Source organism: Brachionichthys hirsutus, chromosome 10 (assembly GCF_040956055.1).
Source record: "Brachionichthys hirsutus isolate HB-005 chromosome 10, CSIRO-AGI_Bhir_v1, whole genome shotgun sequence".
Classification (NCBI taxonomy): Eukaryota; Metazoa; Chordata; class Actinopteri; order Lophiiformes; family Brachionichthyidae; genus Brachionichthys; species Brachionichthys hirsutus.
Genome location: NC_090906.1, coordinates 8,875,034 through 9,015,897, shown reverse-complemented (window position 1 = coordinate 9,015,897; position 140,864 = coordinate 8,875,034). Strand labels below are relative to the sequence as shown.

Sequence of the window (140,864 nt, the reverse complement as noted above, 5' to 3'; positions counted from 1 at the left end):
TACCAAGACAAAATGACCTGAAGTGCATTTTTGACTTCATTGTAAACAAAAGACAGAATCGTCCAATAATGCATTTTCCTATTTAACTGGAGGAGCAGTGGCTCTCGGGGGGGGGGGGGGGGTTCAAAGGCTTTAGGTAAAAGGTGAAATGTGTGTTTTTATTCAAGCAGCTGACGATCTACCTGTAGTTGGTCATATTTGTACACTTTACTGGTCACACTGTAGTCTTGCTGCTGTGCACTGATTAGCTGTTGGTGGAGGGGACGTGTGTTCCGGTGTTTCCTGGTCCTGCAGTGTGTGTGCGTGTGTGTGTGTGCGTGTGTGTGCGCGTGTGTAAACTCATACCTAAGTCATAAATATTATGTACAGTACAATGTCTGTCGAATCTTACATACAGTGAATACAGAGGGTTCAAATGGTGGCCCAGGATGGGAGGGGTGTCTGTCCGCTGGACGTGTGTGTGTGTGTGTGTGTGTGCGTGTGCGTGTGCGTGTGCGTGTGGGTGGGGGGGGGGGGGGGGGGGGGTGCACACGGATCAGTTCCAGATCTTAAGGAAGCTATCCCAGGACCCGGTGGACACCGCCATGCCGTCATCCGTCACGCCCAGACAGCTCACACGATTGTCATGACCGGCCAAGACCCCTGCAGGACAGAGGGACAGAAGGAGACCTGTTGAACTGATTCAACAACACACGGGGGTGCCCTTTGACCCCCCCCCCCCCCTCCCCCTCCCATTTCACCCACCTGCTCTATCGCCCTTCATGGCATCCCAGATGTTGCAGTTAAAGTCGTCGTAGCCGGCCAGCAGCAAACGGCCGGAGCGCGAGAAAGCCACGGAGGTGATGCCGCAGATGATGTTGTCATGGCAATAGAGGCTGAGCTCCTGGTCCGCACGGAGGTCAAACAGCCTGCAGGTGGCGTCGTCCGAGCCTGTAGCGAAGGCGCTGCCGTTGGGAAAGAACTGAGGAGGAGCACAGGGAGTGCGGATGAAAAGCAGGAAGTGCGTGGATGACTGTGAACAATGCGGCTTCATCGGGGGGGGGGGGGGGGGGGCTGTTCCGCCCATCACACCCGTCAGATATATTCTGTGTGGTGCATTTAATCCAGACTCCAACTGGACCCTGAGTCTGGATAGCCGTGCAGGATGTTCACATAGTGGTGCTAATTCCTAATCTTGTTAATCCTCGTGTGTTGCTAAATCTCTCCCGAAGCCGGAGACCAGACAGTGAGTGTGTGTGTGTGTGAGTGTGTGTGAGTGTGACAGAAGAATTGGTGCTATTTCCAGTGCAAAAACCACTAAATTCTAGACTAAATAGCATCTAACCCCCCCCAATGTTTGACACCTGTAGAAGTAACCAGAGATAACCCGTTTAAACGTTTTACAGGCCGAGTCGTTCCTACCAGGATGAGGGTAAAAGTTCCTGGAGCTCCCCTCTGCACCGTCAGCGACCCCCCCCCCCCCCCCAGGTCAGAAAATACTGTGACTAAATAGCACACAACTGCCACTCACACAGATGGCGTTGATGTCCGACTCGTGGCCCGTGAAGGTCTGCCTGCACATGCTGTCCCTGATGTCCCACAGCTTGACCGAGGCGTCGCAGGCTCCCGACACGAAGGTGCGGAGGTCAGGCGACAGGGACAGGCTCATGACGTCGCCGCTGTGGCCCGAGAACACCGTGGTCTGCTGGCTCGTCTCGATGTCCCACAGTGCACTGGGGGGGGCAGAGGAGGCAGAGCTAAGACACGGGTCGGCTCAGGAAGACGTGCGCCGGCGGTTCCGAGTCGGCCGCTCACCACGTGGTGTCTCCTGAACTCGTGATGATTTGATTGTCGTCGATGAATCGGCAACACGACAGGTAACCTGAGAGGAAAGAGGAAGCAGAGAGAGGAGGTGACATCGTCTACTGCTCTTCATTCGGCTTGTCCCCTCGTCTCCACTTCACCCTGCCCTTTGCATCGTCCTCCCCAACACCAGCCTGTCTCATGTCCTCCCTCACTACTTCCATGTATCTTCTCCTGGGTTGTCCTCTAGCCCTGTTCCCTGGCAGTTCCATCCTCAGCATCCTTCTACCGATACAGTCCCCGTCTCTCCTCTGGACATGTCCAACCCATCAAAGGTCTGTCCTCTCCGACCTTAACGACTTGAGCATGAAGATCAAATTGTGCCTTTAAACGTTACAGCGACGTGCCCTCTCCTTAATTTTAAAATGTCTAGGAAATCGTCCTTGTTTGGTGGTTTTTCGCAGATTTCCCATGATTCCAGGGGCCGGCGTCCGTCCGTCTGAAAACAGACGTCCTCTCACCCGTATGTCCAGGTAGTTCCCTGCTGACCCTGACGTTGCCCTCGCGAGTCTTCAAGCAGTAGATGGAGCAGATGTTGTCAAGGCCTCCGCAGGCGACGTAGTTGCCGGAGGGGGCGTATGCGCAGGTCATCACCCAGGAAGACCGCAAGGGGATGGCGTGTATCTGGGGGGGGAGGGAGGGAGGGAGGGAGGATGGGTCACGTTACAATAAGTCCGCCGCGAGTTCACCTGAGATGCAGACGCTCTCCTCCGACTGACCCACGCGTGAATATTTAGCTCACGTTACCTTGTTTGTGGTGTAGCTGTCCCACACGATCAGTTTTCCGTCCTGAGAGGCGCTAACCAGAAGCCTGCAGAGACAAACGCGAAGCTCTGTGGCAGCTCATCTGACAAAAAAGCATTTAGGATCTTCTGATGGTGTCAAAATGATCTGGATTAGTCCAGAGGGGGGGGAGGGGGGGGGGGGGCCTGAATGTTTGAGCCGTCCAATAGCTGCACAGACATGTAGACTCACCTGGAGTCCGAGCCCCAGTGCATGGCGTAGATTTTAGCGAGGTGGCCCCGGAGGGTGCGTCTCGTCCTCATCTGGATCCGCCCCACGGGATCCAGACCAGCGGTGATCTTTGTTAGCGGGGAGGATCAATCAAAGATCAATTAGCTTTGCTGAAATTGGATGGAAGGTAAACACAACGGCAGCCAAGAAAGAAAATGCATGTTCAGTGTACAACCAGCAGGGGGCTGCGCTGGCCATTTTGGTGTGAATGGGGTAGATAAAATGAATAATTCTGGAGGTATTCTCTAGATTTTGTATTGCAAAGTAAGATTAAATGTAAATAAAAAAAGAATTTCTCTATCAATCAAAAGTAAACCCCCTTTTTTTCTTTAAACTCATTTTATTGTAATTACCACACCAAGAGTAATCCTTAGAATGAAGGCTTAAATACTGTGGGATTACAGTAACTGTGTGTGTGTGTGTGTGTGTCCCCCCAGGATCTTTTCCATTGTACCTGTGTCAGGGTTGAATCCCCACATGCTTTCCTGGCATCCTGATGGACAAAAGAAAAAGTACACAACAGCTAAATATCAGAGTATTATAATCCTTAAACCAAAAGCAGAACTACAGAAATGTCCGACTCACTCTAATCTGGTTCCGAAGCTGCTCTGCCTCCTGACGAAGCTGCTCCAGCTCGCTCATGTTGGATGGATCCGACTCACCTGTTCAGATTATCGGGGTCTGCTTTACATCAAGTATGGCCGTCCCGTCCCCCCCCCAGAAGCCTGCTGGGATTAGCACAGTTTCATACCTGCTGCTAATCCTCTAATCCAGGAATCTACTTTCATTAAAAAACAAAAAGGGACTAAATTAAGGAAAATAATTTGCCTAAAACGCCGTTCATCCTGCATTTGAGAATGAAAACGATAAAACAGAAACATTTTTAATCTTCCGGGTTTATCACAGTGAGGAAAGAACTCGTAATCTGTTAGTCTGCGTTCAATAGAGGAGATTAATCTCAGTGTGGAAGCGTCCACCGAGGTCACGCTTTAACCTCACGCCACGCTCCATCCACGGTGAAGCTGCAGCAGCAAACATCCACGCAGAGGAACAGCCATTTATCGATCAGTTCCCAGAAGGGCAGCGGCCCAAAACGAGGCGCGTCACGTGACGTCACGGGTCCGGCTCCTGACACAGCTGCCCCCCCCCCCCCCCACCCCCACGCGGCGTGGCTCCATCTGCAGCTGGAGGATGGAGTGGAGCCCCCCCGGCGCCCCCCCCCCCCGAACACATGCACGGACATCTAGAGACGTCACGTCTGCGTGATTCACGGGCCCGATCCACGCAGGCTGCAGCGCATACCGATCAGCAGCCCACATATCGATTAGCTGCTGGAGGCCTCCGACCATTCCGAGATCTCTCACGGTGCGGATGCAGCGATTTTACATTTTGGTCGAAAATAAATGCTACGAAGGGGCGCATCCGTCTCCCGGGCCGTTCCACGCTGCGTGGTGCCGGGGCCGGGGCCGGGGCCTTGCAGCGGCCGTCGCCGCGTCCGATAAATGGGCGGCTACCTGTTAGTTCTCCCGGTGATCGATGATCGGTGATCGGTCGCCCCCTTTTTCTTTTTTCTTTCTTTCCTCCTCCTCGCCGTTGCAAAATGCAAATAGTGGATCGCAACTCCAGAGTCTTCTTCACGCCGTGGAGATCAAGTTAAAGCACCGCGCGTGCGTGCGTGCGTGCGTGACGCGTCACGATCACGATGTCTCCAGATCCGTTTCCATTTCTCTCTCTCTCTCTCTGCCTCGGCGGAGCTCCGGGAGGGATGGAATCCGGTAAACAACCGACGCGCCGCAGCACCGACTCAGTCCGTTTTACTCCGGTTTGCTTCTCGTGACGTGACGCTCGTTTCCTTCCTCTCCGGTTTCCTCCTCTTCCTCCTCCTCCTCCCTCCGCCGACGCTTCCACGGAGAGTCGACGACGGGTTAGGGAGGAAAAATAGGTCTCATTGACTGCGGGGGGGGGGAATAATCGGATTTTTTAAGATCAATAAACACGGACAGCGGATGTCTTCTCCCACGACGCGCGTCCTAGCGCGGTCATTCCACGCGGCTCCTCTTCGTCTGATCCGAATATCATCACTCAGAAACAGAAGCGCTCCTCGCAGGAAGATCCTCAAAGATCTGTGAGCGATGGAAGCGCGTTTCTACCGTGACGCGCCGTGACCCCCCCCCCCCCACGGGAGCCTCTCATCTGTTTCCGTTTCTTCTATCCTCGGTTTTTATTTTATTCAACATCATTGTCCCATCGTTCTGTGTTTATTTTAATGAGAAATATTCAGGTGAAAACGTGAATGACACTCACAGCGCAAAACACAATTTGCCCACTGTGTGGCGCTAGAGGGACGCCCTTTAAATATACGGTACGTTCTTCTGCGGTCAACGTAAATGACTCTTATGGACATCTGGGTTTTGTTTATATCACTTCCTGTATTATCTGTTCCTTTTTTTGGCGCTTTTATTTTGAAGTACTTCCGGCTCGGCGCTTCAGCGCGTACCTTCTTGACGGCAGCTTAACGGAGGCAGTTCACCGAAAAGTGAAGTTTTTTTCCTTTCTCGCTGTATTTAAGCGCCTGGATGGAGGTGAGAACGAAGTATTTGTCTTATAACGTGTTTACATGAATGTGTTTTCTTACGTTTCGCTCAGGATGAGCGCTTTTACAGTGAACTGTTGACTGCGTTGGTGTTTTCTGTCCATTATTTAGAGAGCTGTGTTTGAATTGTTTCTCAGCTCTTACTGCAGTCCTTGATTATCACATCAATTTCTATTTCAGTTTCTCTGTGCTCGTCAAATTTGTGATATTTAGCACTTGTGACATCATCAATAATTTAGCCAATCGCAACCCCATTTTACACCATTTAGACTATAGCCTAATAAAGAAACGTGAAATATTAAACACTTTCATGACAAATATTTGGAAAGCTTTTGAGCCATTCGAGAAGGGCGATTAGTTCTTGATTACTCCGTATAATATGTGCTAAAATATAACACCTGTCATAGTTTTTATTACCTCCGTCGAGGCGGCGGCTGCGTCATTCCTGGCGATTGGTGACTTTTCAGTGTGGAAATAAATAATGATTCTTTTGTGTTTTTAACATTGTATCAGTTAAATGACATATTGAACCTTCAGGTACTTGTGTTGGTAGAGCTCAAGCACTTAAATAATAATAAGTATTCAGAAATGAACTGTGAAAGTTTATAAACCTAACAGGGTGGAATTTTTTTAAATTAGCCATTTCTCTATGAAAGAGCAAACTTATCTATCTGTCTCTCCAGACTTAAACAGTACTTTAGTCTATAGATCAAACATGTTTTGGAATTTTTTCAAATGTGGTTTACTTTCTTCATAATTTAGACTAATAGGGTGGAAGTAGGACATACAGATTAACACCATAAAACTGGCACAAAAAAAAGGCAACAGATTTATGTACTATGACTTTCAATGGAAACAAGACCGCAAGGGCTTTTTTGAAATGCTCCTCTTAGACAGGATGTTTGACTTTATTATTACTGTAATACATGCTACTGTGTGACTGTACTTGTACTCTAACATTCTATCTAATAAATATATTCATCTTCATATTCATCATTGATGCTCACCTTACTTTTCTCCTTGAATTTCCCTCCTAAAGAGAGATTACACTTCCTGAATGTTAGTTCATGGGAATTGTCGTTTTCTTTCGTTCAGAAGGCTAAAAACCACAAACTAACAGGGTGGAACCCAATTTCTGGGCACACTCAATAAATTCAATAAAAATAATAAATAACATTAATATATCCATTTATATATATTTATAATTAAAGAGCTTTTAACTTGAACTACACAATAATAAAGACATATTTGTACTTATTTATAATTATATTGCAAAAACAACCTACTTGGCAGAGGTAAAAAAAAAAATCATCTTCTCAGTTCAACCCAGGATGGATTGTCCTCTTTGAGGAAACAGTGACCCCTAGAGTCGGGAGAAACAACTACAGCCCTGAACAAGTCTACATCAGACACTAACATCCATAATTCAACTCCTTACTACACCGTCAGTGTCTGTTTGTGGTTTCCTCTAAGTACACACCTCTGATAAAGAACCGAAACGACTTTCTTCCCCAGGCAGCTGACTGGGGCGCGGTTCGTTCTTTTTTAATAAGCACTACCCCAGCGGTCCTGCCCTTCAGACAGTCACATGGGCAGGTGGATGGTGTAATTAGTTTGTTTTTGTTTTAATGATGATGGCGCCATGTTTTAATAACACCATCCACCACCTCAGGAGCTCAGTCTTGTGCACGCCGGCTTCCACGCCTGACACCGGGAGAAAGAGACTCTGGAAGAAAAGGACGACGTGTTTGTGACTGTCCCGGCCGGTTCAGAGGGGTAACAACATGGAGTTTTGAATTATTTGACTGATTTGTAAATAACTGCACCACCATCGGGGGGGGGGACAGGAGACGCGAGTCTAGCATACGTTTTTTATTCCATTTCGTGCATCTGTTATAGCTTAACGCGTTTTGATGAGATCATCCGGTGTTAATTCCACAGCAGGATTATGACGCGTTAAAGAGTTTGGGTCTCGTTCTTTCAGTTACCACCCACATTTATGTCAAACGGACTTGGGAGTATAATACGAATGTATAATGGTAATTCAAGGTGGTACTTTCATGTCTATTGACAGTATTGACGTACTAATTTGTGGTATCGTGCATGAAAAAAAAACAACAACCTAAAATCCCGTCAGGCATTTTGAGTATCATACCATGAGGGATTATGTTTAAATATCCTTGCTCCCGGGCGTATGAACGTTACTCCCGAGAACGTTTGTTGTCTCTTGACTCTTCATCCAAATTATACGACATAGATCGAGAGGAACAGGTTATTGTAATTAAGCGACAAGGAGTACACGCACACGTTTCAGCAACACAACACAGCTGGTTCTTCAGATAAGGCAACAGAAATCTTGACATTTAAAGACTGATTTTGTGTGTGTGTATATTTATATATATATATATATATATATATGTTTTCAATGTAGAGAGTAGAGACAACACTGGCATTAGTTGGCATGAAATTTCTTTCTGAAAGTAGTTGTGCGCTTTCCCTTTACAGTGCTAATAGATGCTGGATTATCTCTGCGGTTACATTAGCCAGATCTTCGTCCTTCTATCTAAACGGAGGTTCCTCTGACCTTCCTTTAGATTTTCATTTGATTCCATTTCAGAACTTCCCGAGAACTCTGAGTGACTTTGAGGAAGAAAGTCAGGTTGTAATCGGTGGTAAATCTTTAAACTGACCATCCATCCATTGTATTCTGCTTTGCGGGTCGGCGGGGCACATCCCGAATACGTTTTTGGAGCTATATAATTGAATAATCGTTCTCATATCTCCACTGCTAACTTACTGATTTTTTGTGTGTGAACCTTGCCATGGGGCTTTTCTCCTTGGGAACATCCCCAGAACAAATAAAACATACATTTCAAATCACGCGACATCTGCTAACGTTTCACGAGTTTAGGCCCTGAAAATAATCAGTTCATGTTAGACACTAATAATTTCGTGCATTCTAGTATGGCCTTTAAATCAGTCAATCAGTCAACTTCACCTGCGATGTTAAACATAACATTGCTACTGATCAAATATAAGGCCTAATGGATAAATCACCGTGACAGTCAAGTGTTTCTTAATAGAGGCCTCTGGATTTAATCCTCTAACTTCTCTGATTAATCTTTTGTCGCAAATAATATTTGACAAATACAATTTATTTCACTTTGATTTGACCCTAAAACGGAAGTGGTTCACATCCTGAATGACGGGGCGGGGCAAATACATGCGATTGTTACCCAATCTGTTACCTGAATCGAGGTTAAGAGCAACCTGCAAACGTTACAGTAGAAAACAGAATGTCACTCAGACAAGCTCTACGGCAGAGCATGTCACTTTAGCTTGTCTAGCCTGTACCCCACAACTCCACAAAGTTTTGTGGGAATTGTATTAGTATTAAAAAATATATATATACAGTATATATATATACATAAAACAACTCTATTGGTGCATTTACTTTCAGTGACAGTTTGTTTTTTGTCATAAGAACTGGAAGACATTTTTAATTCCCCTCAATTATAACAAACCTGCTCGACTGACTGACAGAACGCCAGAGATCCATTACATGCGGAAGCAAAGTCAAATGACGAATGTTTAATGAGCACATGCAAACAAAGCAAGAAAGCATCGACGCAGCGTTATAATATTGATGAGCTCTGTCTGTGGTTTGATTACTTTATGACGACAAGTCGGTGAAGGAAATGACTCAGTCACATTTTCTTTGTATGATAACCCAGAGACATGTAAATGCAACACTGAATTGTTTTTCCTGACTAGGTTTCGGCTTAACAAAAACAAATGTCCTCTAACACTTTTGAGATTAAGTGGATCAATGAATTGACTGAGCAGTAAAATATGGCTTGTGGTGCATCCCCGTGTGTTTGATGGATCTAGTAATATTTTCAGATTGCCATCCACAGATCAGATCTTCTTAAAATGAATCTTTCCTTGCAGTGAAGTTGTTTGTGATCCAGTATTATTTCCTGAGGTGGCAGAGTGTGTGGTTTCTACTTCCATGTTCATGGATTTGGTAATAGCAACTTTCAAAAAAGGGAAAATTCCTATTATAACCATTCGGCTTGCACACTTTTGTGTTATCTTTGGGATGCAACTGTTATCTGTCGCCAAAAGAAACCCTAGCCGTAAAACTTCACAATCGAACAAATCAACAATTTATAAACAGAAGAATGGGAATATTGTGGCTAAAAATGGTCCCAAATGTTTTTGTTTTGTTTTGCAGGACAAGAAACTCACGGTGGTTTAAAACGTTAAAAGGTGTTTACTTATTCAAGAGATATGGTGCTTCGTGCCATACCTGAAACGATTGCAGCTATTAGTGCGCTTTGTTTTTCTTGAAGCGCTGAAGGTGGAACACATGTCTTTGTTTTTAATGACGCTAAATCACTGAGCTAAAGGCCTTTGTGTTCAAAACCAGTTCAACCACTATCCCACTGACAGCACTCAAAATGTGACTGACTGATCCTCCGTTCCTCCATATATTGTTTTGGATATATGCTATGGAGCAGATGAGCGACCTTTAGAGTCATCTGAGAATCATCTTTTCACTGCAAACTAAAAAGAAGGAAAAAAGAAACAATAATCTTGCAAAAAAAATCTAAGTTGCAACTTCTGCCTGGTTTCAGGTTTCATTACCAGAGGACATTACTTCTTCAAGGAAAACAGCCAAGCGGTGATTTTCTTTTCATGGTTACAAGTTAAAATTTGATTCATGCTAAGATTTGATTTTTCTCAGATGAATAGAAAATGTGGCACTGCTAAAATAAATGTTGTGGAGGCGCCTCTTTTGATATTTTGGTCATTTTGTTTAACTTTGAAAATCACATTTTTCCCCAGACATGAAAAAGATTTGAAATAAATAAGGACAACTCTAACACCTTCTTTCTGTCTTTCTACGATGAAATGCTCCTGCGGAGATCCTGCGTAGTTCATGTTATCACAATGGCAGAAGACTTGGTGCTGTAATCTGAAGTGTAAGCAGCTGCAACAATGCTGGATGTGTGTTTTCCAGAGGCCAACAAAAGGCTCTTCTCACCAAACATGTCAAAAGAACACTCCCCTGGGCCTGGGGTGACGGCGGAGGTATACAGTCTGTCTGCGACCACGGCAGCACACGGCTCAAAGTCAAACGATGGCCCTGATTCCAGCTATAGCGCTCCAATGAAGGAGCCTCGGAAACTGAACACCTTCTTTGGGGTCATGGTGCCGACCATCCTCTCCATGTTCAGCATCGTGCTGTTCCTCAGAACAGGTGAGGACAGAGATTTTGGGCTGTAAGCAGAGGGTGTTTGTTTAAAGCTCTCATATTGTGAGTCATTGCATGGTGCACTTCTGACGAACAGTAACGTGATCTCTCTTGCAGGGTTTGTAGTCGGTCAGGCAGGACTGTTGGAGGGTCTGGCAATGCTGATTGTAGCCTACATCATTATAGCTCTGACGATACTGTCCATCTGTGCCATTTCCACCAATGGTGCTATACAAGGGGGTGGAGCTTATTGTATCCTTGGAGACCCAAAATATTTTCTTTAGTTTTCTGTAGTCCCCTCAATCAAAACATCAAACTTAACAAAATGCAACCAGACATGATCAGCCGGTCCCTCGGCCCAGAGTTTGGTGGAAGCATTGGTTTGATGTTCTTCCTGGCCAAAGTGTGTGCGTGTGGAGAGTATGTTCTTGGTCTAGTGGAGGCAATACTCGATGCGATTGGTGTGGACCCTGGTAAGTTTTTACAAGTTTCCCTTGTATTCTCATTCATTCTCCAGATTCTCAGACTGGGTTTCTCTTTCATAGAGTCACCTGAGGGGGTGCAGGTGCTTCCTCAGGGTTACTGGTACACACTGCTGTACTCCTCAGTCATCCTTCTGCTGTGCCTGGTTGTGTGTCTGGTTGGAGCTCACATCTACTCTCGCACTGCCCTCGTCATCCTGGTGATGATCACCATATCCATGCTGTCCATTTTCATCAGTTCAATTGTAGTCAAACCTCATGAGTTTTCCATCACCCACCATGGATCTGGCAACCAGACCGTCCAGTTCAATGCCAGCTACACGGGCTTCAATGCCGGCACCCTGAGGAACAACCTGGGCCGTGAGTGTCGGGGGCATGAGGCTGATAGTAGTGTTGTTAATGCAGATCACGATTAAAGCGTTTCATAGTTTTGCTGTTCCTGTTTTCTGTCATTGCAGCTGGATACACTTTGGATTACAGCACCAACACTGTCATGTCTTTTGCCAGCGTGTTTGCTGTTTTCTTCACCAGCTGCACAGGGATCATGGCTGGAGCCAACATGTCAGGTGAAAGCTTGTTGCCTTACGTATCGCTTAGCAGTAAAGGCCATCATTGATTAAGAGCACTGTCGATATAATGCATTTTGTAGTTTCAGGTATTTGAGCCTAGAAAAAGTTCTAAAAGTTCTATTTATGCTTTGCACTAAATACTCAGGAAAGGATCTCCACAGACCCATTTCATTGATCGTAAACAGAAAAACGAATCTCATGTCTGAGAAAAAGTTGCTTTTGGCACCAGAGTGCATACTCACGCTTATATTTGTATGAACTCCACACGTCCTTGAAGGGGATCTGAAGACTCCGAGTGTTTCCATCCCAAAAGGCACCATCACAGCTGTCCTCTACACGTTCATAATCTATGCCCTCTTCTTCATCTTGGTCAGCGCCACCTGCGACAGGTCTGATATGTTTCTTAAATGTTTGATATTCATTCTGAAAAATAATACGGGGTTGAATTCATGACACAAATTACTATAAATCTTTGTATTTATTTTTACTCCAGGACTCTGTTGACCAAGGATTATGGATTTCTCCAAAAAATAAACATCTGGTCTCCGTTTGTCACCGTTGGTATTTGCTGCGCGGCGCTGTCAGCTGCTATGTGTACTATGATCGGGGCATCCCGGATCCTCCATGCTCTCGCTCTGGATGACCTTTTTGGTGAGGACTGAATGTTTTGCTCATATCATTGCCTCAGAATTATTTATAATGTGCAGTTTTTTTCTCCCTTCAAGGTTTGCCTTTAGCCCCAGCCGCCATCACATCAAAATCTGGGAATCCATGGGTGGCGGTGCTGTACACCTGGGGTCTGGCACAGGTGAGGGGAGTTAATAATCATAATACATTTTATTTAAAGGCGCCTTTGTCGGCACTCAAGGACACCGTACAAATATGTATATACAGTAGTCCCTCATTTTCGGCGGGGGTTACGTTCTAAAAATAACCCGCAATAAGTGAAATCTTGCGATCTGTTTGTATTTCAGTGTGTAGTGTTTGCAGGCCAGCTCAATGCTATAGCAAGTTTGGTGACTGTTTTCTACCTGCTTACCTACGCTGCGGTCGACCTCGCTTGTTTTGCTCTTGAGTTGGCGTCGGCTCCAAATTTCAGGTAATGAAATATCAATCAATCCCCAGAAAAATGAGAATTTAATCATGTCTACTCACTTCTGCCAACAAGATCTTAGCATGACATCAAAATTGATCAACAGCCTTTGAGTCATTTTTCTGGAATAAATTGGTGTAAAAACAAAAAAACATTCCCTGTCTAGGTAAAATATAACAAATGAAATTATTTTAGACTTTTAGTGGTATTGATTGGTGTCCAAGACTGGTAAAAAAAAGAAAAAAAAGAAAGAACATTTCCCATATTAGAATGCTTGAACTGTTTTCTTTTCCTCATTAGAGAAGTAAAACATGAGATTGGGAAGTCCATTTCTTTCCACATATTTTACATTTGTCTCTGCTTTACAGGCCGACCTTCCAGCTCTTCTCCTGGCACAGCTGCCTGCTGGGGATTGTGAGCTGTTTAGTGATGATGTTCATCATCAACCCCATGTACTCCTCAGGCAGCATTGTAATCCTGCTACTGCTGCTGCTGTTCCTCTACTACAGATCGCCCACCAGCAGCTGGGGCTATATCAGCCAGGCTCTCATTTTCCATCAGGTATCTGGACTCCTGCAGAGATGGATACAAAATCAGACATGGACTTTACAGATCTGTCTTCCTTTTGGTTTAGGTACGTAAATATCTGCTGATGCTGGACGTGAGGAAAGACCACGTGAAGTTCTGGAGGCCACAAGTGTTGCTAATGGTGGCCAACCCTCGCTCTTCCTGTCAGCTTATCCAGTTTGTCAACCAGTTGAAGAAGGGGGGGCTGTTTGTGTTGGGCCATGTGCAGCTGGGAGATCTGGGTAATTATCTGTGGATGTCCTGTGACGGCCACCTGCTGCTAATAGCATTCAATTATTCTTATCTCTGAATCATTTTCCTCTGTGGTTTCACTCCCCCCACAGTGAAGCTAAAGTTACCTTGAGTCCTGAGGCGACCTCTTCTGAGGCAACCTGTTGGGCTTTCACTTTCCATCTGCTGCTTCTCTTGCATTATTATATATGTATATGTGATCTTTGTGTGTGTCTGTGTGTGTGTGTCTGTGTGTGGGGGGGGGGGGGGGGGGGGGGGGCAGAGTTTAAAACTCATCAATCTTCATCAAGCTATCACTCAGTGGCAATGATGTTCTTGGTGGTTCAATTTTTTACCTAGTTTACATTTACCTGAGAAGAACCTCAGCATGACATCTACCGCAGTTTAATCGCCAAGGTGATGCTTCTACGAAATGAAGCCCCTTATTGTTTCAAATCCAAACAGTGAATTTCATTCTGCCTTTCCTGTCCTGCAGACGCCCACCCATCGGACCCGGTGCAGCAGCAGTACAACTTTTGGTGGAGTCTAGTTGATAAACTCGGGGTGAAGGCCTTTGTGGACCTGACGCTGTCTCCCTCTGTCAGGCAGGGAACTCAGCATCTTCTGCGCATCACGGGTTTAGGTAATCTCTAATTTCTTGCACGTATCTAGTATAAATGTTCATGTTTTATCTGCACTGGATGACCCTCGCATGCTCTGCTTTGCTGCTTTTCTGCTTCTCTCTACAAGGCGGCATGAAGCCCAAAACCCTGGTCTTGGGTTTTTATGACAGCTGCACTCCTGATGACTTCTTCCTTCAAGATACTGCATTCTGTGACTGTTCAATGGGACGAGCGGCAGAGGACAAGTTACATTTTGGGGTTGACTTGCCTTCATTACAGGCTCATTTCCCTCCAGTTCGGCACGTTGAGAGCCCACGGTGGCTGTCACCAGAGGAGTACGTGGGGATCATTTCCGATGCCATTAAAATGAGCAAGAATGTGTGCCTTGCTCGCCATTTCTGCCAGTTAGAGGGGGAGGGTAAAGACAGCAAGGTGGATGGCTCGGAGCGCACTATAGATGTGTGGCCGCTCAACCTGCTCCAACCATGCAGTCGTGAGTATCAGGACGTGTGCAGCCTCTTTTTGCTGCAGATGGCCTGTGTGCTCAACATGTCCAGTAAATGGCGGCGTGCGAAAATGAGAATCTTCCTGAATGTGGAGACTGAGTCCAGTGACCGGGGCTGGGTGGTGAACGAAGAGACTTTCCAAGAGTTGCTGAAGAAGCTGAGGATCCGTGCGTCAATAAAGATCGTGCCCTGGGACTCTGTGGCGAAACACCATATCGCTCTGGATAAGGAGCCCCCAGGAGCCCTGTCCGAGGACTTCCTGTCTGCAGTGAACTGTATGCTGATGGAGCACAGCTCCCAAGCTGCTGTTTGCTTCCTGTATTTGCCTCGACCTCCTGTTCAGCACAGCCAGTCGCAACAGTACTTGTCTCACGTGGAAGCAGTGACCAAAAGTTTGGGACCAACGCTCCTCATTCATGGAGTCACGCCTGTCACATCCACTGACCTGTGAGCATGTTTCTGTTCTTTGATCGTGTTCATGCTTAAGTGTAAGGATGGAATCTGGTTCCAAAATAATTTAAGAACTAATGCAATGAAGAGTAAATTCTGAGGTGAAGTATGTGTAGCACCAGTTCTTTGGCTTTTGTTGATTTGCCACTTGTGGGTTTTGTAGTCAAATAGAATATCCTCCTGTCTTGGTATGCTCGATCAACACATGAAATAGGTAGCGAGCCGGTGTTATTTATAGACATACAAGCTCCTCTTTGCATTAATATAAGACTGACAGGGCCTTTATTCATGGCCAGGCTCAGAATGAAGAACTCCATGATGCTGCCACCCTTCAGGTCCACCACTTGCAGGGACAGGCTCTTCAGAATAAACACATAGATGATGTAAAATATCCATCTGAGTTCCAATGCAGACTCAGTTGGGACCAGTCAAGGAAGATTTAAACAAGATTGAAAGCAAGAGCAGGTTGTCACATTTTTAAAACAATGAATTTACCATGGGCAGCATGGTGGTGCAGTGGGAAGTGCTGTTGCATCACAAGAAGGTCGTGGATTCGATTCCGCCTCTGGCCTTTCTGTGTGGAGTTGGCTTGCTCTCCCTGTGTCTGTGTGGGTGGATCTCTCCGGGTTCTCCTGCTCATCCCACCTGCAAAGACGTACAACATGGTGAATCGGACACGCTAAACTGCCTGTAGATGTGATTGTGAGCATTAGAGTTACAAGTTAGGGTTAGTGTTGTTTGTCTATGCATGGCCTTGCGATGAACTGCCGACTCATCCAGGGTGCACTCAGCCTCTTGTCCGTAGTCAGCTGGGATAGCTGTGACCTGCATTTCGGAAAAATCCCCGAAGACGAGATGATTACAGTCCTCTAGTCTTTAAGAAGAATAAATGAATGAATTTACCATTGTTACCATTGTTACAATAATTTTTATTTTTTTGCTGCAGTTCAGCCACATTTATTCTTCAGACAATACGTTTTTTCTTTGATCGCAACAGTACTTATGGAATGGAATGATCAGTGATGTCAAATCAAGTAAAAGATGTTCCCTATTGTCAGCCTGCAGAATGATGTAATCTGTGGCTCTCTACAAGATCTATTGCAAATATTGTTCCTCTCAACAACCTGAATGATTTGCTTGGTGATACTTTTTTTTTTTTACAGCGCTTTGGAGATTAATAATGGTGGAGTAGTAGTTTACAAAATGGGTCAGACATTGTTCATAACGGATTGGTCCAGCGTAGGTATTTTTGTGCACAGGCAGTTTTGAGATTGTAAATGGAAAGAGCTGGATGTGAGTGACATGTTTATAATAGTTCATAATGGAAGGGCAGCAGAAGGTAGGCGTTTAAGAGGCTCCTGAATTTAGTGGATAGAAGGTCTGTGGCTACAGTAGGACATGAACAAATGCGAAATTCTTTGAGAGGTATCTCAAGCTAAGAGCAACAAAATGAGTTCATAAAGTTAGGACAGTAATTGAAGGATGAGAGGAGTCGACTGGAGTCATGATGTTGGATTTGGTATTGTTGACTTTTGTTAGCAAAGATAATAATGACTGCTCATAGTCTTCAGTAGGGACAACATGTAGAGTCATAGCTTTTGATTTTACAAGCTGTTAATTGAAATATACAGAGCTCTAGGGTTCTGTAAAATAAGCTGTTGATGCATCTTTGATTTTCTGATTCAACAGACTCAAGAGTTCTTTCATGCACATTAAAATGTATCCTCTTCCATGTGTCCTCATCCCTTCGGCATAATGGATCCATGGCTAATGTTTGCTGGCCAGTACTGTCCTGGTGGTAATGGGTCACATCTACTGCCAGAGAACATACATGTGTTCGTGGTGAGACGTTGTGCCTTTGAATATCTTTTTGTTTTCCACTGTTGTGGCAGAAATGGTTTAAATAAAGATCAGAGTCAAGCAGATTTGTCTTTGTCTATTTTCATTTAATTATCAAAGTTAATCAAAGAGACAGGTCATGACAAGCAGCGGGCTGGTTGCAGGGCTGTGTGATGCATACAATACAAGTGTACATACAATATTTATATCATTCTGGATGAGGTGTGGGAACATGTGTGTCTAGCATAAACTTTAAGAGGCGAGGGAGGGGTGTGAGCGATACAAGGACCAGGAGAAGGTGAAAGCGCATCTATTCATCACTGTCCACTTGAAACATGAACACTTGACAAGGCTGTCTGGAAAGTGTCCCGTTATCTATCTAGGAGCACAGAGCGCAGGGAGTATCCGGTAATCTGAGAACACTTCGTGACAGGAAGGCAGTAAATTGTTTCAGGAGGTACCAACATAATTCACACAGGTGTGGGCGTCATTCTTGTCGCAACAGTGACCTCTAGTGGGGGAGAGATGCCAGTAAATTGAACAGTGCTTACACGGGGCGTGGTTAATTATGACCCCCGTACGTAAGCAGCACATCTCTGACAGCATCCAATTGTTTGTTCGGTGTCACCTCCCACGGGACATTTAATTCCAGAAACATCTCGTTGGGACTGAGAGACTCGGCAGACCACAAAAAAAGGAAGACAATCTGAAGCCGGAAGTGGTGAAAGTGTCCCGGGAGGTTCAGCCGGGTAAGTTTGATTCTGCTACGCGGTGTTTCTGAGAGATATCGCGGGGGGGGGGGATTCGCTAAATATCCCGGATGTTTCCGTTTGAACGGCGTCTCGCCGGGTATCGATCACCGTGAGCCGTTCTCTGACAGCCGGGCGGACCACTTCCTGAACTAGAGTCCCAAAAAGGTAAACAGACAGCCTCCCAGGGTGCAGCAGAAAAAGAGGCGTATTTATTTATTTATTATTATTTATTATTATTTGCTTGTTTTGCCCCTCGAAAGACTTGATTTTTGCCCCTCGCATTTAACAGACACTGATGTATTGTAGAAAATGTTTTGTTCTGAAGTAGCGGACGCCGACACATCTGAAGGCCTTTTTTTTCGTGCTGTGACGTCAGAGATCGTGCGTCACAAACAGCATCCTGCAGAACATGACCGTGGCAAAGTGCTGAATTTATTTCAAACAATTACACATCATGTGTGTGTGTGTGTGTATATATATATAAATAAATCTGGATATTATCTGATCATTGCTCAAACTTTTCCAGAGACTTATTGGTTGCCAGATTTGAGAATGTTTTGCTTCTATTTGCTTCACGTCATATTTAACAAAGCATGACTGGAATTTAGACGGTCACATGATGAACATTTAGCATGGACATTTTACGTGGTTGAAGATTCATCTCTAAAATAATCAGCAGTTTATCTCTCTTATTGCCGTTGAAGCATGCGTCACACTCCACAGACATTTCCACCGGCTGAATATCACCCTTTTAAGAGACCAGTTTATTTATATTTTAAATAAGGGTCAACCTCCCTATCACAGCCACTAACATACCACTTCATCACGCAGTCCGAGGGGTATGTGTCACTGCTGGCGTTGTGCAACTACATTAAAATATAAATATTTTAATGTAGTTTATTTATATTTTAATGTAGTTGCACAACGCCAGCAGTGACACATACCCCTCAGACTGCGTGATGAAGTGGTATGTTAGTGGCTGTGATAGGGAGGTTGACCTCTCAAGAACAGAGTATATTTAGCGTATATATATATATACTGTATACGCAGAATATACTCTGTTCAGCATAGAGCTCTGCATCAATAATTGAGATAAACTGCTGATTATTTTAGAGACCATGTAAAATGTCCATATTAAATGTTTATCTTGTGACCGTCTAAATTCCAGTCATGCTTAGATAAATTTGACGTGAAGCAAATAAAAGCAAAACATTTTCAAATCTGACAACCAATAAGTCTCTGGAAAAGTTTGAGCAATGATCAGATAATATCCAGATTTTGTTAATGGCTAATTCTTTGTTCATTATTTCAGCTTTGCTGTCAAAACAGTGTAAAAAAAAAAAAAAAAGCATTAGTTACTAAGTGTAAGGGTGAGCTGATGGCCCTTAAATTCCTGTTATGCTTTGTTGTTAGTTAAAGTTCCCTATTAGTTGGGGTTTTCCGTCATATTTTCCTGTTGAAGATCTAATAAAAAGTACGTGTGTGTAGGTTTTCAGTCATCCAGGTTAAGTTAAATCAAGAAGAGCAAAAAACAAAGATTCTACTGGCCTCGTTTACGTTTCACCTCTCATCTGAGAGCCTTCTGAAGAAGCCTTTTGGATGAGATGAGAAATGTTTTCAACCAAACTTAAGCAAGTCCAGTCGTCTTCATTTTTGCTCTTCTTTATAATGAACATGTAGGATTGTTGAGAGAACTCTAGCTTTGGCGTCACAGATTAAAAGTGCCTCATGGAGGAAAAATATCAAAGGTGAATTTTTGGGGCAGAACCAAGGCCCACCTGTGCATAGAGAGTAACGCCCAGGCTGCTCAGGAGAGATGTCGGTTTGCTCTTTGGTGCAAAAACAGGCATGTTGCTGTGAATCAACTGACTGTAAATTCCATGCAAAGGTGTGAGCCGCAGGTTTTATGAAGGAGAATGCGTCACAACCTCACTTTGTGCTCCTTACTGAACACGTTTCAGCATCTTCACTGCTTGAGAAAACAGCAAAATAAACGATGCTTCAAGTGAACTAAAACTCTATATGTTAAATGTATAAATGTAACTCATCATATTCTCATTTTAAAAAGGGAAGACGGGGAAACAAAGATGAACTTTGTTTTGTTTGAAAAAAGGGATCTACATGAGAGACTGGGTGTTACTGCCCTTTCTCTTTTTAATCTAGCTTCCTTTGTTTCGTTTTCTCTCAGACCAAGCACACAGAGACATTTCTGACCGATCATGTCAAGCGAACGCACCCCCCTGATCACGTCAGGGGTATGCGGTCTGACTATGACGTGCGGCACGGAGTCAGATGCCGCCCCTGAATCCGGCGCTCCAATGAAGGAGCCTCGGAAACTGAACACCTTCTTTGGGGTCATGGTGCCGACCATCCTCTCCATGTTCAGCATCGTGCTGTTCCTCAGAACAGGTGAGGACAGAGATTTTGGGCTGTAAGCAGAGGGTGTTTGTTTAAAGCTCTCTCATTGTGAGTCATTGCATGGTGCACTTCTGACGAACAGTAACGTGATCTCTCTTGCAGGGTTTGTAGTCGGTCAGGCAGGACTGTTGGAGGGTCTGGCAATGCTGATTGTAGCCTACATCATTATAGCTCTGACGATACTGTCCATCTGTGCCATTTCCACCAATGGTGCGATACAAGGGGGTGGAGCTTATTGTATCCTTGATTTGATTTGATTTGAATGTTTTATTTCGAATATGCTATTAACAAAGTCAAATAGAAAAACAAGCAAACCAAAAACAATGATAATAGTCAAAATAACAATAACAAAGTCAAAACAATAATAATAATATGAACGCAGCATGTCCGAAAAGGAGTCGGATGAAGCATTTGCTTATCTACGCCTACCCCCTCTCCACTACTCAATAAACCATATCCCACATTTTCAGTTTGCCCATTTCAGTAGCGATCCTCCCCATTAATTCCTGTAAGTCCTCTCCAGAACAAAACATATTGGTGTAATCTGCAAATAATACTAATTTAAAAACTTTTGAGACTTGGCAAATATCATCTATGTACATTATAAAGAGTTGTGGACCTAACACTGACCCCTGTGGGACACCACAAGCAATGTCCAAGCATGACGATGAATACTCCCCCAACTTCACAAATTGTTTTCTACTGCTTAAATAACTTTTCACCCAGTGCAATACTACCCCCCTGATCCCATGATCTATAGCGTTTGTGATCTCCTCAATTGATTCTGTCAACGCTAGTGATGTTGAATTATTTGCTCTAAACCCGTATTGACTGTCAGGAAGTAATCTATATTTGTTTATGAACTTGTCTAATCTGAATTTTGGAGAATTGTGGAAGTAAAGAAATAGGCCTGTAATTTGTGAAGTGTCTATTTCCAGTTTTATGCAGCGACACAACTTTAGCTATTTTCATATTGTTGGGAAATGTACCGGTTTGGAATGATAAGTTACAGATGTATGTTAATGGTTCTGAAATCCCCTCAATGACCTTTTTTATGAGATTCATATCAATTTCATTTGAATCACATTTACATTTATTTACAATATCTATTATTTCATTATCTTCAACTGCTGTGAGAAACATTGAACTCAGATTTCTCGGTATAAAATTATCAATCATATCATTAGATAAAGAATCAGGAATCTTTCCTTCCAGGTTTGGCCCAACATTTACAAAAAACCTATTCAAACTATTGACCACATCATCCATATTTTCCTTTTTGATATTGTTTTCAATGAAATATTGAGGAGACCCAAAGGAATTATTTTTGCTTTCTTTAGTCCCTTCAGTCGGAACATCAAACTTAACAAAATGCAACCAGACATGATCAGCCGGTCCCTCGGCCCAGAGTTTGGTGGAAGCATTGGTTTGATGTTCTTCCTGGCCAAAGTGTGTGCGTGTGGAGAGTATGTTCTTGGTCTAGTGGAGGCAATACTCGATGTATTTGGTGTGGACCCTGGTAAGTTTTTACAAGTTTCCCTTGTATTCTCATTCATTCTCCAGATTCTCAGACTGGGTTTCTCTTTCATAGAGTCACCTGAGGGGGTGCAGGTGCTTCCTCAGGGTTACTGGTACACACTGCTGTACTCCTCAGTCATCCTTCTGCTGTGCCTGGTTGTGTGTCTGGTGGGAGCTCACATCTACTCTCGCACTGCCCTTGTCATCCTGGTGATGATCACCATATCCATGCTGTCCATTTTCATCAGTTCAGTTGTAGTCAAACCTCATGAGTTTTCCATCACCCACCATGGATCTGGCAACCAGACCGTCCAGTTCAATGCCAGCTACACGGGCTTCAATGCCAGCACCCTGAGGAACAACCTGGGCCGTGAGTGTCGGGGGCATGAGGCTGATAGTAGTGTTGTTAATGCAGATCACGATTAAAGCGTTTCACGGTTTTGCTGTTCCTGTTTTCTGTCATTGCAGCTGGATACACTTTGGATTACAGCACCAACACTGTCATGTCTTTTGCCAGCGTGTTTGCTGTTTTCTTCACCAGCTGCACAGGGATCATGGCTGGAGCCAACATGTCAGGTGAAAGCTTGTTGCCTTACGTATCGCTTAGCAGTAAAGGCCATCATTGATTAAGAGCACTGTCGATATAATGCATTTTGTAGTTTCAGGTATTTGAGCCTAGAAAAAGTTCTAAAAGTTCTATTTATGCTTTGCACTACCGTAAATAACGGGCCTGTTACAGAGCAATCGGTACCTGTTTTACCGAGGCCGTGGTTAGGGATGGGTTGCTGCCCCAAATACAGTAGTTCAAATGTCACAGGGCTGTGAGGGAAGACTGGAGTGGGAAATTGATAGACAGATCAGATTGGATCGTATATTTGCTGTTTATCTTATTTTTGACTGTTATAAAAAAGGTAAAACAAATAATATTTTATGCACACATTCAACAAATTATAGTACATGTTACGGGTCCCGGGTTGGTGGCCACAATAACAAAAAGAAAGTCTGTAAATCCAAATGCAACGTCAGAGCAAGAAACACACACACCCTTTCTCTTCTCTTCCGTTCGTAACTGAAGCATAAACCTGAAGCCGGCCGCACCCTGGGCACTCCGGGGTGACCCGACACAGTGCTAAAGGCTCTGCCCAGCTTCCACTATTTTTACAGGATAACATCTCAAAGATGTAAAATAATAATTATTACAATTACGTTAATATTCTCGTAGCTTACAGGCTACTAAATTGGCAATTTTTAATTATGTTAAATATTAATCCAAATGTGGTCGCACATACCTGGGTGCGCCACATACACACAAAAAATAATAATAATCACATGGTGCACCGTCATCATTTTGGCAATGCGTTTATACACATATTCTGCAGGCCAGAGTGCATACTCACGCTTATATTTGTATGAACTCCACACGTCCTTGAAGGGGATCTGAAGACTCCGAGTGTTTCCATCCCAAAAGGCACCATCACAGCTGTCCTCTACACGTTCATAATCTATGCCCTCTTCTTCATCTTGGTCAGCGCCACCTGCGACAGGTCTGATATGTTTCTTAAATGTTTGATATTCATTTTGAAAAATAATACTGGGTTGAATTCATGACACAAATTATTATAAATCTTTGTATTTTTATTTTTACTTCAGGACTCTGTTGACCAAGGATTATGGATTTCTCCAAAAAATAAACATCTGGTCTCCGTTTGTCACCGTTGGTATTTGCTGCGCCGCGCTGTCAGCTGCTATGTGTACTATGATCGGGGCATCCCGGATCCTCCATGCTCTCGCTCTGGATGACCTCTTTGGTGAGGACTGAATGTTTTGCTCATATCATTGCCTCAGAATTATTTTTAATTTACAGTTTTTTTCTACCTTCAAGGTTTGCCTTTAGCCCCAGCCGCCATCACATCAAAATCTGGGAATCCATGGGTGGCGGTGCTGTACACCTGGGGTCTGGCACAGGTGAGGGCAGTTTCTGTACTGGTGTGTGTTTTCAGTATTACAAGGTCCTGAACTGTGGTTTGTGATCTGTTTGTATTCCAGTGTGTAGTGTTTGCAGGCCAGCTCAATGCTATAGCAAGTTTGGTGACTGTTTTCTACCTGCTTACCTACGCTGCGGTCGACCTCGCTTGTTTTGCTCTTGAGTTGGCGTCGGCTCCAAATTTCAGGTAATGAAATATCAATCAATCCCCAGAAAAATGAGAATTTAATAATGTCTACTGACTTCTGCCAACAAGATCTTAGCATGACATCAAAATTGATCAACAGCCTTTGAGTCATTTTTCTGGAATAAATTGGTGTAAAAACAAAAAAACATTCCCTGTTTCAGTAAAATATAACAAATGAAAAAAAAGAACATTTCCCATAATATTAGAATGCTTGAACTGTTTGATTTGAGATTGGGAAGTCCATTTCCTTCCACATATTTTACATTTGTCTCTGCTTGACAGGCCGACCTTCCAGCTCTTCTCCTGGCACAGCTGCCTGCTGGGGATTGTGAGCTGTTTAGTGATGATGTTCATCATCAACCCCATGTACTCCTCAGGCAGCATTGTAATCCTGCTACTGCTGCTGCTGTTCCTCCACTACAGATCGCCCACCAGCAGCTGGGGCTATATCAGCCAGGCTCTCATTTTCCATCAGGTATCTGGACTCCTGCAGAGATGGACACAAAATCAGACATGGACTTTACAGATCTGTCTTCCTTTTGGTTTAGGTACGTAAATATCTGCTGATGCTGGACGTGAGGAAAGACCACGTGAAGTTCTGGAGGCCACAGGTGTTGCTAATGGTGGCCAACCCTCGCTCTTCCTGTCAGCTCATCCAGTTTGTCAACCAGTTGAAGAAGGGGGGGCTGTTTGTGTTGGGCCATGTGCAGCTGGGAGATCTGGGTAATTATCTGTGGATGTCCTGTGACGGCCACCTGCTGCTAACAGCATTCAATTATTCTTATCTCTGAATCATTTTCCTCTGTGGTTTCACTCCCCCCACAGTGAAGCTAAAGTTACCCTGAGTCCTGAGGCTGTCATGAAAGGCAACCTGTTGGGCTTTCACTTTCCATCTGCTGCTTCTCTTGCATTATTAATGAGTGGATATCTTTGTTCTTTGTATCATTTTAGTGTCGTCCAGATTTTAAGCATTGTTTATCAGAAACAGAATATTTTAATAATCCCATAACTCAAACTGCTAATCTGAGTGTTAGCAGTTCACAAGGCCCGAATGTTCCTGGTAGGCTTGATTTTCCTAACTTTGTAAGTACGTCTGTAATGTAGGAAAAGTGACACCAGATGGTGCAAAGCCAGCAGAACTAAAACATGCTAATTTGTGATGTTTGCAGTTAGAATGCTTTCTTTTGCACCTCCTACTTTTTTTTTTTTTTTTTTTTTTACATCGTCAGGCTCAAGAAAAGAACCTGAGCACACCTTCCACTCAATGTTAAATGATGCATGATGTTAAATTAGGAATTGCATTACTGTTTGTTGTTCAAATCCAAACAGTGAATTTCATTCTGCCTTTCCTGTCCTGCAGACGCCCACCCATCGGACCCGGTGCAGCAGCAGTACAACTTTTGGTGGAGTCTAGTTGATAAACTCGGGGTGAAGGCCTTTGTGGACCTGACGCTGTCTCCCTCTGTCAGGCAGGGAACTCAGCATCTTCTGCGCATCACAGGTTTAGGTAATCTCTAATTTCTTGCGCGTATCTAGTATAAATGTTCATGTTTTAGCTGCACTGGATGACCCTTGCATGCTCTGCTTTTCTGCGTCTCTCTGTAAGGTGGCATGAAGCCCAACACTCTGGTCTTGGGTTTTTATGACAGCTGCACTCCTGATGACTTCTTCCTTCAAGATACTGCATTCTGTGACTGTTCAATGGGACGAGCGGCAGAGGACAAGTTACATTTTGGGGTTGACTTGCCTTCATTACAGGCTCATTTCCCTCCAGTTCGGCACGTTGAGAGCCCACGATGGCTGTCACCAGAGGAGTACGTGGGGATCATTTCCGATGCCATTAAAATGAGCAAGAATGTGTGCCTTGCTCGCCATTTCTGCCAGTTAGAGGGGGAGGGTAAAAACAGCAAGGTGGATGGCTCGGAGCGAACGATAGATGTGTGGCCTCTCAACCTGCTCCAACCATGCAGTCGTGAGTATCAGGACGTGTGCAGCCTCTTTTTGCTGCAGATGGCCTGTGTGCTCAACATGTCCAGTAAATGGCGCCGTGCGAAAATGAGAATCTTCCTGAATGTGGAGACTGAGTCCAGTGACCGGGGCTGGGTGGTGAACGAAGAGACTTTCCAAGAGTTGCTGAAGAAGCTGAGGATCCGTGCGTCAATAAAGATCGTGCCCTGGGACTCTGTGGTGAAACACCATATCGCTCTGGGTAAGGAGCCCCCAGGAGCCCTGTCCGAGGACTTCCTGTCTGCAGTGAACTGTATGCTGATGGAGCACAGCTCCCAAGCTGCTGTTTGCTTCCTGTATTTGCCTCGACCTCCTGTTCAGCACAGCCAGTCACAACAGTACTTGTCTCACGTGGAAGCAGTGACCAAAAATTTGGGACCAACGCTCCTCATTCATGGAGTCACGCCTGTCACATACACGGACCTGTGAGCTTCTGCGGTCGGGATTTGCGTTCATGTTCATGCATATTAAATATTTTCCGTGCTTCAGTGCAAGTATAGACTCTGGTTACAAATAAAATTAGCATATAACTTGAAAAGTGGATGCCAAGGCAAAGTATGTGTCATCAGTTAAACTGACAGCTTTTTTCTGGGGTCATTTTACCAAAACTTGAGCTTTTTGAATTCAAGATAGATATTTTCCTGCTTGCATATCCTGAATAGACAAAGCACTTCAGAATACAGGTGTGAGCGGGATTCATATTCATACAACCTCTTTGCATTAATCTCGTGTCTTTCGAAATTTTGGCAGAAATAGGGAATATGGCAAAGTATCTTCTGAACAAAAACCTTTATATTAAGCAATGCAGGTTGTGTCATACGTTGAATGTAAAATGTTCATGTTTATTTGCAAGGTCGGGGATGAAATCATGAAATGTGTGTTTGCTGAGGAATACTGACTGCAGACTTTTTCTCGAGACTGCTGGTTGCTGGACCAAGTGACCCAAAGATTTTGTTTCTGATCTGAATTTAGGTTAGATGACTGTGTTCCCGTTACAAACCATTGCTTTTTGCAGTTAACTGTTGTTTTGTTAATGCTAAATGTGCTAACTTGAAAAGTACACTGGGCTTTTGTCCTTTGTGTTACAGTCTGTACAAATACAGCACAAAGGTTTACACTATTTGCTCTGGATTTCTTCCAGAGCCAGTCAGAGATGACTTGGCTTTGTAACTTTGTCGTTTTTACGTCTACTGCGAGGTGTCAAGTGAGGAATCACGAAGGGTCCACGCTGGTGTACTGAAGATCTGTAGATGTAAATACTAAACTGATGCTACTGGATTAAGCATATACTAAATGTGCTCTGTGTTATCTTTGTAAAGGTAATCTATTACAAAACATAAGATATGTATTTAACAGATTGCTTTGATGCACTTCCATTAGGATGTATTTGTTTGTGTCAAGTGTAATAATGCAAATATGAATAGAAACCATATATATGAGAATTCTGAATTCGTCCAGAGTCTCAATGGGTCCATTTAGCTCCATATATCCGTACAGACTTAGTGCAGTAATTCAGAATAAATACATCTACAAAACTAGTATTTACTATTTAACTGTATAGTGATAAATAAATGTTAGAGAATAGTTTTATTTCACAGAAAAAAACAATCACATTTTTATCTGTCTCCCGAATGTGCAGATCCAGGCACATGACTATTCCTCCTTTTCAGTGAACTTCTCCTTTTCGTTCCACGTTCTTCCTTCATATTTACTGACTTTTGAGCAGTTTCCTAGTTTTCTGACAACAGTGGATGACATTCGAAGCCACTCTGGGAGGAATATTGTGAAAGCCAGGTTCTGAAGGATAGTGGGGGGGTGGGGGGCAGAGGGAGATATGCTGATGAGCTGCAGCTCCAGAAAATGTGTCAGTAATAATGTAGACGTGTTTCATATCAGTGACCTGAAGGGCATGGGACAAACAGCCGCTTGTTTGGATGGAGTGACCAACAGTATTCAAGGCATCTCGAGCGAACCCTGAAGCGCTCTTTACAAAGCAATTGGCTCTTATGCTGTTTGTCATGTTGGTGGACACCAGGAAAGGGACAACACACTGAGGAAGATCGGGGTTGGACAAGTTTAGATGTCCTCACGTCATCATTATTAAGGCTAAATATGACATTTGAAGTATTTTAAACCTACCGTTGGATCACATGTGAATGAGTTTTTGGAAATTTGGGCAAGTATCAAATGCTTTACCTGGACTATAATTCCCTTTGACTTGTACTCGGCATGCAGACACCGAGAGAAATGAGTTACAAAAATCTGAAATAAAGAGCAAGATCAATGTCACCAAGGAGACAGACTCACTAGATGCTGAGAGTTGTGTGTGACTTTGAATGAAGGCAAGCATTTAAATATACACAATAGCTGCGTGAGAAAATACCTTAGTGGCAGAATACATGGTCAGCAAAGGCTGTGGATGGATACCCAGTCCAGAGGAGACATTGATAATGAGTCCTCTCCCTCTACAAGCAAATTGAAGACAAACATATATCTACAGGACACACATGAATCCATCCTAGATTATCTTTACTTCCTATCCATCTCAAACTTCTATGTTTGAGGCAATACCTTTCAACCATGCCTGGAAGAACCAGTCTGGTCATCTGAGTGAAGAAAATATCCATTAGCATCTTATGTTATACAACCATAAGATGTACGAAGGACTTTCAACGGAAACAAGCCCGCAAGGGCTTTTTTGAAATGCTCCTCTTAGACAGGATGTTTGACGTTATTTGTACTGTAATACATGCTACTGTTTGACTGTACTTGTACTGTAATACATGCTACTGTGTGACTGTACTTGTACTGTAATACATGCTACTGTGTGACTGTACTTGTACTCTAACATTCTATCTAATAAATATATTCATCATCATCATCATCACCAAAAGCCAAAATGCTGTCCAGATACTGTCCATTTTTAAAATGTGATTGCAGAGTAAAACATTTATAGCACACAAACACTCTCAGTCATGGTGTAAATAGTTCAACCGTTTCTTACCTGTGGGACAGACAACATGTTACAGTTGACAATCTGAGTGATTTTCTGGGAAGAAACAAAACAAGCAGAAACTCATTTTCAAATCAAAGACCTCTAAGAGCCTCCGACAGAAGCTGAAGTTCTGAAAACTTACCATTTCAGCATCTGGTGTTTCCAAGAAGTAGGCAAAATTATCAGAATAGGTCATCCCTACATTGTTAACTGTGTGGGTTTCAAAGACATAGAGAAAAACTCTATCAGCAAGCATATCTCCTGTGTAAACCTTTCATCCATCACTGTTAGTAGAGGGCCAATCACACACGTTGTGAGCCAAGCATTGGGCACATTTGTGTTTAATAATAATCAGAAGTTAAATCTGCAGCCAGGGAAGCCATTGCTATGTTCCCAGGGTCTATTGTTCCTCTGCTATTGGCTATAAACAAATAGAAGGATTTATGTGATTTCACGTAATTGAAGTGGGGAACAAAGGCCTGATTGTGGTACAAGAGAAAACTACTGATTATATTTAATCCATGGATGGGGTTGGAATGTTGTTGCTTGGAAACTTGAAAATTCAGCCCAGATTTTTCTGACTTGACATCATAATCGTGGCGTCCTCCGTTTTGAGGCTATTTAATTTATGTGATGCATTTCCATTCTTAATATATTAGTGGGTATTCTGTTTGCTTGCTTTCATATGCTGCTGCAACATCATCATTTCCCAGTTTGGGATAAATAAAATAATTAGGCAAAGATAACGGGAAAAAGTCTTACACTTATAAACCTTCTGAATAACTTCATGGTGTTTTTACACATTCTCAGCGCTGTAATAACTGTCCCATTACCCAGAATTCCAATCTCCAGTCCCTGCATTTGTTCGGCTATGATAGGATAAATGCTGTGGCTTTCCGTGAAGTCTACTCGGATGGTGCGAGTCTTTCTTCCGTACTGATCCTCTGGAAGAGACCCACAATATTGTGAAAGATACCTGCTCGTTGACAGACAGTTCGTTTCATTTAATTGCGGAACAGACTCTACCAACAGAGACTATATTCATTTCACTCACCGATCTCTCTGGCAACCAGTTGAAGCTTGTCATCACATCTGCTCACCAAAATAACATCCAGGCCTCTTCGTGCCAGCTGGTAAAGAAACAAGTAAGCAGACGGACGAGTTTGGTGGCTTTGCAAACCCACAAAAGACAACGAGCTGCTGACATCTCAAGCACATCAAGTACTGGAGAGAATTGTGCTGAAGGAACTTGGACGCTCACCTCTCGGGCGTAAGCTTTACCAATGCCAGATGTGGCACCGGTGACAACTGCACCAGGACAAAGCACAGGCAGAGGAAATACGTTTTTGCATTCATTCAACAGTTATTGGCAGTTAAAGTGTTTATACATTTTCATATATTTATATCGCGTAGCACGAGAAGACACAACGTGTTCCACTGTACAGCCATATCTGAAAGCTTTCGTGCTCTTATCTGAAAACAAGGTTTGAAAATCGCACATTATATCTAACGTTGCAGCGTTCGGTGTGATGCAATAAATATAGATTTTCACCAGAGGGTTATGGTGGGGGGGGGGGGGGATTCTAAATGAAAACTTAAATTAGTATCTGCAAGGTACTGAAATGTTTTCAGGCATTAAGATGGAAATGTTCCATCAAATAGGAATGTAAACAGCTTATCCAAGCTCTTTATCAAAGTGCCTTCACTGACCTGAATTCTGGTATGTGAAGTAAATGTAAGAAAATCAAACGGTTTCTGGACTTCATCTCGCTGCTCTCCTCTATCACTAAATGTTGCCTGTGGTCTTAATTCTGACTAATAATCACTAATGTTTCATTAAGAGCTCTAAAAGCAACTTGTAAAGAGAATATTAAGTACGCCGCCTTTGACATTACCTGCCCATTTTCCATATGTCTTTAAATCCACCTGCCAAAGCTCTGACAAAATGTACTCCTTGAATCCACACCCACATCTCCAGGCGAGATTCAGCATGTGGAAAACAACAGTCAGGCCCCCGATGAACACGAGCGCATCAGTGAGCATTTTGCTGCAGAGCTAAAGACTGAACATGTAGAACATTGGTCAAAGTTTTCAAATGTGGTAAAATACTTTTATGCTTTTATATGCAGGGATCCTCCCACACTGCTCCGCCCCTTATGGTGAACTGTTGTCTTGAGCAACACCTCCAGGAGCATTACAATGCGTCTGAGCCTTGCAAGCTCCCTGTAGACAAAACTGTGGGACCTGTTAGTCATGATTCAGGAACATATAATTTTCTGTCCAAAATGAATGTTCCTTGTGCTGTTTGCTTTGAATGTAGGATCAAGACTGTTGTCAGGCTCATCCGACAACTTTGTTTGATCAGTTTTTTTTATTGTATACGGTAGCTTAGGTTTAGCTTTATTGTTTGTTTCGAGCAAAATTATTATTATTTTTATGTGTACAAGGAACCATAATTTGGCAAATAAAAAAATTAAATATGTCCAAAACAAAACACCAATTGCCGTGTACCGGTACACAAGAAATAACAAATAATTAATTGTATATTGCTCGAAAAAGGAGTTGTAAGAAGATAACTTATTGTCTCCCACTCCCATTATACAACTAACATATCAAATCTATTGGACTTCTAATAATGTAACAAACAAAAACTAAACAGATTAGGAACATTCATAGAACACATAATTAACGAATTAATCATCAATGTTTTATATATGCAATATATTTCAATAATTATATAACTGGGACTTTTTTTGTGTGTAGTTTGTATGTTCTTTCCGTATCTGTGTGGGATCTCTATCTTTCTCCCACCACCAAAAACTTGCAATATAGGCCTCCATAGTCAGCTGAGATAGGCTGCAGCAGACCTGATAAGATAAGAGAATGTAGAGAGGGATGAATAAAGTTTGAGAGCATTTTCAGTTTATGTTTCAGTTTTTCTGATTCGGTTTTATCGTGTCCCATGACTCCAGTCTGTACCAGGCTTTCTATTATGAATGCAGATGGCAAACGGATACAAACGTCATGAAATTCTTACCCTCACAAGGGTTATTTTCATGGAACATTATTCCTACATCTAATCACCAATAACCAAAAACAAAACAATGTTTTCAGCACGCCACGATGGAGATTAACGGATGACACACATGAGAACACAGTTCTTCCGCTGGCTGGTAGAACTGTTCTGCAGACAATGAAGCAGAAACAGTCCTACCGTTCTGTACATTGGCAAAGTGTAATTGTTCTTGATTAAATAACAGTGATAAGAATTTTGAGCACACACACACACACAGTAGGCCGACAGTAGGTTTAGAATGCAGAGTAGTAGCATTTAGGGCCAACAACAAATTCAAAGCGTCAGCACTCTGCAGCTCGCTGGTCCCTTTGCTCTTATGACCTTGCAGTGAATGATCTCTGCCAGTCCCGTTGGCCGCGCCACTAAGAGGCTTGCATGCAGTCGATCAGTTAAGCACAGACTCACCTGTCTAATCTGGTTACCTTGACAACGGTGCCATCAATACGGAGGACAGAGCAGACACATAGATGTAGTTTCCGTCTCACTCTTGCACGAGCGGGAGACCATCTTTGTATTCATGAAACAGCAGTTTAAGATGGAAGTTTTTGTCATATTGTTTAAGAGTACCTTGTATTTTAGACATTTTGCAAAGGAGTTTCCCTTCCCTTAGCTTAAATTCCAGCTGTAGTGATGCATTGGAAATGCTGCCAGGTCAACAGCAGCAGCAGATTTTCAGTGGCTTACTACAAGATACCCCCCCCCCCCCCCCCTCTGTCTGTAAGATGCTCATGTTGACCTGTTCTGCAGTGACAAAGGACATTATTTGTATATAATCTGGATTATTGTTATCACGATATAATAAGTAAAAAGCATCAGGCCACTAAATGAAAACTACTAATGATCGAGTGTTTTATTTATTTAATTGACACAACATAACGTTTCTGCAATGACGCACGCCAACTCCAACTGCAACAATTATCTCTGTGAAAAACAAATGTATCCTGCTTTCATACCAGGTTGGCACGACAAAGAAACATTACCCCCCCCCCCCCCCCCCCCCCCCCCACACACACACACACACACACACAGACTCTCCCCACGCTAGCATGGATTAAAAGCTAAAGAGCACTGAGAAGTTAAAGCCTGCCAGTCCTCCCTTCTCTTTCCTTTCCTTCACCTCTGCCACAAAGGTTTAGTTTGCAGCCCTTCTAGCACATCATCCTGTGCTCTGTGTGGTTTGGGGTCAGTCCCAGTCCAAAACAGGGACAGCAAGAACTGAAACGAGACTAAACCACTGCAGGCTTGGAGGTTGTTTTTTTTCTTCCCCATTCATTTGTTCACTATGGTCTTTAAGAGCTTGGATGTAAGAAGAGATCCTTTGAATTTGATTGCTTTGATTTTTTTCAAGTTTTCATGCAATTTGGATTACGCATGATATATTCCCCAAGGAAAGTACAAAAACACTTTTTCTGCTCTGTAAGTCTGTATGTTTCGTTTACCTAGAGTATGGATGGTGCTAGTTGACGACAGACTGCGACAATGACATGGCTGCTCTGTAGAAAAGCTGCTCCAGGTCAGAACTTTCTCTGATTCAACGTCTTTCATTTTCCATTATTTTGGCGGTTATATCTATTGTTTTGTTAATCTGAGCTTTAAATCCAATCACATGGTGTCAAAGAAGCCTTCAAATCTCTTTGCAACAGTTCCAACAAGGATTGTCTCATAGACTTTATCGTAGTCTTTTAGAAAATAGTGCTATATTAAATGAAATTAAATGTTGTTTGAAGATAGAATTGACCTGTTTTTGTTATTGTAAGCTGCTCGAACAGCCAGAACAAGACTAGAATATCAGTCAGTGCGCCACCTGTCAGTGGCAGGTAAGCTCATGTCAGTCTTAGCCACTCTAAATGGCGTGAAGGTCATCGCTGACTTGCAACATTTCAGCTTGAAGACAGATAAAGACATCAGGCTGTGGTCAGTAACTTGGATTTGTTTTGTTTTGAACAAATAAAATTGGTTTACATGATAAGATGGAAATCTGATATAGACCTCATGCCAGGTGATTAAAAAAAAGCTAGTGTATATATATATATATATATATTGTTAATAGTGTATAAAATAACATGCTAAGGAATATATTTAGAACATATTTGTTTATGTGTTTATATTAAGAATATATGGCAATCAGATTTTGTTTTAGACAATTTATATAAAGAGCAGCACAAGTCTATTATCTTCAATTGTTTGACCAGGGGTCAGACTTATTAATACGAGTTTATAAACTAGTAGCCCATTGGTGGAACACCTTTACTTGTCCCAGTATGACATTCTATGCACTCAAGGAGCATTAGCTGCAATCTAACCTGCTCTCTCCACCAGCACGTCGCTCAGGCCTTTAGCTCAGCACTCCGCATCAGCCATTTTAAAAAGTGGGCCTCTGAAGACAGACTCAGGCCAGCTGTCTTTGTTTGACAGGATTTAAACATTTCCAATTTTAACAGAAAGAAATGGAGAAGATTTTTTTTCCTATACCAATATTTAGTAGTTTATAAAAATGTCCCGTCTTTATTCTTGTCAAGCCATAAAGTTGGTAAATGCAGTGAATTCCCATGGGGTCCCACGGTCTTTCATTTCTAATTCACTTTACAAATCCAATGTAAACTCCATTATAGCATATCTTTTGATCCTGAGATTTTTCTTTAAGTAAAACATCCTAATAAAACAAACTTTAGATGGTGATTTCATGAACCTGAAGCAGCAAGATGTGGTACTCAGGTCAGGGATCATGTCTGCACCTTGGAGACTGTCTCAGCCCTGACCTGTCTTTGCTTGTGTCACAGATCTTTGAATTCTCATACTGAATTGTCTCATACTGAATTTAGTCATTCTTTCAACTTTCTCTTCTTACTTTGTGGAGGTAGCGATGGCTCTGGGTCGTCTCATCACCAGTCCAGCTTTCAACCAGGGGTCTCCTTTGTGCTAAGGGACAAAGACACACCCGCTAACCAGCATTAACAGTGCTCCTCCTCTGTCTCAAAGGCATCAGAATAAGCAGTGTGAGGAAATGGCGAGTCACAGAGATCCTCGTTTTCGGCACAACCTCTCCCACCGCCCGCGATGGCAGCACAACTCAATAAAAGTGAAGAGGAAAAGACGAATGCAGACAAGAGCTACACGTACTAATGACAGTCCATTAGTAGCTTCATTTTCATTGTCAACGGGATCCTCATCGTCGAAGCCACAGCTGCCATCATCCCCTGTTCAACGCTCCAGGAGAAGGTGGGGGGACCGGTTCCTTCTGCGCTTACTCATAGTCTCGTTTCTGCCCTATCAAGCCTGGGCGACCACTTTCAAGGTGGCTCTGGTTGGACCCTGGACATGTGATCTCTTGTACTCAAAAGCCCTCCCAGACTTGGCGGCCGGCTTAGCTACCGCCCGCATAAATAAAGACCCCCACCTTAACAAGGGCTATTGGTATGACTACGCGCTGATCAATGAAGACTGCAAGTCCTCCCGAGCCCTTGCCCGTTTTGCCGAGTTGAATGGTTACGGCGCTGCTTTCATCGGCCCCGCAAACCCTGGCTTTTGCACCGCAGCTGCTTTGTACGCAAAAGAGTGGGATGTTGGGATTCTGTCCTGGGGCTGTCTGAAACCGAACATGAATGAAGAAGGGATGTATCCCACCTACCTGCAGCCGTTGCCACTGTCCTCTCGTGTGCTCTTTTCTGTCTTGCGATACTTTCACTGGGCCCACGTGGCCATCATCTCAGAGGACACGGATGTGTGGGAGGCCACGGGACAGGAGCTGGCCTCATCACTGAGGGCTCTTGGCCTGCCTGTCAACCCTGTAGTCACTATGGAATACAGCAAGGACGGGCCTCGCAGAGCCCTGACAAAAGTGCGGGAAACGGACAGAGTTCGAGGTAAGGTGCAAACGCAGAGACGATCAAAAAGAGTTCATTGAAATGAGCATTAAAGCGTCCTTCTCTCTCTCTCCACAGTGATCATCATGTGCATGCCTTCTGTCCTGATCGGTGGCCAGTCTCAGTACAATCTCTTGACGACCGCATTGACCATGCGTATGATTGACCGCGGCTACGTGTTCGTCCCCTACGACACCCTGCTCTACCCGCTACCCTACAAGGATGTGCACCATTACTCACTAGGCAATGACACTGAGCTGCGTAGAGCCTATGATGCCGTGCTCACCGTTACCATGGACTCTGGAGAACGCAATTTCTACGAGGCCTTCAGACATGCTCAGGATGGCTATGAAGTTCACGGCAATATCCAACCAGAGCAGGTGAGAACACCGCGAAATGATGAAGGGGATGATATAAAAAGATGGCAATTCTGATGAGAACAGGCGGGAACTCATCACCTCACCTTCTCTCTTGTCAGGTTTCTCCGTTCTTTGCCACCATCTACAACATGATTTACTTCACAGCTATGGCCGTTGAGCAGGCGCGCGCCAGCGGAGGTCGCTGGGTCACCGGTCGGATTCTGGGTGACAGCAGGGGTGGCTTTGAATTCGAAGGCTTCAATCAGCCCTTACGGGCCGGTTGGAAAGGCGAAGGCATGCAGGCGCGATACGTGGTGCTGGACTACAGTGGCATGGGCTCCTGTCTCTACTCCACTCACGTTCTGGAGGCTCCTCACACGGATGGCGTTACTGGCGGTTTGAAATATCTCGGCCGCTCGGTCCACTTCGCAGGCAGCACGCCCTACTCGGACTCAGGCTGCTGGTTTAGCCCACACTTTGCCTGCAGTGGAGGTGAGGCCAATGAAAGTGATGCAAGCTGATGTTTGCGTGTTACCAGATTCATTCTAGTCATATCAAATCTTCTTCTTCTTCTTCTTCTTCTTCTTCTTCCCAAAGGCATGGATACATTCACTTTCCTCTTTCTCTGCCTGCTGTTCATTGTGGTGGTTGGACTAGGATTTATTTTCTTTACCGGTTTCAAGTATGCAAAGATGATCATTTCAAATAGTGACCTATATTCTGGTTGGGGTTGTGTGTGATTTTCAGAATATTATTGAATTATTGATTTTTGTCTATTCAGTAAAAAAGGCCGGTTTAGTTTCAACTTTGGAGGCGGCAAGAGCGGAGCAGCAAAAACAGTCCTCACTCTGGATGACCTGATCTTCATCAACACGCAAGTCAGCAAGCGGGTTAGTTCGCGGCTGAATATCTGACATTTAGCATTGATTTGTCTCACCCTGCTGAGCAGGTGTCTGATACACAGAAGTTGTTTACCTGTAAAGATGTCCGAACTCTGTGTGTGAGCAGAAGCTTAATGACGAGAGCATCTTGAGGAGCCAGTTGGACATGAAGACGCCGCACCACTCGGTGTCCGGTCGCAGCTACCTGGCTTCGACGCCTGACAGCTCCAACATTGCTGTGTTTGAGGTGAGGCGAGTCGGTCACTAAGCTCCACTTCTAAGCTTTCTGGATGCCCTTGGGCTCATGATAACCGGGGGGGGGGGGCTTTGTTTATGTCCCAGGGTGACTGGGTTTGGTTCAAGAAATGCCCCAGTCAAGTCGTGTCAAGTGTGAACAGCAGTACCGAGTATGTCTTTGTCAAGGTAAACAAATGTCTAAGCATGTTGACAACAATCTGGACTTGATCTGTGATATTACATAATTCTAATGATTTAACGCCATCAGAATTTGAATCTGAAAAGAACATATTTAACAAAAATACAAATCAAGCTGAGAGATATTCCTCTTGCAATGTGAAGATATCAGTGACAAACAGCTGATCGTTCACATTCTTAATGTGTCCCATTGTCCTATCAGCTGAGAGACATGAGACACGAGAACATCAATCTGTTCCTGGGACTTTTCTGTGACTTTGGGATCTTTGGTATCGCGACCGAACACTGCAGCAGGGGAAGCCTGGAGGATCTGCTCAATAACGAGGAAGTGCGTCTCGACTGGATGTTCAAGTCTTCGCTGTTAATGGATCTTATTCGAGTAAGAGAGAAAGAGAGAGAGAGCCACCTACTTGAGTTTTATTTCATACCTACCTGCTATGATTAACCATTGTTGACACATTTTTCACCAACTGCTTCCAGGGAATGAAGTACCTGCACAACCGTGACATCATCCATGGGCGCCTCAAATCCCGCAACTGTGTGGTCGACGGCCGCTTTGTATTGAAGGTGACAGATTATGGGTTCAATCAAATCTTGATCTCCCAAGGCATTGAAACGGATGAGGAAAAACCAGAGAGTGAGTTCATGCAATAAAACAATTCAGAGACTTCACTCCTGCTTTAAGTGGTTCTTTCTTTATTTATTGTTTCTTCTTCTTTCGTTTTTTTTATAAAGACCTACTTTGGACGGCGCCCGAGCTGCTGCGAAGTCTCAGCGTGAGGAGGAAGGGCACTTTCTCAGGAGATGTCTACAGCTTTTCCATCATTGGTCAGGAGGTCATCTGCCGCTCTGCACCCTTTTGCATGCTGGACATGCCTCCCAAGGGTGAGTAATATGGCATGAATGACCCCCAAAGGTTGGTAACACGACACTAAACAATGAAGAAATCATTGTGCTTCACTTCTCTGCGCTTTGGCAGAAATCCTCAGCAAGCTCAAAGAGCCCCCTCCGTTGTGCAGACCCGTTGTGTCGGTAGACGAGGCGCCGCTGGAAGTCATACAGGTTATAAAACAGTCCTGGAGCGAGGAGCCAGTCAGGAGGCCGACCTTCGAGGAGATCTTCAAACAGGTGAAACCTGAAGACATTACTAGACCAGCTCTGCGTCCGCCCGCATGTTAAAACAGCAAGTTGGAGATGCTTTTGCTGTTCCTCCATTTTCATGTAACAGTTCAAAAGCATCACCAAGGGAAAGAAGACCAACATCATTGATTCGATGCTGCGCATGTTGGAGCAATACTCATCCAACTTGGAGGATCTGATTAGAGAGAGAACAGAGGAGCTGGAGGTGGAGAGGCAGAAAACCGACAAACTAGTGGCTGCGATGTTGCCCAAGTGAGTGTCCGACAACATGTCTGTTAGCACAAAGAGTTGTATTTTACTGAGTTTCTATATATTTCTGCTGGAAGTTCAGATAAAACTTGTGCCCTGATGTGTTCATCCGAATGCTTACATTTGGAAACTCAATTGATGCATGTAAATGGCAAATATTAAATAACATATTTATGTGCCCCTTTGAGTGTTTTGAATGTTGTCATCAGGGACTGTTGACCCGTGGACCCGTTCATATTATCAAATCTGGCCCTCCTTACAAAAAGGTTTTGGGCACCCCTGACCTTTCGCTCGTCATCTTCCTCCTTTCAGGTCCGTGGCGCAGGCGCTGAAGACCGGCAAACCCGTCACACCGGAGCATTTCAAGGAGGTCACGCTGTACTTCAGCGACATTGTGGGCTTCACCACCATCTCAGCTCTGAGCGACCCCATCGAGGTGGTGGACTTACTGAATGACCTCTACACACTCTTTGATGCCATTATAGGACAGCATGATGTTTACAAGGTGAGCGTTATCTTCAGTTTTAATTCTGAGTATTTTAAATGCGTCTTCTGTGGGCATGTATATCATTTTCGTTTTTGGCATTTTTTGTGTTCCCTTGTGAAGGTTAGAAGGAATCCCATGTTAAATTGTGAATTATTTCGTGTGCATCGAGACGCGTCTTCTGACTCTTCTGTCATCGTTAGGTGGAAACTATCGGAGATGCTTACATGGTATCCTCGGGCGTCCCCGTCAGGAATGGCAACCGCCATGCGGCTGAGATGGCCAACATGTCTCTTGACATCCTCCACTGCATTGGGACCTTCAAGATGAGACACTTGCCTGAACTCAAAGTCAGGATCCGCATCGGCCTGCACTCTGGTGAGAAATGCATTCAACCTGCGTGATAGATGACACGCTGCTCATGATGGAAAGTAACGATGCTGCATTTGAAAACCCGTTTGCTCTACTGGCATGAAGGAAATCCTAAAATGAATGAAACTTATCGCAGAGGGAAAAGAATATGGCGACACAAGCTGCTAAGGCAAGGAGGTATTTTTACCTCCTTTATCCTCTGCAACTTATTCCTGGAACAGTGAAACACTATCCACTTACAGTGCTGTCATCCTATTAACACACGGCAAACTTTGGAATTCTAAATCTTTTCCATGAATTTCATTCTAAAAACCCTGGTGGTATCGACAGAAGAATTGTGTACTTATATTTGACGTGCCTAAGGATGGGGAGAAAAAGTTGTAACTAAATATTTATCAGACATTTCTTTACAATGAATTTTTAAAAAAAAGGAATTTTACACAGGAAAGGATTTCTGAACGAGTATGTTGCTTTTTAAGGACAGACGTCCCATTTAAAGTCCAACCTGCCTGTGTGTTGGTTCTCTGCAGGCCCGGTGGTAGCAGGAGTGGTGGGCCTCACCATGCCTCGGTACTGTCTGTTCGGAGACACTGTCAACACAGCATCTCGAATGGAGAGCACGGGCTTGTGTAAGTCATCACTCTAGAGATCAGACAATCCTGTCTCTTTTTTCGGTGGAGCATTTCTTGACAGAGACCTACAGGTGTGATTTGGATGCAATGCGTGTCTCCTGGGGCTAAACGAGCTTTGAGTGTGCAGTCCTTACTAATCCTTTAAGACTATCAGCAGAATTAGAGGTCAAGTTGAAGTTTCAGTGTAAATGTTTGCCTCAGATGCCTTCACTTCTGTTCAAAAGTACAGCGTACTGCGTACTTTGAGAGCAAAACGCTGCACAGAGGTTCAACTAACCAGACAAAGGTACCTCAGAGCAACAATTTGTTGGTATAAAAAAAAAAATCGCAATCTGAATTTCAAAATCAGGTCCCCGTCTGGGTATCATGTTCAAAATGTTACTGGTAACAAGCTGGATTTAACAGATTTGTTTCAGCTACTCGAGCAAAACAATCAATGAACTGATTGCAGCGGTGCCAAAAGAAAACTGGGTTCCAGTCTAATGTGCTGAATTATCTAAAACAACAATTGTGCATCTATATCACTGTACTGATTGTTTTCTTTACTTTTATTTGGATATTTTGTGAGGTTTATGCTGCCATCTAGTGGCGTGAAGTCAAAACCACAGCTTGATTTGCTACCTTTCTCAGATTCAGCTTTTTTTTAAATATATATAGAGTATATATATTTAAAAAGTACCCAGATCATAACAGACTTTTAGTGTGCATTTGTTTTAATAAAGAGTGCAGAAGTCAATGATGCATCTTTTTTTTTAACAGCTTACAGAATCCATGTCAGCCAAAACACAGTTGATGTCTTGAACAGCTTGAAGCTGGGATACAGGATTCAACTCAGAGGTCTGACAGAGTTAAAGGTGAAAAGGAAAACTAATCATATTGCAGAATGAAGGACCTACTGTACTGTGTGATATTAGCTGCTGAATGCTAATGATCATTTATTCCTAGGGTAAAGGGATTGAAAACACATATTGGTTGGTAGGGAAGGAGGATTTCCACAAGCCACTGCCTATCCCTCCTGACCTTCAAGGGTAAGAAATTGCTATATATGTGCATAAATGTTTAATTTTATCTAATATCAGCCTTTAAGCTGTAAAATGTTGTGTCACTGTGTTTTGTTATTTCAGGGGAAGCAACCACGGCATTTCTTTGGAAGAGATACCGAATGACAGAAGACAAAAATTCCTGGATAGACAGAAGAAGATGGGCTAGCGTACCGTTGTTGTATTTATTTATTTTTACGGAATGAATATATATTTGTCTTCAAAATAATAATACACAGAAAAATGAATAATGACAATCTGAATATTGCAACCTCCAAACCCAATTTATTGTAGTGCTGTGATCAGAATGGAAGGCAAATCACAACTTCCTCATCTTTCACATGTTTAGCACATCAGTGCCATGAAAACTGCCAGCTCCAAGATGCATAAATACATGTGTTGGTTTTAGAAGAGTACAATCACTCGACAAGAATGGATTGTCTACAAAAATGATAAAGCAGTATGTGCTTTTCTGGTGTACTCAATGCACTGTATGTATTTTTACTGATCTTTGTGCTATCTAGAAATACTGTAGATAAAATGAGCACTTCCTCAGACTGCTCAACTCTTCATCTCAGGGTTAAGAGTCTGTGCTGCAACGCAACAACAGTAGACTTTTTACAATTAAATACGAATGCATTTAAACATTTGCACTTTGGCTGAGGAGCACCATATGTGTCTGGGTTCACACATTTGACGGCTGAAGCAATATAATTCAAATTGGTCAATATGTAAAAAAAATATCTGGCTTGGATTTTAAATAAAGAACAGCAGCATTTCTGAGTCTGTTTCGTTCTGGTGGTTCTCTTTGATTGCATGGATCCAAAGAAAATAGTGCCTTAACATTTATCTTGGATGACTTTTTTTAAGATGGAAATGTTATACAAAAGCAGACTGAAAACTAGAAAAGCACTCAGAGAGCGCAGACCTCCACCAAGCAGCTCATTCCCCTCCTAATTGGATTTACACTATAGGGATGTCCCGATCAGGGTTTTATTTTTTGGCCTCCAAGTCATTTGATTTGGAAACCAACTCACTCACAGATTTGAACTTGCAAGTCATGGACCACACACACACACCACATGTATAACCACTACCAGGGGCGTGGCTTGCGGACAGGTAAGCCAGACAGGTCGCGGCCAATAGCGAGGTAGGTCCATAGAAATATATCTACGCTGTGAAGCACTGAATTGGAATTGTAGAAAAATACACTGAATGACAAGGCTTTACAGAACAGCGTGCTAGTGTAGACTTACATGATAATAGTTACATGATTTTGATAATAATAATAATAATAATAATAGGTCGTGATCTAAAGTGGGCCGATCTGAGGCATGAAACTGAGTCCCTGGCACCAGCTAACAATCTCAGGAAAACAGAAGAAACTGATCTGAATGATTTCCGGAAGTGCTCCCTGGCGCGGCTCTTATTTTGAAACCCGCCACCGGATGTTCTTTGTGTCCGGTCTCCCCCGGCTCGAGTAACGGCAGCGTCTCATCCGACGCTTCTCCGGAGTCCAGCGGCTCGTTCGGCTTCGGAACGAGCTCTCGGCTCTGCTGGTTCGGGCCGCGCGGACGTGAACGGAGCCGGTTCTGATGGACTCTCCGGTTACAGGATGATCGCGTCACTTTCACCGGATGCGGTTCTGAATGAGGTGACTTTTACTGAGAGCTACTAATGATCATCATCTGCTAGCTAAACGGTAACATCCAGATTATTAAGGGATTAGATTTAGCCAAATTACTGTATAATAAATGATTAAGGTTCTAAAAAAAAGCGTAAATTCTAGCTAGCTGTTAAAAAAAAAAAAAAAAGAAAAGAAAAGAAAGTGCAAATGATGCCGTGAGAGAAAAACATGCATAAACCGGCTCGCCTATTTAGGCTCACGGTGATAACCGGAAAGTGAAATGTGTTGAAACCGGACGTGCGTTCTTTGTCGCGTAGCCGGGGCGACGGGCTGTCACGTGACCAAACGGGACCGGTAAAGGTGTGGCGTTAACGGAGGGGGGGGGGGGGGGGGGGGTTACTGAGGCAGCATCTGTGCACTGAAAAAGAAAGACACAATTATCACGCACGAAGAAAGAAAAGTGCAACAAGCCATGAGATAACAGACCGCCCCCCCCCCCCACACACAACAAACAAAGGAGCTTCGTTCAGCCTGTCTCCGCCTTCCTGGGCCCCCACCCAAAACGTGTGTGTGTGTGTGTGTGTGTGTGTGTGCGCGCGCGTGCGTGTGGCTTTCTGATTGATGGGTCGCAGCAGCAGTTGGCAGCTTATGTTTCCTGGGTGAACTCTCAGCTGAAGAGGAAACCGGGCCTGGAACCCATCACCGACCTCCGGCGTGACCTCCAGGACGGCGTGGTGCTCACACGACTCGTGGAGATTGTTGGTAAATGAAGCGTCCTGATCTGATCTGATTTTATTTGATATATATGTTGTGATTTCACCAGATTAACCGAATATCTCCAATTGGGAAACATGAATACATTTCTAACGAAATTGACGATTATTTGTTTTGTTTTAATGAGACTATTGTAAGCACCGGCGTGAAATACAACAACAATTGAATTTACTGTATTTTTAAGATATACTTAAGATTTTTTTTTTACCTGTAGTTACATCAGGTTGCAGAATTTCCATCAGTCAAAGATCATTTATTGATCAGAAGGAAGTTTGTCATCTTCAAGATGTGGTGCCAAGTGTAAATTGTTATGCTATTATAAATATTATTTGGAATTAACCAAGTGCTGCTTTAAAACTTTTCAAACATGGTTATATTTATATATTCAGTTAAAATGTAATATTATTTATTTAGTGCCAGATCATAACAGAAAATTATCTCAAGGCACTTTACAGGTGTAACAGGGAAAGACAGAACCCAACCCACAAGAGCAAGCAGTTTGGCAACGGAGGCAAGGAAAAACGTCCTTTTATTAGGCAGAAACCTTGGACAGAACCTAAGAGGAGAGAGAGAGAGAGAGAGAGAGAGAGAGAGAGAGAGAGAATGAGGGAGAGACAGGGACAAGGACAGGTAGGAGGATATATGAGGACGTGATAACCACTGGTGACTGTCAAAATAATGAATTTGTAATTATTGTTTTTGCTCTTCCTCCGTTTCAAATCTCATTTCAATGGACAGCTGGAGAGGCGCTGGAGGGGGTGCGCGTTGTGCCGCACAACAAAGAAGAAAGCAGGAAGAATGTTGAGCAGGTCTTGCAGTTCATTTCCTCCCGACACATACGCATGCCACACATATCCGCAAGAGGTAATCCTTAGCGTGTGCGTTTTCTTGCTGTCACTTTGAGAACGTGTGTTTTTGTTTTGTTTTTTGGGGGGTTGAATATTACGTGTATAAAATCTGCAGTCCTCAATGCCACGGTTTATTCTGTAAAGCTGCCATCTTGAATTCCTTTTTTATTACAGTGTGTTGCAAATACTCATCACTGATGAAAATATGTTCTGCAGACATTGTCGACGGGAATCTGAAGGCCGTAATGAGGACAATCCTGGCGCTGGCTGCTCATTTCAAACCCTCAGCCAATCACAGGGCTGCCTCTGGAAGTGGGCGTGGTCGGACCAGAGGCTCTGCCAGCCTCTCCACTGTTGCTCTGGCACAAGGTGCCGCTGCCACGCTGGCATCAGCACGTACACTGATCCACAGGTACACTGGCCACGACCCACGTAAAAAGTGTCTCTATGTGTGTCTTTGCTGCCCTCTGGTGGACAAACAAATGAAAGAAGGCATTAACCTCTGCTGTGTCTATCACTTTCAGTGGCCGGGGGTTGGACAGGGAAAAGCCTGTGTGTGTCCGTGCACTGGTCGATAAGTATGAAAGACAAAGTCCAGAGGAGCGGAGAAATCCTCGCTCCTGCAGGTAACCTCGATTTGCACAGGCCAAAGGTTCCCTTAGTAAAATAAAAACTCGTACAGGACTGTGAAATGTTGTAAAAACTGAAAATACGTCGACTTTGTTGGGCTAAAATTCAAAAGGAAGGTTTGTTGCTTTGCAGAGAGTTGAATTATTTTACCTTATCTCTCATGTTTAATTCCATACAATGAAAGCAAAGCACCCTATAGTTCATTTGTGTATATTTGTGTGTGTGTGTGTGTGTCGCAATGACAGAGCAGGGATTGTTTCTTATAAAACTGCACCCTGTTCTGTGTGTGCGTGTGTTTGGTATTTTACCGATATTAGGCAGAAGGAAAAGCATGAATAGCCGGTCTTTATCCCCACACATCACATGTCCACCCCGAGGTCGTGCTCTGTGGTGTTTCACCGTCGTCACTTCTGCGTTTTCATGGTCCGTATGGATTTTAAAACCAAGATATAAGGCTGTTTCTCAACCGAACCGAGCTGCTGCCATTGAATGTATAGAATGTTTCATCATGGGGTATCGTTCGGTCTGAACTAACACAGCTAAAGTGACCTGATGCTGCTTGGCTCGCCTCGGCAGCTAGCTGGAGGGCCGGGGGGGAGTGGGGGGGGGCGTGGGAGACTGAGGAGAATCACAGTCATGAGTTCACCAAGATGCTGAAGCCGCAGACACGCATGCGGTGTGTGTGACTTCTTTTTTAGCATCGCTTAAACACTGAGGGGCACTATGGGGGGGACACTGATGAAATGGTAAGACCCGATGCAGAGGCGATGCGTGCATTGATTTATAAAGGCTTGCAGGGATTCGCTGCTTCTACTCCCATGGGTTCCCGTGTTTGGGTACCTATTAACACGAACACATCCCCGCTGCTTCCCCGGAACTCAGCAATTAATTCCTGCTTTGTCCTCCTCGAGCCTCAGCTCTCTCAGTCCACCGTCACCTCCGAGGGCTCCTCCCATCCACCGCTCGGGCGTTCGGCAGGAGGACGGCCGACAGCCGGAGACCAGCGGTGGGTTCTCCACACAAGTTCTTGATTCGTAAAAAACCTCATGGGTTTAGTGTTGGGTCACCGGTAACACACTGTTGCGTGTGCACGTCTGTCAATGCAGTGGAATCGCCTCACGTCGCAGTGGAGCAGCAATTGGAGGACTCACTCGGCGAAACTTTAGAGAAGGAGGTGCAGGATGCTCGGAAAATGGTGTCGGCCTTACAGGTAGACGCACCTTCTGGTTTCGGGTTTGATCGGTCAGTCTGCCAAGCAGCTGGTAGGAAATACAAGCCGGCGTTATGTGTTGTGTCCTAAAGGCCCTGCTGCTGCACGGGTCCCTGCCCGAGGACGAGGAGGAAGCGCCTCTGAGTTTAGACCAAGGCGATTCTGAATACCAACTGGTAACAAATGTTCTCCTCTTATTTCTTAGCCTTCATTGCCTTTTTGGTTTGTCTGTCTGCCCCCTCAGACTCGTCTTTGCTCTGTTGCACCACCTCTTTGTCTTCAGTGCAGATCACATTACTTTTAGTGTGTGTGTGTGTGTGTGTGTGTTAGTACACGAGTATCTGTTTTCTGTCCCACTTGGCTCATTGTGGCTCTCTCTCTCTCTCTCTCTCTCTCTCTCTCCAGGTAGTCGTTCGGAGTCGTTTGGATCAGAGTATGGAGGAGGCTCAGGAGCTGAAGGTAAATAATGACTTTCCTTTTGAAAACTGTCATTGTGTCCTTTCATCAGGACACAAGCTATATTACAAAGGGAATAAAGATTTTGAATGCACACTGTTATCGACATCTGACCCGGAGTGTGTCGTTGGCTTTAGCGGGAGCTGTCGAGCTGTAAGCAGGAGGTGAGATACCTGCAGGCAGTCAAGGTACGACGAAAGCCAGCGCCGCCGTTACTGATCTTAGGTCTGTGTTGGATGTAATGCTAGCTGCGCTACGGAGGAGTTAACTGCCAATGACGTTTGTTTTTGTTCTTCTGTGAATGTGAAAGGACGCCCAGCAGCAGAGGCTGTGCACCCAGGATGCATCGATACTGCAGATGAAGCAAGAGCTTCTCCGAGCCAGCATGACGAAGGACGAACTCACCAACCAGAACGTACGAAATAGACTCATATATACGCATATATATATATATATATATGTATATGAAACAGTTTGGAGTGAGTACTAAATGTGTTGTAGGCAGAGCTGCAGTGGAAACTGGGGGAGCGTAACCGGCTGTGGACGGAATGCAAGGTGAGGCGCTCGGCTCGCTCGGCTCGCTCGGCTCGCTCTCCTCGGGGGGGTTTCTCTATTTTGCCATTTACCCATTTTTTTATTATTATTATTTTACGCGGCATCTGTTCATTGAGCTCGGATGCGCCAAATGTTGATGATGCCTTTCTTTTTCTGTGTTTTGGATCGTGTCCAGAGGGAGGTCGACCAGAAGGAGAGATCACTGCAGCAACTCAAACACAAGCTTGAAGAAAGCCACAGGAAGCAGGCATGTTAGCCGTTTTAGCTCAAATGATTATCTTTTAACCCTTTATTTTACGTTTCATGCCGCGACGTCAATACTTCCGTTTTTTCTGTTGCTGTGTGTCATTGTCAGACTTCCACGGGCGCAGAAAACAACGGCTACAGTCATCCTGGAGGATCAGCGCCCTACACGTCGGGCGTAAGCATTGTTTGCAGTGATGAAGCCGCTCAGTCGGTGATAAAAGAACTTTATATTTGGGTTTTGCCTCTGTGCAGCATTCTGTTTATCCATCCATTCGTCCAATCCTGTTCTGTGAACAGGATCTTTCAGGGAAGGGAATTTCTCTGTCTTTGGTGCAAACACCTGCTTAGACTCAAAGACGATTAGAATTTGGTTGCATTTAACTCCATAATCACAGCAACAGACATATTTATATAGTCTACTGGACTTTCAGTTTGTCCAGAGGGGGGTCGCCACAGCAAATCAACCTTCTCCACTTCACCCTGTCCTTTGCACCGTCCTCCCCAACACCAGCCTCTCTCATGTCCTCCCTCGCTGCGTCCATGTATCTTCTCCTGGGTCGACCTCTAGCCCTGTTCCGTCCTCGGCACCCTTCTACCGATATAGTGATTGCATTTATATCAACACAGTCATAAGCGGGTAATTCCGGTTGCATCTGTGCTCTGTCAGCAGGCGGAGGAGGTTCAGCTGCTCAGAGACGCACTCAGGAGTCTGAGGAACAACGTCAGAGAGCACGATCCACAGCAGCACACGCTGGACACCCTGGAGCAGGGCATCGTGTCTCTCATCGACAGAATGCAAGCTCTGCATGCACACAGGGTGCGTGCATCAGCCAAGGCTTGAAATCAGTCTGACAGCCGCATCATCGAAGAGTCGTCACTAATGAAAGAATATTGATTTAATGATATGATACGGCTGCTGACGATCTCTGTCCATATTCCGTTCCACTACGCAGGGAAGGGGGAAATCTCCAAAACGGAAAGATCTGCACGCAGATTCTGACATATTGCCTCACACAAGTAAGTTATTCCACCCCCCGACCCCACCCCCGCCAGTATGCGCAGAATATTTATGCTTTGCCTCTCCTCGTTATAGAGGTCTGTCAATCCCCCAGCGCTTCTTCTACCTCCACTAAAATCCTTTATTATACCGGAAAATCAGCAATGCCCTCCATGATGAGTATACCGAAGAGGTGAGTGAGTGTGTGTGTGTGTGTGTGTACGTATTGAGGTGTTTTCTTCTTCCTAGAATGTTTAGATCATTATTATTATTATTATTATTATATATATCTTTTTTTACTTCATTCTGTTTCACAGAGCTTCATGAACCTTTCCCATCTTCTGTAGATTCACATAACAATAAAGGTAGCACCCGTCTGTAGCCCTGAGGTTAAACGGAGTCTCTGTGTTAACGTTGCACAGGCTGGGCGAGGTGACGCTCAAGGACATCAAGGCGGCTGTTGACAGAGAGGGAAACTACAGATATCATTTCAAGGCCCTGGATCCGGAGTTTGGCACCGTGAAAGAGGAGGTGAGAGACGGCGGTGGGTATAAAAACAAACACAAGTGGGTAGTAGCCTTAGTGAACCTGGGACGCATGTGTGCAGGTGTTCCTGGATGGAGCAATCATTCCTGGATGGGAAGGAAAAATAGTTGCCTGGGTAGAGGAGGATCTCGGCGAGGAAAGGTAACCACACGATTCCACCTGTCGTTATAGTCGAATCTCTCTTCCCGTTCTCACAGTAACGAGAACTGCCTCACCTTCCTTCTCTCAGGCCGGCGTAGGTTAGAGCCGAAGAGCCGAGGAGCCGAGAACCTTGTTTTCTGCTGCTGCAGCCTCCGATCGCAGAGGCTGGTCGAGATGACCGTTCAGACCGAGACGCTCAAATGAGACTTTCAGAGTATTTTGGTGTAAAATTAGCCAGTGCGGATGTGGGTGGTCCTTAAACCATAGTGCCTTAAAGAGGAACGCTTTGTTATCACCGGACTACTGAATCAAAGTTGAACTCAATTTAAGATGGAAACATTTAAAAAAAATGACTATCAAGTATTATTTGTAGTCTAAAACATGAATATTACAATGTTGGGCAAAACGAGATTTGTGCTTGAATTCTTAGTACTTGAATCCTGTAACCACCTGTGGGGGCGTTGTCTTGGCCCCACAGCGATAATCCTGCAGCACCTCGCTTCACCCCGGCTGAAATGCTGTCTTGGTGACCTTGACCAACGTGCCCATTGCCTCTTGGCTCTTGATGGAGCAATCCCGCCTTATTTAATGCTGTAAATCAGCCTGTTTCTGCAAAACCAGTGAGTCACTGGAACACACAAGCAAGCTGTAAGCAGAAATATCACCTTCAAATAACTGCATCCAAAACCGCGGCAATGTTCAGCGTCATTCTTCTTTGTGCATAAATGTAGTGTTTGAAACGGTACCAGGTTACATCTTAGAGACACGAAGTGTCCTTTGTTATTTAGCCCAGATATCTTTTTTGTCTCAACTGTGAATGTGAAATAACTATACAGTGTTATATATAGGACGAAGGAGCAAAATGTCACACATCCTGATTTTATTGTGGTTATCCCTTCCTTTGTAAAAGAAGATGCCCAACCGAAAAGTCCTTTTCAAAATGAAGCATTTCAGGAATATAACTTTCACTGAATCGGACCCATATCTGGGTCTGAATGTCCGTCTGTGCGCGAACTGATCTGCTGTCAGTGAGTAGAAACGATGCTGGAACTTGAATGTAGATATGCAGTTTGATATTATGTGAAATTGTTCTGTACATCTGTGTAAGATATTTCCCCCCCCATATCTGTTAATATTCTGTTTATTTCGCTCTTACTTTTAAGAGGGACTTACTTGTGCATGTGTTACGTTTGGATGCCAGCAGAACAGCGTTTAACCCGATGCAGTTTAAACGCTGGGCTCGCCGAGATCCGTGTGGCAAACAGAGTGAACCTGATGCGTTTTGGTTCATTCTGCTTCACGCTTCTGATGTGAGATGAATTTGTTCGCCTTCAGTAATGAGCCAAAAGCAATATGCTTCAATTTACTTTGACCCATCTGAATGCCATATTTGCCTGATCTGCAATTGGCTTATGAGCTGATTATTTAGAATGTTTGTGTTTTTTCTAGTTGATATTTTACAGAATATGGAAAGTCCAGTTCAGAAAATAAAATTGTTGTTTTTGCACTGTCACTTCTACGCTTCCGTAGTTTTTTTATTCCTAGACTATATAAAAGGTTCGGTTTTATAAAAAAATAAAAATAAAAAAAAAGCGGTGATGTTTCATTCGGTTTCTCAAATTGTTTTACGGCGACTCTTTACGACACTTCTTACGCGCAGACGGCAGAGTCACTAGACAGACGTAAAGCGTTGTGTTTTTTGGGCCAGAGGAGGAGGAGGTCATTGGGAAGTGAGGGGAGAGACAGCTTCACGGCGCGCCTCCGCGTAAAGAGACGACCTTCGGCGCCGGTGCGCCCCCCGATGCCGGTGTGAGACATTGTTCCAGAGCTCTGTGTTCTATCCCACCGCTGCGAAATGCTCCGTCTGATCCTGCGGCTCAGGCCGACCGCTGCGCGTTCATGTCCCCGTGCCCTCCGGGGCAGGCCTGCTCCCCCCGTCTCCCGTTCGGCGCAAGGAGCGGCCTGTCTTCGGCGACTTCACTGCGGTTCCTGGGCCGTCTCTCTGGGCTCCGGCGGCGGCGTCAGAGGAGCTCTGCTGCGGCCTCCCCAGCCGAACGGGAGCCGGCAGAGTCCGCGTTTCTACAGCCTGCCGCCGCACCAGAAGGTAAACGTCACTCACCTCCGGAAGCCGGGCTGTGGGTTCCAAACGAGGTAGCGGGGCCGCCCTTTGGAGTTAAAAACTGTAACGTTAAACTGGGTGGGACTCACCGGACTGGACATCAAGGTGTTCCAGACATCCATCTCCCTAGCAACCATGTCCAGTCCTAGAGGGGGGGGGGATCGTCATCATTCTAGATACGATCTGTAAATCAGGGTCTCCTCTCTGGTCTCCTCCTCTTTGGGATTGATGGGAAAACCCCAAAAGGGAGGTGGACCGGGCAGGAAGCGTCCCAACCAGACGCCCAAAAGGATTCCAGGCATAGCATCACAAGCCAGCTCAAACGAGGCGCTTCATCACAACCGCTCGATCCTCGTTTTCCTGAAGTTTGTTCGCCTGTCCGTCAGGTGGAGCTTCCCGCGCTGTCGCCCACCATGCAGACGGGAACGATCGCTCGCTGGGAGAAGAAGGAGGGAGAGAAGATCAACGAGGGCGATCTAATAGCTGAGGTCGGGAGCTGCCCGCTGTCGTTGTCTTTTTAAAGTAGGACATCCTCAGCGATCCCAGTGGTTTCCCCTCTTTTGTAGGTGGAGACCGACAAAGCCACTGTGGGCTTCGAGATGTTGGAGGAGTGCTATCTGGCAAAGATCCTGATTCCCGAAGGGACCAGAGACATCAACATCGGATCGGTGATCTGCATCACGGTGGACAGGTGAGCACCAAAATGTTCATCCTGAAATCCAAGTGGTCGGATTGTGGGAGCGAATTCTATTTAGCCTGATATAATCTCCTACGTTTGAAGACGAGGCGTCTCGCCTGTCCTCTCTGCTCATGTGTTTAAAATATGCGTGCGTCATTTGTCCCGCAGCCCCGACCTCATCCCAGCCTTTAAGGATGTGACGCTGGACTCGCTTCAAGCAGCTGGTGCTGCTTCCTCACCTGTAGCCTCTCCTCCTCCTGCAGCGCCAGGCAGCTCTTACCCCTCACACATGAAGGTAGGGGTGTTCTCACATGAACAAAGCACATTGTCCTTTCATCTGGGTCGTAGCTCAGGATCATTCAGTGGAGAGGAGCACCGAGACCGTTCGTTAGTAGTCAAGGAGGCAGAGAGCCGATATTCGTTTGCAGTAAAAGTGAAAAATATATGCGTTAAAATGTAGAATAATACGAACTCCAACGCGTCTTTAGGTTTTAGAATTTGGGCAGAAAACAAACTGGCATGTGTCTAACTTTAAAACCATCTCATGCATCCACAGCAAATTGTTCAAACACACGAGAGGACTCGTGCGTCTTCCTGATGGCGCACGATGTTCGTCCTTGAAGCGAGAGCGCTTTGAGAACGCGTCTTGTTACGAGACTTGGAATAAATGCACTTCACCTGCGCCATGATCCGGATCGTTTAAACACCTTCGGGTCTTCCTGAAGACTTTTCTTGGACCAAGTGGTCAAACTGGAGGCCGTAGCGATTACAACCCGGCGTCTTGACTTCTGCCCGCTTCATATTTGTGCGTTACCAGATCACCCTTCCTGCCCTGTCTCCCACCATGACGGTGGGAACCGTGCAGCGCTGGGAAAAGAAGGTGGGAGAGAAGCTGAGCGAAGGAGATCTGTTGGCCGAGATTGAGACGGACAAGGCGACTATCGGTAACCCCCGAGCTCTGACTCCAACGCCTCAGTCCCGTCCCCCTCACGGAACGATACTCTCAATGAATTTCTGATCGTTCTTATTTCTGTGTTCCTTTGCAGGCTTCGAGGTGCAGGAGGAGGGATATTTGGCTAAAATCATGGTGGAAGAGGGAACTCGGGACGTTCCCTTGGGAACCCCACTCTGCATCATTGTAGAGAAAGAGAGTGACATCGCTGCGTTCAAGGATTACGTGGAAACCGCAGTGCCGGACGTTTCCACGCTGCCTCCTCCGCCTCCGCCAGCGCCAACTCCAGCTTCGATGCCAGCACCCGTGAGATGAGATTTTACTTTGAATACAGAATACTCACCCAACGTGCAGTACTGATACTGATATCCAGTATTGAAGATGCGTGCGTTGTCTTTGCTCTTGGTCCAGGCTGCAGCTCCGGCTGCCGCAGCGACCGGCCCCGCTCCCGCTGCTCCCAGGACGGGTCGTGTGTTTGCCAGTCCGCTCGCCAGAAAACTAGCCGCAGAGAGAGGAATTGACCTCTCGCAGGTCAGCGGTAAGTAGCCACAGACTGTGGATCTGCTAAGAAACACGGAGGATAAAGAAAATCACACAGTGACTGATGAAGCATTTTACATGAAGCTATTTTGTGTCCAGGTTCTGGCCCAGATGGACGCGTCGTCAAGAAGGACATTGACGGCTTTGTTCCTCCAAAGGCTGCGCCTGTGAGTGCATTAGCGTTAGCATTAGCAGAGCATGCTCCATCCCGATGATGTGAAACGGGGCCGTCGACAGACTTGCTTTTATTTAAGTGTAATGTAGGCGTCGACGATTTCATTAAAAATAATGGGCGGATATTTGGTCAAGTAAATTCAGGGTCACTCACAGGCCCCCCCCCCGTGGTCCTGAGGCCCGGGACAACATACCCCCCCCCCACCTGTCGACGGGCTTGATATGAAACATAACATTATATTATATGGGTGTTTTTTTTTTACATCATTCATAAAAAGAAGAAGGAGCTTCTGTTGGTAGTTTTTCCTCTACTTTTCACATGATTTAAATTCTTGGGGATTTGAATTCTCAACAATCTGAAATTTAAAAACGTTTTCCCCCACTTTCTTCCAGACACATCGACAGGTTGTGTTTTCCGTTAGGGAGACTTTGTTTTAGTAAGTCAAAGTTTAGGAATAAAAAAAAAAAGCTTTTAATGTCATCCACCCTGGCAAAAATAATCACAATTCCAAATGTTACCGCTCAATACTCAGAATATGTGAATCACGCTGCATGTGTTTAGGATTAGCAATGTTTGTTTGATGCGAGTGAAATCACTTCTTTTGGCAGGCTGTAGCTGCTCCTGCTCCTCCTCCTGCTCCTCCTGCTGCTGCTCCTGCTCCTGCTGCACCAGCCGGGACCTTCACCGACATCCCCATCAGCAACATCCGCAAGGTGAGAGCAAACGCACACCTGCGCTGTTGGTGGCCCCGTTGTGTTTTGTGGAACTACCTCTGATTGGAAGTTTAACACATTTGTCAGAGCTGACCCGTGTGTGTGTGTGTGTGTGTGTGTGTGTCCCGCAGGTCATTGCTCAGAGGTTGATGCAGTCCAAGCAGACCATCCCTCACTATTACCTGTCTATAGATGTCAACATGGACCAAGTGCTCGAGATTCGGAGAGAACTCAATGCTGTGAGCTTTTGATCAGAAATGTACAGTCATGGGAAGCCTTTGATTTAACCTTTAACGTTTGTCTTTGCTCTGCAGGAAGTACAAGCCCAGAATATCAAGCTGAGTGTGAACGACTTCATCATTAAAGCCAGCGCTCTGGCGTGCCTTAAAGTTCCTGAGAGCAACTCCTCCTGGATGGACACGGTCATCCGCCAGTAAGTCGGCACGTAGAGCGCAGCAAAAAAAAAATGTAAATGTCATTCCCCACGAGGCTGCGAAGGCCTGGAAACCATTCACGTATATGAGTGCAGAACTAATCTGTGTGATATTGATTACGGAGTGAAGTCACATGGAGAAACGGGAGTGGCACGGTTTATCTCTAAAGGTGTAGTTGTGTGATCGTGCCAGTAGAGGGCGCGCAAATGCAAATACCATCTTTGACCGCTTCTCTTGAGATGTCATCTGTAGTAACTTCTTTCTCTCTTTTCCAGGAACCACGTGGTGGACATGAGTGTCGCGGTGAGCACAGCCAACGGCCTGATCACGCCCATCGTGTTCAATGCCCACACCAAAGGACTGGCGGCCATCAGCGCCGACGTGTCGGCTCTCGCCGCCAAAGCGAGGGAAGGCAAACTGCAGCCACACGAGTTCCAGGTGCGACACACGAGCTGATGCCGTGGGCGTGTGGGGCGATGGTTAGAACCAAGAACCTTCATGCTGTGTGTGTGTGTGTTTTTTTTTTTTTTTTCGTCACCAGGGAGGGACATTCACCATCTCTAATTTGGGGATGTTTGGCGTGAAGAATTTCTCCGCCATAATCAACCCTCCTCAGTCCTGCATCCTCGCTGTGGGCGGCTCGGAGAAACGGCTGATGCCTGCGGACAACGAGAGAGGGTGAGTTACGCTACGGCAAACGGGCGGGGCGCCGCCTTTCATTGAAATTCACATCTGAGGCGGGTTGTGTTTTTTTTTTTTTTTTCAGGTTCGACGTTGCCAGCATGATGTCGGTGACGCTGAGCTGCGACCACAGGGTGGTGGACGGGGCGGTCGGCGCTCAGTGGCTCGCAGAATTCCGTAAACTCCTGGAGAAGCCCATCACCATGCTGTTGTAATCGAGCTTAAATACCGGAGACGGGCCGAGGCCTCTCCACGACGACATCTGATTGGTCTGACTTGGTTTGGATCCTCCTGCGATTGGCCCGCCTGCCGCCGGGTCACTCCCACTTACCTTGAAGGCGAAGAGGCAGAACTCACTCCACTTGCCTGTCTGTCTCTTTGTCTCTCTCTCTCTCTCTTACTCTCTTACTCATCTATTTATTAAGGTCCCACCTTCGACAGAGCAGATTTACATATAATATATCCTAAACAAGACCGGCCCGACGTCCATAAGATAATGAGAATGTTTAAAAGGGAAGCGTGACATGCCAAAACGAGTGTGTGTGTGTGTGTGTGTGTGTGTGTGTTCTACTCGCTATCAGCTGATCTGTTTTTGATTCCGATTGCCATAAAGGAAATGGAGAATGTGACTATATTGAGTCTTTCCAGTGAAGAGTTGTGATTTTTATCAGAAGGATATCATGCGAGTCCAGACACAGACGGCCCTGTCCCTTTTCTGTGCCCCCCCCACACACACACACACATGAAATGTTGAGATGAGGCCTGACCATGTGATATTTGTACAATCAAACAAACAAACCTTCCTCAAGGAAACTATTTTCCCCAATTCTGTCTTCTCTTTTTCTTTTCTAGATGAAAACAATTTATTCTGTGTTTCACAGCTGGAACGCACAAAGCCTGGTGTTGGCCGTTATTTGTTGTTTGAATAAATTGGGAGAAGTCAACATTGTCCCAGAGGCCTTTTTGGTTTGGGTCTTTAAAATTAGGCTCGTTCTTCTGACAGCCTCATTTAAAGCAGTTGAATACAAACGGTACGCAGAGCCTGATCAAACAGACTGAATCATTGTAGAGTCCTAGAAACTGTCGACCGTTTTGTTTTCAGTGCTTCACAACAAATGGAAAATATCTCAGCTTGCAGTCAACCTACTTTTGTGTATGCTTCTGGGCCAGCTGCAGATTCACGCTCCGGTCCTCCCGCTAACCCCGGTCCGGTCCGGTGGAAGCATCCCGTTCAGAACCAGCACCGTTCTGCGATCAGCTGCACCAACCCAGGGATGACCTGATCATTAAATAGTTTAATACCTTAAATCACACGTTTTGCTCTTAATACATAGATTCTGTTCATATTTGTGCTGCAGGTTAAAAGTTCTGACCCGTTTAATCCACCTGCCGCCATTTCCTGTTCACCTCCGAGGTCCATTTAAATGACGTCACCACGCCGCTCCCTTCATAAGCTCTGATTGGGGGGGGGGGTCATTCCACCCTGACCGATTATAGCTTCCACATGGAGGAAATATTGCAACATACGTTTATGTCCTATTCCGCCCAATAGGAAATGTAATAATTGCAACAGTTGCTTGAGCTCATTTAATAACTTTCTCTTTGTTGTTGCTCCAGTTAGATAATGAGGGGGGGGGGGGGTTGCATCGCTCAATATATTAATCATGCATGCCTAGTTTTTAGTCTCCAGCCTGCGTGCAGTGGGAGGAAGGTCTGCTTCTCTGTTCCCTCTCAGCCATGGGATCGTCATGGCGATGGATTATCTGGATGCTGTGTGCGTGTCTCACTGCTCTGGAGAACGGTAAGCGGATGTCCCACTGCAAAGTGGGAAAACGTTGCTGCATCTTTCCGTGGGATTGTTTGATTATTCTGTTATGGAAGTAATTTCTGAGCTCCAGCGTGAAACTCAAAGCCGTAGAGAAATAGGATGTTAAACAATACGCGAGTGTGATGAGATAAAAATTTGAATCTGTGTTATTTTAGACATTACTTCTTAAAAATAATAATAATAATAATGTCAACGCCTCAAAGGCTGCAGCTTCAGAAACCGGAGATCGAAACGCATTCCAGTGAAGCGGCGGCTGTTCCATTCAGACTGTTTGGCTCAACCTCGTCTGTCAAGTGGAATCAGCAACTAATGCACTGAATTCACACACACACACACACACACACAAAGGGCCGCAGGATAACAGGGGGGGGCATTATTCCAGTAATGAAGGGGGAGAGGGAGGAGTGGTGCTCCTCAACCAAACGGGAGGAACTTTTCTATGACCTGTTTAAGTGGAACGTTTTCTACTGTCGTTGATGGGCACAGCGGCGCTGAGGGTCACCATGAGGGAGTCCAGCGTGACGGCGGTTCAAGGAGACCATGTCGTTCTGCCTTGCTCCTTCTTCACCTCCAGCCCTCTCTCCAGACTCAACATCATCTGGACTCTGGCTCCGTCCTCCAGTCCAGAACGCCCGACGCAGGTTCGAATTCCAACACAAGCACTCGTTACACGTCTACACACACACACACACATCTTTCGACAGCCGATTTAAACATGTTGTGATATTTAAAGTTATTTTTAAATATCACATCTACGACATAAACGTCTCTGCATCTGTAGTCAGGAGAAACATCTTTCATGAAAAGCTCAGCTCTGGTGGAGAGAGAGACGGAGACGTGCATTTAACCAGCGATGAACGTACTTATAGTCTACTGGACTTTCGGTTTGTCCCGTGGGGGGGTCACCACAGCAAATCAACTTTCTCCACTTCACCCTGTCCTTTGCACCGTCCTCCTCAACACCAGCCACTCTCATGTCCTCCCTCACTACGTCCATGTATCTTCTCCTGGGTCGACCTCTAGCCCTGATCCCTGGCAGGTCCATCATCAGCATCCTTCTACCGATATAGTCCCCGTCTCTCCTCTGGACATGTCCAAACCATCAAAGTCTGGCCTCTCTGACCTCGTCTCCAAAATGTCTAACCTTCACTGTCCCTCTAATCCTGTCCAACCTGGTCACTCCCAAGGAGAACCTCAGCATCTTCATCTCTGCTACTTCTAGCTCCGCCTCCTGTCTCTTCCTCAGAGCCACCGTCTCTAAGCCGTCCATCATGGCCGACCTCACCACCGTCTTGTAGACCTTTCCTTTCATCCTCGCTGACACTCTATCACAGAGCACACGATTGCCTGCACACGATTATTCACCTCCTTTCCACATTCTCTCCATCACTCTGCACCGCTGACCCGAGGTACCTGAAGTCCTCGACCTTCTTTACGTCTTTTCGATGATCCGTTTCCAGGTGATTGCGTACGACCATGGACAGGTGATGGAAGATCCGGCCCTCATCGGCAGGGTGGGCTTTACAGGTCAGACAACTGAGACCCTTATTTAGGACATTAAAATAAAGGCCGGTCAGGAAATGACAACAGGATGTTTACATGTTTCCTTCCTGCACACCACCTGCAGGCGTTCCCTGGAGTGCAGACATCTTCCTCAATGACACGCGCCCGTCAGACGCTGGTATTTACCGTTGCCTGGTCAACAACCCGCCTGAGACGGCAAATTCTGGAATCAGTGAACTGGAGCTCAAAGTTCTGAGTGAGTTTGTCAAACATTTTTTTCCCGATTCCACTGGAGGGAGAACGTTTAAGTGGCCGAGTCACTTTGAGCCCTTGTTCATCTGATTGGCTTATTCTTGTAGCTCCGCCTTCGCTGCCTCTGTGCCAGTGGGACGGAGACGCTGACGCGGGGGGGAGCGTCACGCTCTCCTGCTCCGTGGAGGACGGCGTGCCCACCCCGGAGATCCACTGGGAGAAACTAGAACCAGAGAAAACTGCACTTCCCATCAACATGGAGGGTCAGTGAACGCAACATGCGTATTGTCTGGACGAAGGCTTGGAGGACGTCATCACCGCTCTTCTCTCTCAGGGGATCTATCGGGATCCATCCAGATCTTCAACGTGTCTTCTCAGACGTCCGGCTTGTATCGCTGCTCCGCCACAAACGTCTTGGGGACAGAGAACTGTTACGTCGGTCTTTCCATCTACACCGGTGAGCCTCTCCTCTCCCATCGATGACCCCTCTCTGCACCGCCGTCGCCCTAAACAACCCCGCTCTGTTTCCGGACGTAGCTCCGGGTCGCCCCTCCGGTGTTCTGCAGGGAGTTCTGCTGACCCTGTCGATGTGCCTGGTGCTGCTGGCGCTGGTGCTGCTCGCGTTGTGGCTCCATCACACAGGACAGGATGGCTGGAGGCGGAGGGATGGGAAGGAGGAGTGTTACAATGAGATACGGTACACTTCGTCTCTGCGTTCATTCGTTTGAGTCCTCGGCATCAGCGGGAAAAGGAAAAGGAAACACTTCAAGGCGGTGTTGGACAAAGACCTTGGAGACTCTTTTTTTTCAGCCTGTCCTGTTTTCTCTCCGTACGACATGTAGTCATACATTTAGAAATAAATGTAGTTTAATTGAAATAGGTACGCCATTTTATTTATAAGACGCATCTTAAGCTGTATATATATATATATATATATATATAAGCGGGATGCCGAGCCCACGTGATTAAAAAGGGAACCTTCAACAGCCGCCAGTAATCAGGTCCTCACGGCAAACCCAAAGCCTCGTCTTCAAACTTCAATTTATACAGTCATACATTAAGTTTACACAAAAGGTCTGACTGTAAATCAGTCCCCCCCCCCCAAAATGTCCAGGTGTGGACACGGATGCATCACCATGGACAGGAAGGGACTGAAAGCCCAGAGAAGAAAACTGAAGCCCATTAAAAACACTGCATGGAAATTAAATCACGACATTTCATATGCAAACAGACACAAAAAACCTTTAATTTAAACAGGAGGAGGGGGGGGGGGGGACATAAAAATACTGCACATCAAATTAAAGTTATTAAATAGAAGACCCCTCTCCCAAAAGAACTAAAAACAAAACAACGTGGGGTGGTGTATGATGAAAAATAGATTCTTCCCAAACTGCACATTTCAAGGTGCCCCCCCACCCCCACCGAAGGGGAAACACAAAGGTTCAACCTCAACATAGTGTCTTGACTGTAAAAGAAAATTGAATAATAAAATAGATTTATATTTTAAAGATTTATGTACGAAACATGCTCTGCATCATTTCAGAGATCACGAAATAGTTTCTTTTTTAACCTCAGGTCTGTTTGATCTTTCTGCTTTTCTCACTCCCAGCAATGAAAATAAAACAATACTCCCTGTTGCTTTGGATAGGCGATGACAGAGGAGGGAAAAAAACATAACGGCACTGATCGGGAAGTCTGTTTTTCCTGAGTCAAAAGGATCACGTTTCCAGAGGGACGATGACAAAACCGTTCGCCTATCGGGAATTCGTCAGCCGAGACAAACAGAAATCTGAGAGCCGCTGAAGATTTTTTAAAAAGTGGAAACAGAAAAAGCTAAATAAGGAGTGTTCCTCCTTCAGATGTTGGGATTCAATAAACAGCATGCAGAACACATCTGAACCTGCCATGATATTGTATGGCAGTGTTACACACTTTAAAAGAAAAAGAAAAGACAGCCGTTGGGGAGATGATGCAGATGTGATGAGGCCAATTAAATTGAGGGGAGGGGTACAGATGACAGAAGGCAGAGTTTCAATTTGATACATCAGCACGACAGATCCCGTTAAAGAAATTATTAATCACATAAATATTCCACCTTTGCTTTCAGTATTTATTCAAATGTTTATTTCCAACTAAAACGCTGGATTGAACCACGAAGGAGCCGCAGCAGTCGTGGGTCTATTAGCAGAATTATACCAACGGGAGGTGCCACAGAAGGTAAAGAAAACAGAGGAGCCCAGACAACCGCCTGGATCCCTGCTGAAGTCATGAGCTGAGTGGATCTGACCAGGGACGACATCATAGCAGCCCCCCCGCCCAAAAAAAAGACTCCGTTAAACACTAAGGAACTTTAGATTCTTCAAGTAAAAAAACAACAAACAAAATGACATTCCACTCATCAAAAGAAAATACAAGGCTGAACATTTGACACTTCGGTTTTTTCTTTTTCGTTTGCGATTCTGACCCCGTGGGACTGAGGAACCCGACTGGAGGCGAGCGGTTAAGGCTCCCCGTCCTGAACGTTGCTCCTAGATAGGTCTGTTGAATTTTGATTTTCTTAAAGAAACGGACCAGAAGACAAGATAACAACCTTTTGGGGAGACCCATCTTATTCCTGTTGAATATGTAGAACGGTGAGAAACACGTACTATTGAATATTGACACGCGAGTGCGGTAAAACGGGAAAATCCAAAAGGCGTATTGTGGTTTCTTCGTCTCTTTAATCTGTACATACAGCAACAGAGTGTGAAATCACTAAAATAATGATGGGGGTGGGGGTGCATTGCTGCAAATGTCAAGTGAGTGAAAGTCAGAGGCTTTCCTTTCCTCTCCAGTATATAAAAATAATAAATCCTCAAGCAAAGCATCCCTTAGAATTGCACTGGCCTTTCTGGCCTGCCACTACTGTCCCAACCTTGTCCAGAGAGACACGGAGTGTCTTTGTCAGAAAGAACCCCCCCCAAAACAACTTTTAATAGTTTTCATCGTGACTATTGATGAACTCTGACTTTGGAATAAACGGGTGGTCTCGTTTATTCCTCAACATTCCTCAACATGCTCAGCACTGCGTGGCGACAGACGCCGAACCCCTTTGGGCGACGAGGAGACACGACCAAATCCATCCAGTATCGACGTGGACGTGTTGAAGGACAGGAGCTTGTTGGACCGGGGGCGGCCGCAGTGAGCCTCGAAGGCTGGAATGAGTCCGGTCTGATATCTCACGTGGGTCGCGCCAGGGCAGACTCAGCGCAGGTGCTCAAGTAAAGGCAGCTCTGTGGGTTCCTCTCGGGGGGCGGGAGGATCCCCCGCCGTCAGGAGGTGTGGAGCCATCGTCTGAGTGGCTCCCAGAGGATCTTGTGTCAGACCGGCTTCCTGGAGGCGGGCAGGAGGACTGGGCTGCAAGAGAGGAGGCGTGTCTTTAAAGCTCTGCAGAATTAGTTGTGATTTTTACAATTTACAATAACTGCTGAGCGTGTTAAAAAAAAAAATCTATCAATAAAAACCAAACAGATGCAATAATTTCAACAAGGTACAAAATGTTTTTGTCCGATATAACATTTGTTGACCTTTCTAAAATAACATCAGTGCAGCGATATCCATTTACGTTACTGAATCCGCCCGACGAGGAGTTAATGAAACCGTCGCCTCCTCACCGGCGTGCGTATCGTCTGAACTGCTGCTCCTTCCCCCTCCACTGCAGCCGGTCCATTAAAGCCCTTCCTGCCAGAGAAACTCCATTTGCCGATGTGGCTCTCGTAGTGCAGCCCCCCGCCCTGGCCGAGGCCGAGGCCGGCCCCCCGCTGGCCCGCCCGGAGCCCGGAGTTCTCCAGGAGACTGAAGCGCTCCGGCCCTGGCACAGCGGCTGGAGCCACAGAACCGCTGAAGGACAGCTGGGAGCTGGACAGCTGCTGGCCCAGGAGCCCCTGGATGGACGATGTACGCTGCAAGGATGTGAGGAGACCCGCCTCCATCCTGCACTCCGATTGGCCGAGCAGAGCTAATGGGAGCGGTTGGGGATGATGAGGCCAGTTCAGGGACGGACCCACAGGGTTGTCTGTACCTGAAATGGAAGACAAGCCTGATCTGTGATGCTGTGTGTGCTAACAAGAAGCTAACTCAGACTAGCATGTCATTTTGGTATCATTTCTCCCCCACATGTAACCTGAATGGTAAACAGGCCGAGTCTTGGCTCTTACCCAAGGAGGGCTGGATCGTGGTGATGTGCGGCTGAGGAAGGCCGGAGGCCGGCGCGTTCTGGGCGGTGTGAACGGCTGGGTTGGCAGAAATGGAGGCGGCGCCGCCTCCGCAGTCCGAGTCCTCGATGTTCCCACCGCTGTTGCAGCCGGCGCCACAACCCTTCTGTAACCTGCGGGGAGACGCGCGTCAGCGTCCGGGCTTCAGACTGCGTGCGCATTCGGCACGCGGCGTTTCGGGTCACGTACCTGCCCCAGCTGCTGATGAGCCAGGTGTAGATGTTGTGTGGGCTGACGGGCCCCCCCCACACTGACCGGAGCTGGCCGTGCCCCCCAGCGTACGAGGTCGTCAGGGGGGATACGTAGATGGGGTAGCCGATGGGCTGGTCGCACGAAGAGTTGATCATATTCCTCAGTGCCTGTTTGGCGTTTTGAATGCTGCCGCGCTCTGGGTTGCGATTTCGCAGGAAAACCAGCTCCTGCTGCTGCCCCGCCCACAACCCCCGCACGCACTCTCGATTAACCTGTAGGGGGGGGGGGGGGGGGGGGGGGCATAAAGCTGGTCAAACAGCAAGTTCAGGAGGAAAACATCAAAGCAGAGACAGGTTGAATCGGGGACCTTGATCACTCGGAAGCTGAGGAACCGCTTGTTGAGCATGATGATCTTGTACTCGTCGCTTCCGTCGTCCATTATGTGGCGCAGCGCCAACAGCGAGGGCATGTTCGCTAGGATAGCGCTGCGCCACACGGGGTCACCCTCGTGAGATATCAGCATCTTCTCCTCGTTGGCGGTGACGGCGTCGTACAGAACCACTGGATCCTCGTACTCGTCTGGCGATGTGAAGTGGTCCTGGAGGAGACGGGTTAACTCTTTGAGTGCCGTTCATGTCTAAAGACGGGTTTTTAAAAACCCAGGACGTTCACTGCCAACCCCTGACATTGAAATCTGCCTCTCTTCGACGGCCAATAGGCTCCAGAACGAAAAATGATAGGAACACAATTTTAATATTTCATTTGGTAGATTCGGCGTTTGCAGAGTAAAGAATATTCTGTGGGGCTTGGAAAACTGGGGCACTCGGCATATAACTGAGCTTGAGCTGGTTAAAAGGTCGGTAACAGTTCAGGGACAATACAAATGATCTTCCTATCTTAGTCTAAAAGCAGTTTTCTTCTTCCGCGAGTGCTACCTGATGTAATTTGAGGGACATCCGCACCCCTGGCGCCACAACGCGATTCAGCAGATCCATATCTGCAAACACCCACTCATCCCTGGGAGACGTGATGCGGAAGTCTCCCTTGAAGAGCGCATGGAGGCCGTAGAGAAACGGCTCCAAGCTGTCCCACGAGATAAACAATGAATTAATGCCTCTTGCATATTGCTGACACACACCTCGTGTGTGTGTGTGTGTGTGAAACAACGGGTGGCCTTTTTACACTTGCCTTGCAGACATGCTGTGGGATGCCGTGCCCAGAGCTCGTCTTCCCAGGATGCACAGCCCGAAGCACAGGTTGACTAGTGGAGAATCTCTGTCACACGTCACCGGCTACGTCAGAATATAGAAATTAGAAACAATTCAACGTTAGAGATTTATTTCGTTAGAAATAAACAACCCGGTTTGAGCGAGGATGACGCTCAAACACTGACTGATGTTAAAACTTTACAATAAGACTGTTATTCAACGTCTTGCTGCTAAAATTGATTTGTTCGATTTGATCTACAGATGAATTTTGTGTGAGGTTTTAACTTTACTTTACAGAAAGCGGATAGCAGCAGAACGGGGAAAAGGGAAAACAAAGACCACTGCGAGCCGAGGGAGATTTGTGGCATAAGAGTCTGACCGTTTGCCGCCTGCTGTTGCAATACTGAATCCAGTCCAGGTAAACCATGCAGAAAGAGGACAGAGTGATGCCAGAGGCCCTGTGGTCGTAGTCCTCATCAATGTTCAGGTTGAAGGTGGGGTCGCCATCTACGTAGTTCGGGCCGAGACAAGGCCGCAGCGCCTCCTGAACCGTCTCATTCGCCAGCCAGGCTTCCAGCTTCGAGGATCGACTCACGTAGTAGACGATGCTCTGTTTGAGGGCAGATTTAAGATTAGACAATCGTTTCACTTCAACGTCGTAAGCTTTAAAAAATATATATATATCTCACATTATGAAAAAGAATTTGATCCAAATGTGGACAAGAATCAGGCGATGGCAGACTATCTGGACTCCTCAGCTTACCTTGACATAGTAAGTGATGAGGATCTTACGGAGATCGAAAACTTGTAACATGGAGGCTGCATTGTTGTCGCTGATGCTGTAGCCCTCCAACACGTACTTTGTGGCGGCGACCTCCCAAGCCAGCCAGCGCTGCCCGAAGGCAGCGTTGAACGACAGCATGTGAGGGAGGTGGCCGGGCTCACAGCAGCAACAACCCTCGTCCTCCTCTACACCCTCGGTGATGGCCTCCACTTCCCTCTGCTGACAGTAGGTACCTAGAAAGGAGGCAAACGGGTGAGGACCAGAACAGCACAAGCAATCAAGCAATCGGCTTCCCTTCGTATGATTCTAAAATACTGCAAGCCAAATGTATGTCCTTTAAAATGGATTTAAAATATATGTTTACATAAACAAAATACAAATAAATGACTACCAGAATAAAAATCAACATTAACTACATGGCACAAAAATATTTAAAAGAAACAAATAAACATTTGTAAAGATGACCTGTATCTTTAAATATCTAACAAAGTCATTAGGGCCTTTTTTTTTTACATTCGTACTACGGACTGGGCCAAAACATCACGATCTCCGTGAGTATCATAGAATATTCTATGAGCACACATGAGAATCTGCCAGCCTTCCTCATCCCCGCTACTAACCTCTGAACTCTAGACCTCTCAGCTGGAAGGTGACGAGGCCGTTCCCAATCTCGATGATGTGCACCAGGGCGTTGAGGTAGTCCGACGCCAGGATGAAGCAGTCGCCTGTAGCGTAGTTGCCCCAGCGGCCCAGAAGCAGGTCTCCACACAAGCTGTGCTGCAGAGAGCGCGTCAGGTGCTCGTAGAAGATAGAGTTCAGGTTGTTGTCATCAGCGCCTGTTAAAAACACAGAAAGCATCACAAAAAGGAGTCAGAGCGCTGATCAGCAGGGTTGTGGTTCGGTTACGGCCTACCTGGGTTGCGGTCCAGCTGAGTGGCAAGTCTGGTGTTGGAATGGTCGACACGCTTGGTGCTGCAAACAGGACAAACTAGCGTCAAAATTTAACTCATTTTAATTGACTTCAGAACCCCCCCGAAAAAAATGCATACTTGTAGTCACGCTCCCAGAATTTTACAGGCCGGGTGTACGAGGTGACAAACACCGCACTGCCAAGAACAGGATTGAGAGGGGTGGAGAAGAGAGCCGAAAATATGGCTTGGACAAAAAGCACGGCAGAGTCTGAAGAACACGAGTTAAAGATTTCTCATCAACAAAACACACCTGGAGGACAGACTTTAATACTTGAATAATGTGCAACAACAGCTCCTCCTGGATAATTCGATTAAACCCATATTAAAACAAAGTCAACCACGTTCGGCTCATGTTGAGCGCTGCAGCTGTCGAGGACGAGGTTTGTGCTGCTGCACTAGATCGCACTGGCTGCTTAAGTGGCCATTAACGTCAAACACACAGAAGGATACGAGGCACGGCAAAGGGTTGAGCGAAGGCGTGGAAGGCTGAGCCCCAGGTGATCTGCCAGGGGGCGATGTAAGTCAAAACGAAGCGCAGCTTATACAGCAGGTCCCACATCTGAGAATTCAAAGGAGGAATAAATAAAACAGACAGTCAGCCATATTCACACGACCACAGAGACACTGTACTGGTGATACAGCAAAAACACGCAAGAGTAATCTAATACCCTTTGAATATCTGCTGACCTGAGTAAGAGGGTATGATTCACATCATTTCTGATTAGTATCCCAACATGACAGAATGTACATCCCAACCTTGCTGAAGACAATCGACATGAAGTAGTAGTCGATGAGGAAGGTCTCTGAGAAGTGTGGATAGTCGAACTGAAAGAAGAGCGCGGTGAAGCACAGCGTGACGTACTGCTGCGACGGGGCGCAGAAGGACGAACGAAGTAGCTTCAGGCCCGCTACCGAGATGAAGAGGGCTCGGCTGCTGGAAGGGAAGCAGATGGAGCAGAAATCAGTGCTATGTTGGTAAGGGATGGTATGAGAGACCTTGGAATATGTACAGCTTCACACTGAGTGAAAAGGGAAACACCTGAGATAGCATTCTACGCATCGCCTGTTGTTTGAAGATAAGATGGATACGCATGATCAGGTTATGTTCAATGATTCCAACGCACACACAGCTAACAGCATATGTCCTCTGGGAGCAGAGTGAGGGAAGCCTTACTAGATGTCCAGGTCTTTGTGGCTCTGGCCCACATTTTGCGCTTCTGCGGTGAGGGAGTTCAGCACCACGGCCGGGTAGATGACATATTTCTCCACACACTGAAGCCACGCATAGAGCTTCTCAAACCACATCAGCTGAGCAGCATCTGGTGCAAACGAAAAGAAACATCTGAGAAGCCCGCCGGGGAGACTCACAGTCCAAACTGTACCTTTCCAAATCATGTTCTCCTTAAATCTTTTCACAGCTGTGAGATTAGTACAGAGGAATTTATTTATATATATATATATATATAAAGATTAATATCCTTAGCTGAGGATGCTCTCTCTGTTATCAAATAACAGCCCTAGAAGGAGAACGGAAAACATTGTAATGAATAAAAGAGCTAAAAAGAGCAATCACACACTCACCTCGGACCTCAAACTGGCTGTACTCCCGAGACCGGAGCACAGGGTGAGACAGGCAGAACCATGGCAGCTGCTTGCGGAGCTGAGGCAGGATATAGTGCGTAATGAAGCCAACAACTCCGGCCAGGATGTACAAGACAAAACTAAGAGCAGGCTGGGGATGAGAAAAAGAAAATAAGAAAAGTTAGCAGAAAAACAAATCCGAAGGCATTTCTCAGACGTATCCGAAAACTCTGCTCAAACTAACTCGAAGGGCGATGAATACTGTGCTGACACTGATGGCGAAGGTTATGACAGCCATTAGAGGACACATAACAAGGTCTGAATGCAGAATCTCCTTCTGTAGAGAGAGAGAGAGAGAGAGAGAGAGAAAATGAGCAAAAACTTTAAAATGACTGACGGGGAAATCAAAAGAGAAGCTGCAATTGAGCTGCAATCTTTACCACAGAGTTCTGCAGCTTCTCTGGAAGCGGGTCCTTGATCTCCACGGGAGGTTCTTCTGGGGGTCGGTTCTCCAATTCCTGGAATAACTTTGACCGAACGAGCGACCTGATGTAAGCAGAAGAAACAAAAATGAACCACGACTGCAACAAAAAGCTGAGGTGTAAATTTTAAACTAAACAGTTGCAACGCCAAAGAAGGACTCTTGGGAAAAAAACAGAAGAACTAAAGGCCAAATATATTTGCCAATAATAAGAAAATTCTAAAAACATATGTATTACATTTCTTGTCAGGAGGTTCCTCATGAAATTTTAAAGATTCATCCAAACACAAGATGTTCAATGGCAAGGCGAAAGGAAGCACTGACCATAGGATGGTAGGGTCGCTGCTTTGGCGACTAAGGTGGTAGGATAGGGCCAGTAGTAGGCCACAGAACACAGAGAAGAGCACTGGCACATGGGCATCCCCCCACGGCGCCTATGGTGAGAACACATCAAAACATGCAATTAGACATTGTTCAAATACAAATATTGTTCAAATGTGGCGTCTCTGTTCCACTTACACTGATAGCCCCGAGGCAAAATCCATACAGCAGAGCAGCCGCCAGGATGCTGCGTGTGAGGCTGAACAGAGACGAGAGGGGGCTGGTGGTGGCTGGGAAACGAGCAGAAGGAAGGGGGGGAAAAAACTAACCATGTGCAGCTTCTCAAAGGACAATTTCATCCTCAATATTCCTGTGAAGGCCTGCTCTTACCAGTTCCACCGAAAATGTGCATGTCAATCTGCTCCAGCAGACACATCACAAAAGTATTGACCTGAGGTAGCAACCCAAACAGGAAGATGACCGGGAAACACAAGGCGAGAACTGCGAGACAAGACAGAGGTGTTTAGCCATCTTTGTGGGCGTGGTGAAGCTGGTGTAGAAAGTGTCCTGTCTGTGAACTAACCAACAAGCACATCCCTGACACAGAGCAGGAAGTCTGCAGAGAAGAAGGTGACTCCGTAGAGGGAGAACGGCTGCAGGCTGCTGGAGCGCCCCGATATGTCGAAGATCCAGATCATCGCGCAGCACAAGCAGAAGTAGACTGGCCGACTATACACAATGATCCAGTTGTGACCCTGTTAAATTACAAACAGCAAGACAAGGCACAATAGATTGTTTACTTTGCCTCGGGGAGCCTTGCCCTGCAAGCTTTAAACACTTAACTGCTGAAACACACAGGTTTGAAACAATCGAGTTGCTCCTTCAGAGCTTCAAGCAATCTTGTAACTGGTGGCGTCTTGGAAGAGAGAAATATCTAAAACATGCATCGTCCAGGGTTTGAAACCACGACACCGTCATATAGACAATCATTAGAAAGCAGATTTTAAACTAATGTCAACATTTCGGTTATCAAGGCAGTAATTTGAACGTTTTGTGCTTTTTTTTTTCATGTCGACACTACAGGCATGTCTGTCATCCGTTTTTGACAAAGACTGATTGATCTATCATCATAACGGTACAATAAGAAACAATATGAACAATCATTCCAAAAAAATGGTAAAGCAGCACTCACGTGCATGGGAGAAGCTGCATCGGGTTGTACGCTCTGAAATAAAGAGGAAGAGCATTTCAATCTCGAAGATTCTGCGAAGTAAATAGCCGTACAAAAGAATTGCTTAAATACAATATTTAAAAGATAAGCTTAATTGTTCTTTAAACTTATTCCTGAATAACTTGGATCCTATTTTGTAGAGTTCAGTTTGAGATCGCTCTTATGTAGTTTGCTGTTACATTTGAGAGGAGCTTATAACATCTGACAAACTGCACAATTTAACAATTTAGCTGCTGGGGCTTTCTGGCATGTCTGACATTTTTTGCCAGCCGTCATTCAGCTCCAACAAAGCTACTGTGAACAGATCTTTAAACAAACTGTAGTGACCTTGATTTAATCTGAGCAGCGGATGTGGTGTTCTTTGAAAAGCAACACGCAGCCCCGGTTAAGTGGTTAACCACTAGAGTAAAATAGACACACTGCCTTTATCATTGTGTGTCAGAATCTGTGATGCAACACTCAAATAAATATTACTGTCAGTCAGTGTGGAAAACAGAAAGGACCGGGAGTTCAGGAAGGCAATCATACATCATACAGTCTCTGCAGATTCACCATTCGTATCAGAAATACCAATATGATAAACAAATAACAAATTCGATCAGATTTTTTTTATTGAATAATAATCACCTTCAGTAAAGAATACTGGCAGCTAGCAATGACCAGGCAGAACTGGAAGACCCAGATGTCTCTGAAAAAGCCCTGGAGCAGCAGCAGAAAGCCCAAGAATGACACCAGACTCGCCAACACCACGGCAAACACGTTCTCTGCCACGCGACGGTTCCTGTGGCAAAACCAAGCAGAGAAATCCATTTCTGGGCAACTTAACAGGTTATTAGATAAACCCTCAACACCAAAGGATATTATTTTTATCTTCTGGACATTAACAATGATGAGAACTCATTGGAACTGAGACAATGTTATGACTGGACTGAGTAGCTAAACGGTGCTGGACATCATAGCCAGTGCTGAAAGTATAACGTTTACACATTATTCAATATTAGGGATCGCAGAATACAAAATGCCTTGCCGTGTCCCGGGGATCAACAAGCGTGAGCTCTTCCCCTGCTCCAACAGCCCAGCTTACCTGTCCAATAAGGCCAGGAGAGCCAATCGATCATACCGAACCCGCAGCCATTTCCCGGGCAGCACCCAGAAGCGATAATACTGTTTGGGCTTGGCCTTCTCCTCAATCATCAGAGTGTTTTCTTGGGACTCTTGGAGAGACTCGTGATCCAGATCAAACTACAGATGAGGTGAGAGTAAAAAAGAGTCTGTGATGGTAAAAGGCAGAAAAAGGCCTGACTAGATTTACAACGGAAGGATGATCGTCTCAGAAAACAACCAGTTTTTTTTTAAGGAAGCCATTTTTTAGTCAAATTAAAACTACATCTGAAAAAAACAGGGGAAGCCTGGCTTCCTTTGGCTTCAAGAAGAAAACACTGGAATTTCTTCTTTAAACTCTTTTCTTTGTTTGAGTTCAAAGTCAGACACCTTTTTTTTCTAATGAGTCATTTTAAAATGTTCTACCATGAAACCGGTAATTGCTGCAGACATTTACATGATTTCAACAAATGTAAGAACAAACAAATACTGCTCACCTCAGGCATTTCCAGAGGCACCCTGCGCACTTGCATGCCCTGCAAGACCACAGGTCTGGGTTGGAGAATGGACAGGACTGGTGCTCCATCCTGGACCTCAGTAGAGGTGAAGCTTGAAGACTGGGATTGTCTCTCCCTTTCCCTGGAAGAGTAAAATATTATGGCTTTAATTGAAGTTGTTAGTCAAGGTTTTCTTAAATGTAATTATGTAGTCTTAAGAAACAACAACCTGGCACTAAAAACGTTTTAACTTACTGAACTGGATCTTCGTAGCCCCCACCAGCAGGTCCGAATGTGTAGGATCGTTTCACTCCTGTTGAACAATAAGGAAGAAAAAAAACGATGCTTTCAGGAGAGAATAAAACACCCTGGAAAACTATTCCTGCTCAGTTACTTGCCAAGGGTTAGATGAAAAGGTTAATATCCTTCACACATGCCCTTTTAAGAAATATGATGCTATGTGGGGGAAAAGCTCACAAGAGAAATATTTGCAGGTTGTCTTACAACTTCCTGCTGACAATACAATTCCAGGAAGACACTGTGCCTTGCTGAGGAAAGGACAACTTCAACTCTTTGTTTCTAAAATGTGTTTTTGTTACAACCCTGTGGATAAAGCCACATCAACAGGCTCCTTGAGTGCTCCGTCTTAAAACTAAGCCGAGAGGAGTACAGGTTTATATTTAAGGGACAGACGCCAACCCCACTGGCTCACCGCTCTCATCATAGAAATAGTGCACTGCCCCCTCCGAAGTGTCATCGAAAGTGGAGGCCTCATGGATGCCGCTGCGGGGCAGTAGGAGCGAGGAAGCAAACTGTAAGGCTGAAGGAAGGGCGCGGGTTCGGGAATGAGAGGAGGTCCGTGCCCGCTGGAGGTCCTGAAGGCTAGGAAGAGAAACACAAATCATGCGACAACAAACGAATTCTGTGCAGCTGAAACTGGAATGTTCCCAAGAACATAGGATCTATCTTACGTTTTATTATTAATTTCTGCAAAAACTGCTGACCATATTCTTTATTGAGAGAATAAAAGATTTTCCTTATTGACAAAAGTAGTCATTTAATTACAGTTCTTCAAACGATCATGCTGTAAACATGTCTGGCTTCTGCGGGGTCGGGGCAAAACAAAGTTAGATTTAAGACAAAGAACGGACTATAATCGCCACTCTGCTTATTTGACTAACCTGGGAGGGGACCCCATGGTGGACGGGGGCGGTGTAGGGTTGCTCCCAGCATTGTGTCTCCTACGGATGGCCTGGGTCCTCTTAACGCTGCTGACTGCATCGTTTTTGCCACCATCCTCTGCAACCGCCGCTGGAGACGGGATTTCAGTTACATCAGTCGCTTGCATTACATTACTGCCCCTTCGTAAATGGGGGAAACATTACACCAAGCCTTACAAATATATCCGTATATACACATTTTGCATCCTGCCCCATATTGCTGGTAAAAACCCAAACACATGACCATTACTTAATAAAGCAGGCTAGAATCACCACTTAATGTGTTTCGGTTTTAGTTTCATAACGATAGTATGTTTATCTTTGAAGGTGCCCAACTGAATACATTTTCTTTGGTATAAATCAACGTACATTTCTCCTTTATGATACATGACTGATTAGCAGTGGCGTAGCTGCATCCAAGGTTCTACCATCTTCTGAACCAAAAACTAGGAGGTAATTATTTTTTATTAAGGGCCCACAAAACTCACCTCCTCCAACGGCGCCCTCTTCAACCAACTCTTCTGATCTCCAGCCCATCTGGTTCCCAGTCCAGGAGCCTCCAAGAGAATCCAGCCGATGATGATGATGATGATGATGATGATGATGATGTGTTCCAGGTAAACTATCCGTTTGAATAATGCGGGCTTCCAGATCAGACTTGGAAATGGTGAGAGTGCGAGGTGCAGGTGTAGAGGCGGAGGGCATAGTAAGCAGAGTGGAGGGCAGAACCTCGGCGTTGCTCTGGCCTCCACCCGGCCCATCCATACTTAGCACACGTGCGTGAGTCTTAGCGCTAGCTGTGCTAGAGGAGCGCTGAGCAGCATGAGAAGTTGAGGGGCCAGCAGTTTCGGGTAAATCTCCTTCCCTTGGGGTGGGCAGCTGAGCAGCAGGGGACAATGGGGACGGAATGCCAGTGTTCGCAAGGTCTGGAGAGTAGCAAGAGGTAGACGAACTGGAGTCGTCGTCGTCATCGTCATCATCCGAACTGTATCGGCGCTGAGAGCCCAGACTAGAACCAGCACTCATGTCACTTCCGTCATCGTCGTCGCTAGAATCCTCAAATAAACTCTCGCTGTAAGCTTTCGTGCCCAGCCGGTTGCGCACTGGGATGTAATCTCTGTGTTGCCTGTGATTGTGGTGACGCCGGTAAGAGCCACAGTCAAAACTGCTGCTTCCTGCTCCAGCTCGCCTTCGTGGAACTTTCCTCCTCCCTGGCCTGTGCCCAACACTACTGCCGCTGGCCCGCAGCAGCTTTAAGTCTTTAGGGCGGACAACCTGCTGAGCGTGCAGAGACGACTGGTCGGGGAGTGAAAAGGGAGTCGAGGATATGGGCAAGGCAGGCTCAGAACACACTAGACCCAGGGCCAGCCCTGAGGGTACTGAATTGGCTGGTCGAGGCGGGGGTAGAGGAGGAACTGAAACTTTCTTGTCTAAATCACAAAACTCAGAGTGGCCACTGCTGGAAGGAGAAGAGTTCTGGAGAGTAGTGGGTTGTGCAATATCACAGAGGACAGGTGGGAAATCCTCTCCTTCAACAAGTGTCCTGTCTAGCCCCTGGCTATGGGAGAATTCTTTGGAAGGGGAGCGCAGTAGCACGCTATCTGACAGGTTGTCAGTGTCGCTGCCATCGAGTGCTGCTGGATCTTCTGTGGGCCCAGGATAGTTGGAGACCATTGCTGGCACTGAAGCAAACGTTTGGCCATCTGTAGGCCGTGGCTGGCTGAACGAAGGACTTTCCAACTGAGTGGAGTCAGTTTTTTCACTGCGGTAACTGCTGACCGTGCTTAGTGTCTCACGGTCTGTGGTGGCGCCCCCTGCGCTGAAACAGCTGTCCGTGGATCCAGCAGCTAGTGCTACCCCACTGCGGCTACCTGGGTGCTCAGTCCCAGGTGCAAACGCAACAGGGTCAAGGCCCAAACCCAGGAGATTTTCACTCAGCTCCTCACTTAAACTGCTCCTTATAAGGGGGCTGAGGGGAGTATCCCCAAGACTGCCAGATTCACCAGAGGGGACGAGAGGAGAATAGGTCCCTAGCCCATTGTCCTCAGGACTCTGCTGAGACAGATGCTCTTCCAACTCCTCTACTTCCTGCAACTGCTCTTTTTCACCTCCATCTTCTTGACTGGAAGGTGAAGGGGGGATAGACAAACAGGTCCTGGGTTCTCCGAATCCAGCTGACACAGCAGACATTCCCAAAAGACTCGGAAAATCCCCTCCCAGAGCAGCAGCAATGCAGGACTGGACCGCACTGGGAGCCCCTGTAACAACATGCAACATGGAACTGAATAGCTCCCAATAAATGTGAATGCACTGGTCTCCACTGAGGCAGAATTAGAAGGTGTTTAATGCCAATTTCAGGTCACTTAAAAGTAGCAGACTTACTGATGGTGTCCTGGGAACTCTGACGCAGCATCTCACGTTGAGCTGATGTGACAATCATATTACTACATCCTTGTTCTCGCATTCGTTCTTTGATTTCTGAGGTCAAGGGAAGGAAGGAATTGAAAAAGCAGTGAATGTCAAACAAAACCTCACCTCAATTTTGTCCAAACGAAAGACAAAAATGTAGAAGTTATTGAAGATACTTACCTTTAGTGTTCCCTGTATCTTCCAACTGTGGCAAGAACTCCTGAACAATAACGACAGATAAAAATAAACTTCACTTCTATGCTGCGTCATGATACGGAAAATATCGGAGGAGAAAGAGGCTATTTCCTCTTGGTAGACTCCGTGATTGAGACCGCAGAAACTGTAGCACATTCGATTTGCTCGCTGGCTTTCCGGCATGTTGTAAATACACCTCGTAAACAGACAAAAAATAACAGACAAGTGGTCGTAAAGTCGAACAGTCGCGAGTGGCACGGGTTGTAAATTGACAAACCCCTGTAATACAAAGAGCAGGACAACATCGGTGTCTTTGGAACCATCTGCTAAGTGTATTGGCAAAAGGAAGGCGAAGAAAGTTATGAGTGAAATTGGAGAAAAGGAAGAAGGAAAAGAATGCATACAAGCTGCGAGAAAATATAATAATCTCACCGACACCTGGTTCAATCCAAACAGAGAGTGCTGGGAGCTACAGCGCACTGGGGGTGTCGAGTTGACCTTTCGAAACACGGTCATCTCTACACCTACATGACTATCCCTAGAAGCAAATCACACACACACGCAGAATATTTTATTTAGAAAACCTTTATCGACAGAAAACAAATATTCAGAGGTGCACATTTATTTGACCAGAAATGGAGTTACTGAATTTAGTTCATGGACTGCAGAAAACATAATCTAAATACATTTTCATATTTTACAAATCATATCCTATGAATTTCTTAATATTTACGTGTACTGAAATACCACCCTATTTAAATAAATACATTAAAAACTTCTTACCTGTGCTGACTTCCATCATGGGCACCTGAACCTTCCTCTCCTTCGTCCGTCTTTTGGGCTTCAGCTGTGAGCGAGGCCTGCTTCTTCTCTACAATCTCCCCGAGGTCAAACATGGCATGAAGCCGGTAGTTCACCACCTTAATGGCTGTGAAAAACACGGCCACCGCAGCGGAGTACACGCCGGCTATCACCAAGCTGGGAGGAACAGCCTGTGAAGGAATGAAAAAAACCAATGACTGCTTACTGAGTGTTGCAAATACAAGCAAGTACAGGCAAAGAAGAGGCATTCACTGCTTTTTTGACACTCTAAACACTTGACTGTGTTTTAAAGGTGTTGAATTCCTTAATCTAAAATATGATCAAAATTACAGGTTGGCGAAGTCCAATATCTAAACTGCAAGAACCTGCAGTCCTTTTTTTAAAAGAATGTCACAATATGCCATTGAAAAATTAAACATTAAGGCATCAAAGAGATACAAATCATGGTCTCCGCATAAAAAAATGCTTGTTTGGTAGACTTCAGCAGAAGTCCTATCATGATCATTATCTTTATATTTTTTCCAGTGGAAAAAATAAATGAAAGAAATGAAAAAATTAGCAAGTCACTGAATCCCGATATCAGTCAAAAATAATAGTGTGCATAAGTTTTCTACCATTTTACGTAAACATCCGTTATTTTATTGATTTTTAACAGTATTTAAAACAAGGCCATTTTCGTAGGATTCAGCTATTCTTATCGGCCATCTGATACTTCCTGGGCCTTTTCACATCTGCACTTAGAACGTTATTTTCAAGCACAAGTAGGGCCTTCCGTCCACTAATCTGTCAACCAAGTATTCATTAAATCGCTTGTGCAGCCGTCATATCTGGCATTAAAGACAACCGTTCTATAGATAAATGGTTAATAAACACTTCAGTCTGAATTCAGTACGTCCTTCATTTAGATTTAGATACACTGGCTGTTAATCTGCTGTCAAAATGTGCTTACCATGTACAGCAGAAAGGGGAAGGCCAGGAGCAATATCCATAGGTAGAGGTGAAAACAGTTTGAGAACGTGCTCTGGTGGGGGTCCACATACCAGCCTCCTGTAAGTGAAGCCCACACACCCTGCCGCAGGATCTGGAGAGCTTGAGAACCCATCTCCACCGTCTCGGTTAACCAAAAGCTGAAAGGCGTCCTCCAAGGCTGTAGCTCAAAAAACCGTGCAGCAGTTCGAGCCACAGTATCCTGTGTCTATGACGGCACTTCCATTGTGGATGGCTGGTTAACCAAGACTCTTTCATCAAGGATCTTGGATATGAATACTTCTTGCATATTCTTTTGCCAGCACTTCTCTCCCTGGACTTGTGCTGCCACACTCTAGCCTAAACTTTGCTTTTGCAGAGTGTAGCTTTCTGCCACATTGATAACCCACTGAATGCATTAAAAAACATTCATCTGCAAGAAGAACAAGACTGGTTTATTTCCTTAATTTAAGCTACATCTTTAACTTTAACTTCAGAAGAGGGGAAATAAATTCGGTCCATTTCAACTGTAAAACTATACAAAACATTACAACGTAATTACAAATGTAGCAAAAAAAAAAAATCCACATGCACAAATCAGTTGTGGGAACGAGCGACATAAAATGACGTAAATTCGTGCGACATTTGTCAGCAGATGTATATCAAACAATGCGAAGCATTCACAAAGACACATATCGTCATTGTCATATTCTTCAGACACGATTAAAGATCTTGCAATTCTCAATTTTCACGTCCAGGCCAACTCTGTGCCAGCTAGAGTGCTTTACCGATTGACATTAGCGAGCTAACAAATCATTTAGCTTCACGTTAGCTTACGAATATCACTATGGATTTGCAATCGGAAAGATTCCACCTCTTTAACAGCCGCCGCGTTCAATGGTCCGACGAAATGTAAAAGCGTAACAGATAGCAGCAGTTACTCCAGTGTAAGATTGTTTACGCTATTTACCGGCTAATGCAAGGCCGCATAAATCAGCATTTCGCCCGTAGCTGAGCAAATCAACAAGAAGTTAGCTTAACCGATGATCGCTATGTGAATGTTATTTACTCGTCGCTAGCTAACGTTAGCTTAGTGTAGCGCGACAGATCTGACAATTGTTTTCCCAGTGAACTATTTTTCCACACTTTGTATCCCACCATAGCTTACAGTTAGCATTAGCTGACCAGCTTGCCTCATATCTTCCTTCCGCATCCAGTCCTTGCAAAATCTGAGAGCTTGCTTTCCTTCTCGGGATGCTAACTAGCTAGGCAATGACCACCAGTGTCCAGGAACTGTAGCTTCACTTTTCTTTTTACGTCGCTAGCTTGTCATTATTCACCGAGAGTCCTTCATCATCTTTGGCATTAAACGCAGAAAGAGATGTAGATGAAACTGTTGTTCTAACCCGAAACGCGCGGCAGCTTTTTATCGCCATAAAAGCTACCTATCTTTAAAATGTTTCAAGCAAGCTAGCTAACAACTGGTTGACACGCGCACGGGACTCACGCACGCGTAGACAGCGATCATCCGAGAGAGAGAGTGAGAGAGAGAGAGAGAGATTCCCATGGCCCTGATTGGTTGAACACACTGACATCATAGGGAAGGTATTTTTCCTCAATTTTATATCAAAACTATGAAGCAAGAAAAAATGAATTATGAATTTTTGGTTGAATTAGGCTTGTGATGTCTCAGGAATGCTCAATGGTGCCTTTTGTTTTTGTTTCTTGAAAAACATTTGTTTTTCAAGAAACAAATGTTCAAGAATCAACACACAAACACAGTTGTGTACAAAGTATATAATCAAGTGTATTTTCATCTGTATCCACGTTCTGTACACATGTTAAGATCCATTTCACATGAACACTATACAATAGCAATGAGTGAGGAATGGAATATTCACTGAACGCCGAGCAGCTCATGTTGAATGGCACTTTTATAAAAAAAAGAACAAGAAATCACAGTAAATGTAGACTTAACTCAACACAGAAAATGGCTTTATATTATCAGATCTATTGAGTAACAGATTCAGTACATATAAAATGCACAATGCAATGAAACATTTGTTTGTTCCATACTTTTTTCTGTTTTCTCTGTATAATTTGAAAGTAAATAATGCAAACATGTATTTGCAGTCACCGGGGGGGAGAGTGTGCTTTTTTTTGTTTCGAAAATGTAAAGTGTTAAGAGGAGTGGTAACAAGATACATCGAAATATCCGAGAAATATCAATACACTTCACAAACCTTCAATTATTCGTCTCATCAAACAGTCTTTTAGTAACTGAAAGAAAATTATCCATGTTTGGCTGCTTTACAAGGAATATCGATGCCTCAAAGAGATGCTTCAGTTTTCTGTGTGCTGTAGAATTATCCCATGACACTTCTGAGAAAAAGGAGAAGATGAAGAGCGCGCCAGCCCCTGGTGAGGTGGGCTGCTTCCTCCTTCCCCGGGAAGACAGACTTCCTCCAAATGTGATTCGGTGTGTTCCACAAGATTCCTCTGAAGTTCGGGTTCCAGTGGTTTTGATGTGGATTTGAAAGCGGCGTCGGTGGGCTTGTGTTCTTCATACAGGTTCCCCTGTGTACACGTTGCTTTTTCAATCTGCTAGCCACTATATGTACATACAAGCAATGTTTACAGCAAAATACCTCCACTGGTGTCGACTGACTTGTTCACAATTATCCTCACTTGGAATGGCATGGCATCTCGCCGCGAACACCTCAAAACAAACAATGTTCTTGAGCCGTTGTACTCTAAGCTTCACCGCTGGAGTACTATTCATAATCCCTTTACAGTGTTGTATAGTTACTGAACATCATGCTTCATTTATCATACTGCACCATCAACATTGTTCCATCTTCTGCTGCAGTGACTTGAAACCACATAACGTAACATGGAGGCGGCAGAGATGACGTGTCCTCTGAGTGAAACGCTTGCTCTTTCAGCGTAGTCAGAATTACTGGGGCTCTCTCTACTTTATTTACTATTGAGAGCCAATAACTGGCCTGCTTCTGTCTCACATATCATAATGGGGACATTGATGCAGATAGAGCATTACAAAGAAGTACAAAGAAAACATTGAGATAAGTCTGTCCGGAAGTTCGCAGCAGTCTCTTGCTATGTACAAAGTGGATATGCCTCGTCCGGGCTTGTTAAAACCTTAAAAGAACACGTGTATGCAGAGTGTATGCAGAGTGCACCTTGTGACACAGAGGCAACGTTTGACCTTTAAAAGAAACGGAACAGTTGAAAGCAAGGTGCTTTATGCCGTTGCTTTGTTACGGCTTGTGAAAGGTCTCTGTTGACCTGACTGACATGGGAGTGAAATGAAAGCATTTTCCCCTCATCCTCTTGTCTCACTCCTCGTTTCCTCCTCTCTGCTCTCAGACATAATATTCTTTGTCCTTGTTCTTTTTGCCCTTTGTGACCGCCTTGGCCACGGAGGTTGCCGCTGTGCTTTTGTCTTTGACCACCGCTCCATTCCCCTCCACGGTGGAATTGTTGGCAAATGTGTGACTCTGGTCTGTCTGGTAGGAGCCCTCATCCCGGTTGCGGTACTTGTACATGGCATACAGGAGGATAAGAATGCACAGAGCGGCAGCAGCCACAATACCAACCACCATCCCCGTGGTGCTGCTGGACTCCCTGATGACTTCCACGGCACCGGGCTGGCTCTTTTCTTCAGAGGCTGTGGGGTCGGCTGTGGGCACATGGGGAAAATTGGGAGGGTAAGTTAGTCCTGGCGTGTTTCGGGAGGATGGAGGAGCAGGGGGCAGAAGCACCTGGTCGCGGGTGTTCATTTTGCCTGCGGGAATGTGGAGCTTGTCAGGGTTGGTGGTGGGAACATAAGGAGGTAAGGGGCGGGGTTTCTGGACTCCACCCTCACCAGTGGTGGGAGGTGGAGGAAGGACTGTCCTGTCAGTGACCATGGGAGAGTTCTTATTATAAAAGTCCTCATCATCTGATTCCGTCATCTCCCCGGAGCCGAATGCTGAGACCTCCACAGGGTCACCGCAGTCCTCCTGGTCCGGGGGGCAGGAAGGGTGAGGAGGGAGTATCAGGGACTCTTTGGTGGTTTCAAGCGGGGATAGGAAAGTGGGAGGAGGAGGGATGACGGGGTAACGGGTGGCGATGGATGGGGGCTCAAGGGAATCCACTGTTATAATAGGCAACACTAATTCACCTCCTAGAAAAGAAACAGAAAAGGTGGGTAGAATTAAAATGTAAACTCTGGCTGATGAAAGTAGATGATGTCAAATATTAGAGATGTGAGACGGTTCAGTGATCACACATATATATTATAAGACATTTGTCAAACACGAATTAAACCATCATGGCATCGACCTTTAATAATGTACACAGCTCTTAATTGCACGAGTAGATTAAGAATGAAAATATAACCCAGAGCTCACATGTAGATAGACATACAGGATGCCCCATGATAGGCGGCAGCTGAATGAAGAGCATTTAACAAACAGAGCACATGACAGACACAAGAAAAGTGCTTTACTGGGTTTTTTTGCTGTTTGACCCACCTGTTCCTGGCTCACACTCTTCGAGATCCTCATCATCACTTGGACACTCTGCTGATGCCACCAAAATGTCATCGGAGTTCTGCGGCTGGAAGGAAAATGGAGAAAGTGTATTTTGTGTTTTTGTTCAAACAGTCATCTCGGTCCCGTCGTCAAGAGTTCAAGCTTCATTTGATTGTTTTGCTGGCTGACTGTCCCATTTAAAAGTTTGCAGGATGCAGCACTGTAGAACTTCAGTGTTTTTGCTCTGCGCACCACTAGAGTAAATATGCAGCTGCTTTTTATCCTGCACCCCCCAGTGGCTGGCTTCATGTTTATGAATAAACTAAGAGCACCAATGAGCGAGAGTGAATTCTCAGTAGGATAAATGTTTTCAATTAATGTTATATAATTTTGTTTTTTGTATGACTCCTTTATACTATTTCTGCCAAAACAATCTTAAACATGCTCAATCAGGGCTTTGGTTGGTTGGAATTGGATTTTAGGATGCACATTTGAATAAGTGCAAAGCAGAGGAGATGTTTCACTAATGGATCAATTGAAAATATCATGAAGGCACTTTTAGGGATATTGAACAAGAAATATGCAATAAAAATGCACTCTATTTGTAAAAAAAGAGGCAGGGGAATTTCCCCCTGAAACCAGCTGCTGATATCTTTCCAGTTTGACAGGGTGGGAACATTTTGGACCAAAATCAAGACATTTAAAATGGTGGCTGCTGATATTCACCTGTCTGGATGATGTATTTTGAACTGTATTTCAAAATTATGAAATAAAAATATCAAAAATACATGTCATTAACTTTGCACATTTTTAAATAGTGTGGAATTAATTATGTGACAAATTCAAAATCACACACATTCGAACCTGATGTGATGTAGCCTTACGGGATTAAACCTGTTGTGTGAGCAAGGCAATGTGCAGACAAATATTTAATATATTTCTATAATATCATATTATAATAATCATTTTATATATTTATCTCCTATTTTATTTTATTTACAAGCGAGTAAATAAGTTGCAGGTCCAACCCCCTTGCTAGTTAACCAGCACATTATCTGAGTCCACAGAGAGATAGAGAGAGGCTCTATTTAATCCCTTGATGCATAGATTTGACCCCCAAATGCTGTTATTTAAACAATGCAAATCAATCTGCTGATGTGATAATGAACATGTCAGCATACAAGGTCGGCCAGATCATAAAATCAATTACTCTTATGAATGGTGGATGGGATGTGAGTGGGTAAAATTATTTGTGATAAATCAGGTAAATATTCATTACAGCATATTATCCGGAGACATCCCAGATAAGGTTGCGCCTGTTGTCTGTGCCTGTTCCGTTCCGTTCGTTCCGTTCATCATGTGCTTTATCTTAATTAGTGGATGGGTGTAACTTAAACAACGAATGTGCTGAGATTGAAAATGATATCAGAACACGTGCCATGCTGCGCACTACGTCGGATCTTTAGAGGATAAAGCCCACTGTGTTTGAGCGTTCCAGAATTATTATGGCGCCATCGTAGAAAGCCTTGTTGGCCACTCCTTCAGATAGGGTACCATTCAATTCAACTGTCCTCTGACAGCAATAAGTCACTTTCAATTTAACGGAGTGACCAAATGATCATCATAGAGATATTAACGTGTGTCTGAATGGAAGCAGACAGATTTTACTATTTGTTATTCTTCCTAATGTTTCCTAAGATGTGGATCTACAGTCAGCAAACCTTTTTTCCTGTACTAGAGAAAAGCTAATTATAAACACAGTCTCATAAACATAAAATAAATTATGTCCAATAATAAAAATATGGCTAGAGTCACAAAGATCCTTATCTTTACTTAATACTGCTGTGGAAACGCTATGACAATAACACTCTTTATAATAACAAATAATTATTTTCTTCAATCTCTCTCTCACCTTTGAGATGCTCTCCCTCAGACTGGGCGACCGTTGCTTGCGGGTGGTAGTGGTAGCCATAGTGGTGGTGGTCTCCATGATTGTGGTCGACATATCCGACACTGCCAGTGGGGTGGCGGAGGTGGCGTCCGTAGCGAGCACAGAGAGCGAGTCCCCGACCAGGCGGAGGTTCCCCTCCACCTGTATGCTGGGATCATTTTCTGCTGCTAGTTTGAGCACCTGGAGGCCATTGTAGTACAGCCCTGAAATCTGACCCTGGAAGGGCCGACCCTTGTCATGGCCACCAATTTTAATGGCCGCTTGGCTGTTAAAGATGGTCAACTGTCTCCCTGAAGTTTGACAGAGAGAGAGAGAGAGGCGGAGAAGGGGAAAGAATGGCGGAGCAGAGAGAGAGAGAAGTCACATGGGACAGCTTGCGTGGAAATATGAGCTGAGCCAGGTGGGTTTAATAGTCAATTCTGAAATAGATGCTCTCTTTAAATGGGGGGAAGTTAGTTAGCAGAGACTTGATCAATTAGAGTTTACACATGCAGGTTAAAACCATCAAAGGAGCATTCAGTCTATATTTAAAGTCCTATTTATGCTTTTTTTTTATGTTTAGTTTTTTTTTTTTAAATTATGGTCCTTTTGAATTATCACCGAGTAAGCAAACTGTCTGTGTGGGAAAAAAAAACAAACAAATGTGAGCAACATTAACAGCAGCAGCAACAAAAGGTTTGGCAGACTGACATGGTCATTCTACGAGATAAAGAAATGCAAGTCTGAGGGGGAAGAATTACAGGCAAACATCGTTTTATGTGGTGTCAGTTATATTTTTTTACAACATTTCAGTTTAAGAGGAACAAGAACTGGTCAACTATGCAACGTTGTTGTAAACAGCATTTTAATGATTTTTATGTAGAATACCCACAATATCTAGTTAAGGGGGGAAAAAGAGGATTCGACCAGGATTATGTGTTTTAGGTAACTGGTTTATAATCTTTGATAAGGTGCAGCTTTTCCACAAGATGCAAGGATGACAACAAAATAAATGTCAGGCACTTTATACCCCTTAGCTGTGACGCGTTTAAATTCCACTTGAAGCTTTATTTTTGTCATCACAATTCATAGCCAATAAAACTTTAAATTGAAATGAAGGGAAAATATTGGTTAACTTGGTTATTGTCACCCTTGTCTTCTGGTACTGCACCTCTTATGGGGGGAAAGGTTATTACTAGTTATTTTAAAGGATTAATTGATTAATCACTTAACTTTTACCTTTATCGAGTAGCCACTCGTCAACTACCCGACCAAGTCTGTATGGGATTCTTTGTCTAGCAATAGCCAGTCGTTCATTATCATAGTGTCCTTCAAAGAATTTGGAGAGACAGATTAAAGGTTAAAAGTCTGCAAACTGAAAGATCACATGGTTAGAAACAGAGTTATAATGTAGCTAACAGGTTAACAAGTTATCAATTTTAACCCAGTTGTGAGTTAAAAGAAACTTGTGCCTTACTTAGTGTTGTCTAGTTATTATGATTAACAGTTTCAATGCTAATTAGAGTACGGTTTAGGCTATTTATAATGTGCTACACTAGTTAGTGTTGTAGTTAGCTTTTTTTATGAGAATAGATTAATCCTAAGTAAACATCAATGACAGTAAAATGTAAAGGAATTAAATGTACTACATGACAAAAAGGTTAATTCAGGTAGACATAAAAAAAAGCATTAAAAAATAAGTCATTCAAACAAACACAGTCATTTCTTGCATTTAGTCAATAATAAACATTGTGTAGTTACAGCCAAAACAGTTATAGGAGGAAAAGTCTGACCCCACCTCTGTTCCACACATGTTTCTGATATACAAAATGTGTTTTTATTGAAGCTCCCACACAATATCAATACCATGTCTCCATTAGAAAGTAATGGGAACTAAAATATCATGTCTCTTTCCACATGTTCAGTAGTGGATAAAGTTCTTCTTAGTTATCAGAAAAAACATGGTGGAATCAGCACTACTAGTCAGAGGTTAAAGTGGGATTTAGTAGGCGGAGGGACCCTAAATTCATAGCGAGAGCTAAACCAGCTATAGAGAAAGTATCTAATTTGGTCGAATATAACACCCCAAACACTAATCCTAAATGTATTTTAACAATTATTTTATTAAACAAAACACATTTGACAAAAATATAGATGCAATTCTTTTGTTTTTGCTGACATTTTTCAGGATTTGAAATAGTTGGCTACTTTGTCTGTGCACAAGTTTTATTGCCTGTTTAGTGAGCATTTGTCCCTCATGGAGAGCCATCAACCTGAGAGGTTGAGCATATCCAGATGCCGATTGAACATGATGTGTTCATGTGTGCATGAACTGTTGTGACAATAAACGTGAAACTGGCAATCAGACTTATTCATTATTTTGTTAAAGGTCCCAGAACTGTTTTGGTCCATTTTAACCTCTGCTACTAGGACTGGTTTAAGTGAGGCAGGACTTGATGTCTCTATTTAACACATGCACATAGAAGGCAGGAAATATACTGTATGATACAGACTTCAACAGCATGAACTGTCAGTTCCTGATGCAGAGCCCACTTAATGTCAATGCTATAATTACTTGATATATTCAATAATTGAATCCTTGAATATAGACTTGTACTTATTCTGCAATGAAGAGTTTCATGTCATCAGCTGCAATGTTCTGACTTACAACAACCATATTCTTACATTATATATAAGTTCACACATTATATATAAGTTCTATGTAGAGCTTAGTCAAAGGAAGTTATTTGAAAGCTTAGGAGAGCTTCTTTGCAAAGGGGAAAAGGCCAACTGAGGAGCTAGAAGAGGAGCTGACAAGAATAGAAAGCTTCTTTTAACAGACCATAAAATACGGGTTTATCAACAGGTGACTCATGCACCAAGTCTCCGCTGCATAATATGTGGTGACAGGCTAGAAAACGAGGTAATGAAGTCTTCAACACATACAGATTAAGAACCCTGGAATTAAAGACAAACCCTTGGAAATGTTTGAAAGAAAAAAACATGAAGGACAGAAGAAATTATTGAGGGCCACATCTTCAACAAATGTGTGCTATTGTGAGTTTGTCCTATCTGACCAAGTCAACACTTAGTATGCAGTGCCGTTGACATATTTTAAGCCTAAATAAAATCTATACAATTTTCATATTGGCAATAAAAATAATTGTGTTTAGCTATATTGTACTGAACTACATTCACTGTAAAGTTAACTTTATTCATAAAAAAAATATTCAGAGAAAATATCCAGTAATAGGCTATTTAAATATTTCTCCATTTCAGACTCATCTGCCAAACAGGCTGTACAAGCTATAGCAGCTGATGAAGACTCTGTCATTGCTAGACGCACAAGGCAGCTTCACGTTAATGCATCAGCTTCAGATTGCTCTGTTGTTCCCTAAATACGACACATTAAATATGCGCGGCAACTTAATGAGGAAACAGCTACCAGAAATCTGAATTAAAATATGCCACTGAGAATGTCAGTATTTTACAGACAGTACATTTTGCAACCGTGGATTTGATGATTTGTGTTTGCAAACTCCTTCCCTTATTCAGGTCCGTCATGCTCCCTATTTACATGTCGTATAACCATATTCTTTGTCCCCACAGTCTTACCTGGTGGATAGCGCTCAATGATTGGATGGTTGTCCACCTGGAGAGTGGCATTGCCACCGCTGCGTGTGAAGCGAACAACATGGTACTTGCCGTCATTCACTATGACAGCAGGCTCATCGATGGTGATGTCATCTGTTCCTACATTGAATATGACACCAATTTTTCCTTGATCCTGCAAATAAAAACATGAAAAATGATGAGTGTCAAGTTAAACAACTGGCAAAAATTAGACTACAGATCTCCCATCTGCTTCAGAGTCTTAATATATAATATAATATAATATAATGTAATATAATATAATATAATATTGTGCTAGATTTGTGAATTTTGCATTTTTTTTCTGCTTATAAAGTTCATCATATAATTGGTAAGACATATCCTCCCCCTGTCCTGTTTATCGCCATCAGAGCTGTGTGTAAAGCAAACCAGTGCATATTCATGAGCAAAATTCAGGGTAGTACAGCCCCAGGTCAAACTCAGCCCCCTCTCGTCTGGAGGACAACATCATTGGAGCCAGAGCAATCTGCCAGGGGGCTTTATAAGGGTTCAACAATAGAGTTGCTTCCAACTTATTCTTGATTACAAAACAGCCCCAAAGTACCCTTTGGCAGCTGGAAACACTGCTGCACCACAGTGGTAGTAAATAAAAGATTGGCCTTTGTAGTTCACCTAATTATGGATCCTTTCTTTCTTTCTAATTTCGCTTCCTAATGCCCATGTGTTTGGGCATAAAGCTACTCTAGTATTTCGCACCTATCTTTATAGACATCAGCTCTGATCACTTCCCTGTTTCCACCAGAGCTTACGTGTCGGATCAGCAGTCTTCTCTGATACATATCAGTGGAAAATATGTATTTTTAAAAAAGGATACACAATTATAAGGATGCATTTAAAAAGAAAAAAGAAAAAAGCAGATGGTATGTCAGAGCTGCTTATATACCGGTATTTTTAAACATAACATAGGGCATATAGATTCTTCAAAGTTTCAGTCAATCATGTGGCCATTTTAACACAGAATTTCTGTATTAATGATTTTCAATACTGACAATCAGAAAGAACTGAATGTAAAGATGCACTATGTAAAGTTCCAGCTTTGTCTTATTTGTTAATCAAGAGTATTTCAAGCACGACAAAGATGCCCTTTTCATACTGGGTGGCATATTTATACTGATGTCTTAAAGGTTGTTCCTTAAGGAGGATTTTGACCCCTTGGTGACATGAATTACACAGGTGTACTCATGTTTTATAAGGATCCACTGTTGTTAAATAGAAAGTTTGATATCTGACAATGATTTTAGGAAGTGAATGCTTTTCAAAGGCACCTCACTTGAAAACCTCTAAATGCCAGCAGCACTATAAAAATCCATATATCATGTGTAGCATTTTCTATTTCCATATCTCCCTTGTGGCCAGTGTTATTTTGACTAGCTTATCTGAGCCCTCACCTAGTTTTCACCAGAAGGAAAGAAATAGCGCAAGAAGACAATAATTTAAGAGTTTATGAAGCAACAAGGAAGCATTCCATATTCTTAAAAACCATTACACTGTCTCAAGAGAATACAACAAAGTGCTAAACAGGGTCTATTTCCAGGTATGATTGTTGTTGTGTGCTTTGACAACAGGTGGCATTTTAATTATTACCCCACTCACAGAAGTTTGCTCCCTGTGGCGTTCATCATGGCAAATCTGTCCCGTCATTACATGCAACAAAATGCTGATTTCCTCCAGAAAAAACAACAACACACACAGTTGCTGGCAACTGTTGAGGAGTCATTCGCTTCCACCAAATTGATCTCCCTTTTGTGGACATTATTCCATAAAAAACATCGGAATATTAACAAAACAATCTGTCAGTTTTGTAACATTTACACGTCAAGTTCAAAACCCTCCTTACTATGTGGAGCTGAAGATAGTCTCCGAGTCCATGAGTGCTTTCCACTCGCACCAGAATGGCATTCTTCTGTTGACAGCTGAACCCCACAGCTAACCGGTCAGCTCGGGTGCTTGGGCGCTCATTGGGGGCCCAAATGAACGTGATGAGAGCGCCCCCTTTCCCAAAGATGTACGTGGTTCCAGCTGGAATGAGACAGGAGGAGAAACAGCAGTCAGGGAGAGAGAGAGAGAGAGAGAAAAAAAGGTTGTGCTGTAAACAGGTAGAATTTATAGTATTGGTTAATGTTCGTTTCTGAAATGTTTGTGTAGTAGTGGGAGATTTTCAAGGACGAATATTCAAAATATTCAGTACTAGTACAATCCCGGGTATTGATTTGAAATGTCTCTCAGAAACAAAATGCCTAACCCCCCCACCACACCGCCTGCCTTACACACATACCATTGTTCATTTTTCAAAATATTATAGTAGACACAGAAAATCTCAAACCAGGAAGGCAGTGAGAAAGATTTAACAAGGAGGACTGCTTTCTCCTTCAATCAAATTTAAGTAGCCACATTCACAGAGGTTTACTTTCCTAGATGTTAAATAATGACACCAATCAAAGTTGCATCTTTTATTTTCAGTATTTCACACTGCACTGCAAACTCTGAGGCTAAATCCAATACCATTCATTCATTTTCTTGAAGGCGAGACGATCAGTAATCATCTCGTCTTCAGCTGCTTATCCAGCACTATTGACTCCTGAATATAAGGGCATAGCCTGCAATAAATCCACGGGTTTCATTCACACATATTTTTGCCTGATGTGACATAGACATTATGTTCACTTTGTAGATGTGGGGTATTTCTCTGATTCTGTTCGTGAGGAAGACACCATCTCTATGTTCAAGAGTAGACTAAAGACTTTCCTTTTTAATAAAGCTTATAGTTAATCTATACATTAATCAATCATGGAACATGGATCATGGAAACCACATAGTAAAATTAAGTGGATTTAAAACTAGCACCTTTGTTGCTCTGAGGCAACAGTGCAAGAGCTAGTATCAGCTGCACAAACATATTAACAGTCGGATAGCCATTTAATATACTTCTGATGAGTCTGAACCCAGCTGGCACAGCACACGTATTCCATACTTCATGCATCTTGGAGTGAATATGAATGAAGTAATAAAGATTTCTGAATAACCTTCCTGCATTCAGTAGGGCAAAATGACAAAGGTGACATGTAGTGCAGCATGCAGATTACTGAAGGCTGTATAGGCAGTGATTTATTGGGAAAACAATAAATATATTAAGAATATAGACTTGCGTAGAGCTCTAAACTGTGAGCAGTTGTGCAGAAATCAGGAGTTATGGAGACATATTAAGTCTGAATTTGTCTCCTGACTTATTGCATCTCAGGCACACTCCTTCCATGGACTATTAAATGCAGCTCAGTGAAATAAGGAGAATGAATGGGACAGGCTAAAGTCTGACAGATAGAAAATACAGATAAAATATGGTGTTCAAGGTAGAACGTGGTAGAAATAGTTGCCGTATAAATCTTTTGCATCAGATTAATCAAATCAATTGAATTTAGGACACAGGAAATCTTGTGCATTTTAAGCACATGCTTAATTAATTCTGTACATGCAGAATTAATTGCCATCATGGTTGAATTGCTGTTCTTACCATCATGAGAATGATGTGTCCAGTCAGTTAGTTCTCAAACTGAATGTCTGCTGCCTCAAATAACCCCATCCTTCCATTATAATATTAAGGATTTCCTCCATTCAGATTTCACATGACTCGTGACTGAAATGTCATTCTAAGATAGCGTATTAATGCTTGATCTCATTGCAAAAGTCAAAAAGATATTTCCCATGAATGCACTAGAATAGCTTTTATGGAAGGAAGTCATTATGGTTAGGTATAAACTTTCATTAAGACAGCTTTTAAGATTTATGTCTTTTAATTTTTACACCATTGTTACATCAAGACTGGAGTATTTGTAAGCTTGCATCAATTGTAATCGTTAAACTAATTTCGTGTTTTCTTCTATTCCTGCATGTATTCAGTAATTGTGTTTGTAAAAAAAAGAGCAGTGTGATGAAAACACATTTAAACCTTTAAAGTGAGATTTATATGATCTTATGCCTCCTTTTTAACATTTTGATTAAGGTCAACATTTATAGTGTTATGACGATTTAATGTGTTCATTTGCATCAGTTTGGGGTGAAGACTGTGATGAAAATTCAATTGCGGAGTCAGAAAACAACCTGCTCTTCAACTCTACTCGAGGATAGCGTCCCTATGCTAACATTAACACGTCCCCCATCATGCTATGCTGCAGTGTTAAACTGCAGACACGGTTAAAACGGTGGCCGTGGGTGCCTTTAATATTAACACCAGCTGTCTTTTCGTACAACGGCAATCTGTTTTCTCTGAGAGTCCAACAATTACGTGTGATTCTCTGCTTTACTATGTTCGCACTCCGGCAAAATTCAAATTGATAACAAGAGATTACTTTCTTCATAAATTGATGACTTCATTACCTATGCATTTTGATAGATAGATCCCCGTGACGGTGCTTTCATCAACAGCAAATTACATTCTTTACTAGTAATTCTCACTGATTTTGAAGGTTGCTTTTAAGTGTTGGAAATGTTACCGCTTTTTAATCTGTTCATTAACAAATTAAAACTCCAACACAAACATAACCTTCACAATTCAATGCATACAGACAAATAGTACTGCTGTTTCCTTTCTTCTTCTCTTTGACCTTGCTGAATTTGTTTTACATTGGTCCAAGGGGACAAGTTTTGCTTTTGATCTTGATGCACATTCTATGGGTATTAATTGTGTACTGTTACTTTTGCCAAGGTAGGACTTCATCTTTAAATGGAGCATTTTGTAATTCCAGTAATGGCATTTTTTTCGATGATGACTGTAAGCAGCCTTGCCTAAGTTCTGCATCTCGGCTTACCTTTCATGCATTGCAGCAAAATATTTCTTCTTTTCAGTTCCCATTTTCCTCCCCCAGTTTGTTCTGCTTTGCTGCAAAACGAGAGCAGCGCAGCATTTATCTTGGCCTCTGATTTTTGCTCACTGTGCCATCCTTCGCCTTATCCACTATTTTCTCCCTCTACATCTTGGTAAAAGTGCGATCAACACGCAATTTTTGCCTTGATTTACAAAACAAATGACAAAACAATGATGATGATGGCATTATAACATCAGTTCAATTCACTAGCAGCATCTGTGCACAACATGGAAGCTGGAGGACTAGATTTTTATTATTTTTATTGTTGGGAGTGTGCATGCGTTTATATATTTATTGGTATAATTATGTGTATGCATACCTGCCTAACTGTCATCCTGGAGGGTAAATATAATATGCTACCTGAAAGGGAACGAAGTCCTATCTGATAGATGTTTTGATGGCCCTCTCCCTTTGCTTGCAGTTCTTGTGGCTAGAAATAAAGCATTTTGTCTGATTGCATTGAGATACTAGATCATTTTTCTTCATATTTTATAACTTGAAAGTGAGGGTAATATATTTTATGTTCAAATCAATCCCTGAATAGTAATGAATACTAATAAGTGCTCAAAGAAGTCATACGTAATAGCTACACTAAGCCATGTCTTCCACTTCCACTTCGTCCACAGATATCTCTCTGGAAGCATCAGCTACTCTTTGTCTTTCCACAGTTAGACAATCCTAACATCAATATTGGGGCTCTGTAGAATTAAATGCAGCAGATTCTCACTGAGCTGTGCAGAAGTGCTTGTTTAGTGAATGATGAGTGGTCAGCTACAGCGTATTCATGCTTACATTCTGGATGAGAGCATATAAGGTCACTGGTGCAGGGGGGGTCATGGTTTTGCTACCTCTCTTGTGTAGTTGTTAATGGATTAGTTCAATAAAAACCTCCACAACACCAACAGTGAAAAGACACTTTAAACAATTTAAAAAGCCTATCAACAAAGAGCATAAGCAACTAATTATTATAACCCCAAAGAAAATGCATTCTTTCATAACCTTTGATTATGTATTAATTCACTGGCAACTAATCCTGTTATATTTCTCCAGAACGCCTCTCACTGAAAAGCAATATCATGATGCACAACCTAAATTAAAAAAAAACATTTCTGTGGTCAAATTTAAACTAGGCCATCAAATCTATTTGTCCCATTAAACACAAGGAAACATTGTAGAAGTTCAAGTTCTTCATCTTCTATTTTGTTCTGCGTTATTATATGTCACTCAAGTAAACATCATGCGAATAAATTTGTTTGTGCATGACACGTGGACCTGACGTTATGGCGTTTGAATATAGTGCAGCAGAAGTCAAAAGAAATACTGAAAGCTCTCCATAAATGTAGATTTTTGTTCATTTCAAGATCGATGACAAGCTAAAACCATCATTAGTATCTGTGCGTATGCCAGATACTGTATGCTGCGTGGTATAACAATATACTTAATAACCTGTGCTCAACATGAGGGGTGAGAGGCTTAGCAGTAGGATAGGTGGCCTATAAATAGCCATAGCCCAGAGGGCCTCTAAAAGACTGTGGCTATCCTTGACACACACACACACACAAGCACATTCAAAACTGACTTCTTCTGCGACAATGGTTATATAACCCAGTACCAGTAAATGTTAATCAATAGCTGCACACACATTCCACAAAGTGCATTATGTCATTGTGGAAATAACGTGAAGTATACATTTCTCTCTAAAGTACTGTCTGCACCATTAATGATGCACTTACATTCGTTTTCTACGGAGGAACACGTCCTTCACAACAAGCCACAGCACTGAATCTAGAGCTAATAGAAAATGTATCAGCGATTCTTTGAAGTGTTTTCTTTGTAGGCCGGTTTGATCATAGACTGTGCCGCACCTGTAAAAGCCTGGCCGAAAATGATATGGATATAATAGTGCAGATGTAATTAATCAAGTTTCTATTGCAACTGACAAAGTGAAAAAGACACTACACATCTCCTTTTATCGAACATAAAAGTGACTGTTAGGACAGAAAATTCAAAGTGCAGTATAAAAGGGAATCTGGTGTCAGCACTTTGCTGGAGCCAATTCAAGCACTGAAGACAATTTGATGTAGAGTATTGACGACCAATACTCACCCTTATACTCTTATATCTCAAATTACACAGACCAGGTGATCATAATTTGGGGGAAAAGTTGTCATTAGTCCCGAACTGATTTAGTAAAATACTGTCATATCATAAAACACAGACCATTACAGGGAATGCAATCTGCTGTTTAATCAAATAAGAATCTCATTGGAAGTGATAGAGATTTGCAATGATGATTCACTATACCATTGATGTGTATTTTGAATAAAACAAATGCACACACTGGTGCTGTACCATCGTAAGTTGTTTTCAAACTCGGCTGTTTGGCCCGTTTGTTTCCTGGGATAGTCCGCTTTGGGCAGGTGTGAAAGCTCATCCGAACGCTGGTGCGCACCAAAAAACTCTGGTCAAGCTGAAAACATGGGTCTCGGTTCGCTTTGAATGCGGTGTGAAAGCTCCCCGGACAAACACAGGACCAAATGCACGTAGTAACGCTATATGCAGTGCATCGAGGGTAGAGGAAGTACAGCGCGCACTCCAAACCAAAACAAACATGGGAGAGGGAGGGATTTCCCCTCCTACATTGTCTAATCGACGAGTGCCCCTCTCAACCATGGGATGATTCTCAGAAAGTTTGGTTCGCTTTAGAACTCACAGCGTGAAAGCAGGACCGAAACAAGTGATAAATGCAACAATGTTGCGACTTTCAGCTCCCCAATTGAACCGAGCCCGCCTGGTCAGCTGTGAAGACAACCTTAGAAAGCGTCATGGGAAAAACGCAACCATTACTGGTACTGATGGGTAGATAAAATGGGTTTAATGGTGCACTGTGCTATGAGAGAACTACCAATGGTGCCTCAATATAAAGAAGCAACAAATCCCTTTTGTCATATGTATAAATATCTAAATATACTTATTTAAGTATGTCGGATGGCAAAATCAAGCTCTTATCTGGATATTTATTCCTGACCCTTGCCACTCAACAAAAACAATACTAAGAAATTGTTGGAGGGAAATGCCTTACCATGGCCCCCTCTAGTAAGAAAGGGCATCCTGTTGATGGCAATTGGAACAGTGCCATGCTTGTTGTGAAAATGGTGGACATGGTGCGTGGTGCTGAGACTAGAAGACACGCGTGCCGTTCCAGTCTGGATGGGGAGTACATTGAGCAACACGAACCAGAAGGCTAGTCTGGTACAATAACTCACGCCCATGCCCAGGCTAAAGCGTGACCAACCGCTCCTCTGTCCGAGCACAGGGCCTGCTGAAAAGAGTCTACCCATGTATATCAGATCCTCATGGGCCCAGTAAAGACAGCCTGGCCAAGGTTTGGCACGTGGCAGTTTGACTTGAAGACCACAGGGCATCTCAGTGACAAGCGGTGCCCATTTGTTTCATAATCCCTCAGTTTGAGTGGGGAGGAACAAGATAGTGGAAAAATATCCTTTGAAATCGTGACAAAAATAATAAAAGAGATGTTTCAGGATAGCAGTCAAAATCCAATCAATGTCCTTGTAGAAGAAACTGGAGCGCGGCCAACTTATTTCTTATTAACATTTGGCCAAGACATCTAGAAAGGCAAAGCCGGTGCTACGACCTCACTGAAAACCATCCCAGAGCACATTCTCCAGAAAGTGAGCCAAGGGTATCCAAAATGCAGAATTGATACGTATCCAAATGAAGAATGAGGATGAATCCACACATAATTTCAAGCAGGAACGATGCTCAACCATGACCACTTAGGCACAAAAAGTGTCAGGATGAAGCCTCATGGGACAAGAACTGTCTCCATCGCCGACAGGTGGAGCTTGAGGGGAGCGGAACCTGCCCAGTAAAAAGAGCGTCCCTCCACCGCAGCAGGACACGCCACACACGTCCGTAGGAAACTGGATCATCTCATTAATCAAAAAGGACACAGAGTCAAAAATGAGAAGATGCAGCAGCGGAGGCTAATTCAGAAATCAATGCTCTTTCTCCGTTTTAGTCTGGAAAAGGGGACGAGAACAGAGATGGGAGAGAGAGGGAGAGAGAGGAGGGACCAGCTGCAGCAGCACGGTGAAGGAGAAAATGCAGAAAATAAATAAATAATGTCTCAGCGGCTCCTCATTTACTCTCTCTCAGATGCAGAAAATCCACGGAATGGTAATCTCCGATGTGACGGAGATCCGCCACAATGTTGCCGTAGCGCAGAGCGTCTCTGTTTCAAATGCACGTATGATCCGTCACTCTCATCCAACCTGCTCAGTCTCATATGCAGTGCAGACTCCTGCTGCATTCTCCTCTCCGTGCTGCTCCTTTTTCCTTTACCTCTCCCATTAGCCAGTCCGGATCTGCTGCTGCGCTACCTCTGGGTGAGGAACGCTGACTGTGACAGCAGCAGCAGCAGCTCGTGTCTGTCTCTGGAGGAGAGCAGGTGATTCTCCTCTGAAGAGGTGAATCAGACGACAGGGATGTTGCCTTAAAACTGCTGCAGCAAAAAAATAAAAAATATATGCTAATTAAAAAGCGCCCACATAGCGTAACAAAATTCCGGATGGTGAAATTCCAGGACAGTCTGGATTCCAGCAAAAAAATATCTTGGCTTGGAGTTTCGGTCTAATGAGTGCGAGATAAAGGAACCCTTCTAAAGGCATAGCTACTGTCGTCAGAGGCTCTGATCCAGTGAGGCACAGCATGCGCCGCCGCTCTGTGTGTTTGTGTGTGTGTGTTTGCATCTGAGAAAGCGAAGTCTGTGAGCAAATAAGTGAGGAGGGGGGGTCTGTGGATTGAGTGAGGGAGGGAGGGAGAGACAGGAAGAGATAGAGAAAGGGAAAACAGGCAGCCATGGTGCAAAACAGTAAGGCAGTAAGTGAATAAACACATGCTACACATTTACAGCACACTGCCTTGCAGGACCTGGCAGTAACACGTAGGAATCATACTGCAGAGGCGGAGCCTGATTTAAGTGAGCCGTCAGAGCTCTTACAGAAGGAACACAAGGATATTTGGCGTGGATGTGCCGCCATGATAACAACTGGAGAGTGTGTGAATGACGGAAACGCAAATGCCTGTCAACGTGATATAATATGCCTCACTACCTGAGGCTAAGGAAGCGAAAGGATATGGTGCCTAATGCATTCTGGGGGGGAAAAAAAAATCAAGATCTCGCTCCATCTCAAGCTCCTCTTTGCCCTGGCGATGCATGACTATCTGAGTTCAGAGGTGTTTGGGTGGGAGGAATATAATGGTAAAATGAATTAGAAAATGCTGACACTTGAGAAGAGGCGCTCATTATCAGGTGTGGAGCAACAAAGTGAGAGAATGGAGAAACAGAGAGGGAGAGATTGCAGGAGAAAGAGAAGGGAGAGGAAGGGGGGGGGGGGGGGGGGACTGCAGTGATATCAGCTACATCACGGTCGATGGAGATATCAGCTGGGATTGACTAGTCGGTCGAAAGGACACGCATGGAAACAGGAGGACAGAGGCAAGCCATGCAGCATCACCTCTCGTAGTGACAAGAAGACGCCGCGGGCCATTACTCAAGCGGGGGTGGGGGGGGGGGGAACGGAGAGTGCATTTCTGGAATGGTAAGTTTGCTTATTGGTCCATTAGTCATAAATAAAATCAGATTTTCGTTTCTCCCATCTGTCTTTCAAGCTGGGTCAGAGGGAGACTTTAAACACTGATGAGCTTCTCAGGAAATGTTGATGTCTTTAGCAGAACTGCTGCGATGTCGAGCGCTGCTTGGGTATCATCTGGAGGCAAATTCAAAGCAATAAATGTGAAAATCAGTGCGTTTAATCTCGTCACAGGAAATGTTTCATCAATGACTCCTAGAAAAGATATGGAACTAATTTGCAGACAGTTGATTGAGTTAAGTAAAATGATGCTTGCATTTATAAAGTTACATGCTTTGAGGGTTGGTTAACATGATGAAAGCCATGCTCCTTGAACAAAAGAGGAAGGGGTAACCTAGTACAACCCACGCAACCCTGCTACTGACACATCCTGAGCTTTCCTCCAATCAATCCTACAAACTGCTATGATTGTTCTCCATCTTCTATTCTTTGCAACTCAAGGACATTGATTTGCATTTAGGTTCAGTATTCTCCTACAGGCTACAATGAAACGATTTTTCCCAATTATAGAGAAGGCTGAAAGATAATAATGCATTTACATAATCAAATAATCTTTTGCACTCAAGAGCAATTCAGACCGTGTACACAACATATATAAGTGTAGAAGCCTGCAAACTTTGCCCGTGACAAGATACAGGATGATGTTGACAGCGTTTTAAATACTTAAACACCTAAATGTGCACTGTTTGTTCTCAGGAGGATTTGTGTGAGGTTTTTCCACAGACATCCATTTTTGCCCCAAGGGGTAAAGTAGCAGGATTAATCATCGCACTTTCAGATTAATTAAGCATAATGCAGGCATCCTCTGAAAGGCATGGCCTGCAGATGTGATGTTCGGTTGATGTCATTAGGCTAAAAATGAAAAACACCTAAAATAATCCTGGCATGAAGGGTGCATGAAAAAGAGAATGAAAAACCTGAATGCACCAAAAATCTGGCAGAAGACTATTTATGAAATGCATAGCTAATGTCATCAAATACATTTGTAGCAGCACCAGAACACAATTCTGATCTGTTGAGCTGACATCTAAAAATAAGAGACGCATGACTGCTAAAGGGGGTCAGTTACATCAAGAAAGATTCAGACCTAAATGATTTTAGCAGGGCGTCTGGGGGCAAAGCTTTACCCGCGACTCTCCCGCATCGCTACACCTTAATTAAACAGGATCTCCACTTTATTTTCATCGCTTTGATGTCTTGGCAGACCGTGCACACGCCTGGCTGAAAAGACGCTGCATGTGACAGTGGGCTGCATATTGTTGGCTGCAGATGGCAGGTGCAGAAATAGAATTCAGTAGCCTCAACATGTCGGCTGAAAGGAGTGAGCTGCAGCAATGATTACAATGCATAAAAGACGCCGCTAACAAGAGAGGAAATGGCCACAGTCTCTTGAGTGTGAACGAGCACAATTCCTACCTAAACGGCTTGCATTGGCGAAAGATACAAGTGCAAGAGGCGCAGAACCGTCTATCTCCAGCAAAACACGGGCTTGGCCTTGATATTCAAAATGTGAAACCTGAGAAGATGATGGGTAATCACTTCAGATGATACAACGTTTGCTTGGCTGAGTTCTCGTCCCTCTTCACTGCTCAAGTCTATGTTTGACGGTAAGCCTGAAAAAACACGAGAAGCATATTTGGCCACAGAAGAAGCCCAGTTTTTGCTGTTGGCTCGCATCAATCTCGCTGCCTTTTAGCTCATTATAAAAACATTAAAGACAGCGCTGGCAAAAAAAGGACAAAACACTTTGTTGCTTGCTGCAATTAGAAAAAAACGACATCTGTGCTGCATCCAACAACTTGGTCTCAGAGGGTTGACAATGATGGTAACTCCTAGGGGAGTATAATGATCAAACTTTGTCAATCAATCTTGATATATTTATGATTATATCATACATCTAGTCTTCAACAAATACTATGCTTGTTTTGCTTTCTATAGAAAAGCAAAACAATTTCTAAATTGTTTTCTGAATTTCTGAACTCAAAACTATGCAAGAGGATTCTGCAAAAAATCACAGTTTCTACAATGAAATTCCAAAACGCTATAGCCAGCAGCAAAGTGAAATGAGATAAACCTGTGTGCCCACTGACTGACATCCTGGTGTGAGTGAACCTTTAATGCATGATCAGCATGCGGCTGTCACACGTATGCATGGAAGTTCACTTCTGTCGGATATACGAACGATGTGTGACAGTCCTTCAGGTGTCAAACGCAGCATTATAATTATCTTCATATGAAACGTACATCTCTCTGTTAAGGCTGGATGTACAAGCTTTGCTGTTCTATCTGTGCACTTTATGAACCCCACTACCTTAGAGATACTTGAATATACTCAATGGAATGGCACAGTATGCCACCCCCCAAAAATCAAATTAGACTTGTACACATGCATGTGTCACTGATATAACTGGCATCTATTGCATACAATTCTGACACACCACTGCTATCTATTTGTCCACTGCTTGCCTGGTCAATCACAATGGATTTGGCTATTATTGCACTGTGCAAAACATTTTAGCCTTCTGAGTGCCTTGTTATGTTGTGTTACATAAATTAAATCTGCTTTTCAATTTTACTAGGTTACATAAATGGACTGGGGAAAGTGAAGGATTAGCACATGGGCTTTTATCTGGCCACAGGGGCGGCTTCGAGAGCCAGTAAGCAGCCGGTCGGTCTGGCCGGAGTGAAAAGATGCCAATTCTGACAGTAAGCACAGAAATCCATCTCATATTGAAACAGACAACAGAGTGTTGTATAGTCTGCAGCGTGTTGCATGCTGGGAGTGCTCTCTCTCTGGCTACTGGCATTAGAAGCTGCCTTTTTTTCTCCTTGCCTTCATCTAATTACATGTACCACCATAATATTGTAATTAATTATGATGACAAATAAATTACTCAATTAATGGAGAAGGACTTTAATGTTTAAGTCCCTACATACAAACACGGCTGCAAAAGAAAGCCATCATTGGCAGGATAACTGTTGACTCCTCACTAGTACCTCGGTCAATGAGTTTATGAAATCGCGCAATTGGTTGTTTGTTTGTCTTCATGCAAGATACTTTGAAAGGGACTTGAAGGGAATGCAATTTTATGGAGGAGTATATTTGTGCAGAGGAAAAGTTGAATATATTTTTTTGGGCATATCTGCATACAGAAACCATTTTTCTTTTCCCCCCAAATTCGTGACAAACTAATAATTAGTCCTTTAAAATAGACATGGAGTGTAATGTGTCTCTGTTCGACTCAACTTGATCCCTATTAGTGAGGTAGTTTAGCATACATTAACGATATCAATAGCCTGGCAACAGTCCCATGCTGCTTTAAAAATGTAATAATAAATAAGAGCATCAGGCTGACCTGGTTTACAGCTGACAGATTATGCAACTACATTTAATCTGACATAAAGCACCTCTGCAGAGCATCACGCTGGTAATTAATTGTCACTGATGTTATGCTGGCCTCAAAATGATGTGAAGCTGTGGGATTAAAGCCACAATAGCATCAACATCTTCTTAAATTCTTCATTAAAGTGGGTCATAATTCACCACGTGCCAAACACAGTGGAAGATCTGACTTTATGAGCGGAGCAGCCGATGAGTGACGCTTAAGTGAGCATGGTGTCACTGTGTGTCTGAGTGTTTGCGACAAGTCACAAACAAAGCCAAAGAGAAGGGAAGCTCTGCACACGCCTTGTGAGTGCGTCTAGCTTTCATGATGTAAACTGAATGTAACCGTTCTCCTCTCACACAGCCCCTGCAGCAGGGACTGGGAAGCCCTGGCAAATCCCTGGGAGCAAGCATAGACAAGCATTCTTCTGGGGGCTCAGCTGCTGCATGGTCCGGGTGTCAAGCGGAACCCGCCATAGTTCCATGCAGCGAGGGACAGAGAGAGACAGTCACCAGCAGGGCTGGAGGCCTCTACCTGGAAATGAACACTTCCATGATGGCGTTCTCAAAACTGGAGAGGGCCTTTAACACACGTTGGGGAATATCGCTCCACAAATCACCACTAATTGTAATAATAACGTACAATTTAGTCTTTAGTATCCTTTTGGCAGTATTAGACCGGGAAAGGGATTGATTGATGAAAAACCAATAGTTTCATTTAGCTCCAATATGCTCATGAATTAATCAAGCCAACAAGCCAAAGCCTGAATAATATTATATAAAACAAAATACTGGCAAAAGCCATCATAAGCCCATAAAGCAAAAATAAAGTAGTAGTGGTCAAACTGTGGCTGCAGAGTTGCGAGTGACTTCAGATCTTAGAGGCTTGGTTTGAACTCCCCGACAGAAAGAGGAGGTGAGGCGTGTTTAATAAATGTTCGGTTAATTCTCTCGAACTCTTTGATTCCGTGTGACATTGGTAGAAGATTGAACTCCCTCTCCAGAAGTCAGTGTTTGCAGTGTGAGTCATAAGAGGCCGTGGCTAATTGTGAAATAACCCGTCACAGCTCTGAAACCGGGAGCGGGGCTCGTAATTAAAAAAAAATCTGTTTGATATAGCTTAGCACAGGCTGTGTCCTGCGAATTCTAATCAGCTATCAGGCTACATTAAATTATTCTTATCCGTGACTGCTCACCCATTGGTTGCAAGAGGTCAGGTAAGTAATGTTCAGTAGATTAAATAGCGAGCGGGTCTGTTTGTAAAGAGCTAATTAGTGACCAATTTAAATTGAATGCCCCACGAGAGTGTGAAATTACTGCGTACAACAACAGCAGTTAAAAGTACAACTTCAGTCTTAATACTGAAAATATTACCTCGCAGTACACCAGTGCTGTGAGGGTGTATAGATAAGATTAACCACATTTTACACAGACAGATCCGATGCTAAATGAAAGACTGTCAACTTCATCGTATATTTAATAAATATGTTTGTATGTATGACATTATGATTGGTAAAGGTAAAATAAAAAAAAAATAATTAAGGCACTCAAATCCCTCCTTCAGCACACATATCAGTAAATGTAATGCACATTTGTAAAACAGGAAGCATATTAATGACACAATACTGCCCTTTATAGAAAAACCCTTAAAACATAACACATAAGTGAACAATGCTGTTCTTTAATGTGAGAACTGTAAGGACAGAGACGCTAAAATAAGTCTTGCGGGGTATGATATCTTCAGGTGTTTTACGTCACTTCACATCACTGCAAATGTCCAAAGTTTTCCACTCATGCCTTAATGGCTAGAAAGGTGTTAAAATGCAGTGAGCCATTACACATTGACCTGTGAGGAGGAGTCTGGCTGATTTCTATTCTGGAAAAGAATTACAAGTAAGCAGCAGTTTCGCTTTTAAAACCCTGCAAGCTCTTTGAGTCAATTTCACAATCCTGGAGTTTCCCTATCTCCATTTATGTAGCAGCGTGGAGCTGTGGCAGCAGTTTCCAGCTCAATGCATCCATATGACTCACACAGAAGAAAGATTTAGCAAAAGTCATCCTATACGGAATGTAAAAAGACAACTACAAATGTTTTCATTTTCATAGATGTCTGGAAAACGGTGCGCAAACAGGGAAGCTGCAGAATCATGCATGACATATTTAAAGCTGCATTTTATTAGTATGCAAATCTCAACTAATAAAAAAATAAACAAAAGGCTGAAAAATAATCACAATAGTTTGGTCTGGAAGAGTATTTAAAGCACCAAAGACACGACTGATTGATCAAAGAAATATAATGGGTATAATAAAGGAGGCGCTGTATCTGTGATCCTCTTGCTCTTTTCAAATGATATGTGGCCAGGTTTGGGACTGAGAAGAAAACCTCCAACGCCACATCCATCTTCTCCTTCAGCATCACGGATGCTTAAGATGCTGATTTTTCAGAGCCACAGATTCTGTTCTGACCTCATTCCAATAACGCAATCAGGGCGGAATAGAAGACTAGACTAATATATTCCACTAAATAGCTCCTCTGCTCATGTTCTCTCTCTCTCTCTCTCTCTCTGCTACTAGGAGATGGAAAGAAGGCATTGCAGTCTTACTCGTGGGGGTATTTTGGTCATTTTGCCTACAAGAGTCACTCCTCATTCCCTTCAGACTCCATCGGATCACATGAGGCGTCTGCATCCACCTCCACTCTCTCATACACAACACACTGTCGTGCCAGTGGTAGCGATTCCTAATCAGAAATGCTTACAGGGATGCTTAAATATTTCCCCCTCACATCTGCTGTTTGGAGGATTTAAGAGGAGAATCAATTATAGTGCAATTATAATCTATTCAATATGTCAGACTAAAAATAAACATGGTTCAAGTTTCTGAGAAACATGCTTGACTCAGTGTGGCTCAGGCAACTGGCTCTATGAGCTAGAGTCACAAGGCTATTTTAAATAAGTCTCCATTTCATGAACAGCACGGTGTTTTCATGAGCCTTGGTCCCAGGGCGCAAGATCATGTCTGAACTTCAGTTCTGGATTATCCTTGTAACTTTCAGGACACATTCATAATTGGAAATGACTTCACCTGAAGTGAAGGTCACGTTAAAAACATTTGGGAACTTACTGTTTGATTAAGTGTTAAGAGTTTAGTCACACAAATTTGTAATTGTAATATAGATCTACAGAAATATATTATATTTACAAAGAAACAACAATAAGATAAAAAAACACATTTCATATTTGTGCAGTTGGTTTTTATATTACCTTTAAACTTCATTTTCAAAATAAATATGCTAAATAGCATTACTTCGTTAAACAAGGGCTGTTTCACAATATTAGATGTGAATGGACACAGCAGACTGTTGAAAAGATGGGGGCTACTACCTGCCATAAACTTCAAGTGATGACAGTGACATAAAATACAGCGCACAAGGTGAGCATTGAGCAGCAATATTATGAGCATCCTGGACTATAATGTACACATTCACTGTGTACTAGATGCAAACATTGCTTCCTTATCCTCAAATAACCCCCTGCAGAGTTTTGAAGGGGTAATATTCGCTTTTAAAATAATACTGCATAACACTATATTTCAATAATAACCACAAAGACCCAATTCTTGCAGTTCTGCTAAATGGCTCTACTGCAAATGAAGCTTAACTTGCCATGACCGCTGGACCAGAAAGCTTAATGTGAATCTCTTGCTATTATAAGTCTGAAACTCTTCTAGTACAAGTTGAGTCTATTATTTTGGACGTAGAGGGCTTTTGATACCGGAAGCTGCAATGAGATCAGAGTGTTTGAAAATGTGCTGCGATCAATGTGTCTTATGCAATTAGTATTTAATGCAGCATATTAATTGCTTTACGTCAGCACCTTAAAATGACAACACTCAAACTACATGTCAATGTTTAAAAAATAGAATGAACAGTGAACAAAAAAGGATGCCCTTCATTCCATCTTCTCTCTATTATTTGCACATCTACAGGCCCTTTGTGTGTGAAGTATGTGTGCGCTCTGTCCTGTGTGTGTGTTTAATATATCGAGTGTAAAAATAACTTCCCCACTGGGGATGAATAAAGTACAGTGGAACCTCGTTTCAGGAATTTAATCTGTTCTTTGACTCCGTTCGTGACCCGAAACGTTCGTAAACCAAAAGGTACAGCAGGCTTAGGTGCTGCATGCAGCATAGCGGTGGCGCTGCCAGCGACACGACGAGTAGAATGTAGACAAAATGTTTTACTCGTTTGTTGAGTCATAAAATGTAACGAATTTCGACTCGTAAAAGTAGGTACACTCGTAAACAGCGGTATTACTATATTGTGTTCATAAACCAATTTGTTCGTGAAATGAGAAGTTCACGAACTGAGGTTCCACTGTACATTATATCTAAATGTCTTACCCAGTGTCCATATATACATCTATGTATATATATATATATAGATGTACTGCATATCGCACTGCTTTGATAATTTTATAAATCGCATATAACTCTTTACACTGATTTCCTATCTTTCAGAAAATAATTGGTTTTGGTTTCTAACCAGCAAGAAAACTCATTTGCTTCAAATGAGTCACAGAGCATCATGTTGCAACCTGCTGACAGCATCGCATCACTTTTGCGTGGCTTTGCAGTCATAAGGAGAGATTAATTTGAAAGGTGAGATGAGTCAGAAGGTCCCCAATAAGAAATAGATAGTCAAGAGAGGCAGCAACCGATTACAAGTGAGAAACTCTGTATCCCAGGACACAGACATTATGACCACCAGAAAAAAATTATAAATTGTGCTAATGTGGATAGACAATAGCCTCCTACGGGAATGTGAGTAAACCGAGAAGAAACCCCACTGACTGAAATGTAAAAATAAGAAAAGTGAAACATAAAATACCAATCCTGTGGGACAGACCCTTAAGTCCCATACGAGCATGTCTACTTTCATTAGCTGAAAATAAAAATATTTCTATATGAAATAAGACTCTTTAGCTCACTGCTATTGTTCAAGCTGCATCTATTTTGGAAAATTAACATTTCTGGTTTGGTTTTTAGCTTTGCATAATTGTCTCTATGTAGGGACCAGTGGAATATTTCAACTAAAGCAGGCTTTCCCCTCTAGTCTACCCGTTCAGGCATGATACACCCACACTCACGGTCACTGCAGAATGCTCCCCCGTAGGTAGTCATGGTGCAGTCACAGGAAAAGCCCTCCCATAGCTGCAGACACACTCCCTGATGGTGACAGGAGTCCTCTGTGCAGGTGGTGCTGGGACCTGCGTGGCGTAATAGAGAGCACATACACCAGGAGCTCTCCATTCTATTTATGCCTCTTCACTAAAGACCATTGAATACATGCATGTAAACCCAGTAACGCAAACAATACAGTGCGTCTGCCGACGGAAAGACGAATGTTATTATTACTTATTATAATTATTAAACCTCATCTAAAAAGAAAATGCCCTTATCTCTTTTGCTCCACCAATTCAGATATCACCTGATCAGAAAGTCTCCAAAGTAATAATTGCAAAGCATTCAGCAAAGCCATTACTGCAACAGAGGTGAGCTTAGTTTTCAGTGAGCAGTTCCTCTGGCTGGAAAAGGAATGAAAATAAGATCGCGGGAATGCTCCACAGGTGTTCCGTGCTTTCCGGCGTGTACCCCTGCCTCACCTCCACAGTCGCGCTCCACCTCTCCCACCTTGTGGAGCGCATCGGTCAGCAGGTCAGGGAGTCTTCCGTTCAAGTCCACAGAGGCCAGGCAGCCCGTGTATCCCTCCCGGGACGCTATTAACCTGGGCAGGCTGCTGTACATGCTCTTGCCAACACCACCAATGTACAGTTCACCTTTGAGACACAGGAAGATAATTTCTGTCCAACAAAGTCACATCATTTCTCACAACTAATTATGTGTTGGTGTGTAAAACCAGCAGACTTAATACCAAAATAAGAAGAAAAAAACATTTTATGACTGTATTTTGCTTATAGGGCCATTTAAACTGAGTAGTATATGGTATTAGGTGCAATATAAAACAATTCAAACAAAACGTTTAGACAGAGATTTACATATAATTCTGTCATATAAAGTATTTGTACTGCTGTTAAGAATACAACAAAATAAATAAAATACCACAACAGATGCACTTTTACTTTAAGGTCCAAATAATTTCCTAATAAAACATTGCGATCATCCCCTAAAAAAAGAATATCATGGCTAACTCTGAAGGTCCTGTGCGGTCCCTAACCCTAACCCGTCTCCACTTTGTCTTCTGAGTAAACGCTTACACTAGATTATAAAGATTACCTTTTAAATCCAGGTTGCGGGCTCCATTGGCGTGTTGGGTGACGGTGCGGGAATCTATCTTCAGGATGTGCACGTTGTTGTTGTCACGGGAGATCACCACATTGTGCCACTGGTTGTCACTGAGCGGCTTGTCAGAGTTCCCCTTCATCAATGACGGCCCGTTTCCCAAATCAAAAACATAGTGAACGTACCTACAGAACAAAGTAGATATTTACATTATGTCGCATCTAATATTACTTCCTTACCTAATTTAAAAATTAGACGATCAAATATTTTTTTATGTGATTAATGCATGTTACATAATTAAAACGATTCTAATGGACAACCATGTTTCTCTTTGATGTGCAAAGCTCAATTGTTTTGCTGCTGCTGAGGATACAAGTCATTTAACCAATTCCTGATTTATCAGCGACTGAAAAGGCAGATCAGGATGAACGTCAGGCTACTTCCTAGGTAGGTGGGATGATGGGAAATATGCAGATTAACTGAATTCTCAATGCCCATTTAAATCACATCATCTTATTTTATCATATCAAAACACACTCATATGACCCTGAAATTAAAATATACTGGATGTAATGAAGCTTTAGAGGCTATCACTACTAGAGCTCAGAAACATTCCGGATAAATAATAAGCAAATACCTTCCACCCACAGGACCAGCAATTCTGTGCAATCTTGATACAAACAACATTAAAATCAATTCACCCCATTTAATTCATTGTGTAGCACTCAAACAGTATCACGAGTTTAGAAATGTATTGAATGCTAACACTGCTCAAACAGCAGCTGTCAGTAACTAGGTTATCAGGTTGTTTTGCCTTACAGGGCTCCTGTCCCATATTGATTGCCTTCTCCTACCGCTGCATGATCAAGATGCAGTAAAAAAAAAAAAAAGGGACCAGAATCCCTCTGTTTGTGCGACTGTGGGAACAGAGCAGCGCGATACTGGAGCATGACGTCAAAGAAAAATAGCCTCCAAGTGAATGTGTTTTATGTTGTTTTAGGATGCTATACCACAGAGACAGCGAGCGCTCAGATACGTTGGCTGACGTTCTGATAAATAACTGCATGCATGTGAAAGCACGTTTGTAATGCTTACTGCGTGCCATCGTTTTGAGATTAAATTTGATCAACAGACAGCGCGCTAGAAAAAAAATGAACGAAAGTGTTGAAAGCCATTTTTCATCTGTATTGTCTGCGTAAGCATCTGCTGCAGGCTTGCTGGAGAAATGTTCTGTGAGAGCTTATCACATGAGCTTACTTTGTTTCCCTGCTATTCTCTCTGTAACAAAAAATACCTACAAGGACTAAAACATTTGGAGCATATGCATTGCCAAATAAGCTGGTGTCGCTTGAGAATGACACAGGGGCTGTTATAGCAGGATTCCTCCATCGTCGCCCTACCCCCCCCCCCCCCCCCTTTCACAAAATTATTTATGACGATCAATTGATTTTAAAATTATTTTGGGTCCCTCTACAGTGCCTCAAACTCAAATTATGAATCATGATCGGTTACTTTAATAAAATAAAAAAATAAAAAATATTATGGCTTCAGTTTTACAACATGAATATTGCTGCACTAAAAGATAGTACTGTGCAAATGAAAAATAAATTGCACAATAATTTGTTCACCTCTTCAATAACCTTTTTCTCTCCCCAGCTCAAGTCCCATATATGGATTCAATTTCACTCCTAGCATTCTTACCCTTTGACCAGCTCCACGACGATGAAATCACTGCCGTCTCCGGAGTTGTAAAGTATCAGGCCGTCAGGGCTGGTGGTCTTGAACTGGAAAAAGAGGTGCATGGAAGCATAGGCCTGCAAGGTGGAGAAGGCCAAGTAGCTTGCCTGAGTTAAAAAGGTCACAGGATTGGCTACAATGTGCCTCATGCCGAAACGAGCGTTTAGCTCGCAGTAGGAGATGTCTCCGTTTTTGCACTGGTCCAGGTAGAGCATCCCGTTGACGGAGAGCTCTTGCAGATGGCCTATGAAGTTGGAGGGCACCACAGAAATGAAGCGTCGCTCTGTCATGATCCCCGTCTCGATGTTATTGAACTCCAGGCGGGTGTGAGCGCCAGTCATGTGACCTATGGAACAAATCATACAGCTGAAATAACAAATGCCACTCAGCTTGTCTTTGAAGCAAAGGTCCTTCATTTCTGCTATACCTTCAATGGTCACATTGTCCACAGAGAGCTGCAAATTCTTCCCTCGCCGCAGGACTTTCACAGAGTGCCACTCGTTGTCATTCAGCTTTTCGCCTACCAGGAGAACCTCTGGTCCCTTGCCTAAGATGAGGAAAGCGTCAAGTGACAATCATACCACATCAGCACAGCATGCGACATTCCTGCTCTCAGCAGAACAAGCTGTCTCTGCTCAGGGTACATAGGATTGTTCACTTACACACAGTGCAACCAACATTTCACCACATTTAACCGGTTAACCAAATATGCAGCTTTATGTTTCTGAATTTCGTCACGACTCTCAAGCCTTTTTCTTACTGGCTCCAAATTAGGTCACAGTGCACGAGCCTGCCGCTGCAGCACCGTCACTCTGAATCAGTGCCAATGCAACATGCCAACACGGCGGTTCAAAGGAGTTCTGGCATCGCTAAGGAAACTAATTGGCCATGCCTTGCCTAAGCTGAGTGCCTTTAGGGGTTTGTCTGTCTAATTGAGTTCAGGGTGGAGGAGAATTACAAGAGATGTACAGAGGACAATAAATGAAAAACATCAACTGGTTTTCAAACACTTTGCTGTTTCTCCTCGGGGAAATTAAACTGCGACTGGAGACTGTGTCCAGAGCCGCATATGACAAACTGTATGATACCTGCCATTATCCACCAGAATAAAGAAAGAATAATGCTGGATAGTTGCAACTGTTCATCTTCCCTGTGCTTCTCAAAGGAGCGTTCCACCATTACCTGCTAAGCATTTGAAAGAAAGGGAAAATAAAGTGAATTATCTGAGATTGAAATGAAGCAATGCCTTGTGCTTTATCATATTGGGTTATATAGTTTAATCTTCTGTATTTCTTTTTTTTTTCTTTTGCATTTTCTTGTAAGATACTTGAAAATGGGAAGTCGGTTCCCTGTAAATTAACCCTGAAAGTCGAGGACAACAAGGACTCAGACAGATAAATCGATATGATTACAAAGGGCTTTTAAAACAACCCTGACCTTTTAAAGGACTCAAACCGCAAAGTTACAAGTTGGGATGGGTCAGTATTGACTTGGAAAGACTCGAGACTTGCGTACTTGCTAATAATGAGCCCAAGTAAATAGAAATGGACACAAATTCATATAATCAGTGACTATGATTTCTAATACTGCTGTGGGTAAACGGTTGGAGATTAAGTTTTCACTTAAACATATCATTTCATATCATTTTCTAACCGCTTATTCCGCTATCGGGTCGCGGGCCAAGCTGGAGCCAATCCCAGCAGTCAATGGGCGAGAGGCAGGGTCACTTAAACATCTGGCGGTAAACCCTTTGAATTGTAGGTTTATTTCAAAGAGACTTCTGAACATGCAGCAGAAGTGCAGGGTCTACCGAGTCCAGTCAGATCCTCATTTAAGGCTGAATTTGATTCATATTTTCAAACAAGGATATCTTCAAACGCATGTTGCAATTACAGGGGAAAGTATCATGAGTGAGCTGAGACTTTATACGCCGGGTGTGTGCGAAAATCAAAGCATGCTTTGATTTTGTCAAACAAATACCTCGTTTCAAATGCAGGTAGCGTAGTGTTATACCCCAGATTCCAGATAATTCATCAAGAGCATTAGAACATTTGTTCTTATAAGTCTTACCCTCCCACTGACAGCTTCCTAGCAGCTGCTTCAGGAGGACTGGCTCTAAAAATGCAACACATGCATGATCCCTTACATGAGGAATCAGGCTTCTTCATCGAGTGAATAAGCTGTAAACTAACACCTGAAGGCTGTCAAATGATGATACTTAAAAATCATAATGCGTCTATGGTACTGTGTATAATTCTATCTAATGCTCAGACACTAAAATGTTGAGAAATGTAGTTTTTGCAAATACATATTTGGCTCAATAAAAAAAATGAATCCATCATCACATCTGCAGCATCAAGCTCCTTTTAGTTGAGCGTACACATACAGTATGACGGATCTGTAGGCACTACTGTGCATACAGAGATGCTCACGTTTTTCTACAGACAATTCATGATAGTACAATGCCATCTGCTGGTAGAGACTGCAATCTCTGCAACAGCTATAGAATTAGGGAAATAACAGCCACACTTTTTCATATACAGCTTTGCTATTTGCATATGTATATTTCCCTGCATATTTTACTTTCTTTTAAGTGCGATAAACTATGGCATGAATGTCAATACATGTCTCTCCTGCAGGTTTCCAGACTGTAGCCCACGTGCACACATCACTTCCTCCCAACATCCACACCCCCATGAATGCACATGCACACCACTCACCTTGATGACAGAGATATAGAGTAACCCATCCAAGATAATGGTTAGAATAAAAAGTGAGGTAAATACACTGTGACAGCATAGATTACTGGTGATTGTGTTGTATATATATATAAATGCCTAAATATGAATTCTGATTTGGAATACAAAGAGGATTGCAAATAGTTTCCTTTCATCCCTTCTGGTGAGCATGAACACAATATAATGACAGATTCATCATGCTCTGCAAAACCTTGAGAAAGTGAATGGAAATAGTTTTTATTTTTGAAGAATTCATGAATAATTTATGAGGGGTGGAAACAGGCTTTCAATCAGCACTCGATTATAGTTATAATTATTAAAGCCATAAGTCTTGTCTGTATTAAATGATCAATATCAGAGAAGAGCATTTATCTGTTCCATGTGAAGTCTCATCCCTGTACTGCGTTTGTAAGGGTGCGTGTGAGTAGAATTACCGCAATAGTAAACCAGAATAAATGAATCGATTAGAACACAGTGCATACTTTCTAAAGTATGGTACAGAAAATAATCATAGGGGACACTTACTGAGATTACAGTCTATCCTGATACAATCTGGTGAGAGAGAGAGTGAGATGGTGAGATTAAAAAAGAAAAAAAAACAGTTAAAAAGAGGAGAATATTTCACATCCTTCAAGGTACATTCTGCAGACATTTCAGTGCTTTTCAGAGCCCACCACCCGGGGACAGCCTTGAGAGTCTAAACCAGCCCTTTCCTCCATTGGTGTACATAGAAAAAGGAATAACGAGTAAAGGGAGAAACTCGGCATGTGTCTGGCAATGCTGCAGATTAAATTTAGGATCAATAAAGGTTTTATTGACCACAGAAGTAGAGGTGCACTGGTAACTTCATACAGTCTCTTAAATTCAGTATCAGCAAATTAATATGACCATAATGGATACATTTAGTGGTATGTGGGCATTTCTTTCCAATTTGCTGAAAAATGAACAACTGAGAAAAAATATCTAAAGCAGATTAAAAAACTGGAGCCTGAGTGAGATGTGGTTGAGGATACAGACATTTGATACAGAAAAATACTGTATTTTCCGGACTATAAACAAAAAAAGGTTTTCATAGTTTGTCTCATCCTGCGATTTATACTCACGTGCGACTTATGTATATCTGCGGTTCCAACTCAAGTATCAGATGTCACGAGATTGTTCAAGATCTAAATCACGTGATCAGTTTGTTTTCCTCATTTTTAAAGCGGTAATTATAAATTTAGGTATTTTGAGGAACTTTTACAGATAGCTAAATAGAGAAATTCTTGAGATGAGATCTGAAATGAGCTTGCTGGAAGAATCTGTGGCCTGAAAAAGGGCTTTTTCTGCCAAAGACATTCAGAGTGCAGCCATAACCACGTCCGTGATGCTAATATTATTGTGACCAATAAATCTGACTGAATGTCGATGGGATGCTGTTTATTAAAACGTACAACAGTATACCAGTGTAGCTCCACACTGAAGCCCAAACCTCCAGCTTCCCTCTTAAACTCAAACTACTGACCTGATCGTGAAACATTTACCAGGTCAAATACGGAGGAAAAGAGCGATTTGCACAACCTGCAGCCACGATGAGCCTTACACCGACAAAAAAAACCCCCAAAGCACATATGTAATGCTCTTCTGTACACCACAAATAAAATCAATTTTCAATATAAATAATTTTGTTCCACTCATCATTTTACATGATCTGGTTTTTGAAACTGATTTATCCAACTGCCCGTGAACATATCGGTGTAAACTATGTGGCTGAGGCGTGCTCTCAAGCTGTCAACCATCACAGAGCAGTGGATACAGACATCCAGAGACCAGAGTGACTTTCTTGTGTTTGTGTGTGTGTGCGCGTATGTCTGTCTGTCTGTCGGTAGGTGTGTCTATAACTAGCACCTTGTGTTCAGTGAAGAGAATCTAAATATCTCCAGTGTGAGCAGACTAAGTGGTAACATGTCATCGTAGTGATGGATGTGGTCTCTGGCTGCCTTCTCCTTGAACTGCAGACAAGTCATTGAAGGGCTGAAAGAGCCGAGATGGTCAGAGGGGACCTGACCGGTGGATGAACTGAGAAAGAGACAGATGGAGAGAGAGGGAGGGCAGGATATACACTCCAGCAGTTGCTTAAAAAGGCATTAAGCCTTTAAATCTTTAAACATGTAAGAGTCTAGACCCAGTATTCTTGATATGTTCGGTTTTACACTCTATCATAACTCGTAACCCATCAAATACATTTTGATAAGATACGATTTAATTTAATTTGTACACTAACTATAGCAACAACATTTTTAACAGTGCTTTGAATTTTAAGTGAAAAAAAAGAAGAAGCGACATTTAAATTAGGAAAGGGAGCGAGAAGCCATTTTAAATTCAGATTCAGATTCAGAATACTTTATAAATCCCAAAGGGAAATTCCTGATATATATATTTACTGGTATAGGTAAAATATATATGCCAAGGAAAAATATAGAAATACATCTCATCTACAAGAAAGTGGATGTATGTATGACTGTTGAAAAGGATCTTAATTACATTCGAAACATCGTAATTTGAAAGTTTATCTTCCATTAATTCATTTCTTACCAGTAAACCTACCATTCATAACAGAATGCACGATTTTCCAGCAACAGACCTGATTGAGGATTTATCTTTTTAAGCAATTGCAGTTTATGTGTATGAAGATGAGAATGGCAGAGACAAAACTCATATGAAAACTGGCTGGCCAACACCTCGTCCTAAAGCTCAACTGGTAATATCTGCCCGCATGTGCCTCAGCAGCATTACCCAAGTTCACAGTGAGTTTCACTCTGCCTCCGTCCAACTCCAGGCGCAGGGTATCAGCTGACTGCTGCGAGGTGGTGGCCATCAGCAGTCCATAAGCCCTCTGGGACATGAAGCGTAGGGACACATCCTCGGCCTCTGTGTGCATCGTCCTCGGCAGCACCACTTTCAGATACATGCTGCCGTCAAAACTCACCGTGGTGGCCTCTACCGATTTCAAGAAGAGGAGAAGTTAGAGAGCAGTGCGCCCAGAAGGAATCACAACACGACGTTAAAACAAAATGGGGCATTTAGGAAATCGAAACCAAGCTTTATTCAAAATTATCTCAGGTGCTGCGTGATTTTGTTTTAGATAGCAGTTTTCAACATTTGCACCAGATGGCAGAAAAAGCCTGAAGCTTACGACCGCTGCAGCAATAATATTTCCTTCATACTGCAATATGAGGGGAATTTTCATACATCCTCCTACGATTAGCTGCCCCAGGATTCATATCATTTAGCCTCTGAGAAAACCATCTGCGTGTTGAATGCAGAGTGATTCAAGCTGAATTACTCTATAGCACTGCATTGCTAATAAAACACTTATAGCACTGGCACCCTCATGATAAAAAAAACCCCCTCATAAATGGAGCGCCAACTGTGATATGAGGATGATCACGCCGCAATTTCAAATGAAACTATTATTGTTTTGCAAGCATGAGGAGGAAGGTCTGGTAATGACATTTCTTTGTATCTATATCTGTGCAGGCACTTTGCTGCACTTCCAGAGGTAAGCTAATAAATAAAACACAAGCCCAAGTGTGTTAAAAGCTTTTCAGCAGCATTTGAAAATGACTTATCCTTCCTATTCTTGACCATACCTCTCAGAGTCTTACCTTTTTCACAGCTGGGACCGAGGTAACCGGTACCGTTGCAGTCGCAAACATGGCGGTTCCAACCCTCCCTGCATTGTGCGCCGTTGGCACACGTGTCTCTGGTGCACCTGACATGAGTCTCTCTGGTGCAGAAGCTACTGACACCTGTGGCGCTCTGAACCTCCGCCAGCCTCCACAGGTTACGGCTTTGCCCGTCAATGAAGAGGTCCCTCACGCAGCCCACGTAGCCTAAGCTGAGAGACGCCGTCCACACCTCGGGGGGAAGCATGAGGTCTTGACGATCCTCGGGTAATCCTCCAAGATACATGTCCCCGTCGAGGTCGAGGATCTCGCTGCCTTCATTAGCGGAAAAGGGGATGCTCTGGCTGTTCACGGAGATAAAGCCTAAAGGCGAGGCAGTGAGTCATCTTGTGCTTCCATTCGTACTGGTGTTTGTTCAAGAAAATATCGACAGGTGCATGTGTGTGGCGATTTGTGTGTGTGTGCTTAGTGAGAGGAGAGAACAAGCTGTAAGACTGGAGTTGCTTACTGGAGCAACAAACTGCGCTGCCATTTCCTTGGACTTGAGTGAAAGCAGAGGCTACAATGAAAACCTGCTTTGGAATGGCGGAGATTTATAAATGAGTATTTTTTCCTGAGAAGGAAGTTTAGTTAAATGGAAGCATTGAGAATTTTCACATCTACCATACTAAATAGGCAAAACGACATTTATTCAGCACTAATAAAACCTAACTTGACGTAGGCGACTGTATAATTGGGCAATTTTGAAATGGCTTATTAGAGATTTCAAAATGCCATCCATAGTTTATAGCAACTAATTATAACACCGTAATTAAAAGCCAATATGCCTGAATGTTTTGTTGCACTGAAGAAAATGTGAAAGCATGCCATGCTGGCCAAAGTCTCCTCTCCACAGCTTCAAGTGGGTTTAAGAGTTTCTCTAACTTCATAAATATACATTTCTCTTACCGTCGCGCCCCCGCCTCTGGAAGTCCACGTGGCACCACTCGCCGCCATCCAGTCTCTTTTTACTGGCTTTCATCTTGATGCTCCCAGAGCCCATATCCATGACCAGGAAGAGAAATCCGTCCAGCAGCTCTATGGCAAAGAAGTCGGCCCTGGGCTTCCTGTCCAGCTGCGTACCCTGCAAACTTCCATGACTAAACAACAACAGTCCGTTGGGCTCCGAGGTGCGGAAGTCAAACGATATGGCGCCCGTCTTCTTTGCGTTCCAACGAGGAAGTGTCAAGTAGGCAGACGGTGTGTCGAAGGTGACCGGCTCCAGGGCTTCCACGTTCTCACAGCTGAATATCAGGTCGCCATGGATACTGATTGTTGGGTCTTGCTGTTCAGCCAGCCGAGACAGTTCCAGTCTAAACTCGTTATTCTTGTAGACCACCTAATAAATGAGAGACGTGGCAGTGAGGTGACAGTTCGAGAGAGTAATACATTTATTGCAAAGATTGAAAAATATTTACCAATAAAGAGTAGAAGTAAAAAAAAGAAGATAAACACGGGAGCTGAACTTTTTCCTTTAGTTGTGTCACTAAACTACCTCTTTTGATTATGTGAATGTCAAAGTACTCGTTGCATTCACAATCAAACAAAGGAAATCAATGATTTTCTATTTTATTTTTCTTCACTACTGTGTATCCCTGCAGCAATAAAGGAAGCATGTAGAGCAGAAAACATAGAATTTTACTGGTTTAGAAGTGAAAGCAAATTCTTTATTGACTACTATATACATTTTTTAACCAAGGAAAGAAGGCAGCAAGTCAAAATGCTTTTTAAGATACAGTAAATAGAAATTTGACTGAGTCACCAATGAATGCACAGAAGAATAATCTTAAATTCAGAGCATCGACAAAAAGACCAGCAATTGTGTCTTGATGCTGAATAACCTAGGTAGGACAGAGGTGGCTTTAACTCTTTCCAAGCACAGAGCATAATATCACAATAAAAGAAGTTAATTTAATAAATATAAACGGGAATAATCTTTAGTATTAATTTCCACTACTGAACATTTGATGCAGTGGCAGCAAAAAAGAAAAAATGGACCCGTCTGCGTGCTTGAAAAATTGCTATTTGGTATTTCAAATTAATCTGAAAATATAGAAACATTTTAAAAGATTATAGCTTCCACTAAAAATAAAATAATCAATACACTGTTTGAACTGAATGCTTCTTTCTGTGAGCTTCTTTATTTGGTTGCTGTTATATTATTTCCTGCTCTGATATTTGCATTGTTCATTATGCACAGCCTGAAACAGCAACCCTTGTCTCATTTTGCATCAGCTGCAACTCACCCGGAGGTCACTATTATCTGCCACACTACTCTGCAACCAGTCACTGCCTGAGGTGATATGCGACACTGCACAGAGGACTAACAGCTGAGCTGGGGGGGGGGGTTGAGTCGAGATCACACTTCACACTGCCTCCGTGCTCTGTGCAATGGTGAAACTGACCATTGAGAAATGGGTGTAATAGACAGTTAATAAAGGGAAGATGCACAATCAAAACAGTCACAGCGGTAAAACATTTATATAAAGCAAGAATACGGCACAAGCAGTTATATGTAGACATTTTCTTATAGCCAGTAATGCTACATTTAACAAGAAATGCACTGATGGCTACAAAAAGGTACGCCATGGTCTCTGCTGGGTCTCCATATGTAAGCAAAGGGACAATGCAGGAAGTGAAATCTCATATCACCAATTTGTGGTTCGAGATGCAGAATATCAAGCATTCCAAAACACACAGAAAGGTCCTGTGGTGTCGGATGACAAAGCTTTCATGTCTTGTGAAGAATAATGGCAGTCGGAGAATGAAGACCTTCTCTGCTGTTAGCAGCTGTGGGGCATATTATTCATGGCCACATTTGGCACAATCTTTCAAAGAAACCTAATGATGCAGTGCGGGATATCCTGTGGGCAAACATACGAAACCGATGACTTCAAAGACAGATTCATCTCTGCCTGCTAGTTGTTGTTGACGAGACATTTGTCTGAAAGGGGCCATTATTTTTCCCGTATTTGACGAACCTGATGGCATCTACCCCACAGCACTAACACGCATGATCATTTATAACATGAACTTACGCTAGCGATGACTTAACCTCTATACATTCAAAACAGTGAGACGCCTATCTTGCCAAATATTTTACTATTTTCATCATCACTAAATATTTTTTTATGTGATTTCTACACAACTTTGTTCTTACATGCCAGGGGTCGCCAATTAGTAGAATTGGAGCTACATCCAGACCACAAAAGGCGTCTATCCAGACTACATATCCTTTTTGATGACAAAGTACAGATATTCTATTTTTAGCTAATCAATCAAAGGGATTTTAAATGGGCATGCGGCAGCCGGCTGAGTCCTAATGCTGCTATAGGCTGCAAATACAGGTGACTAACATGTGCTATTAGTTGTAGCATATGCAATCAGCAAAACAAAAGTGAGGCACAGATTTACGGTTGTGTTAGTAAAAAAAAAAAACATCTTCTGTATTGTTAAAAGTAGAACAACTCATTAATCAGCATCATAAAGCTGGACACAGACACTGGATAAACCTATCTGCAGAAATCTGAGATACCGAGGCAGAAAAGAAATGAGGTCGAAGCCCCGTATGGGCGACCTACACAGATTCTCTGTCACTAGCTCACAGCACAGCTCTGTCACTACCTCACTGGAAATAAACATGGAGTCTAAAGGAAATAGTGTAAAAACTGCAAAAATACAGTTGGGGGGATAGTGAAGGAGTGCATGGAGGCTGTGAACGAAACCCTTCTGATGAGATGGAAAAGAAAGTCCCTGAAAGATCATATTAAACAAATCATCCTTGCAGGTATTAGCATAGGATGTTCAGGCACAACTGATGCTCCTATTCTTTCGATAGCAGTCAATAAATCAACTGATATTATATTGTGTGTTACATTTTGCAGCGGGGAAAGAGAGGATTTCTGTGAGATCATTGGTGTTACAGCCCTCGTAACACTCAACAGGAAACAAGACAGACCTGAAAATAAACTCACGCTCACACCAAGAGGATCGCAGGGAATGTTGCTCAGTGTCTGGGAGTTGAGACGGAAATAAATATCATCATTAAGGGTATAGACGTGAGATCGCTTTAACAACTATGTGTGCGATTTGATTGTAGCTGTCCAGGTCTTTCCAGAGGAAGTGGACATTTTCATAGCGGAGAGGACGACACACACGTTTCAATCAATCAATGAAACAAATTCAGGGCGAGACATTTTTGAATACAAACTACAATGATCGGAAATTTGTGCAATTATTTTTTTTACAACTTCAGCCTCGGAGAGCAGCTGCCTCTTTTCACTCAGAGTCTTTTTCTGCAAATCTACAAATGATCTCTCCGTATTTTTGTCACAAGGAATTTTGGCATTGAGAGAGGAGTGTGGAGTTTCTGATATTATGACAGTGTACACTATGACCACATATACTGCTGTGAGTCAGCCAATGCTGTTTTTCAACTAAATGTTGTTAATGACCATTTACATGTTTGCTGCTAACAGGAGAGGATAGAATTGATTTTCCCAATAAGTGACTGTAAGTTGTGATTTTTGATTCCTTTCATAAATTTCTGCCTCCAGCCTGTTCAGCCTGAAACTGTCCTACTAGTTTGTTCTCCTTTGCATTGCAAACAAATCGTTTTCAGTCCATAAACACTATGGATTGAAAACAAGTTAAAATAAATTTATTGCACTAATAAAAATGTGAAGTAATCATTCTTCTTCAGTCTGGCATAAAGCGCAGGCCCATCGTATTTTGTAGGCATCTAACTGTTCAGACCTCATTAGAGGCGGATCATTGACTCACCTCATCCCATGCGGTTTCCCTTGAATACTCCAGCTCGAGGCCATCACTAGAATTCATATCCAAGCTTTGGCTTGGTCTTACATGTCTCTGAACCAAGATCCTGGATTTCCTCGTGGGTTGATCCCATTTGATCAGCTCTGCTTCTGCTCACTCTCATTACGGGGACTTTTCAGGTTTGTCATACTATCTTTAGGATGCATTTATGCGCAGCGGAAGTAGGGCTAAGCAACAACTCCAGCTCCGTCACCCACAGAGCGGAGGCTGCAGTACTGCCAGCAGTGCTGGGACAATAGTTTGCCTATAAATAACATATCATTTTCACTTGAGCTTATTCAAATGACAGAGTCGTTATGTAAATGCACCGTTCCGTTAGTGCTATACATGCTAATGTTGACTGCTTGAACATTTACATAAACACAAAATGCAGCTCAAGTTGATGGCAATGCTGGGATTTAGTCATAAAGCAACGTATTGATCAGGTCAGCCTGATGATGGTTTGGCATTGAAATCGAGAGATGATCAAAATGATTAGAAATCATCCTCTGGGGGACACAGATTATCTGTAAAATCATCCAGGAAAATACCGACGAAGGCTTTTCACGGAAATCATTTGAGTCACCGCATCCATGTCATAGAAACATCTGAGGAAACGTTGGGCGGCGTCTGCAAGGCTCATGGCAACATGCGTCACGTTTGGTTTGTGATTTCATGGTATTTGCAAGTTAATCATCCTGATTGATCACACCTTCATGTCATTCTATCAATTTTCTGCCTGAAAACATTTGTGTTTGTTGCTGTTCTGGCGTGCTTTTGGGTTGTTTACTCTGCAACTTGGTTTCTGTTGTTTTTGGATTCCTTGAGAATAAATGATTTGTCTGTTTTCGGACAGCTCATCGGTTTTGGACGCTTGCCTCCAAGTTCACACTTAATGCCAATAATTCCCTGAACTTCTTTGACTTTCTTCCGCCATCTGGATTTTATGCACCAACTCTGAACTGAACCTAACACATCCTTTGGGGAACCACAAATGCCTGCCCAGATTTTATTGCAATCTATCCAATGGTTGTTGGGGAAACATTTGTCTGGTCCAAAGTGGTGAACAACAGGCTGAGCAGCCAGCACTGTTATCCTCAGAGCCCAGCCCAGAGACAAATCTTAAATGTAGAACTGTTTTTATTTACGTGTCATGGGAATATACTTTGAAACACAGATTTACTTGTCTGCTCAAATACAGCAGCATTGAAGATTTCCCTTCTTCAACACAGATACCGCTTCGTGGCTTTATTAGATTTGGCAGGATAAACCACTTATTTTTGATTGGCTTCCAGTGAGAACATTTCAAACTGTAAAGTGAGATCTTTCAAGTAAGTTTTGGCAGAATGCTGAAGTCACCCACACCATCTTCATCAATATTCAAATAAGCAATCAATTTAATTCTAATAATATGATGTAACAGTCTCTATAAGCAACTGATGCTGCTGCTATTAGCTTAGCCAAGTTATACTTTATTTGCTTTGGCATTTTGTGCAGAGTCTGCTTTGCTCTCGGTACGTGGTACCCCAAAGGGAATCCCATGAAACTGGAAAAACGGGGATCAAGAGCAGAGCCTAATAACAGCTTATCAGAATTTATGGAGTACATCAAATTATATCCCTTGAAGTTAAGCGTTCCTGACACATACAATTTGGTTGTTTGAGTTTGTTATTGTCACCAACTACACAAATAGAACATTCTGCTACACGGTTTCGTGTCACTTCCAAATATTTAGAGAAAGCATTTATCTCATCGTCATTGCACAGACCACCTTGTGTGTTTTGTACCAGATTGCTCATTTCGTTAAAGACTTGCAAGGATAGGCTAAAGCTGAGCATTAACCCACAGGTCATCGATTTGACTGCTAACTCCACTGCTGAGGACATGATCTTAACTGGCTTTCTCTAGTTAATTAATGTGACAGAAACAAGCCAGAGTTAAAAAAGCCACAAAGAAAATGTGGCCACGGTGATGAAAACGGAGTTTAGTCTTTGTTTCAGGAACGAGCACAAGAAGAGGCTTCTCTTCCTTGTGGATATTGGCGCTCGGCTCCCAAGGGATTCCTGCAGGAATCTATAAATGCATATACGCTGCAGAGTGTAGCCGCTCAGGTGAATCCTTCTCCTTCAAATATCCTCGAGCAGCAGAATCAATATCAATGTGAAGACTGATTTTCTATATGCAGAGCAAACCCTGCTTATAGATAGCAGTAGTGCTATCTAATGAGGGTAGGATAGTATTTCAAATACTCTACTGTACTCACGTCTTTCAGACAGCCAACAAAGTTGTTGCTGACTGGAGAGCCTGGCAGGTCCGCTGTGTTTATGCTGCCGCCTATGTAGAAGAGGTCATCCGAGCCCAGCATGGTGTAGTCCTCCTGAGTGTAGCCGGTGGTGGTGAGGATCCCGTCCACCAAGATTGTCACCTGGTGGAATAAGCAAGGGAGGAGGGTAAGTGGAAAGTCATAGAGAGATTTGAGTCCAACAGAAAGAACTGGCCTCATTACTTCATGCTTGATTTTGTGATTCCCACTGAGCTGGACGAAATTACAAGAACAGATTTAAAGGGTCCACTGATCTCAGATATACAGTATTAGGAAGATTGCAGGGGGGATCAGTGCACCATAAATATTCCTTTCACCCATGTGTCAACATCACAGCAACATAGATACTACAGTATAGTCGAATAATTAGAGAGTAAATACTTAAGATAGAAAGCCATGTCACTCTTTGAAACAAAAGAACAAGATTGTTCTCATATCAGTCTCATCTTTACACAGACAAAGAATACAAATTGCTGAATATGGCAATAGAAGAAGACAAATATATTGTCTGTTACCATGACAATAAGCATACAGTTAAAGTAGCATGTGAGTCTGCACCGGTGCACCAGCTCTCTTTACAATACCTCAGTAGGTGAGAAAAAGATCAAATAAAACTTGATGAAGACCTACAGCGACGCTGCGACTGCATTTCCTGTTGACGTCACAAAAGAGATCAAAAAATGACCAGGTCCACTGAAGGAGAAGAAAGGCACGTTCAAAATGACAACCAAATGTTGCAACGATCCAAGATAATTGCAATATGGAGGAAATATTAGAAAATATCAGCGCAATTCACATGAGAGGGAGAGGAGACGGCTTGAGATGCTGAAGCATAAGACAGAAATCGATATGTCAGTGAAGAGAACCCGGATGCAGGTCAGAGGCTCAGCCGTACCATAAAATTCACAACTTAGTTTTATTATATAGATGCTTAATGATCAATATAACGATCAACAGCTTTAATAGCATGTTGAGATAAAAACAAACAGGCTGTGCAGATAATAAGGGAACGTCTTCCACTCTTTGGAGACACTGAGGTAATTTGAACACCTGACTATAGATGACTATACCACTACCATATTGACCACACCCAACAGATCTACACAAACGAGAACAGTAAACCTCATCTGGCTTCCGTAAGCACTCATACAACAAACCAACAACATTTCAGGCTTTTCAAAAGCCCAGCGCACTTTTGTGAGTCTAGCTGGCATCTTGTTCGCTACGTGGCTGATCTGACATGCTGTGTTCAGATGTCAGGTCTAAAGGTTGGTCTTGGATCACCGTTCTGCTCACTGGCAGATATTGATTTCTCTCTACTACCTTGTGCTGAAACCTTAAGCATCTCAGACAGTGGCTTTAGTCAGAGGGCAATGGGGCTCGACCGTGTGTTACTGCACATCAAAAAACTTCAGAAAGCCTAAAGCCTTTCACCTCCGACAACAACATTCTCTTTCACTCCATAGCATCGAAAACATTCTTTATGAGTATTATAACATGTCACTGGATGGACACCAACAAAATATGCCTGTTTATTGTCTGTGCCTTATTCAGCATGAGCAACAAATAAATAAGAACACACCATAATAAGAATCATGCTGCATGTCTCCAGGCTGGCGCACATCTCTAGGGCTTTTTCAAAGCTGCCGATTTAAGAGAAACACTTATTTATGTTACTGTTTATTTTGCAGTGGCAAATAACGTTTGTGCACAATGGTGTGTTGTCTGCTCATTTGTGCAGCCCAGGAATAGATGAACACATCATTAAAAAGGGCCAGGAGAGCACGCAGACACCAGCCAGTTTACCCAGTAATAGGGAGAGTTCTAACCTCAAAGAGCACCAATGGATCAAACCAAATGTTTCCACATGGAGCTCACAGTTCTTCTTACCAACATGTCGGTGTGCGAACTTATCTGAGGGGAAAGCAATTTACACAGGGATCAAATGCATGACTGAAACTACAAGTGACGTTACGAGCGTCAGGCTGCTGCAGTTCTGGAAGACGGGACAAGGAAGCAGACGTGGAGGACGATGAAACTTTAGATGCAGGTTCAGATTATGCTGCTGACAAAGAGGGCTTGACGCAAAGTGTATTTATTATTAATTTAAGAAAGGAAATTCTTAAATGCATTTCACATGGCAAAGCAAGTGAGCTCACTTTGGAGAAACATGCCTAATTTATTTACTTACTGTGTAGTTCAAGGAAATGCAACAAATTATCATTTTGCTTGCCATTAAAATATTTGGACTACTTTTGCCTTCAGGAAGCCTCTTTCCATGCAGTTTCAATGTTGCATTAGAAATGATCCGCAGGGACTTTGTTGCACTCGGTAGTGTGATTTTTTTTAATCCTCAGCTAAGGTGTGAATATTGCACGGCAAAGCAGCTCAAAGGTTTTCTTTGTGTTAAAAAAATAAGTAAGAACCAAAGACACTGGTCTATAGGGGGTGCATCGGCAAGTCCTTGACAAAGTTCACCGAAAAAAAGAGAAAGAAATATAAAAATATGAATGAATATTCATTTTCTTGGCTGTGACAGTGGATAGAATCGTAACACATGCATGTTGATAAAGCTTGCCATCACACTGTGTGATAGCACAATATCAGCTTCCACCAATAGGAGTCTTTCATTATCAACAAAGCAAAACATTGATTCTAGCCATTGCATATGAAAGTGCATAATTCCCTGGGTTTGAATATTGTGAGAAGGGATACAACGAAACAAAACATATTAGCATCTCCAACAACTGTAACAGCCCATAATAGCACTTTTGAGTCAACCGGAAATATTTTCAAAACTACATACATGGCAAAAATAAATAAAAAATGCTCAATTAGAATTGACCAAGTCATCCTCCAAAATTTGAAAGATTTTAAAAGATGCTATAACCCAACAGAATGGGTCATTAATTATCTGTGGGGAAGATGAGCCCGTCTCCCTGTATGATGGCCACTAATTGTAGAATAACGGCAGCCACAGAGGTTCTGCCAGCAGGGTAACAATTTAATGCAGACGACACATCCTGACAGTCTATAAATTAGTTGGGGGAATTCAGAACTGTGATTTGTCCAGTGCACCAAACTAATGAACTTGGAACATTTGGGCAGGGTTGGGCTCAGCGGGAGTACAGCACAGTGCAGAATCAGACACATGCAATGGCTGTATTCATTATGTAAAAAAGCTCAACGCCCCATGACCTCTTTGATGGTGCTGCAAGGCTACGATGGTATAAAGCATTAATTATTCTGTTTAGGGCCGAACTGAAGAGCCCAATACACATACTGGGTGGATAATGTTGTATGAATATAGGCCTCCTTTCTGTGAGGTAAAAATACCTGCACAGTAATCTTGTGGGTCCAGAGGAAAAATAAGATTCCTGATTATAAAAGAAATTATATTTGCCCTAAATTAGAAAAAAAAGAAAAAAAAATGAATTCATAAAGGACAGAAATAGTAAAAATTCAAAAGAACTACAGATTAAGAGTTTCATGTATGTTAACTATAATTACATAATTATAATAATTGAAACACATAATTATTATCATAACGACAAGCATCGTTTTAGATCTTTCTTGCTTTCTACTCCAATTACAGCTAAAAAAGAATCTACACGTTTTGCAAAAAAATGTACTTTCCCATTTCTCTGAGCGCCAAGCATGGCAGCCGCCCACAGAACACGTACGCTCACCTGCCGGCGGTTGCGTGTGACCCGAACATCATGCCACAAATTGTCGTTGAACTTCCCACCGGCCGGTTCCACCAAGGCCTCGAACGCTCCAGAGCCCAGGTTGATGACCAGCCACAGAGCTCCGTTCCTCAGAGACAGGTTGACGTAGTCAGCTGATCTACCCGTGTGAAGCAGGAGGCCGTTCCTCTGACGGGTGCGGAAGGACAGAGTGATCTCATCCATACTGCTCTGAATGGGAGTGTGGGACAGGTTGTAGCTGAAGAACTCATTGCCTCTGAATGTGGCCACTGACTCCTCTTGGCCTAAGAGGGGAGGAGAAATATATTAGATAATCACTCCAGCCATTAATGCTTTGCTCTTCTGCTTCACAGTACTTTATGTGCACCACTTTGACTCACTGTGTAGCTACCGGTATATAGGACTCTCTGAGGCTATTCTACTTATCGGTAACAAATTCCAGGTAAGTTCCAAACAGTGATAAACATTTAGAAGAACGGTCTGTGAAAGCAAAGCCTGACGCTTCTCCCAAATCTCTCCCACAGATCGCCATGACGCCACGAGTGACACACTGGGCATTATATCCCATTATTACCATGAACATGCGCAGAGAGATTTATTTTGAGTACGATGCACAAACACTACTGCTACTTCTCACAAGCACACAAGAGCTTGACTGAAAATAGTGCCCCAGAAAATGAACAATTTCTTCCTATGAATTAGAACATTTTAAAGATTTAATATGAAATATAGCACAACATTATAGCTTTGACTTATTTATTAACAAGGACAGTTTCTAACACTGCCTTATTCTGATTCAAATGTCAAAATGAATATGTCAGGCTTTCCTAGACATCGAATTCAGAACTCAGTGTGTTAATTATACAGTAAATCCATTTTTTTTTGGAGTCGCAGTAAAAGATCTAACACTTTATGCACACAAAAGACTACTTTAGTAAGCATTTGTGATTGGTGGAGCTCATCCATCCACCTTATGGGTGTATCCCATCAAGATGCGGATTTAACAACTTGATTACTGCACAGGTGTGCCGAGGAATGGTCACAATAAAAGGCCACTCTAAATTGTGCTGTTTTATTGCACAATACACAACATAACATCACAGATGTTGAGTTTCAAAGGAGTGTGTAATGTTGACTGCAGGGATTTGCACCAGCCCTAACCCAAACGATCGTGCATCTACAAAATGCATTCACAGCTGTAGAGCACATGTAACCATGCCAACCCAGGACTGCCAGACCTCTGCTGAATTAACCGGGAGTCAGGTATATTCTGTTGTTGGCAACTTGATGCACAAAAACACTGTGACAAAATCCCAACGGCCACAGGACCAACATTCAACGGGCCAATATCAACAACCTCACTCCGTGTGAAGAAATGATTTACACGGGGACTGTGAGGTAAATGATGGCGACACTTGATACCAAAGTGCTCTATCTGGTTCTGCTCTCGACATGAGAGATCGAAATTGCAGCACCTGATGGAGGGCTTTTTTTCAAGAGAAGCCTGTTATTGTGAGCAACAAAGCCCACCTGAACAATAATGACGCCGCTCGGCGCTCGATGAGCTCCTTAATAAACCCCTCCTGTTAAATGGATCAAGGCCATCAATCTATGTTGACGAATGATGGGGAATTAGCCCTCTATACATTTATGGAATTATGGATCATAAAAATACTTCCAAACATTTCACTTCACTCAGTCATTATGAATACATGCTACGGTACTACTACTGTGCTTTCGGCCTGTCCCCTGAGGGGTCGCCCCAGCAAACCAACCATCTCCACTTGGAATGGAATGGAATAATCAAATACACTTTTCTCGTTAATTAATGGTTGTAACTTAACCCCAGGCATACTATTAACTGGGTCAAAGTGTAGTTGCTTAACTCACGAATGGGACCCGTGTCCTCCAGGATAAAACGCAAGCTTCTGGAGCTTGTTTGTAAGTTACAGCCTTGAAGCCACTGGGCAAGCTGTTTCAAGCCAGAGCGATAAGCTGTCCCTTAAGCTTCTGCTGGCTTGTACAGTAAATGGCTGCTCCTGAACTCCGGGGCCAAATGAAGCCAGCAGGATCAGCGGTCCCCGTAGTGTCTATTGTTCGAGCTTAGTTACTCAACCGCTGAACAGACAGTTACTCGTTAGGCGTTTACCGCTGATCCGAAATGAGAAGTTCGGCATTACAGTGATGCTGTAGGTGAAATGTAGATCAAGGTGCCGACATTGTGAGAATCCAAGCAAATTGAGCAACTTAGAAAGGGTTGAGAAGACAATTAATGGACACCGACGGTATTGTGGCTTAATTTAGAAAAGCATTAGTGCTTACATGTTGGGTTGCTATCCCCACAGGCTCGGCTGCCAATTAATATAACATCCAAGAACATTTGTCTCATGACTCCTTTTCATAAGAGGATAAACAATATATCTGGTTCACAGCCTGCACTAGCCTGTCTGCCATTTCCATAATGAAAACCATAACAGCGGATGATCCTGAAGCTCGCTTGAAGGCCTCAAAGGGATCATTGGAAGCCAGCAGGTCACATTATCATCATGGTTTGGGCCACAGTCCACAGCAACGTTTACGAGCTTGTGAAAAGTGACAGGTTTACTCTGACTCAACGACATCTTTGGCACCAACTCAACGATATACCATCAGCGTCTCTGTCTGTCTGTACGCCACCCGGGAGCCGTTTAATACCTCATATTGAAACGTTTCTGATTGAGACGTTTACATCGGGGGCTGAGAACTCTCACAGGGCTGATGTTGGGCAGCACCAACCTCTCCTCATTTAATGGTTTCATACCATAAAAGGTCCCTGTAATGTCAGGATACAAAACTGGAGAGTCCTTGGAATGCTACTCACGGTCAATCTAAAGAGCTTCAAAATATGGAAGAAGCTTCAACATGGATGCCATTTGACCATTAGTCAAGTTACATAGCAGATCAAACACTGGAGGAAGATGTTATTGCATCAGATGGGAACAGATGATCTATTGCTACCTCCCATTAGCACACCTGTTCCTCCCTCTCTCTCTCTCTCACCATTACACCGTGCAGTAGTTGCTGCACCAACGTGAAAAATACCAACATGTGGATTGCTCAACAACATTATGCATTACAGCTGATTCATTTCAAAGTGGTGAAAAAGCCCAGGGCACTGATGGCATATGCACTGACTTCATCTCCTGCTCGGGGGTGGGAATTACGCATGTCAGATAGCTGCAGCAAATCCTAAAGGTGGTCAGGCAATGTCTGCATTTGCAGCGGTTTAATACCGGTCTGGATTATATATGCAAGCAGACTCCCCTAAGTCTGCATAAAACGTGTTTGATTTATATTGATCTCTTCCAAGATGCAGCGATATATTTACTTGTTAAAACTCTGTAATGGCATAGAGTAGAGTTCTTACTTCTCCAATACACACTGTCAAAATGGCCCCAAAATAGTTTTCATCACAATAATGCCAGGAATCCACCCCTGTATCCAGATCTACTCCAACATGTAAAACATTCATCACTAAATGCCCACCAACTCTTGAAAGGTTTCATGAAAGTCCATTATGTATTCCTGCAAACAGACAAACAAGCCAAACTGATCATTATGGCCGAGCTAACAAAAAAAAACATGTTTAACAGAAGCACTATGATTCTCTGACAGCCTGTTAAAACAGAACAGTTGGTTTGCTATGAGGCAGTTGCAGTTTAGCTACGGTTGGTTAAACACTAACTTCACACCTTAATGAGGAAAATCACTACTGAGTAAACTGGAAGGTTCACAACCCAAATCTGCAGGACTGACATGTGCCACTTTATTAAGTCTTGCTATGGGTCTAAGCTTGTTCCTCTTGATCGGGAGGAGCTGCAGCTCTCCTCTTCACCCTGAGCTCACCCATCCTGCAGGTTTTTGGCTACTTTCATTCACTGCTTTATATATTTTTATATTAATGAGACACGAGTCTCTACGATCATACTCGTCACTTCTCAGAAAACTGTGCCAAAGCTGCTGGAGACGCAGCAGCAACTACTCCTTTAGGCATACACTGCGGGGAGTTGCGTTGCTTTGCAGACAATATTTCTTTGTGATTTTAATTAATTTCAGTCACAGATAAAGGCAGCTGAAATGAGCTTCCTCTAGGGTGGTGGTCCATGTAGAGTCGCTGCTCCTTATGAGGAGCCAGCTTGTTGGACATGCGGTGATACTGCCTTCTGTGCAACTGCAGCAGCGTCTACCCGACCGAAATTCACGTTTTACTATGAAATGCTGAATGATAAAGAGATTGATCACTGATTCAGTGAAACCAGTTTTTGACTGACCTCTCATTTAAATTTGTCATGGTCTCCAAAACACTGTTTTTCCTTGTCTTGCAGTGTGGGCGTGGCCGCTGGAGAGTTGGCTGGAGACACACCTGCCAGTCATCTGTCTATTAGAAATGCTTGTTATGTAAACCCTGCTGATGCTCCAGCGCCAGATTATTGTGTGTTACTCTGTGTTAATTTGCTCCAGCGTGTTTAGAGCTCCTCTCTACTGCGGCTGTGAATTGTGATCCCCCCCTCCCGGCTGTAGTGTTATATTTAGGATTTTGTTTGGCTGCATTTTCTGTTTTTGGTTATGAGGACCTCAGCCAGCCCGAGTCTTAGTTGTAGTAGTTAGTGTGGTTTTGGTTTTTATATGTCTATTTTTGTACTTGCGTTGTGCAGTATTTAGTAAAGTGTGTTTGTTGAACTTTTACTCCTGCCTCTGTCTCTGCATTCTGGAGTCCACGAGCTTGATCATCGCATCCCGTGATAAAATTGACCCACCGCGTGACCTGTTATTGTGAATAGCAAAATTAATGGGAAAAATGCACGAAATTCCAAGCCACAGTGCAACACAAGGATCATGCCTGAATTCGTGGTACTTTTTTTTTGGTGTTTGTAGAAAATAATTGTTTTATACTTGAAAGGTATTTCTTATTTGTTTCTGAAACATGATCTTTTAGTAGCCTGATGCTTTTGCTGATGGTGTTTTTTAACACTGTTTGTTAGAGAATCCTTTTGTACTCATTTTTTAAAGTTTGGAAAAAGATAATTAATTCTATATAAGAGCGTTTCATCTGTAGAGTAGATCTGATTTGAAATATGGAGTGGCAAAATAAACGCAGATGAAATCAGACTGCTGTCTCGATACTCCCATACTGATGTTGCTACTGGCAACCGCTGTGCTTGGAGCTTAACATTTTTATCTTCAATGCCCAATTTATTACAGACTATTTCTTATTACTGATGCATGAAATGGATTGGATATAGCCTTTATAAAGAAATCAAATTAAATAGATATATAATTAAATAAGCTGCATTATTATACGACAGCAGAGAATATTAGCCATTTCTGAGGCAGTGGCAGCATGCATCATCTCCGTACCCATCAATAAAAGGAGGGTCTTTAAATAAATATATTTTTATATTATTGTTGGGCTTATTAAAGACCGATCGCTAAACTACATGAGCAAATTTGGCTCAAAGCAAGTAACCAAAGAATACGGACTTTAGTCTCCGATGTCATTTATAGCACTGAGAAAATACTGTTATCACACTGAAGTGTTCACTTAACCCTGTAAATAACCTCAATATTAGAGTTATCAGTTCGACAAGAGAAGATATATGAGAACAGCAAACACCCTATCACACACCATCGTCACTAAGTGAGGTTCAACAGGGAAGAGTAACATTTTAGATGACATGCATGGCTGTCTATATATCCCCTAGGAAGCATATCATTATAGCATTTATTGTGATGGAACACTTAATTACTTATACCATTCAGCAGGAATGAAGGAGATACAACAGCAACCAAAAAGCCATCGTTTAGTGGGTAAGATCAGCGGAACGCCACACAGGATGTTGTGGCATAAAGACAAAAAGAGAATGTGTTATTTTCTCAACATTATATTATTCGCTGAAGAGGAAAGCGAGGACTTGAGCTGTGTATTATTCTGTCAGAGTGGGGTCAGCAAAGGCAAGTCTCTGTGTTTGGAGACCACGCTGATTACCATGGAGACAGGATGGAGCTTTCAATCGTACAACACATGCCAAAAGAGTAAATGCAAAATACTTCTAGTCAAAGCTACACATGCTGTTTATTTAATTTCCCCTGCGTAGCATTAATGTGTTTTTTTTATAATAATACACTGCATTAATGCTTTTTCTCCAATGTTTCACACCAATGAGTTGCTTTATTCAGATATCAATCAGCTTCCACTTCTTGTGTACTCCTCCTATGTAAAAGTACTGCTTCCATCACTAATTTGAAATGTTTTTCCATGAGTGTGTGCCTACAGTATTTTCAACACATTTCTACTAACTACTGCAATGCAGGAAATGTTATTTGCAACCCAGAAATAATCTTGTAACTTTAGGAAAGACAAGATTCTGTCATGAAAAAAAAAAACAGCCTTCAAAATGCAAAATGCATATAAAGTTATCGGTGTGACACCTTTGGCATGAGATTCATCTTCTCGTAAACCATTTTACCTTTGAAAACACCATTAAACCAAACTGGAGATGTGATGAGCATAGATTAATTACCTTGGCGAAAAACTGCAGAGGTCAATGGTGAAGTTCCAGTAGCTCAGTCAGTGGTCAGGACAAGGGTTTGACGGACAAGAATTGAGTGAATAGTGAGCATAACATGACAGGAAGAAATAAAACGAATAGGCAAATATATACATGAAAAAACAGGAGAGGAGATATTAGTGCAGCACAGTTAACTGAGATGATTTCAGGGGAAGGGGAAATGTTGTGATAAGATGGCTGGGAAAGAAAAGCAAACCGATAGACCCCATACCTTGGCGGTTTAACATCAGGTGCGCCAGACCTTGAGGGAAAAAACAGAAAAAAGGATACGAAAACAGGAAGTTCATAAAGAGGCTTGGGAGAACAAAACCATTGTCACAATGTTGGACTGCAGTTTGTGACAGACATCCTGGGAAAGTTTCGGATGTCGGAGTTCAAAATAAAATATAAAAGGGGAACTCAAACCCCAAAAAAAAAGACAAACGTCTCGGGGGAGGCGTGGGAAGGCAAGGAGAGAAAAAACCATCTTGATTGGTACAACCCTTACGGGTAGTTGCTCACACAGATGCTTTTTTCTAAATGGAACACACACTATATGTTTACTGGATGCAAAGCGTGTTAGCGATGTATCACACAGACATTAATCCTGCAGTGACCTCATATAATAGTAGCGCTGCTGCTCGGATATAAGACAGGGCTCTGTAGGCATTCTCATGAGAATGAAAGCGGTCAATCCAGAGGCGCCTATACGACCCTCTATAGGACAAGGATCTATACTTGGGCTGGGAATTTCACCATTCTTTATCCACTAAATCGCAGCAACCTTCACTCATCTTGACAGAGGATTGACTATATAGTGGAGCTCAATGGGTTTAGAGCTTCAGTGCTGATGCAGTGACATAAAATACGTCATGTAACAGATTAGGCAGCCAATAAGAATCTGCCACACCTATCCATTTTATTCTAATGGGCTGCAACCAGATGTTGACCTGCATTAAAGCCTCATCATAGAGCAGGACCGCAAATAAGACAGGCAGAGCTTTTCAGTATTCTCTGACGCTTTTATTAGCGACATAAAGAAAAGCGACGGTAAAACAAGCCGTAACTCTGAGAAGGCAAACTCGAAACACACTGCAACCTATTAATCACCTGGCATTGCCGAGCAGGTGACGGCGTGTAAAATTCCAGCTGGTCAGACTGCGGCATGAAAGCCAAGTTTGCTTTCAATCTGTCTGCACCACCAGCACGAGTCTCTCGCTTCCGTGCACAAAGCGAAAGGGACAAATATATCAGTAGGCCAGCCAGAAATGACATGCCATTCCTCACCTGCTCCCCTTGCCTAAAATAAAAAAAGGGATGGGAATGACACAATGCAAACACTGCTGAGCAAGAGGCACGCCGTGCCTGCCAACACAAACAGCTCTCAGTGCATCAGCACTCCACATTCCACACAGCCTTCCCAGTTCAGTCATCGGGCAAAATACTACTAAGGGGCAGACCGCTTGTACAAATCTAACACACGTTCCACTGAGCAAAGCTGTTCATGTTGCTCCTCTTGGTGTGAAAAGGACATGATCACTCCTGGAAGGGGGTCCTTGCTTTCCAACATGGGATTGCACGGACCAGTGACTAAGCCTCTGCTCAGACTGCTTCAAGCCTGTCAGCATCCGCCCCTGTTATGGCCATGCATGCAAAATGGAAAACGCATGCCTCTACACGCAAGGCGTAAACGGTGCGTCGTCCCCTTCATTTACCACTGTCTGGAAAAACTGACTCTTCCTGACCTCTTCTCCGTGTTTCTGAATCTCGTGCCCATACATCTGCTGCTACACGAGAGAAAGCGCATCTATCAGATGCCAAAAGCAACAGGGGGCTAAAAGAGATGCTCGTTCACCATTGCCATCCAGAGACAATTCCAGCTGCGTCACACTAGAAACCATCGCTAGTCCGGGACAGCAAGGGAGAATAGCTGGTGAAATCCCCAGCCGTTTTTCTTTTGCTCATGAGTGGCAGTGCAGAGGAAGACTTTCAATTATCCATCTAAAAGAATGAAGCACACACAAACCCAGAGGCCGTCGCTTCAACAAGCGCGGCATGCCCGGTGCAACCGTGCTGATTTCTGTGGCCACGCAGACAGTGACCTTGACCCAAGGAATTCACAGCCTATGATGACGCCACACATTTCTGATTTCAGGAAAACTGACCCACATGTCTGACAAATGCATCCAAGACTAACAAAGACTGATGCCGACCCAAACTGGGCAGCACTGCTGTAGCCAAGAAAAGGATCTTTGAATTTTTGGTAATTCAAGGAGTTGGAGAAAAGCGGATGAAGAGCGGTGGTGTTGCTGCAGCATCGGAGCAGCCGCCCACTGGACTTGCTCCTCGCACCGGGATAAGTAATACATCCAAATCTCTCTCTGCGGGAATGCAGCGATAACAAGGCCTCGAGAGAGAGAGGGTCCCATAAGAAGGGATTGGCTAGTTGGAAACAAACCTACCAGTAATCTACAAGCTATTTTTTTTAATCTTAAATTACAATCATCCTTAAAAAAAAAAAGTACGTGCAGCAAATGGAGTCCATTTCTTAAAATATTAGCATACCATTTTAAGGGCCCTTTTGACTTTGTCTGTAAAAGGAATAGCAGCTCTGTATTATTATTTTTTTAACTCCATGAATACGGTAGCTTGCAGCTCTATTCAGCTGTGGTTGGAGTGCCCACATTGTCGAGTTCATCTTGTGGATGTGATGAGTTAATGATCGTTTTATCATTTAACAGCAGAGTTCGGTCTGCCCGGGGATGTCTTTTCCATCCACACCTGCTCTCCTTGAGTAAAGCCATGATAGAATCAAACATCAGAGCACGCAGTGGTGCTGGTTAGAGGTTTGAACACGGAGTCCTGTATGAGTCAGCTGGGATTTAGCCACCAGGAAATGAAGGCAGTAACAATGATAATATTCTTGGAGACTGTTGCCGCGCCAGCACAATATAAATTACTTTTACAAATTAAATAATCTTTATTTATTTATTTTCATTGCGAATAAACACTGCTGCAAAGAGGAGGGACGATATGTGTCAAGGCTTATATTGACAGGCACATGTTTCCTTGGAATGTATTATTTTGCTTTTAACAAGCAATATTTCTGAACCTTTGAAGGAAACATTCCATAAATATCAGGATCATTTATATTATGGTAAAAAAAAAAAAAAAAGGAAACATTTCAAGCATCTCAATTTCATTTTTTCTTTTTTTTTTGCCTATGACAGTGTGAACTTTTGGGATTACTTTAATGGTAAAACATGGCAGTCTAATGAACTTTACTTATAAAAGAAATATGGTAAAAATGAAAATGCTGTCTTTATTACAGTCAGTCAGTGAGTAATGCGAATGACTGACAGAGCCATTGCATGGAGTCTGATAATGATAATATTGGACCAAGGTCACTGCTGCTGAGGGATTCAAGCCCGCCCGGAACAGTTGTGACCTTTCATCGAGGCTTTTTAAGCTTCCTTTCTCAGCCCTGTCATTAATGCAGCGTACCTACATCTGGATTTTCTTAGCTGTGTGAGGTTTCCAATATGTTTCGAGTGATTCTATTCTGCATCTGCCTTATCTCTCATTCACAGACCCGTTTTTTTTTTGTTTGTTTGTTTGTTCACAAAAGGAGCCTGCACTCCTTCGGCATTAGAGCATGCTTTTGTCCACACAGATCGATGCAGAACCACGTAGTGCGTTACGTGGATGAACAAGTCAGAGGACTCACCTGCTGTGAAAAAGGCTTTCACTGTCTCAAAGCTCTTCCCCAAACAAATAGCGATAATTCCTGCACCATTTAAAATCCACACAGCCAAAACCAAATGCAGCATATGGGTTACCATCTTTTGCCACATCTGGGGTAAGGTGGTGCTTTAGATATAGATTCGTCTAGTTCTGTTGATGCAGGGACAAAGGCTTCCTGTTGGGGAGCACATGTACTGCAGTAGTTTGCTGTACATGTGCAGTTGCTGTTGTTGTTTTCGTGCGTTCTGTGTTTGGGAATCATCTCCACATCCATCAAAATCAAAAAAACGGCTGGTCTCTCTTTGCAGCATGTCATTTAATAATACTGTTTTTTGTTTTTTTCAAAAAAGTGCTGAGATGAAACTTGAATAAAAATATGCCCAAAGCATACAACTAGACACCACACTCGCAAGGTAGGACATGTAAGTAGGTTTATCCACACCAACTAATGCTTTGTGTACCAGAGTTTGTCACTGTTCATGAAGAAAAGAGCATTTTGCAATCTTCAGTGTATTTATTTTGGCAAATGTCAGCGTCGGATGCGGGATTTTAGAGTGCAGGTACATGCTCGGTCTGTACATTTTGAGACAGCAACAGTGATTTATAATGTGCAGGGGCTGAGTGCACCTTCCACCGGTCTCCAGAGCCTGATGGCTGCCCTTTCACCAGAAACAGCCGTCCTTCAGGAGGAGACGGATGCCTAGCTCTCGTGCCGACTGAACAAATTACCATCCTTACTTTCAGTCGTGATTTTCACATTCAGTTTGTGCATCTCATTAGAAAACAATCTCATCTCCTTTAACTGTGGTCAGTTGAAATGAAGCTACAACGAAGGAAACATCTCTTTCCCCTCCAAAGGTTGTTTGTCCCCTTTTTAAGAAAATAAAGCTGAAAGTAATGCCATCACACAAATAAGATGACAATTTGATGAATGTCAAGGCTTCAATATAATTTCCTTTGTCATTTTATACCAGAGGATTTATGCCATCATTTCTCCACATATTGAACTTTGAGCAAAATGTCATATGAGGGCGTAATCACTGAATAAACCCTGACATCATAATAAAATACAGAAACTAGAAAAAATAAAGCAAAGCATGTCTGTGCAATGTCTTTCTCTGTGGTGCACGATATGGATGTTCCATTTTGCAGAACTCTGGAGTCACCTTGAGCACCCTGTTTATCTGCACATATAATGAGCATTCTTCACGTTAAGCGTTTTATTCTGCATTGACCTTGTGACCGATGACAGCATATCTTTACAGCTTAATTTGTTGGATGTCAGAACTGCAGTCCAAACAGACAATAACCTGATAATAAGCGAACACACTCTCATACACGGACGCTGTGGAAATCGCCTTTTGCAGGTAAGGCCGTCACGCACAGCAAATTCTGCTCGTTATTATTCTCTATATATAATGCATTGTCTTACCTTCTACTTCTCTCTGGACAGCTGCTGAGAAGAACAGAGGGAAAAACAGGTGCATTTAGAATGTTGGGCACGGTATATGAAATATTAAATGATTCTCATTCCAGCAGCTTCATCTCAATAAATACAGATGGTTGATATTTTATTTTGTCGATTAGAATGGATCTAACTAACTAAGTTTATCTGAGACGTACATTTACAGAGACAGTCAACTGTTTTCTGGGTTTTTTCCTGTTTTCTAGCAATCAGATGGAAAAAAAATATGAAGCATGCTGAAATTCAAAAGTTATATTCACTCTAATAACCAATCTAATATGATGAGCACCGATATTCTGGAAGAAGGAATACAATTGTTCTCGGCAAGTGGAAAATGTCTGAACCACAATTTTCTGTTTTCATTCTCTTATAATTAATAATGACTTTTGGAACTCACTCAAAATGTTCTGTCCTGAATTTTCAGAATAAAGAACCCCCCCCCCCAGCGAGTGAAGTGTCCCAGAATTGAAAGCGCACCATCATCGCCGGCATTAGGAAGCCATTATCCTCGACTGAATTATGTGTGAAAATAATTTCTGAGGACTCACACATCCAGGCGGTCCTTTAAAGCACTGCTGCATTGCCTGATTTACGTTGAATGTTTTCTTGATTATTCTCTTTGCCTATATGTTTGTTAGCTCATATACAGAAAGGGATATCAAAAAGATTTTCTACCATTTAGAAGCTAAGGATGCCGAGATTTATCAGCAGCCAAAGTACATTAGTGTAGCAAAAGAAGCCATTTGGTAAACAAATTAGAAACCATAACACACCAATCCATGAAAACAATATAATATATGAAAGTAATATGGCATGTGTCCATCACAAAGGTCAAAACCCCTTTTACCCCTTAGAAAGTGACATTTTTGCTACAAAAGGAGGGCGGGGTTCGTCTCACCTTCATGGCAGTACCTTCCCTTGTGGCTGGAGTTGAAACAGTCGCAGACGATCTCTCCTTGGCTGACGGAGCACAGGCCTTTGTTGCTGCAAGGAGAGTCCGTGGCGCATATATACTCCAGATCACTATGAACGGCTTGGCCATCCAACAGCACTGGTAGCGCCTCCCCCAGTTTCAAATTGGCTATAAAGCCCTGGAACGGTGGCTCATATTTAACAGTGCTGGACGTCAGGGCAGAGAGACGGACGTCGGGCGAGATCCCCCCCACGTAAAGGTCGCTCGCCACCGCCATCTCTTTCCTTTTGGACTTCACCTCGGCCACTTTTTCCTCATTGTCCACCACCAGCCTCGTCTCTCTGTAATTGCGGGAGAGGAGGACTCTGTGCCAGCGCTGGTCGCTGACGCGCGTCTCCGTGTGCACAGAAGCCGGTTCGGCACAATGAATGGTGAAGCGCATCTGGAGCCTCCCATCGGCAACTAGAAGCTCCAGGAAGTCACAGTTCCCTCCATCATCCAGATAGAGCACCAGGGCTTTGCTGACATTTGCTTTCAGAATAAAGCTGAGCTCGCCTGTGGCTTTGGCGTCCCACTGGCCATAGCGTGTCCACTGACCCGGGACCCCCTCATATTCCAAAGCTATTCCTGTTAGCACCAGCCAGGCTAACAACAGTAACCAGGAAACCTTGCCCTCACACCTGCCCATGATGGTTACAGTCCACAAGTGAAGTCGCCCTGCGCTCTAATTTATACAACTCCAAAGAGCCGTGCAGAGGAAAGTGAAATATTTTTATCCACCCAAAATTTGAACAATCTTCAGGTAAACTGTTTTCTTTTTTAGCCTTGGATGCCTAGCCTTTTAATTCTTTTTGCCATCTCTCCATTGGCCACATGTGACAGCGTGAGCAAATGAGGCACTTTTCAGAATAGTTTGCATCTACTTTGCATCAGCTGAGAAAGAGAACACGTAACACGAGTGATCCACAATGCTTGTGTGCTTCCTCGCCTTCGCCATCCAGTGTCTTGGCCTCCATCCAGCACTGTTCCTGTCAGTTCCCCATGGGGTTAGCGAGGCATGCAGCTTGGGTACAGCCACCGTTCTTCTCAGCCGCCCAACATCCTAAGACATAGAAGAAGAACGTGAGATGAAGAGTCCCAAAGTGGACTCAGGACTGATGACTGATTAATTAC

At 43.4% G+C, this 140,864-nt stretch overlaps 10 protein-coding genes across 12 annotated transcripts; 6 read left to right on the top strand and 4 right to left on the bottom strand.

Annotated features, from left to right (window-relative positions):
* Positions 1-526: 526 nt before the first annotated feature.
* On the bottom strand, positions 527-4,672 carry gnb2 (guanine nucleotide binding protein (G protein), beta polypeptide 2). The gene is made up of 10 exons (XM_068745027.1): positions 4,371-4,672; positions 3,442-3,584; positions 3,311-3,349; positions 2,818-2,924; positions 2,590-2,653; positions 2,304-2,466; positions 1,795-1,861; positions 1,511-1,712; positions 745-961; positions 527-642 (listed from the first exon to the last, which is right to left on the bottom strand). Exons 2-10 carry the CDS (start codon positions 3,496-3,498, stop codon positions 536-538), a joined length of 1,023 nt encoding a protein of 340 aa, XP_068601128.1. The 5' UTR covers positions 3,499-3,584; positions 4,371-4,672; the 3' UTR covers positions 527-535.
* A 5,832-nt stretch (positions 4,673-10,504) lies between these two features.
* Positions 10,505-15,231, top strand: LOC137900285 (solute carrier family 12 member 9-like). The gene is made up of 13 exons (XM_068744349.1): positions 10,505-10,715; positions 10,827-10,961; positions 11,045-11,182; positions 11,255-11,551; positions 11,650-11,757; positions 12,038-12,149; positions 12,254-12,411; positions 12,486-12,568; positions 12,735-12,859; positions 13,222-13,414; positions 13,488-13,662; positions 14,148-14,294; positions 14,402-15,231. The coding sequence occupies exons 1-13, from the start codon at positions 10,505-10,507 to the stop codon at positions 15,229-15,231; spliced, it is 2,712 nt and encodes a 903-aa protein (XP_068600450.1).
* A 4,809-nt stretch (positions 15,232-20,040) lies between these two features.
* Positions 20,041-26,364, top strand: LOC137900785 (solute carrier family 12 member 9-like). Its single transcript, XM_068744922.1, has 13 exons — positions 20,041-20,230; positions 20,342-20,476; positions 21,621-21,758; positions 21,831-22,127; positions 22,226-22,333; positions 23,190-23,301; positions 23,408-23,565; positions 23,640-23,722; positions 23,804-23,928; positions 24,211-24,403; positions 24,477-24,651; positions 25,289-25,435; positions 25,535-26,364. The coding sequence occupies exons 1-13, from the start codon at positions 20,041-20,043 to the stop codon at positions 26,362-26,364; spliced, it is 2,691 nt and encodes an 896-aa protein (XP_068601023.1).
* On the bottom strand, positions 24,335-30,996 carry hsd20b2 (hydroxysteroid (20-beta) dehydrogenase 2). Of its 3 annotated transcripts, XM_068744926.1 has the most exons (12): positions 30,826-30,996; positions 30,192-30,238; positions 29,985-30,060; positions 29,764-29,874; positions 29,073-29,140; positions 28,940-28,984; positions 28,507-28,541; positions 28,319-28,400; positions 28,132-28,197; positions 27,836-27,985; positions 27,548-27,732; positions 24,335-24,415 (listed from the first exon to the last, which is right to left on the bottom strand). In XM_068744926.1, the coding sequence occupies exons 1-11, from the start codon at positions 30,971-30,973 to the stop codon at positions 27,589-27,591; spliced, it is 972 nt and encodes a 323-aa protein (XP_068601027.1). In that variant the 5' UTR covers positions 30,974-30,996; the 3' UTR covers positions 24,335-24,415; positions 27,548-27,588. The 3 variants fall into 3 exon arrangements, with proteins under 3 accessions (XP_068601027.1, XP_068601025.1, XP_068601024.1); XM_068744924.1 differs by lacking the exon at positions 24,335-24,415 and having other exon boundaries at positions 27,504-27,732; XM_068744923.1 differs by lacking the exon at positions 24,335-24,415 and having other exon boundaries at positions 27,504-27,985.
* Positions 30,997-35,010: 4,014 nt separating this feature from the next.
* On the top strand, positions 35,011-41,737 carry gucy2d (guanylate cyclase 2D, retinal). Its single transcript, XM_068744026.1, has 18 exons — positions 35,011-35,869; positions 35,948-36,249; positions 36,348-36,720; positions 36,826-36,915; positions 37,009-37,118; positions 37,237-37,356; positions 37,452-37,532; positions 37,747-37,923; positions 38,025-38,181; positions 38,280-38,429; positions 38,524-38,672; positions 38,773-38,936; positions 39,246-39,438; positions 39,621-39,795; positions 40,320-40,418; positions 41,181-41,275; positions 41,367-41,449; positions 41,546-41,737. Exons 1-18 carry the CDS (start codon positions 35,011-35,013, stop codon positions 41,628-41,630), a joined length of 3,462 nt encoding a protein of 1,153 aa, XP_068600127.1. The 3' UTR covers positions 41,631-41,737.
* Positions 41,738-43,298: 1,561 nt separating this feature from the next.
* LOC137900284 (dixin-like) lies at positions 43,299-49,495 on the top strand. The gene is made up of 20 exons (XM_068744347.1): positions 43,299-43,303; positions 43,406-43,442; positions 43,721-43,850; positions 44,601-44,726; positions 44,927-45,122; positions 45,235-45,336; positions 46,252-46,346; positions 46,447-46,550; positions 46,643-46,726; positions 46,956-47,009; positions 47,144-47,194; positions 47,317-47,421; positions 47,508-47,561; positions 47,737-47,808; positions 47,917-47,982; positions 48,475-48,624; positions 48,761-48,824; positions 48,901-48,997; positions 49,227-49,335; positions 49,412-49,495. Exons 1-20 carry the CDS (start codon positions 43,299-43,301, stop codon positions 49,493-49,495), a joined length of 1,785 nt encoding a protein of 594 aa, XP_068600448.1.
* A 1,674-nt stretch (positions 49,496-51,169) lies between these two features.
* On the top strand, positions 51,170-56,728 carry dlat (dihydrolipoamide S-acetyltransferase (E2 component of pyruvate dehydrogenase complex)). The gene is made up of 14 exons (XM_068744072.1): positions 51,170-51,595; positions 51,997-52,098; positions 52,177-52,301; positions 52,458-52,584; positions 53,107-53,233; positions 53,336-53,547; positions 53,653-53,779; positions 53,881-53,948; positions 54,565-54,669; positions 54,801-54,908; positions 54,984-55,102; positions 55,379-55,541; positions 55,645-55,781; positions 55,870-56,728. Exons 1-14 carry the CDS (start codon positions 51,347-51,349, stop codon positions 55,997-55,999), a joined length of 1,899 nt encoding a protein of 632 aa, XP_068600173.1. The 5' UTR covers positions 51,170-51,346; the 3' UTR covers positions 56,000-56,728.
* Positions 56,729-58,088: 1,360 nt separating this feature from the next.
* Positions 58,089-60,095, top strand: zgc:165604 (uncharacterized protein LOC792578 homolog). The gene is made up of 6 exons (XM_068744346.1): positions 58,089-58,253; positions 59,073-59,139; positions 59,240-59,371; positions 59,475-59,630; positions 59,702-59,824; positions 59,905-60,095. Exons 1-6 carry the CDS (start codon positions 58,089-58,091, stop codon positions 60,093-60,095), a joined length of 834 nt encoding a protein of 277 aa, XP_068600447.1.
* A 310-nt stretch (positions 60,096-60,405) lies between these two features.
* Positions 60,406-77,735, bottom strand: LOC137899958 (pecanex-like protein 3). Its single transcript, XM_068743993.1, has 36 exons — positions 77,583-77,735; positions 76,595-76,803; positions 76,244-76,349; positions 75,797-75,836; positions 75,590-75,685; positions 73,696-75,465; positions 73,321-73,328; positions 73,169-73,284; positions 72,700-72,869; positions 72,243-72,300; positions 71,988-72,129; positions 71,474-71,631; positions 71,017-71,170; positions 70,351-70,383; positions 69,742-69,913; positions 69,549-69,659; positions 69,357-69,448; positions 69,162-69,271; positions 68,797-68,902; positions 68,601-68,693; positions 68,357-68,507; positions 67,950-68,094; positions 67,532-67,709; positions 67,226-67,334; positions 66,854-66,983; positions 66,718-66,776; positions 66,425-66,640; positions 65,784-66,037; positions 65,400-65,630; positions 65,001-65,104; positions 64,748-64,895; positions 64,180-64,410; positions 63,810-64,084; positions 63,564-63,733; positions 63,021-63,427; positions 60,406-62,763 (listed from the first exon to the last, which is right to left on the bottom strand). Exons 1-36 carry the CDS (start codon positions 77,733-77,735, stop codon positions 62,611-62,613), a joined length of 6,858 nt encoding a protein of 2,285 aa, XP_068600094.1. The 3' UTR covers positions 60,406-62,610.
* A 3,247-nt stretch (positions 77,736-80,982) lies between these two features.
* On the bottom strand, positions 80,983-140,379 carry nrxn2a (neurexin 2a). The gene is made up of 21 exons (XM_068744848.1): positions 139,677-140,379; positions 138,746-138,766; positions 133,802-133,831; positions 133,543-133,554; positions 126,965-127,266; positions 123,216-123,377; positions 117,047-117,476; positions 116,078-116,461; positions 115,206-115,409; positions 112,956-112,982; positions 110,120-110,239; positions 109,657-110,038; positions 107,950-108,140; positions 107,319-107,492; positions 106,803-106,922; positions 89,574-89,755; positions 87,680-87,851; positions 85,304-85,393; positions 84,047-84,375; positions 82,135-82,219; positions 80,983-81,785 (listed from the first exon to the last, which is right to left on the bottom strand). Exons 1-21 carry the CDS (start codon positions 140,377-140,379, stop codon positions 80,983-80,985), a joined length of 4,923 nt encoding a protein of 1,640 aa, XP_068600949.1.
* Positions 140,380-140,864: the final 485 nt, after the last annotated feature.

Excerpts from the sequence above, each read along its gene's own strand:
- gnb2 (XM_068745027.1), bottom strand. The coding sequence starts at position 3,498 with ATGAGCGAGCTGGAGCAGCTTCGTCAGGAGGCAGAGCAGCTTCGGAAC. Across the intron at positions 2,654-2,817 it reads CACTGGGGCTCGGACTCCAG|GCTTCTGGTTAGCGCCTCTC; the intron begins GTGAGTCTACAT and ends TTGTCTCTGCAG. Across the intron at positions 1,862-2,303 it reads GGAACTACCTGGACATACGG|GTTACCTGTCGTGTTGCCGA; the intron begins GTGAGAGGACGT and ends CTTTCCTCTCAG.
- LOC137900285 (XM_068744349.1), top strand. The coding sequence starts at position 10,505 with ATGTCAAAAGAACACTCCCCTGGGCCTGGGGTGACGGCGGAGGTATAC. Across the intron at positions 12,150-12,253 it reads GTCAGCGCCACCTGCGACAG|GACTCTGTTGACCAAGGATT; the intron begins GTCTGATATGTT and ends TTTTTACTCCAG. Across the intron at positions 13,663-14,147 it reads TGTGCAGCTGGGAGATCTGG|ACGCCCACCCATCGGACCCG; the intron begins GTAATTATCTGT and ends CCTGTCCTGCAG.
- LOC137900785 (XM_068744922.1), top strand. The coding sequence starts at position 20,041 with ATGTCAAGCGAACGCACCCCCCTGATCACGTCAGGGGTATGCGGTCTG. Across the intron at positions 21,759-21,830 it reads TGTATTTGGTGTGGACCCTG|AGTCACCTGAGGGGGTGCAG; the intron begins GTAAGTTTTTAC and ends TCTCTTTCATAG. Across the intron at positions 23,302-23,407 it reads GTCAGCGCCACCTGCGACAG|GACTCTGTTGACCAAGGATT; the intron begins GTCTGATATGTT and ends TTTTTACTTCAG.
- hsd20b2 (XM_068744923.1), bottom strand. The coding sequence starts at position 30,973 with ATGCTCACTGATGCGCTCGTGTTCATCGGGGGCCTGACTGTTGTTTTC. Across the intron at positions 28,985-29,072 it reads AAACACCAGATGCTGAAATG|AAAATCACTCAGATTGTCAA; the intron begins GTAAGTTTTCAG and ends GTTTCTTCCCAG. Across the intron at positions 28,198-28,318 it reads CCATGTATTCTGCCACTAAG|ATTTTTGTAACTCATTTCTC; the intron begins GTATTTTCTCAC and ends TCTTTATTTCAG.
- gucy2d (XM_068744026.1), top strand. The coding sequence starts at position 35,011 with ATGGCGAGTCACAGAGATCCTCGTTTTCGGCACAACCTCTCCCACCGC. Across the intron at positions 38,937-39,245 it reads GTGGCTGCGATGTTGCCCAA|GTCCGTGGCGCAGGCGCTGA; the intron begins GTGAGTGTCCGA and ends TCCTCCTTTCAG. Across the intron at positions 39,439-39,620 it reads GACAGCATGATGTTTACAAG|GTGGAAACTATCGGAGATGC; the intron begins GTGAGCGTTATC and ends TGTCATCGTTAG.
- LOC137900284 (XM_068744347.1), top strand. Across the intron at positions 45,337-46,251 it reads AGAAATCCTCGCTCCTGCAG|CCTCAGCTCTCTCAGTCCAC; the intron begins GTAACCTCGATT and ends GTCCTCCTCGAG. Across the intron at positions 47,983-48,474 it reads CAGCGCCCTACACGTCGGGC|CAGGCGGAGGAGGTTCAGCT; the intron begins GTAAGCATTGTT and ends GTGCTCTGTCAG.
- dlat (XM_068744072.1), top strand. The coding sequence starts at position 51,347 with ATGCTCCGTCTGATCCTGCGGCTCAGGCCGACCGCTGCGCGTTCATGT. Across the intron at positions 54,909-54,983 it reads TTCGGAGAGAACTCAATGCT|GAAGTACAAGCCCAGAATAT; the intron begins GTGAGCTTTTGA and ends TTTGCTCTGCAG. Across the intron at positions 55,542-55,644 it reads TGCAGCCACACGAGTTCCAG|GGAGGGACATTCACCATCTC; the intron begins GTGCGACACACG and ends TTTCGTCACCAG.
- zgc:165604 (XM_068744346.1), top strand. The coding sequence starts at position 58,089 with ATGGGCACAGCGGCGCTGAGGGTCACCATGAGGGAGTCCAGCGTGACG. Across the intron at positions 59,140-59,239 it reads CGGCAGGGTGGGCTTTACAG|GCGTTCCCTGGAGTGCAGAC; the intron begins GTCAGACAACTG and ends CACCACCTGCAG. Across the intron at positions 59,631-59,701 it reads ACTTCCCATCAACATGGAGG|GGGATCTATCGGGATCCATC; the intron begins GTCAGTGAACGC and ends CTTCTCTCTCAG.
- LOC137899958 (XM_068743993.1), bottom strand. The coding sequence starts at position 77,735 with ATGGGTTCTCAAGCTCTCCAGATCCTGCGGCAGGGTGTGTGGGCTTCA. Across the intron at positions 65,631-65,783 it reads TCATCACTTACTATGTCAAG|AGCATCGTCTACTACGTGAG; the intron begins GTAAGCTGAGGA and ends GCCCTCAAACAG. Across the intron at positions 64,896-65,000 it reads TCCCACAGCATGTCTGCAAG|CTTGGAGCCGTTTCTCTACG; the intron begins GCAAGTGTAAAA and ends CTCGTGGGACAG.
- nrxn2a (XM_068744848.1), bottom strand. The coding sequence starts at position 140,379 with ATGGGCAGGTGTGAGGGCAAGGTTTCCTGGTTACTGTTGTTAGCCTGG. Across the intron at positions 84,376-85,303 it reads CGAGTGGCTACTCGATAAAG|GGAGACAGTTGACCATCTTT; the intron begins GTAAAAGTTAAG and ends GTCAAACTTCAG. Across the intron at positions 82,220-84,046 it reads TGAGGGAGAGCATCTCAAAG|CCGCAGAACTCCGATGACAT; the intron begins GTGAGAGAGAGA and ends TTTTCCTTCCAG.